Source organism: Cheilinus undulatus, linkage group 2 (assembly GCF_018320785.1).
Source record: "Cheilinus undulatus linkage group 2, ASM1832078v1, whole genome shotgun sequence".
NCBI lineage: Eukaryota > Metazoa > Chordata > Actinopteri > Labriformes > Labridae > Cheilinus > Cheilinus undulatus.
In genome coordinates this window covers 52,474,617-52,595,748 of record NC_054866.1, presented here as the reverse complement: position 1 = coordinate 52,595,748, position 121,132 = coordinate 52,474,617, and the positions used below count along the sequence as shown (strand labels likewise).

Below are 121,132 nucleotides of genomic sequence, written 5' to 3'. Positions count from 1 at the left end.
AGATGTTGTGGTCTTAAGATTATCCTTAGGCTTTAAATGTCTGCAGCTGTTAAATCTATCCCACAGACAATTAAAATTAAAATAGTTTTGGAATGATTCAACATTTGATCTGTTTTTACAGAATTTTACTGTCATAATTAGTAGATATTTTAAAAAGGGTTAAGGTTGGCTGAAGTGCTGCAAAAATGACCAGATAAAGTGGTGAAAAGGGGTTAGAGAGTAGCACAATGGGTAATAAGTGGCAAAATGGGTTGTGAAGTGGTACAAAGGAGCAAAATTTGGCAGAAAAGGTGGTAAAAAAGAGGTCAAAATGTGGCAAAAATTGTTAAAAGAGGAAAAGAAGGGGCAAAAAGTATCAGAAATTGGTTACACATGATAGAAAATAGTGCAAAATTTAGAGGAAAAGGGGTTAAAAGTGACAAAAATAGAAGAAAAGTGGCACAAATTAGTTATTACATGCAGGAAAAGTGGTTTGAATGGGTTAAAGAATGGCAAAAATTGGGTTAAACAGGCAAAAAGTATCAGAAATGGGTTAAAAGTGGCAAAAATGATTTTAAAGTTGCATAGATTGTTGACAAAGCTTAATGAAAAGTTTAATGAGAATGAGAAGTAAAGTGGCAAAATGGATAAGCGTGGCACAAAGGGGATGAAACATGCAGGAAACATGGTTTCAAAAGGGGTTAAAATCTTGCAAAAATTGTGTTAAAGGAGAAAAAGTATCAAAAATGGGTTAAAAATGTCAAAAATTAGTGAATACTAACATAAGTACTAAATACTGAATACTAAATTACAATTGGCGAGGGCCAATATAGATAATAGGGATAGATCTCACTGGTAATGCTGGAAAATGTCCTGTATTTTGAAAGAAAATACAAATACTACCACAATAATATTTCAATCAGACCAAAATATTTATTTAAGTTTTGTTTATTTGAAAGTCTTGATGATCCCTGATGTAAGCTTGAAAAACATTACATTTCTAAGGCAGCACTTTTCTGTGGTTTAAATCTTTTCCTAGTGTGATGTGTTGTCTCCCTCTAGTGGTGTCAGGCTGTAAGTACAGCAGTGGAACAGTCATTAAGAACTTCTCGCAGTGCTGCACCCTAGTGTTCAGGTTCAAATATGAGCCATCTGTATGTTCCTCCTGCTTTGGTGTTTTTTTTATTTTATTCTCATCTCATGTTTGGACCTTTAATAGCTGTCAAACCTTAAACCCAGGATCTGGATCCAGATCTTTTGTCCTCTCTACAGGGTCCTCTGTACAAGGTGACTTGAGTCATTGTAGAATTGAGCTGGGAGACTTTTAAAATAAAATCATCCTGTACGAACGAGGAGAGTTGGTTTCTACACAGAAATGCCACACTGAGCTTTTACTTTGAAAAGAAGAAAACAGAACTTAAACCATGTTGGATTTATCTCGTCTATGATATATTCTACTGATGTGAACATGAACTGTTCATCAGCTAAAACAAGGTAAATATGGCTCTCTATTCATGTCTATTTTATTGTAGATGATGACTCATCTTTACAAACTGCTGGCCCATGTATATTAGTGTGTTTTGTGTCTAATTGTTGTAAATATGTTCACACATGTCTGACTGGATTAAAGGGCTAGATGTGAATACTGTCACAGTGTTGGTTCGCTGTGTGCTGACTGCCCTCTCTAAGCAGCCAGGTAGTGTGTTTGCATGTTCCTGTACATTGTTATTTTCTTTAAAGTAGAAAAACATCTTAATTAAGTCTGACAAAAAATAAAAATAAATAAATAATAAAAAAAATAGACCAGCATTCTATTTTCAAGATTCTTGTCACGTGCCAGAACGGAACTGTTGAGTTTGAAAAAAAAATGTCATTTCCCATTTTAGCTCTTTTTAAATTCATGAACAATTCTGGCAGTTACATTTATGAAATAAAAACACTGTAAACAATGCAGACTAAGACATTTCATAAATAAAACAGAGACATCAGAGGTCTAATTATTATTTATAGACCACCTACGTAGCTTACATAGCTGCATTTTGAGCTATGCCAGTGTAGCAAAGTTAGCTCTGTGTTTAGCAAATGTAGCTAAAGCTAACCTAGCTATGTGGATAATGTCTTACTTATGTATGTTTTCTATGTAGCTGAAGGTAATATAGCTACATAGATAATGCACCTACATAGCTAATATAGCTGCATTTTGAGTGACGCCAGTGTAACAATGTTAGCTCTGCATTTAGCAAATGTAGCTAAAGCTTACCTAGCTACGTGGATAACATAGCTTGCTCATGTATGTTATCTACATAGCTGAAGCCAACATAGCTACATAGATAATGCACCTACATAGCTCACATAGCTACATTTTGAGCGACACCAGTGTAACAATGTTAGCTCTATGTTTAGCAAATGTAGCTAAAGCTTACCTAGCTGCGTGGATAACATATCTTGCTTATGTATGTTATCTACATAACTGAAGCCAATATAGCTACATAGATAGTGGACCTGCATAGCTAATATAGCCACATTTTGAGTGACGCCAGTGTAGCAATGTTCGCTCTGTGTTTAGCAAATGTAGCTAAAGCTTACCTAGCTGCGTGGATAACAGCTTACTTATGTATGTTATCTAAGTAGCTGAAGCTAATATGATACATAGATAATGCACCTACATAGCTTACATAGCCGCTTTGTGAGCTACGCTTTAGCCATGTTAGCTACATAGCTAATGTAGCTAACATGGCTAATGCTAAGCTCACAAAGCGGCTATGTAAGCTATGTGGGTACATTATCTACTTAGAGGAATTCACACCAGAGCTGTTCGGCTCTTCGGTTTGTTTTGAGTGGTGTGAAAGCTCACACGAACTCTCGGGTAGACCAAACAAGCGGACTCTGGTCTGCTTAGAAAAGCGGGTCTTGGTTGGCCTCCAGATGTGCCCTGGTATAGTTTGTCTGAGGTGTGAAAGCAAAGCAGGCCAACTTTTGAACCAAAGGCCTTGGGTGGCATTGAGCAAAGTTGTGTATGGATTTATATGTGAATTAACACAATCACATACATGCCAGTACCTCGCTCTGTGTCTGTGTAGCCATAGCAGGGGTCGTAGTCTCTCGCTCACATGTTGGCTCGCCTTTTTCTTCTGTACCAATTCCTTCATCTCATGTAAAAAATGACATGTTGAACAGCTGGCTCCCTCGCTGGCTGCTCATAACACCACAATGCAAAGACAGCATAAATTCTGTCCTTTAGGATTTCCAGTTTCATCTTCTACAATGTCTCCTTATCTTCTTCACCGTAGCACCACAAATGTAAAGGACTATCAGGTGTGAAAACGGTCTTAGCTATGTTAGGTTTAGCTACGTAGCTCCATTAGCTAAGTAGATAAAGCAGCTAACAGAGCTACGTAAGCTTCATTAGTGTGTTTTAATGGGGGACGCAGAAAGTTTATCAAACATTTTGTAATCAGGTTTTGAGGGGCAGGTTTTTAATGTTTGGTATCTTAACGCTTACCTTAAATGGAAGTTTAGTCCGATTTTATTTTGAAAGTTTGAGCATTTATTTCCATTCTGAAAGAGAGCAATGTGATAGATTCATTTCCAGTGACTTCTTTATCTATGTATGTTTCCCTTAATAAATGAAATGGTTTAAAAACTGCATTTTGTATTTACTGAGGTTATCTTTGTCTAATATTGAAACATGTTTGATGGTCTAAAAAATTAAAATGTGATAAATACGTCAGAAAGGGAAAGAAATCATGACGGGGCAGATACTTTTTCACAGCACCATTAAGTATATTAGAGAATCCTTTATTTACTACTAGATTGCTGTTAAAAATGAGCCCGAGATCATTAACAGGAGTTCTGTTTGCACTTTTATATTATCTTTAAACACAGGCAGTGGTGCTGGAAGCAGACACAGTCTTAAGGCATTTTATAATGAACATGAGCTCATTGCACAGCAGATGTTTTCATGATGGTGCATAAAGCTAAACTAGCTATTCTTAAATATCCTGGGATATTCTGTCATAAAATTACCACCCAAGGCTACAGTGCCTGTTTAGAGCTTCACAGTTCCTTCAAAATAAAAGCCCCCCTGCCAATTCATAGTATAGTTAAAGGCCAAAGTGAGTTGTGAGATACTAACTGGTGGATAAATTTGGTCTAAGTGTACTGGTTAAAATCCTCCTGATGTCCTAATGTGGTCTGATGACGCTGGTGTTGGTCAGCCCTTCAGGTCAGACTGGCATGAAAAGGACGACGATAGAGATCCTCCTCTCTCTTCTCCTGTAGCTCTTCTTCTGGCCCTGATGTGAGTCAAGGGTCTGAGCGTCACTTGGCTGCAGCAGAGTCGTGTTTTTGTGTCTCCTCGTTAAAGCTGCATGAGGTGGAGCAGCTCTTAAGACATCAGAGTATCAGACGGGCTCGTCTGTGAAGTGGAAACCAGCCGCTGAGTGTTTTCCAGCTGCAGCAAAGTGGACAGATGCTCCGTGAGCTTTTAACCCGTCTGAACCACTCTGTGTGTGTTTTCACTTCATGAGGAACAGAAAGCTTTTAATAAAACACAGAAAGTAAGGAGTGACCCCAACTTCTCATCTGCTCTGTAGTGACGGATGCTTCTTTGCTCATGCAGCAAATATCTGCACATACATGCCTTATTTCTAGTCAAAATTATCTCTAAACACTTAACATTAACTCTATTTATCTGGCAGATCCAGGTGAAAATCTTAAACCAAAAACCATCAGAATCAGAATGAAAAGACAGACGCTGACAGATTTATTTCATCCTTTTTTATTTTCAATTATCTTTTTCATCCTGCTGCGTATTTGCGATGATTCTCTAATATATGATGCGTTTATATGACAGTGTTTCAGAAAAGGTGCAAACATCAGCAAACACAAAAAAACATCAAACGTTCCAGGCTCGTAAAGACATTTCAACATGGCGGCGGCTCAGCACGGCTCAGCCCCTCTCCGTCCACCTCTGAGGGGCCTCTGTCGCTTGGTTATGACATCATCAGTTTTCGCCGGTGGACGTCGGCAGTGCTGCGAACTTCTCCGTGTAACAGCGACAGCGCTCCCTGCAGGCTGAGCCTCGTATTGTTTTTGGATAAAGTTTGAGTGAGCTCAGCAGGACGACGACGGGGTTTTAAATCTGGAGGTTAATATTGATCAGGTTTTATTTACATTAATGACGTTCAGTCAGATTTAAAACCTCAGAATCAACCTGCTGATCTCCCTTTAAACAGACTTTTACTGCAGCGGGTCCTTCCTGTTTCTTCTGCCTCTGAGAACGCAGAGTCTCTGTAATTATGAGACACGCATTATTGGATTATTTCATACACTTCTATGTTGTGTATGATAAGAAGAAACTTTAGCAACTGTTCCTTTCTTAGAATTTCAAAAAACAGCAAATCTATGAATTATATACTGTCCCACTGGATTTTGATGTTTCATTCTAATGTTCCCGTGGTCTAAATCAGAGTTTGTGCTTGTGTCATAACTCTCATGTTCCTGCAGAAAACACTGAAGAACATCTGAGTGAAACTTGTGCTCAAACCTTCACAAAAGTGAAACAACTCATCAGAGTCTAAAAACAAGAGCACGATCATGTTTAATGTACAAGAACAAACATTCCAGATGTTCTCAAGATCTTTTTCTCATACATTTTAAGCGTTTAGGCTAAAAGGGGACGGTACGCGCTGGTCGTACATGCAGGAAGGTGAGGCTACTCAGCGCTACAGGTGGGTACAGTTTCTCCAGTAATTTAATGAGTTTTAGATTAAAGTAAGCTAAAAACAATGCTGGCTCAACAGTACGCTATAACGAAAATTTAAGTTTGTTAAAGTTGTCTCTGTCAAAAGCCACAGACCCAAAGAGCTGATCAGATACACTTAGGCAGAAGAACACGTAGCTGCAAAATGGTGCCAAACACAGACACTTTTGGGGTGAAAAAAAAAACACCTCAACATTTTTTGCTATAGCATAGAATTTACACTGTACGGTACAACATTGTTTTTTTGGCCCATTTTTACCTTAAATCTGTTAAATTACATGGCACAACTGTACCCATCTGTGGTTCTGTATAGCCTCGCTTCTCCAGGCACTGAATATTCTGACTTGGCTGAATCAAAGGAAACAAAGACAGTCTGGCTGCAGACTGTTCATCTGAGGCGCCAAATATCTCAGAAGGAAATACGTGCTTAAACTATCAAAATAAAATGGGATAGAGCTTCCATTTAGGGTTACGGTGAGGGTTAAGATTGTGCAAAAGAGCTCGTTCCACATTCCAGTGCAGTTTGGGTAGTTCCATAAGCTATGTAAATAACAGAGCTATGTAGCTAGCTTTGGGGGCGGCAGTGGCTCAGTCTGGAAGGACTGGGAAGCATAGGGTAACCAGTTCAAGTCCCGGTCAGACCATATCTGGACTTTGGCCTGGTAGCTGGAGAGGTGCCAGGACACTTCCTGAGCACTGCAAGCAAGACACTGAACCCCCAAGAGCTCACTGCAGCGTTCCAATGAGGGCAGCAAGGCCATCACTCTAACATCTCTCCATTAGTGCATGTCCATGGGGGTCCTGTATTTGCATGTAATTTAACCTATGTTTGTGTAGCATGTATAACAATAGAGTGTAAACTGTGAATTTCCCTTCAGAGATTAATAAAGTATGACTTAACTTAATGTAGCAAATTCAAGCTCACAAAGCAGCTACGTATCTACTTCATCTCGCAACTTAGTTTGCTTTAGCTATGTTTGCTAATGCTCAAGTTGCAAAAGATAAGCTATAAAAAATACAGCTACATAGCTAAGGTAGCCAACATAGCTAAGGCTAAGCTCACAAAGCAGCTATGTAACGTACGTATCTACATAGCTACATTAGCTATAGCAATGTTTGCAAAAGCTAACAATGCAAAAGCTTACTTAGCTATAAAAAGTAGCTACTTTGCCAAATCTTAGCTAACAAACCAGGTATTTTTGCTAAATCCAACTTAGCTATAGATAATAGAACTATGTAGCTAACTTAGCTACAGCTTAGCTCATAAAGCAGCTCCATAAGCTGTGTAGATACAATTTGTGCATAGCTAAATTAGCTTTAGATATGTTTGCTGAAGCTCATGTTGCTAAAGCTAACTTAGCCATAGATAATGGAGCTATGTAGCTATCTTTGCTAAAGCTTAGCTCATAAAGCAGATATATAAAATATAATATCTCTATAACTACATTAGCTTCAGATATGCTTGTTAAAGCCCATGCTGCTAAGGGTTACTTAGCTATAGATAAATTAGCTACTTTGCTAAATCTTAGCTCACAAAGCAGGTATGTTTGCTAAAGTTAGTGTTGCTAAATCCAACTTAGCTATAGATAATGGAGCTATGTAGCAAATTTAGCCAAATCTTGGCTCATAAAGTGGCTTTAGTTAGTTACGTTTGCTAAAGCTCATGTTGCTAAAGCTAACCTAGCTACACTGGCTTATTTTATAATGTTAATTACACAGCAAGCCTATTTTTAAGAGCTTTAGCTGAAACAAACAATGCTTAAGCGAGCCACCTTTCATGCAACTACTGCTAAAACAGGTCTACATATAATCCAATCCCAGATTAGACCTCTGACCTTTCCTCTACTTTATTTATGAGTTGTTTCTTAGTCTGTAATGTTCGCGGTCAGGTTATTTCATGGATGTAACTGCCAGACTTTTTATATGATTAAAGTGAATGAGGAATATCTTAAACTGGAATTACTGGCAAATTATGGCACTTCCTTTCTGAGACAGATGAACGGTCCACAGCCAGACATGTCTCAGGGGAACAGCTTGTTAGCACATGATCTGACTGCCTCATTGGAAATCCGCTGCAAAAGTTATGCTTCTAACATACTAAGACAACTACAGACACATAAAAGCAAGCGGAATAAGGCAAAAATGTAAAAAATAAAGCAGTCAAATGAGAGAAATACATTTTAGCTCATGAAATGATTTGGATTCTGAAGAAAATGTTCATGTTTGGGGCTAAAAAGAATACTGTACGATACTAACCTATATGACCTAACTGACTGACTGACGTACGAAACTTTCCAGTCAACTTCTTCGAAAGGTTTCACTCTGATAAATTCCCCTGACCACCTCGAACTGTGACTGTTTACCCTCAACCAACGTTTGCTGTTTAAATTTAAATAATCAGTTTCTAAATTTGGATTCAAAGTTAGGAATCACCAGCGTCTATCGCGATTAAGAGAACGTGGCCATGATCGAGTCAGCTGACAGGTTACTAACTTGCTGTATTAACAGATTGTCTCGTGTCGAGGCGGTGCGGCCCTCAGAGGCAGACGTGACAGAAAGGACACTTGTGTTACAACATTCCTGTCGAGTGGTTTGGTGCGTTTACAGACACGTGAACAGCAGAGCATTCACTCGTCACAAACATCCACGTGGATCAGAAGAGGAAACAGCGAATTAATGTTTCTGTTCGTTTCTACGATCCTCGAGGTCCAACCCCCAAAATCTGGAAGACTTTCTCAGAGGCAGTGCGGTGGATTGTGATTGGTTCGTTCCTTTCTCTCCCTCTAGCAGTCCTTCAGTCCATTTGTTTGTCCATCCGTCTGTCCATTTCCACCAACGACATACATAAACAACAAAAATAAGAATAACCTTTGCCGTGGCAACCAATGAGAGGCAGTGTTGATGACCCCGCCTTCTCCTTAGACTTTATGATACCACTTTGAACAGAAAGAAAAATGGCAGCAGAAGCAGCAGCGTGTTTCATATTGGAGCATGCACCACAGTTCAGCTGTTGGCTGAAATAACCTCTGATGTTTTAAATTCTTCATGCTTTTTTAAGTTTTCAGGTTTTGTATTTCCTGTGCCGGCAGACGTCGGCTGATGGGAGGCAACCGAGTTTTCCCAAAATCATCAGAGCATGGATTTAATCTCTACTGCATTTAACACCAAACTAATAATCTGCTCATGTATGTTCATTTTCTATTTTTCTTTCCTATTAGCCGCTAAACTTTCACTGAATTTTAACATTAGCTGTGTCCCAATTCAGGTGTAGCATCCTGCAGAGGGCCTAGTCTTCATTTTCTTAGCCCACATCATTCTCTTACAGTTATCATTTGGGTCATGATCATTTAGAATTTACAGATCTACTTTTATAAAAGAAGCATATCTAAAATGTGCTCTACAAAGGATGCAGCCTTTGAAATGGGACATGAATATCACTTCCCTTAAATAACACCCAACTTTAAAGATATGTTCTGTAATAACAGGCAGGCATTTTAAATTTGGTGCAAAGTAAAATTAAGGCGCAAAGAATTCTTCTCACCACGTGAGCTTTATAAAATGTTTAAACAGATTATTTCTGTTTTTAGGGAAGGAAAGGCAGTGATAGAACTCTGAGAGAAAGGATAGATGTCTCTTATTTTGAAGGAAGTGGAGGTTTACTTGTTGGTTCTGTAAACAGGAAGCGATTTTTTGGGAAAGTCGGTCAGTAACATCTGAGGCGAGTAACGGGTCTGAGTGAGAGGAGAAGAAAAGAAGACAGGGTCGGAGAGGGCAGTGAAGCAATGCCGTCTGAACGCCTTAACCTATCACTCAGGAAAATAAGCCTAGTGTTAGAATATATGAGTTATAGAGGATTACGCTGCTGTTAGGAGGTCGGTTTTTTGAATCAAACTAGTCGGAGGAAGGATGGACATTTAACTGATGTAAGCTTGAACGTATTTGGTGTCATGAATAAGTTCTGTTGGATGAAAACAGTTCACTATTTCCCAGATTGAGACGTTCAGACGTGGTCAGAGTCAAACAGCTTTAAGGGCAGTGCTTTTCGTCTAAACGAAGCAGGGCAGTGTTAGAAGTGTTACACAATCCTCCCATCAGCCGACACGTGAACACGACGCGGCGAGAGCAGGAGGGACAACCAGGAGAGGGCGGTGATGAGTGGCCTAAGGTTTCTAGAACATTTCTAATCAGTCTTTCATCATCGACCTGTTTTAAGCACTAAGATACCGAATGACTGACTTTAGCACATGCTCTCATACTCTGCATTCACTCCAGTGTCTCCAGTGACGGCCTGATATCTCTGTCCCTCCTCGTATCCAGCAGCCTGTACATCATTTCTGTGGCCTGGTATCCCTACATACTGTGTGAAGTGAATCTGCTGTTGATAAGAATAAATGCTCTTTAACAGCTTTTCTCCCTCATGTTGTCATAAACACACTCATAAAGCAGTCATCCCCAACCTTTTATCTTTAGGGGCCCCCTTTTCTCCTATGTTAGGAAAGCCAAACCCCCCTGGGACCCACTTGGAAAAAAATAAAATAATTTTAATTATTTTCATCGACAAAATCCCAACGTGACAGGCCTATGTACACCTGTTCTTGACAAAAGATCTGTTTATGAACTATTCAATATTACAACAGTCTACTAGGGCCACTTGAGAAAAAAAGGAAATTTATGACTTTCAAATTCGTAAATGTGCTTGAACTTAAACTTAGAATTTTTAAGATTATAAAGTTGAAAAGCCAAATATCCAATCACTGATTTCAGTTTGGTTTCTTGTGCATTTTTGACATTGAACTATTCTAAATTTCTGATTTTAAAACCAAGAAACATTTGAGTTTCTAATGTCAAAATTTCAGACTATTTAAACTCTGAAAATCTGAGTTTGATTTCCTGTAAATATACAACTTCATATCCTCAGAATTATCAAATTTTCCAAAAATGTTGATTTTATTGCTCATAAATTAACAGATTTGGTTTGTAAGATCTTTGTGCCCCCCGGAGGTCGCTTGGACCCCAGGTTGGGAACCACTGTCTTAAAAGACACACTGATATAATATTAAGCTTTTACATTTTGAGGGGCACTTGTTAGACTGAAGTTACAGCTGGAGGCCTAGACTGCCCTGAATGCTAAAAGCAAGGAAGGAATGTCTAACAAACTTTAAAGGATGACATCATCAAAGACAGAGGACAAAATGTTGGTGAAGCTCGGGATGTTGGGAGGATGATCTTGGTGGGACAAAAGCTTTTCCACCAAACACTCCACCCATCGAATGGAAGCTGCCACCCCAAATAAATTTTTTTGTAACTTCTTGGCCACAAGGCTAAGAGGCTAGCAGTGCCCTTTTAACAGCTTTTCTCCCTCATGCTGTCATAAACATATTTTTAGCTGGTAAAACATGTGTGGTACTGGTCAGGTTGAAATTACTGCTCAAATGTGGAAAAGTCTATTTTGCCTACTTTTAATGTGGTTTTAAAGATCTAAAATAGACAAACTTGTACCAAATGAGGAGCTTTTTTGGGAGCTGAAAGATCGGCTCTTATTACTGAGCTGAGACAAATAATCCACATCTCTAAAAAGACAGATTTTTAATTCCCATCACTCTAATCAAGGCTGGAGGAACATAAAAGCCACGTTTTTGTTTACTACAGCAGATCACATCAGCTGACAAAGCTACCTTTAATGCGTGTCAGTACTTGGTATCTGAATGGCCATATCGATTCTAAACTCCTGATCATGCATTGTGTAAACGAGGTGTAAGGCACACTAGATGATTTTAGGGCTAGTCCCTCCCAAAAATGACCAGGGGGGCTTGACCTTGTTTGAAAGTACTTGTCCATAACCCCCAAATTCAACATACTCCTCATGCACTACAACAGAGCAGCTGGAGACTCGAGATCACAAGATCACAGGAGAACTACACCAGGAAGAGTCTGTAAACAACGGATTATTTTGCCTTTCTGGGGTTGAATTGCTGTTCACTCCTGATTGTGTTAGTTTCTACTATGGGTGAGTATGTTTGGAGGCTAAAAGGTTGTTTATTTTAAAGGATGTGTGGTTTGTTTGTTCACCTAAAAGGTAAACTTCTCCTTGTAGTATCTCTGTGACCCCCTGGATGACCAGTGACCCTTTGCTTGTGCCACAGGCTGAGATGTAATGATGTACTACCAGGAGTCTGTGCATTGTGTTGTATTCTGAAGTTGATTGGATACTTTGCATGCTTTTCTGCTGTTTGGATAGACCTGCTTTATGTGGATTGACATGGTTTGGCAGCAGCCAGCACTGAAAACAGGCCTGGCACCTATCTCGAGCCAAGCAGACTGGAGTGGTGCCTCTGGGACGAACCAGGGGCAGGCCAGAGCACATGCAGAGGAGTGGAATTACAGATTCACTCAAAAGGGAGTGATTTGATCTGAGTGGACTGTAGAGTATGTGGAATTTGGGGGTTGTTTGTATTCCTGATCTTGAATCATAACAATCCAACATTAAATATTTACAAAATCCAAATCAGGCTGCCCTTGCACTGGAAAATGAGCAATAAGACCTGCACTCTGAAGTGCAAAAGCTGCGCCTACATCATCTTCACAGTCAGGATTTTCACTGCCAGAACATCCTGCCGACAACGCCAGTTTCTGAAAATTTTCTGAGGTCATGTTTGATCACATGACTTTCTGAGTCATCTAGTGTGTGTGTAAAGAGAATTGATTTTAAAACTGATATCGTTTTATTGTCTGCATTCCCCCAAATTTTTAAAACAGTTTCGATTTGAAATTGTCTAGTGATTTGCCATTTGAAACTAGAGTCTCAGAATTGATTAAAAAAAATCAATTTTGAATTTTTGAATTCCTTACTGTTTTACTGAGATAAGAGAGGCATTTAGGAACTATAAACATCTATATATGGGGGCTTTTTTTTCTCTTATGGCATCACCGTCCTCACTGGCTGCAGCTAAAATGTGTTCAGACTGTCTTTTCCTGCTTTTTTAGATATGTCGTTAGACTTGGACACAAGTATCAGCATCACTGCAGGAACAGGAAATACAAAACTCTATTTATGATGATTGGAACTGTGATAATAGGATGTAATTTTGTGTAAAGATGTTTTTAGCATGAAGGCCAGAAATCAACTAACAAAAATGCAGATTGAAAGTAAACCTGAGTTTTAAAAGATGTAAAATTTCAATTTTGTAAAAATTGAATGTGGGTTTTATTTCAATAATCAGCCTGTATGCTGATGACACACCGCCGTTACAATCATCTGCCTGTTCGTTGGTCAGCTCTTCTCTAAAGAACCAATCACAAAGCTGGAGACACTGATGTAACACTGACTGAAGGATTAAGGTTTAAAATCAGCCCGCCCTTTTTTAAATAAGTGCACCAATCAGAGCTCAGCGTGGCCGACTGCATCACAAGAGGAGGACGAGTCTGCTGAGGTGAAAAGAAAAACATACAATCGTGTTTAAGTGAGAGAGAGTGAGGCTCTAATACATGCTGAGTCATTTAGCAACACGTTAGCGTCGGCAGCAGACCGTCATATCAGATCAGATCACACACGGGATCATGGCGAGCTGTGAACGTGCGCCGACAGAGCGGTAACAGAGTCGGTTCAGACCTGTTCAGACCGGATCAGAGTTACACAACACAGCTGTTAGTGTCTCCATGAATCATTTAAAGCCCCAAACGGCGGCACGCGGGGGCGTCTTTAGGAACATACATCATGCAATATTTCTGCCTGCAACTTCTCCACTCTGTGAAACATAAAACTTTTTCCTCTGTCGGACCCTGAAGGCAGCGCTTCAGGTATCCTGCTCATCATCACGTTTGGACAGAGACGCTTCCTGACAAACAGATTCTGCCTCTCTAAGCTCACCCTGCAGAGAAATCAAAGATATTTCTGATAAAGTCTAACCCCATTCCCTTTATTCTTTTTATCCTCCTCATTTCTCTGTAAATTCTGCTTTTTTGTTGCCCTGAGTTTTGTCTCACAGGCTGCTTAAACATCCAAGGTATGAATAAGTGTTTGCTGCGGTTTCTCACAGATTAAATCTGTTTTCAGAAAACAAAAAATTTAATGTTTGAACAGTTTAATGCTCATATATTTGGGATCCTTAGGTTTTAGTGTTTGTGACATGATTATACAAATGTATAACAGTGGAATAGGGCCATTCTAATTTACTGAAGCAAAACTTTTTTTTAGTTTTTTAGATCATAAAGTCTTAGATTCAGCAGAAAAAAATTCAGATCATGAAGTAATAATTTACAATAGACAACATACAAAATTTTAAATCTGTGAATAAAAGACATTTTTGAGATTATAAAGCTGCTATTTTTTGTGAACACAAGAATTTTTACATTAGAAAATTGTGAATCTATGGGAATCAAAAATCTGAGATATTAGGTAAAACATTTTCAGGAATAGTTTTTCATTAAATCAGTCTATTCCCAGCAAACACACTGAATTTTATTTATTTATTATTACTTTTTTAAATCTATTTTTTAGATTTTTTTAGTCTAGTTTAGTTTGATCTAATTAATCAGATTTATTTCTTTATACGTTGATTATTTGTGAAATTATTTAATATGCAAATTTGTATTATGTGTAAATATTTAATGCATTTTTATTTTTTACACTGCTTTGGCGTTAACTGATCTGTTCATACCAATAAAGCAAACTGAAATTGAAAATTATTATTACTTGACAACAGAAACCTTTCAGATTTTTTGAGATTTGAAAATTTAGATTTCAAAGTTGAGAATAACATGGAAACTTCATATTTCTGAGATCATGAAGCCACACTTATATGAGAAAACATAAGATTTAAAGTATCATCAAATTGTAAAATATAATGTCAAACATTTATGAGAAATAAAATAAGAACTTTTGAGATCAAATTGTAAATAATAAGGAAAAACTCTGATTATGTAACAAGGTTGTAAATTTACCAGAAACTAAACTCAAAATTGTGTGAGATTACTGTCGTGAATCATTAAGTGGAAAAGCAATTCAGTTGTTAATTCACAAGTGCACAAAAGGGGTTAATTTTTTATTTTAAAAATAAATATATGTATAATTTTTGTGGTTGTTGATATTAGTATTATAAGTGTTTTAGTTTATTTATTTTTCCTTTATTTAATTATTATTATTATTATTATTATTATTATTTAACTGCTGTTATTTGTTTATTATTTTCGGTTATGATATAACTATTGTTATTGCCCTGGTTACTTTCATTCTTGTCACTGACGCTGTAGATGCAGTTACGATCTTTTATAATCTTTATTTGTGTTCATGTACAGGGTGATGGGTTTGGATGCCTTCGTTTGACAGAGAAGATGCTTACATTCCTGCATGCTTGTATTTCCTTCTCTCATTTTACTTGGAGCAGCAACTTTTGTAAAAGTGTTAATACTGTTGTTCTTGATATTGATGGAAACAACAAAAATCTAAATTGAAAAAAAAAAAAAAGAAGTAGTTTAAAATGAGAAATAAAAGTAATTTACAAGATTCTAAAATCTCATGCACAGCAGATGTCACTCCTGCAGCTGATGACCAAATTCAAATAAAGCTTTCACTAGAACTGTAATATGGGAATGTACAGGGTTGGAGCCAAGAAGCTTGATTTTAAATTTTCACCCCCCTGTGCAAGTGAAAGCAAGAAACTGGAAGTGCTATGTTTTCGAATATTTTGAACATGTACAGATGGTACAGATGTCTGTCCAGGGCTTTTTAGTCTCAAAAATACTTTTAGGGATTTTCTAAAAAGTTTGACAACTCTCCACTCTGACTCAGGGATGGACTGATTCAAAGTCAGATGTTCAAGTCACTGGGGCTCAGGTTCATGCCTTGCTTGTCAACAAAATACCTCCAATATAATTTGACATTCTTTCTTCAAATTTTGCACAAATGTTCTGAGACTTACGAATAAACTGAGGCAGAAATTCCCAGTCAAACCCCCACCCAGCTTCTCTTCCTGACTTTCACTGTCTGGTAGTTTTATATTATATAAATTATATTTAAGATATTGGAAAAATGAACTTCTGCATTCTTTTAGTTGCTGTAAAAGAATTTCACATGTATTTGCATCTTTGCATTGACTTTGAATTTACCTGTGGCATGCAAACCACAACTTTGATTTTACACAACTTTACAGTCTTTAGGCCTCATGTTCAACGCTTTCTTTGAAACCAAATAGCTCGTATGTCATTTGAAGGATTTTCTTCAATTTTGCACAAACGTTCAGGGACATCAGGATGAACTGTTACATTCTAAAGGTACACTGGTTGCAGTGTTAATTTTGCAGTTATTTTTAATTTTAGTTTTTAAATGAAATGCATTTTAGTTTTAGTCCCATTTTAGTCTTTCTACCCTTTTTAGTTTTAGTCTAGTTTTAGTCGACGAAAACTCAAAACATTTTAGTCTAGTTCTAGTCCACAAAATGTGCTCACATTTTAGTCTTTACTTTTAGTCCAAGCATTTATTTTCTTGCCTAAATCTGGTACAAAATCATGGTAGTGTGTTCTCTACAGTCTGCCAAACCTGGGGTCCCTGCTTTCTACAGCTGAGAGGAAGAATAGCTACAGATACACTGTTTTTTGAAGGATTAACCCACAGTGGAGAAATATCACAGATTTTTGAATGTCCGACAAAAACTCCTTACACTTTAGTCTAGTTTTAGTCATCTTGATGAAAACTAAACTTAGTTTTGTCAGTTTCATCATAGATCTATTTTTGTTAGTGTAGCTTTTGACATGGAAAAAAGGCTGTCGACGAATAGTTTTAGTCATAGTTTTAGTGGACGGAATTAACACTGACATGTTGCTCACTGTGCAGCAATTTTATGTCATTCATGTAAAGGCAGATAACTGCCAGGCAGTAGTTCTAGTTTACTTTCGTTTTGTAGAATGGCCCTAACACCGTTAAACAAATATTCAACCTTGTTTCAGATCATAACACCGTCTGCATGAGCTCACAACTCGGATACTTTTACGTCAGATTTGCTGCAGGCGAGCAAAAAGGCTTTAAAAGGTTGTTTTCTGGATAGAGATAGGAGCTCTTTTTGAACATATCAGGATGTCAACAGTATAAGTATACATCAATTTAAATTTTGTAAATAAAAAATAAAATTCTGTGTTATTCCTGTAGATGGTAAGTGGAGATTCTGACCAGAAGGGGAAATAGTTAGGCATTTATATATATATATATATATATATTTGCATTGTCTGTAAATTTAACAGCAGAATGCAAAATAATTTGCTGCAACTTTAATCTTTTCACTCTTCTACAGCCTGAAGACAAAACTCAGACAGATGTTCAGTGTAAATCAGAGAACGTTCTTGTATTTTGGGCTCTTTTGGAAACCAAATCTTTGTGTTTGGTTTGATCCTCTCTCCTTAAAATAATCTTTTCTCTGTCTGTAAGGAAGGACGTCAGCACAAAGGTGATGGATGACTGGAACGATGCATGACATTCTAGTAACACCAGCATGCTTGAAAGCTTCTCGAACCAAAAGGATTGCTAAAATCCCAAATGTGAACCAGTCCGGTCCAAACAGAGCACACCATCCTTCAGAGTCCATCCCTTTCTGAAGCGTTTCATCGGCAGTGTCTGCAACAAAACCCGACGTCTCTCCGAGCAGAACAAAAGGTGAGGAACAAAGAGGTGAGGCAGCCGAAGAAGACAGAACGCGAGATCTCTCCTCTCTGATTGGACGGAACAACACGGAGAGGAAGAAGAAGAAGAGGAAGAAGCGCGGCGTGAAGAAAGTGCGAGAGTTTTTGCATTCATCAGGAAATGAAAGAAGTGAAATTTCTACATGGCTTAAAGCTTCAGAGTTCTCAGCGCTCGCTCGACTCAGGAAAACACTTAAGTCATCATCGTGACGGCGATGATGATGATGATGAAGAAGCGATGAAGAGTAGGTGTGCTAGCCTCCGGGCGCCGTACCAGCAGGGCTTTTTGCATAAAATGTAAATCATCATCATCAACGTCCTGATCATTTTCAAACAAGCCCCTCCCCCTCGCCCTCCCCCGTTAGATTTAAAATATATCAACATGAGCAAGAAGAAGATTTTTTTTAGCTTCTTTTTTTCTTTGTTTTGTTGTCGCCGTTGTTGTTGTTGTCGTCGTGGCGGTTGTTGTCATCGTCGGTGTGGTTGGAGTTGAACAGAGGGAGTGTTAAAATGGGAGTTCTCCTCCTCCTCCTGGCCTGTGGGGGGCGCTGCAGGCTATGATCCGTCCTGCTCTGTGCAGTCCTCCTGCTGCTCCTGCAGGTTCTCCTGGCTCCTCGCCGGCTCCCCCCTGCTGTTCAGCGTCGGGCTCCGTGAGGATTTCTGCAGCTTCTCCTCGAGCTCGTGCAGCGACGGCTCCTTATACATGCAGACTGTGGGGGGGGAGAAAAATAGTACTTATCAACTCAGTGGAACATCAGAGGAAGAGGAAAAGAAGAAAAAACACAAAAACAGATCAAGGACTTTGATATAGAGAGGAATTGATGGTCAAATATATATATACCTAAAACCTGGATCAATTCTCTGGTTAAACGATGGCTCACTCAAATAAGTGCAAAGTCAAAGCATCTTTTAAGATGCGCTTTTATTTTGAAATTCTAACCACGTACTTGTTTCACAGTCTGCCCAGTGGTGCTTCATCTAAACTCTTAATAACAGCAGCAGCGCTAATAATTCACACTTATTTACTACTTTTTGTGATGCAGGATGAGTATTTAATATTTCTTCTCCTGATGGCCTATAATTTTTTAAAGTTGTTTATTTTAAATATAAGTTAATTTTATTTATGCAGATCAGGAGGTTTATATGCCCTCAGAACAGTAATGTATAACCAGTTCCAATTAGGGCTGAATGACTTTGAAAAAAATTAATCTTTAATTATTTTGACTTGAATTTGGCTGATAGCTCAGTGGTTTGTGTCGCTGACTTTGGGACGGGAGATTAGAGTAAAGCTCTAAACATCCTTTTTATCAGGACAACCTGGGCTTTAATAATATGTGGGCCGCAGCAGTGTCACTGGAGTTTTAAAAAGGTTATGGGATCATAAAGACACAAGCAAAAACTAAATAGAAATTAAAACTCAAAGATTTGTATGTGTGACACACAGTAACCATGATGAAGGAGTTTTTATATCAGACTTGTTTTCCCGTCTCTTAGGCACCAAAAGGTGAAAAAAACCCTTCTTTGACAAAAGTCTTCAGAATATTCACGTTTACCAAAAAAGACCTTCTTAAAGTGCTTCCTAGTACTAGCTCTATTTGTGCCATTATTTAAAGCAGTTGCTTTCTGCAGAGACACAGAGGGACACGTCACAGCCTCTCTGTGTTGCTTTCTCTCATTATAATTTATTCAGGCTGTCTCCTGCATCTAAATGGTGGAACACGGGCAGTTTAATGCAGCATGGCACATCAACGGCACAGCCTCTCTATGTCGCTTTCTCTCCATTATAAACCCTTCATTCTGGGAAACAATATGGCGGTTAGCAAACAAAGCTAGCAGCATTTGTCAAAAATGACAAAAAGACGTTTAATATTGTATTTAATCTTTAAAAATACTGGAAAAGTCCCCAAGTTCCAGGCTCACTAGAAATGCTTCCAGAAGGGATTAAAAGGTATAGAGAGCGCCATTAGAATGGCACAACTGCAAGCTTCACAGGGAAAAAAGTGGCTATGATTTATGCTTCAACAGTTATTAAACTTTTTTGTTACCCATGTCACTATGCGAGGGTTGATGTCAGAATTCTGAGAAAAAAGCCAGATCTTTTTTTCATCTTATGGTTTTTGTGCCAAAAAAAGATGATCACAGAAAAGAACTCTAGTGATGTAACATCCTTTATTTTCACACCTGCAGTGGGTCACACATAAAGGAAAAAAGAATGTTACATCATCATTGTTCTGTTGTTTATTTTTTCTTCTATTGATCCTGAAAACAAAAAAAAAAAGAAAAAAAAAAGAAAAAAGTTTTGGAAAACAAAAGAAAGAAAGGCAGAAAATTAAAGAAAGAGAAATAGAAAATAATAAATGTTTACTTCTCCTTTTCCATTAACTATATATATATATATATTTTTTTTTTTTTTCTCCTTTTTTCTTTTTTTCAGAAAAGAAATGTAAAAATGAAATATGGTTCATCCAAGAATATGACAATAAAAATGTATCAGCCTTTAAGATTAAAGTCCAAGTTTGACTTTGAATACAGAATTTGACTTTTTCCAAGAATTTGAAAGAAAGTCAGAAATCTGACATCTGGGGTGCAGAGGCCGCTGGGTCAGGCTGGCCCTGTGTCTGCGGATGGTTCAAATGAAGTCTAGCCTGCAGTCTCCTTCTCACATGTCTGTCTCCCACTCTCTCATCTCTATCTCAGACTCTATCTACTGTCCTTCTCTCTAAAATAAAGGCATGAAGAGCCCAAAAATATATCTTAAGAAAAAACATATTCTGAATTTAATGTAATCACATCAGACATGAGTGATCGCCTTCTCTCCTGCTGATCTGCCTTTAAATTAGCAACATCGCTCTGTGACCAAGCACACTTCTGTGTGTACTCAGTCTGATACAGTAGGTGGCAGTATGCATGCAGATTGACAGACAAGTCTAGGTACTGATCCTAAGTCCACATGAATCATTTCTGGGACGGACTCTTCAAGTGTACTTGCAAACAGTGCTGCAGTTCAGTACACCTGTTTTCACTTTGGGGTCAAGGTTCTTGGACCTGGACCAGGTCCTTAATGTGAAACCTCCCTGATTTACATTCCACATCATGTCCCAGCTTCTTTGGAAATGGGATCGTATGGTATAGTTTGTTATCGTATATCTGTATTTGTGAAGAGCTCAGGAAATAAAAACATGAAAAAGTGTCTTTTAACTAAAGATGATCATAATTTTAAGATAAAAACATGAATGAAGGACTTTAAGAGGGATGCAGAAGTTTACTAAAGAGCGAGCTAAAGTAAGAGTGGAGGTGAAGAAAGGGAAGTAAAGGAGGATGTAGAAGGACAGAGGTTAGATAGAAGGTGATCGTCGTCAGGTATTTTTAAATAAAGGTGTGGGGCTGAAAGCAGAGAGGCAGCTTCATGTTTCCTGTTAAACCTCTCTCTGTGATATTAGAGCTTGACGGTGTCCTGCAGGATGACCTGCTTCACCTCCCATCATCTCTTCTTCTTCTTCACCCCGCAGAGTCACAGCGATGAACGGAAAACATGTTTCATTTATTTATAACCGTATTTTACATTTTTTTTTAAATCGATAACCGTATGGCTGTGTGCTGGAGACGCAACAGCAGGCACAATTACAACCATATAAAAATTTTTAAACTTACGTCAACCCCTTATTATATGGTATGTAGGTGACTTTAATAGGTTGTTGTTGTTTATTTTGGGTGCTAAATAGTTTGTAATTTTATAAGCTTCATGCAGAGTAACATCATTGCCATGGAGCTCGCCACTGTTGGGCAAAACAAAAAAATATTTTTGATTAACCTTTATCTGCTGAAAGCATTAGAAACAGATTCCAAGATTTGGTCTGATAATAGTGGTGGATTTTGATTTCTCATTTCACCTCACTACACCACATATCACCTTTAGACTCAAAGAATTAGTAAAAGGATTGAATGAAACACCTGTTGGTTGTCTTAAAACTGAAGATTTAACCGTACACCTCTGACGACCACTCTCACAGACTGTTCATCTGAGATGGCATCTCTGTCAGAAAGGAAATTTATGCTAAACCTTTTAAAATAAACTTCCCTGGTGTGAGGGTTTGGACACCTAAAGTAAATGTTAAAACCTGACCTGCAAAACCTGATTACGCAATGAAGCGGAGTAAACAGTCTGCCTACAGGAAAAAGGTCGTCATCCACCACAACATTCTAACAGAGCAGACATAGCTCACTTAGCAGCTAATATAGCGACGTAGATAAAGCTAAGCTCACAAAGCAGATACATTCTCTACATAAATTCTCCAGCTTTAGCTACGTTTACTTAAGCTACATAGCTATATAGAGAAAGTAGTTGCTTTAGCTACATAAGCCATCTTAGCTTAAGCTACATAAGCTACCTAGCTGCTTTAACTATGTGGCTTCATTCTCTACAAAGCTATGTTAGCGATGTAGCTTCATTAGTTACAGCTAGCTAAAGATAAGCTCACAAAGCAGCTATGTTCTCTACATAGCTTCTCCAGCTTTAGTCATATTTACTTAAGCTAATGTAGCTATATAGGGCATTAGCTGGTTAAGCTACATACGCTATCTTAGATTTAGCTACATAAGCTACCTAACTACTTAATTTATGTGGCTACATTCTCTACATAGCTATGTTAGCTATTTGGCTTTGTTAGTTACACAGCTAAAGATAAGCTCACGAAGCAGCTATGTTCTCTACATAGCTACTCCAGCTTAAGCTACGTTTACTTAAGCTATCATAGCTATATAGAGAACACAGAAGCTGGTTTAGCTACATACGCTATCTTAGATTTAGCTACATAAGCTACCTAACTACTGTAACTATGTGGCTACATTCTCTACATAGCTATGTAGCTTCATTAGTTACACAGCTAAAGATAAGTTCACAAAGCAGCTGTGTTCTCTACATAGCTTCTCCAGCTTTAGTCATAATTACTTAAGCTAACATAGCTATATAGGGAATGTAGCTGGTTAAGCTACATACGCTATCTTAGATTTAGCTACATAAGCTACCTTACTACTTAAACTATGTGGCTACATTCTCTACATAGCTATGTTAGCTATTTAGCTTGGTTAGTTACACAGCTAAAGATAAGCTCACAAAGCAGCTACGTTCTCTACATAGCTTCTCCAGCTTTAGCTACGTTTACATAAGCTTACATAGCTATAAAGAGAATGTAGCTGGTTTAGCTACATAAGCTATCTTAGTTCTAGCTTAATAAGCTACCTAACCACTGTAACTATGTGGTTACATTCCCTTCATTGCTATTTAGCTTTGTTAGTTACACAGCTAAAGCTAAGCTCACAAAACAGATACATTCTCTACATAGCTACTACAGCTTTAGCTATATTTACTTAAGCTAACATAGCTTTATAGAGAACATAGTAGCTTTAACTACATACGCTATCTTAGCTTTAGCTACATAAGCTACCTAACTACTTTAACTATGTGGCTACATTCTCTACATAGCTTTGTAAGCTTTATTAAATATAGCTATGCAGAGCAGTAGTTCTCTACTTGTATAGTGTGAGGACCCACCACAACCCTCCCAATGACCCAAATGTTTTAGATTTTAAAATCTGAACCCCTTATTTAAATGAAAAATTGGGCCATTTGAAAATTAAATGGAACAAAAAATGAAAAAACTTATGAAGATTTTCCTAAAAGAAGACATTTTGTCACATATTTCCTCCCAAGCACACATCTGTGACCCAGTGAAAATGGCTTCCTGACCTACTTCTGGGTTCTGACCCACTAGTTGAGAGCTGAGAACGTAGCTGCTTTGTGAGCTTAACCTTAGCTGCATTACCCATGCAGCTACTTTAGCTATGTAGCTACACTCTCTACATAGCACTGTTAGCTATGTAGCTACATAACTTTTAGCTATGTTCACAAAATCTCACATTGCTTAAGCTAACATAGCTACATTGGCTTATGTAGTAACAATTATTACATAGCTAGCTTAGCTTTGTTAGCTTTAGCTGAATCTAACAAAGCTAAAGCAAGCCACTGTTCATGTGACAACTTCTTCAACCGGCCCATACATTATTAAATCTCAGATTAGATCCCTGATTTTCTCTGTTTGATTTGTTAAATGTTACTTAGTCTGTGATGTTTGCAGCACGGTTATTTCATAAATTTAGCTGCCAGACTTTATTTATGAGTAAAGTTGAATTAAAAAATAAACCAGAAATGTGAAACAGGCAAATGACATGAATTCTGACATATACGGCGTCTCAGACGACGGTCTGTGAGAGCAGCCATCGGAGATGAACAGTCTAAAGCCAGACTGTCCTGAACTCTTTTGGCTGGTTTAATGGTTTAAAAATGGGAAATGTGTGTCACCTTCGATGGGTCTGGGGACAAAGTGCGAGCAGGGTTTGGTCTTCTTCACGCGGTTCCCCTTCATGATGACGCCATCCTTGTTGAGGCCAAGGAACCAGGCCCGGCCGGACTCGTGCTGCCGGTACAGCGTGGACGAGTAGATGACGTAGTAGTTCTCGAACACCGACTCCTTGAACTTACACTCTGCTGTGAACACATCCTGTACAAACACACAGACAGAGATAGTACCTTTGAGAGTGGACCAGAGGGTAAAGACAAACATCAACAGAAGCTTCGTCCTTGCACTAACAGGCTGGAAAAAAAACCCCTCCAGTGTGGCTCATTAAAACAATTCTGCAAAGAAGAGTGGGCCAAAATTCCTCCACAGTGATGTGAAAGACTCATTGCCAGTCATCACAAACGCTTGACTGCAGTTGTTGCTGCCAAGGATGGAACAACCAGTTATTAAATTTAGGGGGTGATGAGTTTTCCACACAGGGCCAGGTAGGTTTGGGTGACTTTATCCAATCGATCATATAACAAACAGAAATACTGAAACTATAAAAGACAAAAGTTAGACTTCATGACTGAAATGAGGTGGAAGTTTCCTTTTAGATGTTTTTAAAACTTGTGATATTTCTACTTAATGACATTTTTCAGATAAAGCTTTGGTTGATCCTAAGAGACATGACTTTTCATCTACTGAGGAACTTTCCAGGCTGTTTAAAGTTTCACCGATGAAAAATCACATCACACCGTGAGCCTATACATGTGGGTTTGTGGTCAAACTAAAGAGTCTGTATTCAGAGAGCTGAAAATAATGTGACTGTAGACAAGGAACCACAGAACAGTTTGTCATCCTGTAAATAATTTCTGAAGCACTCTGCCTGGCCTCTCTGCCCTGCCTCTATACCAGAACATCTATCAGCAGAGTTAATGGATGTAAAAGCACAGAGCTTCACTGTAGATGTCTGGAGCTACGACGGTACAGAACTGTGCTACAGGCTAAAAACTCCACAGATGACTCGATTCTAACTGCCTACAAGGAAAAACCTTACCAGTTTACTAAAGTGTGGGACATTTGGAGAGACAATGACAGCAGCATGAAAAAGACATGGACAAAAGATCAAGCACCTAGCCATGCAGTCTCCATTCACAAACATCTGTGATCCTACATGTGTCATTCTGAAGAGCTCAGTGACTTCAAGTGTGGTACTGTGATGGAAGCCACCACTGCAATAAGATGGTTCGTAAAACTTCATCCCTGCTGGATAGCGGCAACTCCACTGATGGACAACATGACATTTCAGCTAAAATATCTCCATCACCCCTTCAGGCTGGCTGCAGTATAGGGGCTGATCTCACTGTTAGAGGCCAAACATGACGTACATTTAAAAGACAATAAAAATATTTAAACAAAATATGCTAATTAGACCAAAATGCTTTTTTAGACCTTAGTTTAGTTGAATGTTTGGCCCCCAGAGTGCCCATTAAGGAAAAAGCTGGCCCTTATTCAGTTGTAGTTGTTGACCCCTGATCTAAATGCTGTTGCTTCAGCAACCATCATAATTTACACTGTTAAACCTTAGTTTTGTAATAAACAACCTTTGTTAAACTTTGATCGGTTTGCTTTACTCCTTTTTGTTGCTTCCCCTGAGCCAGGGTTGTAACATATTGGGGGCTCATCTGGGATTTGAACCAGGGACCTCTCACATGGGTAATTTGCTTGTTTGAGGTCCATGATGAAGCGGCTTTAGACCCTATAGTAGCGTAAACTCACTGCTACCCCTGCTAAGCAAAGCTAAATCAATGCTAAACATGGTATGACTGACAAATCCTTCAAATGAAAGTCTGTAGTTGCTGTTTATTTCTTGAGTACTTTTATTGTGAAGGCCCACATCAGGAAATGTGATGTTTTCAGCAGCAGGTTGACACACCACAGCAAAAGAAGAGTGAAACCTAAAACTGCAGGTTCAGTTCTAATGAAGTCTGAAAACAATTTTCTGTGATCCTTCGTTCAGACATGACGTCAGTGTGCTATCACAGGCTTGTTTTAGGGAGAGAAGGGGGTTGTGACCCCTGAATATGCCTTTAAGCACATGATCTCTTGTAATTTTGTAATACTGTGATATGATACTGTTGTCATGAAGGGCAAAAATATACTGGAATACGATATTTAGACCATAACGCCCAGGCCTTACACAGGCAGGATCTGGCAGGATCATCCAGTGAGCTTACAGACAGCCACCAACATGAATGCCTGCCGCTGTGTAGATCATAAGTTGCTGCCTGCTCCCCCACCCCCAAGCTTTCGTGTTGGGGCCCAGTGAGGGTGGGGTTTCATCTGTAAGGACCAGTTTGAAAAACATCTAACGGCATTCATCTGCAGCCTCTTTCTTTCCACTGATGGTTGCATGGAAATATTGCGCCTACCCCTCTGTTCCTAACCCCATTCTTTTTTCCAGAGCAACTCTCATTTTTCTTTATGAATGCTTTAGCATTCATCCTTCCCCAAAGACTCGAATCAGCCTGTCTTAAGAGGGACTCCTTTGCTAGTTTGTCAGCAGTTTCATTTCCTTTAACTCCTGAATGGCCCGGTACCCATACAGTTTCTACAGGGCACCCCAGAGTCACAAGCTCGAACTAACCTCATAGTATCTTTCAAATGGCTGAAAGTCTGCTGGTAACTAGTGGTCAGAGGTTGAAATTACATCACAAAACTACCACACTAAAAACAGGATGACTACATGGCTCTACTGTAAAGAGAGTTGCCATCCTAGAATAATATCAGAGAGGATTCCCAGTCCTTCCTGCTGAGACGCTTCCTGTCTAAAGACATCTCTCATGCTCATGCATGTTCATGCTTGTCCCCTCTACCATCCTCTTCATCATCTCTCCTCTTCTAAACCTCCATCTCAACTCTTATGCTGTGCACACAGTGACTGAAGAATTGCATTTTAAAGTTTTATGGAAGGAGCTGATGTGAATTATAGATGTTGGATGGACTCAGTGAGGCGGAGCAGCAATGCAACGACTGCAGCTGCACTGCAGACTCATCAGGCTGTCCTGTCACCTACTATCAGTGCTAGATAGCATCGTTATCTTCTCAGCTACCTCTGCTGTTTTCTGTAAGCATGCGCCAAGGGTAAGATGTTAGCTAATACTCCCTGGTTGAGGTGGAGAGTTAATAAAATAAATATCAAAGTGAATGGTTTGGATTCTGGCTTCTCTGTAGCAGCAGACTGATGTCAGCGGGGCTGATGATCTCCCACACAGGAAACAAGGGTGCTAGGAGTCCAGTGTCCATGTGCATGTGTACTTTTGTAAAGAAAATACAGCACCAAGTTTATTTAGGCTTTTACTCATCACTCTGATCTGAATCATGTAACCCTATTTTCAAAAAAGTTGGGACACTGTGTAAAACGTAATGACAGTCAAATCTCATAAACCCAGATTTTATTCACAATAAAACACAAACAACATATCAGAGGTTGAAACTGAGACATTTTACCATTTCATGAAAAAATATGTGCTCATCTTGAATTTGATGACAGCAACAAAAAAACTCAAAAAAGTAGGGACGAGGCAACAAAAGGCTAGAAAAGTGGTAAGGATAAAAAATAGCTGGAGGGCCATTTTGCACATAATGAGGTTAACTGGCAAAAGGTCAGCAACATGACTGGGTATAAAAAGAACATTTTAGAGAGGCAGAGTGTCAGATGTAAAGATGGGCAGAGCTTCACCAATCTTGTCAAAAAATGGTGGTTACAGAAAATGTACAGTGTACCATCTACAGTCCAAAACATCATCAGAAGATACAGAGAATCTGGATAAATCTCTGTGAGCAAGGGACAAGGCTGAAGGGGCCCTCAGGGGCCACTGCATTAAAAACAGGCATAATTCTGTACTGAAATCACTGCATGGGCTCAGGAACATTCTAGAAATCATTGTCGACACAGTTGGCCGTGCCATCCACTAATGACAGTTAAAGCTGGATCATGGAGAGAAGAAGCCATATGTGAACAGGACCCAGAAACACAAACATCTTCTCTGAGCCAAAGCTCATTTAACATGGACTGAGGAACAATGGAAAACTGTTCTGTGGTCAGATGAATCCAAATGTGTCCTGTGGACTAAAGAGGAGAGGGAGCATCCAGCTTGTTCTCCTGGCTCAGTTCTAAAGCCTGCATCTCTGATGGTATGGGGTTGCATTAGTGCCTATGGCGTGGGCAGCTCTAACATCATCAGAAAAGCATCAGAAAAAAGCAATAAATGAGACCCGGGACTGTTGAGCAGCTAAATTTTACATCAGACAAGAATGGGAAAACATTCCTCTCCCAAAACTGTTAAAAGAAGAGGTGATGCTACACAATCATGGCCCAGTCCCTAATTTTTTGAGATGTGTTGATGCCATCAAATTCAAATTGAGCAAATATCTTTCATGAAATGGTAAATTGTCTCAGTTTAGCATCTGATGTGTTCTATTGTCAATAAAATATGGGTTTGAGATTTAACAATCATTGACTTCTGTTTATATTACATTTTACACAATGTCCCAACTTTTTTGGAATTGGGGTTGTAAATTAAAACCTTGCCACCCCAATTTAGCTCTGACTTGACTCCCTGACTCACTCATAAGCTCTAATAGCTTTTTTCCTCCTCCTGATCTGAGACCCTGTTCCTAAAAAATAAATAAACCAGGAAGGCGCCAATCAGGCGACTTTATCTGTGTGTGAAGTCTGACATCATCCGGTCAGAAATAAAAATATGTTCTGTTTTATTTTTATGGTGTGATGGAGTTTAAAGAAGGTTAAAAATAAGCCAAATATTATTTTGAGTTTATTACATAAGAAACAGTCCATTTATTGTCGGTCTATTTAAACGCTCAGAGTCAGAGATGGGGTCAAATATTTTTAACTTCAGTGTTCCAAGATCACTATCACAGATTGTTTTATTCCTGCAGACTGAAGCTCTGCAGCAGTCACAGGTCTTTAGATGATGTTTGATGAGAGGAAGCATTCTGAAGATGAAGAAAGGCTGCAGACAGACAGAGAGGTGTTCTTACTGATGTGTAGAGGAATCCCTCAGCGTTCATGGCCACGTACAGTCCAGCCTTCACTCCCTGCATGGCCACGACCCTCAAACCTACTGGGATCAGGTTAAACAGAGCTGGAGGGCGAGAGACAAAGACAGAGACAGAGAGAGAGAGACAGAGAGAGACAGAGAGAGAGAAAGAGAGAGAGAGAGAGTTGGTTACTGCTGAGGGAAAAAGCACTCAAACATACCTTTGTACAAAAAAGTAGAAATAGAAATAATAATAAAACAAACCAACCAAAAATATTCTGTCTAGACTGAGAAGATGAACAGTTTCAATGTGACAATAATAAAGATTAAATCTTTATTATATTATCTGTACAACTGGTCTAAAAGTGTCAGATAAAAATATCTAAAAGCGAACAAAAGGTAAAGGTCAGTCAGATCAGATTGGGACTGCTGGTGGACAGACATTTTCAGGTCTCTCCAGAGATGTTCGATAGGGTTCAAGTCAGGGCTCTGGCTGGACCACTCTAGTCCTGGGGTCTTAGGGTCATTGTCATGTCGGAAGGTGAACCTTCGGCCCAGTCTGAAGTCCTGGATGCTGGGGAACAGGCTTTCATTGCCCCATTCAACTTTCTCTCAAACCTGACCATTCTCCCAGTCCCTGCGGTTGAAAAACACCCCGACAGCATGATGCTGCCACCACCATGCTTCACTGTGGTGAGTGGTGCCTGGTTTCCTCCAGATTTAACACTTAGAACTGAGGCCAAACAGTTCAGTCATGGTTTGATCAGACCAGAGAATCTTGTCTCACAGTCTCAGAGTCCTTCAGGTGCGTTTTTGGAAACTCCAAGTGGTCTTTAAAGGGATATTTCAGGACTTTGGAAGTTGGATGGTATGAGGCTCTTGGCTACAGTAGTGGCTTAGCCTCCAGTGATTTCTGTGAAAGTTGATCCTGTGGTTATTAAGAGCTCAGAGAGATCTGCAGCATGGTGGCTGGGGAGGGGATCGTTTCATGCATGTAGTTTAATGAGTTTTACGCAAAAAGAGGCCAAGAAAATATGTTGCCTGTACGCTGTGTTGAAAACATACAAAGCGATTCATTTCTCCCCCTAAAAACCCTCAGTGTCAGGCACTAATTTACGATGCAGCTTTCACCATTTTGTCTCCTTTTGCCACGCACTTTTATCCTCTGATCAGCTGTGTGGGTCTGCGAACTTCTACAGGGATAATAACACCACACCAAGCTCAAACAAAGATAGTATGAGTTATTTTGACTGGGGTGGTGGTGATGTGCTGTTTACTGTGGATATAAGAGGATATTTGTATGATCCAGAGTACTCTGAAGAGGAACTTATACAGATGGAGAGTCAGCGGGCTGAAAGAGAGAGCAGAGAAACTTCAATTGAAAGTCTTAAGCCGGAGGGATCCTGAGTTACCTGTCGGTGTGGGTGTGGATAATGTGGACACGCTCAGGATTGATGTGATGGATGTGGTATGTGGTTTAGTATCGTCTTCCTAAAATAGTCAAGGCTTTCCCTGAAAGAGACGTTGTCTGGATGGGAGCATATGTTGCTCTAAATCAGTGTTTCTCAACCCCGCTTAACCAAAGAGCTAAATGGTTGAAAAATACCTTTGAGAGAGCCACGATCTAAGTGGTGAAAAGTGGCAAAAATGGCTTGAAGTAGCAATAAAGATAAATTAATGGTAGCAAAACCAAACCCAGCAATGACTGTCAAATTTTATAAATCCATATTATATTCACAATAGAACATAAACAGCATGTCACATGTTGAAAGTGAGACATTTCGTGAAAAGTCTTAGCTCATTTTAAATTTGATGGCAGCAACACTTCTCAAAAAAGTAGGGACAGGGCAACAAAAGGTTAGAAAAGTAAATGGTACTAATTGAAAAACAGCTGGAGGAGCATTTTGCAACTAACTAGGTTTATCATCGACAGGTCAGTAACATGACTGGGTATAAAAGGAAAAATTATATTGGCAGAGTCTCTCAGAAGTAAATATAGGCACATCTCAGAAAATTAGAATATCATGAAAAAGTTCAATATTTTTTGTCACTCTTTTCTGAAAGTAAAACCCATATATTATATAGACTCATTAAACAGAGTGAAATATTTCAAGCCTTTATTTCTTGAAATGTTGATGATTATGGCTTACAGATAAGAAAACCCAAAAATTCAGTGTCTCAAAAAATTAGAATATCTCATAAGATCAATAAAAAAGGATATTTTAAACAGAAATGTCAGGCTTCTGAAAAGTATGTTCATTTCTATGCCTTCAATACTTGGTTGGGCCTCCTTTTGCATGAATTACTGCATCAGTGCGGCGTGTAACAACTCTATATATGGGTTTCACTATCAGAAAAGAGTGACAAAAAATATTGACTTTTTTCATGATATTCTAATTTTCTGAGATGTAGCTGTATAGGCAGATTTTTGTTTTAATGTGAGTAAAATATAGGTTTTTGAGATTTATCAATCATTGCGCTCTGTTTACACAGTGCCCCAGCTTTTTGGAATTGGAGTTGGATTTGGCTTAAGGGTTATGATCAAAATTGTTCAGTGCACTGGATCCTGGTTGTATAAGTTTTGTTAAAATTAAGAATAAACTGTAGGGACTTTCATCATCAAAAGAAACCCTGTTATGGAGCTGTGCCTGGGAAAAAAATTTTATAGTATGATAAATAGTTTCAGTCCTTTATAAAGCCTAATTGTGGATTCTTAACTGCTTTTATTTTTCCATTAATGAGAATTTTTAAAAATTTCAGACAAAAAAAGGAACTGTTACTTTTGCTCTGAAAGCTAGCATGAGTTTATTTTAATTTTTAAAAAAACAGACAAAAAAAAGGTTTGCTGCAGCCGTTCTGCACTCTCCTCCTGTATCAGTGTTAAAATCCAGTTTGGATGTGACGCTGTGCTGCCCGCTGATAAACAGAGAAAACGAGGGAATAAAAGACTGATATAAAAGCGGGGGGGTAGAAGGATGGAGTGATGGGAGGCGATTTAATCCTCAGGGACACAGAGCTGCAGTGTGGGTGAGGATGAGGAGGAGGTGGAGGAGGAAGAGGCCTGTGGCGATGGCTGCTGTTAATCCTCCTTTATTTAACTTAGAGACACCGATGATCAACGGAGAGAGAGGGGGAATCCAAAACATCTCCTCCTCCTCCTCCTCCTCTCGTCCTCTTTTTTCTTCGTCTTTAGAAGCAGCAGCAGGATCTGTAATCCTAAGCTCATCCTGTCCACACAGAGACGTACATCTCTGCTTATTAGAGGTGTTTGAGATCTGTCAGGAAATGTCAATTAATAAATCTATCGATCCCCAACAGAGGGGGAAAAACTCAGATCACACCGATGTCTTATTGAGACGGTACTGACGTCTGCCTGTGATCTCCAGGTAAATCTGATTTAATTTACAGATTTATTTAGAGTCAAGACATTATGGTCCAGTTTTAGTCAGTAAAAAGTCCGAACATTTTTGTCTTACTCACTTAAGATTTTGGAGTGTTTCTCTGGGAATTTGTGCCCATTCATTCTGTAGAGCAGTGTTACTCAACCAAAGAGCCAAATGGTTGAAAAATACCTTTGAGAGGTATCTAAGTGGGGAAAAGTGGCAAAAACAGTGTGAAGAGGCAATAAAATTAAGTTAAAGGTGGCAAAAATTGTAAAAAGGCAGCAAAAATGTGTGAAAAGGGGCAAAAATGGGAGAAAAAATGAATAAAGGGTCAGAAAGAAGCAAAATGGGTGAGAAGTGACAAAAAAAAGTTACAGGTGGCAAAAAAAATGGTCCAAAAGGGGAAAAACAAGGCAAAAAAAATTGCGAAACGTTACTAAAATGGTCAAGAAGCAGTCAGAAGTGACAGAAAAATCATGAAAAAGGGCAAAGTTCAGATCATAGTGTCAAAAATGGGAAACAAGTGGTATTTAATGGCAAAAGGTAGCTTAAACTGGCAAAAATTGGCAAAAATGCTGAAAAAGGGCAAAAATGGGACAAAAGTGGCAAAAAATTGGATAAAAGTGGAAGAAAGAAGTGCCAAAAATGGGTAAAAGGTAGCTTGAATTGGCAAAAAGGGAAAAAAAGTGATGATAAAGGGCACAAATGAGATAAAAGTGGCAAAAAGAAGTAGCAGAAATGGGAAAAAAGCATGAAAAAATGTGGTATTTAATGACAAAGGTAGCTTAAATGGGCGAAAAGTGGCAAAAAATTGTGAAAAAGGGCAAAAAGTTTATCTTTTTAAGGTTTTCTAGGTTAATAATATTTAAAATGAAGACATAAAAGAGCCACATGCATCTCCAGAGCCACACACTGTAGTATCACTGCTGTAGAGCATTTATGAGGTCAGACACTGATGTCGGACCAGAAGGACTGACTCACAGGTCATCCCAAAGGTGCTGGATGGGGTCGAGGTCAGGGCTCTGTGTGGGCCAGTCAGGATCTTCAACACCAAACTCATCAAACCATGTCTTTACAGTTCTTCTTTGTGCTCTGGGCCACAGTCATGCTGAAATAGAAAAGGGCCTTCCTCAAACTGTCGCCACACAGTTGGAAGCATATCATTGTCTAGAATGTCTTGGTCTGCTGAAGCATTAGGATTGGCCTTCACTGGAGATAAGGGGTCTAGACCAGACCCTGAAAAACAGCCCCATGCCATTATCCCTCCTCCACCAAACTTTACAGTCAGGTAACGCTCTCCTGGCATCAACCAAACCCAGACTCAGCCATCTGACAGCCAAACAGAGAAGCGTGATTGTCCACTCCACAGAACACGTTTCCACTGCTGCACAGTCCAGCGTCAGCCTGTTTTATACCACACCATCCGACGCTTGGCATTGGACTTGGTGATGTGAGGCTTGCATGCAGCTGCTCGGCCATGAAAATCACTCTTGAAGCTCAGTTTTACTGTTTACATTAATGCCAGTGGAAGTTCAGAACTCTGTAGCGATGGAATCAGCAGAGACTTGGAGACTTTTACACACCATGTGCCTTAGCAGTCGTTGATTTGACATGGTCTGCTGAGTTGCTGATGTCCCTAAACACTTCTAATTTCTCATAATATCACTTAGAGTTGACTGTGTTAAGTGTGGAGATATGCGTTTGCCCAGTAGGGTTAAGCCAGGGAACAGGTTTTCTACCACATGTTTTACAGTTGATGTGTAACCTGAACTGTAGGCATGCAAAAGAGTGTTGTAAACTGGAATATAAAAGAGCACCGGACGAAAGATTTTGGGCACATTCAACCATGGCAGAATCCCATCACACCCCCCGCCCCTTTCTCCATCATTCAGAAAAAGTGTGCTGAGACAAGCCGCTTTCCCCTTATGATGTCATTTGGAGAGGTAGCCCCGCCCCCAGGTCTGGATGGCCCTACCTGCTTTAAAGAAAGTCCCGCCCTCCTCTCCTGATCCTCCTCTCAGCTGGAGGATCAGGAGAGCCACAGCCATTAAGACGCATCCATTTCCTGAGAGGGGTGGAGTCAGGGGCGGAGTCAAATAACTCAGTAAGATTTTAAGCCACAGAAACAGAAACAGCTGGTTCTGAGCAGGGCTGAAACAGAGGGGTTTTTAGACATGCAAAAATCCAATACTAGAGTGTTTTTTTCAGCAACAAAATTCACAGGCATGTTTTGGGGACCTCTGAGACCACTATATACTTGTCTTGAAAGGGTAAATGTCCCCTTCAACTCAAAAGTGTTTACGTTTAGGTCTGTTTTTTGCTAGCAACTTTGCTAATATTTAGCTCTGCCATCTCAGCAGGGGAGACTGACCATTGTTCCGAATCGCTCCAAGGTGCACAGACGGGCAGACATTTAGAAAGTTATCCTTCCTCATATTAAGTCCCCGTGACTTGGTTTCTGAGGAGAACTGTAACTGTAACACATCCAGCTATGTCGTGAGCACCGACGGCTCACATGTAAGGGGTAAAAGGTCACCGCAGGTCGTGCAGGATTAGAGACGCTGAGCCAGAGCATGACAGAATGAGGAAGAAGAACAAGCAGCAGGACCTCAGTGAACTGATCTCTGACATTAAGGCCAGTCCAAAGACTGATTAATGCTACATTTTTAACGATCCAGGGTTTTACGGACCAATGCACACGGACCTTTTACGTTAAGATCTGTTAACCGATCCAGATTAGGTTTCTACACAACTAGAATGAATGGACTTCTGGTTGACTCGCCACTCGCCCAGTTTCCCGGTCACTGCAGAGTTGCTTCAGTTTTACTCCGCTCCCCTGCTGATCATAGCTTTTGTTTAACTCTCTGTAAACAACTGAAAAACATCTCATTATGATCACATGTGCTCTCCATCTGCCTCTCTGCTTTTTCTTTTCATGCAATGAAGGTTTTACTTGAGTATTAATCATCAATGTTTATACAGAGGTGAAAGAAAGCTCCTACCAGCAGTGCACATGTTTGAATGAGCAGCTGAGAAAGATTTCAGGGGCAGGCCATCCTGGACTTCCCTCTGAATTTTGTCATTTTAATCGACTATAAAAGAAATCAGTGAGTGAATTCAGCCCGGGTTGTGATGAGTGTGTTGTCGAGTGTGCGGAGGTGTCAGTCCTCCGTGTGCAGACTCACTGTTGTCGCTGTTCTCGTCTTTGTTCCCACTGATGGTTCCATCGGGCTGCATCTGCAGGTAGAAACCCTGCTCACTGAAGAGACGCGTCACGATGCCCTTCAGCTGCGGCTCTGCAACACACAAACATGCAGAGGCATAAGATTAACAGCAAACACAGTCAGGCTGTTCAGGAGCATTAACAGAGTCTGTGTCGTCATCTGCAGCACTTTGACTTAATGTACAGCTCATCATCCACTCTGCTCTTCTTCACCTTCATCACACCTCATGCTGTCGTGCACACTCTCGCACACAGTCCTGTTTGTGTAGTTTGGACAAATAGGAACCTCCAGTGTTTAAAAATGAAGCCAATGCCAAAAACACTGCAGTTCCTGGAGTGACCACTAGAGGCTGTCTGCACAAGCAGCAGACGTCCCATACACACCTGTGTTAAAATGTCCATGTTAACAGCAGAAACAAACATGTTTACACATCCCATCCCTTCAGGTATCTTCCCAGCTGACCCCTAAAGGATGCATGAGACCACCCCCGGGGTCTAGTCCAACCAGCTGGGTCCCAGGCACCCAGTATGTGGTGAGCTGGATCAGGTTTTTTGTGCCAGGTGCCCGTAGAAGAGCAGCTGCCCCTGTCCACCCCAGCTCTCCTGAACACATCTGCATTAGACATACGATGTTGAGGACCAAGGATCGAAGACTCTGACTTTTGTCTGCATGCTCAGACACTGGGAATGCCACCCTGTCTTTCCCAGAAAACCCATCGTCCTGTGCATGCAGCTGATCTCAGTCCAGCAGTCAGCCAATCAATGGATTACACTGCCAAGATAAGTGAACTGCTGCAACTGTTCCAGGTTTTCCCCATTTGTGGGTAATGGCTCTCAATGTGGTTCTATGGAGTCCCAAAGCAGTAGAAATGTTTGTAACCCTTTCCAGACTGATAAATGTCGATGACTTTGTTCGCATCTGTTCTTGAATTTCTCCAGATGTCACCATGATGTGTTGGAGATCTTTTGGTCTACTTCACTCTGTCAGATAGGTTCTATCTAAGGGATGTCTGAATTCAACAGGTCAGGCAGTAATCAGGCCTGAGTATCATGGGCGTAGCACAAGGGGGAAAGGGGTACTGATTACCCAGGCCCATGGTAGGGAGGAGTCCTTGAGATTTCTGCAATGAAAAGTGTGTTTTTATTTATTTTTTCTTAGTAATTAGTGTCATCATTGAATCAAAAGTGACTAAATGAATCTGTCAGCAGACTGAAATTTGCATCAAATGCCCCTGCTCTTTTCTTAAAAATGTCCAAATGTTGTAGTCCAGATTTACAAAATAATACAAGTAAATTGAATTTAACCATAGTAAAAAATGTATCTCAAAAATGGTGAAATTATTGATCAAAAATACATTCAACTGCTTAGATATTTGTAAGAACAGTGCAACATTTGTTGCTTGGCTAGCCGGTTAACGGAGGCCCTGTGTAATATTCTTTGCAGGGGCCCAAAATCCCTAGCTATGCCCCTGCTGGGTGTGAACAGTGAAACTGAACTCCAGAAAAATGTGTTTCATTACAGTTAATCTATGATTTAAGAAGGGGCAATGACTTGAAACCAGATAGGTTTTGATGGCTTTATTCCCATAATAAATGGAATCATCATTTAAAACATACTTTTATATTTCCTCTGGTTGTCCAATATTAAAATTAGTTTGATGATCTGAAACATTTCAGTGTGATAAATATGAAAAAATAAGGCAGAAATCTGGTACTTTTTTACAGCCCTGTAAATTTTCAAGGATAGAGTCCGTGTCAATCCATCATTCCAGTTTTCGTAAGAGTGAGATCTCTCTCTCTTCATCACTGATAACATTCACACAATCTCACACATGAAGTTCTGACCCCCCAGCCTCACATCCATCATCAGACACTTGTCACTGCCCTCCATTGAACAGCCCGAGACCACGGTGCCGCTGATGGCTGAACTGTCCGCGTTGAAAAAACTGGAGGTGTGAACGGGACGAGGCTGAAGACATGAAGTGATGACAATGTGGGCCGGGAGGACTCATCTCAGGCAGAAATAGACCGAATACAGAGAGGCTAATGTGGAGCAGGCTGCTGTGCCACTTTACATCCATGCAGACAGAAAGAGTCTGAACTGCAAACTTTAAGGTTTAGTCTCCAACCTGCTGAGTCACTGTCAGAAATCTTTTGGTGTAGCTGGGCTAAGACTTCTCTTCTGTTTCCACTTGTTGTGCAAAGCTTGGCGAAACACCTTCAGACTCTCTTAGGAGAAGATAAACAGGAAGTGTATTTTTTTTTTTCTAAAACTTCAAGTACCTGTTGGTTCTGTTCAAGTTGCTAATAACCAGAGCGGAAAAAAGTATTATTGTACTATTGTACTCAAAAAAGTACAGTCACTGTGGTTGAAATTAACTTAAGTAAAAGTAAAAGCACTGGTGTATTAATATACTCCAGGGAAAGTAAAAGTGTTAAATAACCAGGTTGTTCAGGTAGAGTCACACCGCTATAATAAAGTCAAATACACAGCAAAATTGGCAGTGTGAATTATTTGGGGTGTGAATCTCTCCTTCTCAAGATGATTCGATTTGAATCTCAATTCACTGACTACGATTCAATTCACTGACGATTCATTAAAATACAGAACGATTTGAACATCTGATTATGGAATCATGATAACTTTTTGCTTTAACAAAATTAGCAAAAAAAAGGGGGAAACCAGATAATTTCATAACAATCTAAGTTTATTTAATCTTATTTATAAAACAGACTAAATGCCAGGCCTCCTGTGCTAACATTCTGAAATTATGTTTCAGAAAGTTTTCATCACACGCAGGTGTCTTACTTCGACGTTAAAGTAGGAGGTAAATATTCAAATGAGTGTTTACTGGTACATGTTTGTCCTTCTGTACTTGTAACTTCCTTAGCATTATTAATCCCAATAACAGTACAAACTAAATATCAAATTTTCCCAAGAAGCACAAATTAAAACAAATTTAAAGTCACAAGTAGATTTGGATAGACAGAGCTCTGTGTCTGCTAGTAAAGGAGAACAAGGGGTTAAAATCATATTGAAAACAGTCAAACTAAAACAGCTTTCTATACATTTTTTCCTTTCATAATTCCTCTTAATGTGAGTATTCAGTCTAAAACATGGTTATTTCTTCTCTCTCTGTTCTTGATTATTTCTATTCTTGAATAAATTCACAGGAGAACAGCTGATGTCCAGCTCGGTGAAGTCCTCTGTTTAATTTCATATCGGTGAGCTCTGGTGTATTGATTATGTCATCAAACCAATCACTCCCAACAACACATTAGGGTTGTAAACCCAGTGAATAAAGCGGCTGTTGTTACGGTGATAACTGAAGAGTTTTAAACTCAGAAAAGTGTTTATGTTCAGGTCTGGGTCTGTTTGTGCTGCATTTAGCGTTAGCATCTTAGCTAAACTTTAGCTCCCCACCTCAACAGGTGAGATTATGAGCTGCCGTAGTTCTTAATCGCATTAGCGTACGGATGGGCAGACATTTCGAGAGTCATCCTTACTTCATATTAAGTCCACATGACTTTTTTCCTGAGGTGCAGAACTGAAAGACGTTAAGGCGACGACCGGTGAAACACATCCAGCTACCTAGTGAGCACCTACAGCGAACGGAACTCTCGTTTAAACTTAAAAGGTCACCGCAGGTCACACGAGATTACAGACACTGAGCCAGAACATGGCAGAACAGGATATGAAAACAAGCATATAACATTAAGACCGGTCCATAGACTGGTTCATGACGCAGTTTTTCCGATTCAGGGCTCCGTGGACCGATGCACTCAGACCACTGACGTCAAGATCGGTTAACCGATCCATATCGGATTATTCTTAAACCCCTATTAATTCTACTTAAACAGAGTTAAAACAAAACTTACTTACACCACATATAGTTAAGCTACACTTTTGAAAGTTTTAGAGATTTTACAGCCTGACAGAGCTGCAGGAACTCGAGAAAATCTGTGTGGAGTTGGGTCATTTCTGGAAGAACTGAGCAGAGAATCAACCTCATCACAAGGCAGCACCTAAAGTCATAAGCAGGGAGTTAACTCAGTGGATAACCTCACTCATGGCATAAGTTTAAGTTTATAAGATTAATCACATATTAGAATAAATCACAATTTACAAATTGCAGAAGTTGCAAAATGTATTTAACTTAAAATGTGTCAAAATACCACTTTAATAAATTCTTCTGTTGCAGCAGCAGAGATTTTCTGCACATTATGCAAACATTAAAGTGTTAATTATTTTTAGAATGGTTTACAAAAATCCTCCTTTGTTTGTTTTAAATCAAGATTGACATGAAAATGATAAGAATAAGCATAAGCAGAATACGCATTCATTTAATTTCAAGAATTTGGGGCCACATTTGGCCCTGGGCCACAGTTTGGACACCCCTGAGCTAAAGAATTGTTTTATTTGATATCAGAATGGTTAAATCATTCTTCTTGTTGACAGGCTGAAACTCAAGGCTCAGATTTAAAGGATGAGCCGTGTTGTCATCAACTCATGTGACGAGGTGTTTTCAGACTCACAGCTCCTCCTAACACTGTGTCACACTCTGGTGAATATAACCCCAGAAAAAAACTTCCTGTTAGTGCAGAAACATCACACATCATCAAAATATGTACGTCAGCAGAGAACAGTGGCTCTTACATGTAAGTCCTCTGCACACAGTCCCCCTCCATGCAGGGGAGCCCAGTGTATTATGTCCTCTATAGCTCTGAAACCAAAATAACAGAGCTACAGAGCCAGAACTCATTCACCAGCACAGTCTTAGCAATGAAAGGAAGAAAAAACAGCATGAAGAGAGTAATGAGAGGAGAAACAGCTTCCTTTCACACTGATGGCTTTTGCACGTCATCAGAAGAAACTGACAACAGTTTGGGTGTAAACAAATAACAGCTTCCCCTCCTCTTCACCAAACAAGACCAACAACCTCTCATGTCAGACCCCTCCTGGCATCCCACACAAAATGGAGGGCGAGACTTCAGGACCATGAGCAGAGTCCATGACTTTTAAAACTCACCAACACAAATCAGCAGAACTTTCAGACACAGCTGAAAATGATCAGACTGGGACGGCGGTCATCGACAGTGCTCTGAATAGTATTTCCCCTTCCTGATTTCTTATTTTTACCTTCACCAAGGAGGTTAGGTGATCAGGTGGGTTTGTTCGTTTGTTAGTTTTTTTAGCAACATAACTCAAAAAGTTGTGGACGGATTCTGATGAAATTTTCAGAAAAATGTCAGAAATGGCATAAGGAAGAACTCATTAGATTTTAGGAGTGATCTGGATCACCGTCTGTATCCAGGAAGTTTTTTAAAGAATTCTGTAGTATTAGGAGACACGGCTAATGGCGCAGGTCTGCGCTGTTACCACATTACACCAGGAGGTGGCGGACATGAGTATCTTCAATCCCAGCAGCATTTTGGGTGTGTTTCTATTCAAAGTTTTGGAGTTTATCGAGTTTGAAAGACGCACGCCCGGTCAAGGAGACGAGTCGGAGCGTAACAGAGAGAAAGACAGCGAATTGTAGCGAGAATACTCACAGTGCTGGGAGGAATAGAGGAATATTCACCTCTGCCATGAATTTCAGTTGTCCGGTAAGACCATGGGTGAGACTGTCACTACATCTATTGGCACCAGCAGGCAATGCTTCCACCATGACAGTGCACCTGTAGCGAAGCCAACGCTTTGCCTCACCGTGTTTCCACCCCACCGGGGAGGGAGTAATTGGCCAATGTCGTGGTGGGGGGCACATGGGGACAGATCCAGGAAGTTTTTAAAGGATTCTTCACTATTGGGAGATAGGGCTAATGGCGGAGGTCTGCGCTCTCTGAGAGCTTTTCTAGTTTCTACTAAATTTGTCACACGGGAATGTTTCGGATCGCCAAACAAATTTTCATATCAGACAAAGATAACCTGGGTAAATACAAAAGTCACTTACATCTATCAGTCTGAAAGGGTTACAAATACATTTCTAAAGCTTTGGGACTCCAGCAAACCGCAGTGAGAGCCATTACCCACAAATGGAGAAAACTGTGAACAGTGGTGAACCTTCTCAGGGGTGGCCGGTCTACCAAGATGACTCCAAGAGCACATGAACTCATCCAGGAGGTCCTAGAAGACCCCCTAACTTCTAAAGACCTGCAGGCCTCACTGACTCAGTTAAGGTCAGAGTTCATGATTCAACAATCAGAAAGAGGCTGGGAAACAACGGCATCATGGGAGAGAGGACTAAACTCATTTCACAAGACTTCTGGGAAAATAATCTGTGATCTGACCAGTCAAAAGTTTTGGAGGGTGTACGTCAGCTAAACGAAGACATCATTCGATCAAGAAGAACAGCAGACCAACAGTCAAACATGGTGGTGGTAGTGTGATGGTCTGGGGCTGCTTTGCTGCTTCAGGACCTGGACCACTTAACCATAAATTCTGCTCCCAGAATATCCTAAAGGAGAATGTCCGGTCATCAGTTCATGAGCTCAAGATCAAGCACTCTTGGGTTATGGAGCAGGACAATGATCCCAAACAAACCAGCAAGTCCACCTCTGAATGGACTAAAGACTAAATGCAGGTTCTGGAGTGGTCTAGGCAAAGTCTGGACTTAAATCTGATTCAGATGCTGTGACCTTAAACAGGCTGTTCATGCTGGAAAACCCTCCAATGTGGCTGAATTAAAACTATTCTGTAAAGAAGAGTGGGACAACATTCCTCCACAGGAATGAATGATAAATGCCGAGGATGGAATGACCCACTGTTAGGTTTAGGGGTCAGAGGCTTTTTCAGGGCCAGGTGGGTTTGGATGGCTGTATTTAAAACGTAAGTATTGCCCACTACTACTTCCTGCAGCATTTGTGTTGGAGACGACACATGGAGGAAATTTCTTGCAGTGAGTCTGTTTTGTAAATACACTCAGGATGTAATAGTGCGGTTAAAATATCTATTCTTGGAAATTCTGAATTGATCCAGAACCATATGGATTAATATATGCAATTCTGACCTGAACTTATTTTTTCTCTTCTTATTAGTAAATTATGAGCTTTTCAACAGGCTATTTTTTTTAATTTGGTGGCCATTCTGATTGGCCAAAACAGCCCACAGATGGGTGGGCCTCCTGGCATGTCTTACATCCCCCATGGCCAGTCTGTTAGTTAAAGTTAACACTAGTGGATGCTTACTGTTGCTGACAAAAGGCCCCAGATTTGAAGCATTGAGGTCTTTTTGTGGATCTGAGTTTTCTTTGGTTTTATCGTCATCACCATTCCTAAATGATTCAAGTCAGTGGAAGATTTCTGTTTCCAGATAACTCTTTTTCCTGCACTCAGAGAGCTCCAAACAGCATCACTGATGTAAACATCAAAGCAGACAAAGTGCTGAGGATGAGGTGACTCAGCAGCTGCAGAGATTTCTCCAAAAACTCAGAAACTCCTCTCTGAGAAGGTACAGAAGTCAGTGGATGTAAACGGTGGTGAGCTGATCAGGCAGAAGTGCTGCGTAACACTTCCTTTAACAAGCTGTTTGTGGTGTTGCCAAGAAAACATGAAGTGCTTTACAGTAGCGGGGAGGCGGCTAACGAGAGACGCAGCTCATAAATGTGTAAATGGAGGAACTCGTCCAGCAACTCCCCTCCTGAGGAGTCCAACATCTCCTCATGATGAAGGAGGAGTCGGACATCGGAGCTGAAGCCACACCCACCCAAAAGAAATACAATCCTTGGAAAGTGAAAAGAAATTCTGGTCAGAGCTTAGCTGCCTGGCTTTGTGACTGAGCAGAGACAGAAATTAGGATAAAATGTACTGTTTTCTGGTACAAATCTCTCTGTTAAGATCCTTCTGATTACCCATAGGCCACTGTGGCTGATAGATTTGGTAAATTTACCACACAATGAACTAGACCACAGCATGTAGCTGAATGTTAACTTTCAATGAAGGGAGATGAACTCTTCTGTGATTTTATATCATTGCAGAGGTAGGGGAACGGGGTGATTTCCCAAAGGCACCGGTGATCATGGGCTCCTATTCGCCCTGCACAAATTAAACCAAACCAGGAAAGATGTGAACAACTTTCTGACAGTCTAAATAAACTCAGTCACACATAGATCTCAGTGTTTTCACATGTTCACAGCAACCTTAGTCCAACATTTCTGGTGTGTTAAGACACCAAAGTTTGGACAGGGACAGGAGCTAGCTTCAATTTGAAACCCAGTTTTCTTTCTTTAATTTTTCGTTATTCATTCACAATTACAAAACCAACTGGTACCAAATAAAGAGCCATTTGGGCTGGGTCAGACAGTCAAGATCTTTAAAGTAGACAGATTTCCTGTCACAGTTAGTAAACGAGAATCTGCTGTGCAGAGCCAAACTGAACTGTTTCATGGAAACAGACCATACATGAGCGGAGTTGTCCAGGCTTTAGACGATGGATTTTAATTCCCACCTGCTGCGGCTCTTCTGAAAGCTTTTAAAGCTTCTTGTTTCCTGAATGTGCCACTACTTCTGACCAACTTTAGCTGGTTTTAGATATATTGGGGCTTTTTACGCCTTTGTTCATTGAGGAGGACAGCGAGACAGAAAACCGGCATGAGAGAGTCGAGGAGAGACATGCTGGAAAGGAGCCACAAGCCGGACTTGAACCAGGGCCACACAGGTACAGTGCTTAACAAATTTATTAGACCACCACCCAAAGTAAGGTTTATGCCACAGCTGCCCTAAGTGAATAGCATTGGTAATTACCAAAATCATTTTTTTATGTTTCTGCAATGGTTAATACACCAATATGTAGAAGCTCTTTAACCCAAATTATATTTTTAATGCTAAAACATTATTATTATTGTTATCCATGAATTTTCATAGTTACTGATTTACAAAAAAACCTGAAAAAATAGTAAAGCACATTAATATTTCTTGATCAATAGTCAAATTATACTTATTTACTTGCATTCCTGAACAGAAAAATAACTTTTAGTGGTTGAATGTTATGCTTGATTAATTTCTGACTTCTCAGAGAAGCCCAGTGAGCTGGCTCAAATTTGGGTATAAAAAGGTGAATTCAGTTTAAAATCCCTCATTCCTGTTCAAAATGGTAAAACGTGGAGAGCTCACTGAAAATGAAAGAGTCTGTATTAAAGCACTTCATGATGCTGGATGGTCTCTTAGACAAATATGATAGGTGGTCTAATAAATTTGTTAAGCACTGTACATGGGGCGTGGGTTAACCACTAGGCCATCTGTTTCCCCAAATGTCGGAATTTTGATAGCGTTTCTTCATGCAGAAATCACTTCCTGCTCCCTATCTGAGTTCTCCGCTGTGACATGACCAAGCAGCAACCTCTGGTCCTGACGCCAATGCAGAAGTGCCAAAAACTCCAATAATGCTGGCTGCAGGAACACCAGAGGTCATGTACACAACGCGTTAAAAAGCCACTTTTTACACTAGAAATAAACTGGTTTCCAGCCTGCTTGTCTTCATTTGCTCTCACTTTGTGGGGTGGGGTGGGGGATGTTTTTTTAACCACAATTGTTTCGATTATATTTAGGAAAAACCTCACCATGCACTGATTGGTGCGTCTCATTTGATTGACAGATAGCTTGACAGGCAGATGCTTCCACCAGAGGACTAGCTTTAGTGCTAGCTTAGCTGACAGGAAGTCGAGCTCAGTGGGCGGGCTCTTGTCTGCCGTTAGGTTGATCCAAAGTTGGGTTGAGACTGGCTTTTTAAATACAGATTAAACAACTTCAAAAAAGGAGGAAAGAAAACTGGCACTCAAATGGAAGCTAGCTCCTTTGGTTCACATTTAAGAGCTGTTTCACAGGATAGTTTTTTCCTGAAAGACATATCATGACCTGGTCTCCCTGGTTTATTTTCTTAATAGTATATCAGTGTTAAAAGCATGAGGGAGAAAAGCTGTTAAAGCGGCTCAGCTAGCCTCAGTATGAGACAATTCTCGTCTGTTGTCTCCCTTCATCTGGACAGATAATGCCAAAGAGGTCTGCAGGACAAATCCGTGATATCAATCACCTCCACGCCAGATAATACAAATAAACTGTGGGGAAGAAAATCACTTTTTTCCATCCTGACAGCTGTTCTTCACTTCCTGACCCCCATCTGGAACCAGCTGGCTGTGACTTGGCAGACTGAATCACAGGCAACATCATCAGACGGCGAGATTCGAGCTGCAACATACAGCTGGGCTTTAGAAGCCAAGAGTTACCTCCTGATCTTTAGGGAGTCAAACATCTCTGAAGAGTCAAGCTGATCTTGATCTCTGAGGAGACAAATATCTCATCACCTCAGAGAGTCAAACTCCTCATGAGCTTTCAGGAGTCCAGAGCCTTTTCCTAAACTCTACACGAAGTCAAATGCTCGTCCTGATCTCTGAGGAGTCAAACGTCTCATCAGGAGGCACGCAGATCCACTCCTATTCTGCAGGACGGTCCAGGCGCATTTCTCTTATTTTATCAGCGCGGTCTCTGGAGGGGAAAACCGCTCTGAGTTTACCACAGGAGAAGCCTGAAACACTCTGCCTGTTTCTTTTTTACCTGCATTAAAAATGTAAGAGCTCTGATGAAAATTATGTAATGTTTTAGACAACTGCTGGCTGCATTTCAGCAGCTGATACTGAAGAAGCTGCACTTACTGCTCCAAGTGAACTACATACAGTGAATATTAATCACCCAATAACAGCAGCGAATGTGTTTAGTTCTGCAGGATTCTGAAATAAATGAAGCTTTGGACACGTAAAAATGCTGACCTCAGTCAGAGAGGATCAGAAATGTCTGAACCTCGATTCAGCCCAATTACTGAAGGAGTTGATGGCACACGGGCAGCGTGTACACGCTGAAATGTGTTCAATTTTTAATACGTTACACAACCAAAGAAACAAAACCATGCATCCCTTTCTGCTGCTCTTTTCAATCAGCGAACAAGGGCTGACTCTACTATAAAAGACCGAACTGGATCCAAGTTTTTATTTACAGATGAACCTTTTAGACTGGCAGAGTCACAGGATTTTATTTTCTTACGATCACGAAAACAAGACAGCAGAGATCACATGACTTCTGAGCTGCATGCTTTTCTTTACATTCCAGTGTGTGCTTTGTCCTTCCATCAAAACAGCTCTTGCTTTAATTTAAGTGAGGAGCAGAAGGAGCTACAGCATGTACGTTTAAACAGAAAGAGGTAAGAAGAGACGGAAAGGCAGCCTTTGGTTGAAATGATTTAAACGACCTCAGGAATCACGTTGGTTTTGAGATGCTGGACCTCCACCATTCAAAAGGTTTAATTTCTCACACAGTTACGACTGCTTCTCTTAGGGAATCATGACAATTTAATTAAATAATCTAAGTTTACACACAGATGCAGTGTGAAACTGTGTCTGAGTTATTTTTAACTGTTTTGTCTCTCCTGGACTTTCTGTTTCAAAAAGCTTGTAAAACATCAACCCTGTGGTGGACTGCCAAGCTCCAAACACCCTTTTTTCAAGATAACCTGGGCTTTAATAATATGTGTGCTCCAGTAATGTCACCAGACTTTTTCAAAAGTTATGGGACTATAAAGACAAAAGAAAAAAAATAGAACAGAAATCAAAACTCTTGTGCAAACGGTTTTGCACTAACTTGTTCTCCTATCTCTGTCAGACCAAAAAGGTGAAAAAAAAAAATTCTTTGACAAAAGTCTTCTGAATATTCACATTTTTAGGAAAAAAAAAAGTTCTTGCACTTCTTTGTCTTGGCTTCTATTTGTGCCATTATGTGAGGGACACGTCACAGCCTCTCTGTGTCTCTTTCTCTCTACTATGAGCCATTTAGGCCTCCAGGATTTACATGCAAAGTTTGACAAAGTGTGACGTGACGATGGAACAGCCTAAATCACAGCCCAGTCACAATGCATTGTGGGATACAAAAACCAATATGGCAAATAGTATTAGCTGCTAAGCAGCAGAAACAATATAAATATTAATCAAAAATGGAAAAAAAGACATTTTATATCAGCGTTATTGGCGTGGGTTTCATCTTTAAGTGTCCCTGAAAGTCACACAAGTTCCAGACCTGGTAGAAAAGCCTCTGTATGAACAGTGGGCTTTCAGAAGAAAAACAAGTGGCTACAATCTAAGGTGCAAAAGTTTTCCAACTTTTTGTAACCTGTCTCTCAAGATTCTGTAGTTAATCTTGATTAATCTCAGCCTTTGTTGCATTTTAGAATTCCACTAACCTGACACGCCAGATGGATTTGTTACACACATCTATCTGGTAAACCTCTTGTAGACGATGTTTGGGAAAGGGCAGAGCCTTTGAAAAAAACCTTGGAGGGTGATTGGATGGACATTCTGTCTGTTACATCTTTACATCTCAGAGCAACAAGACACGTGACGTAGCCCCTACCGAGGAGTAAACTCCATCGAGAACTGCATAACAAGAACCATGGCAACTGTAGATATGTCAGTACGCGACTTTTGTCAGTTTTGAAAAGAAAATAACTCACTGCTGTTCTTTGTTCTTCTTTTAATGAAGAAATGTCATCAAGTTCTGATAAAACTGGCCCTTTAGCAGCATCCACGCTAATGCCTTCCGCCATAATCGCACCGGCCTCTTGTTGCTGCTTGCTTACGCCACGACTCCGAAATGCACAAAAGTACTGCCCCTCGTCACTGACTGGTCTTGTCACTTTCTAACCGGGCCCAAACGGTTCAGATGGGAGCTTTGTAAGATGAATTCACCAGTGAGAAACAAGGAAACGGGCATATCCATCTGCTTTGCAAGGTTAGAATTCCACTATTTTGAATTTAGAACTGTCCCTGTGTCCATCAGATTTTCCTACTGTCTTGAGCCGAGAGTATTTGGCTTCTTGTTTGGACACAGACCTGCTTTCATAGGCAGAGTGAGGATTTTAACTTGAAATACACAGAAAAAGGAGCTTGTAATGGATATGAAAGGAAATATGGGACTGTAAAAAGGTAAATGTTTGATAACAGAAGGTTCAGATGACTCTGACTGCTGTAGTGGACTTATTCTACATCACTGTGACTGCAGGGAGACGCTGACATGGCTTCATCAAAGTGTGATGAAAGATACAATAAAGCATGAGATTATTCCTAAAAAAAAAAAGTGCACTAATTGTGGATCTTGATTAATCGCGATTAACTCGATTTATCCTGACAGCCCTTGTTTAAATGCATAGAGCTCCCCTTGCTCCATCCCCATGCTGTACAGTTATCTTAAAAGCTAGGCAGACCGGAGGAGTTGAGTTCTTCCGTGAACCCACCTGGTTTCCGTCGTACAGGTTTTTTCTTCCCGCTGCAGAAGCGGACTTTGCTGAAGACGCTGAATATGTGTCTCTCACACAAAGACCGCGGGTCTTTACTCGGACTGGAGCGTCTCTTGTTGGTAGCGACCTTGTCGCTGTTGGACTCCCGGGCCTGACGCTTCTGTCGGATCAGGGAGCTGGCGATGGCCGCCGCCATCTCCCTGTGAGGTGGGCGGAGCCACCAGGATGAAAATATCTGTGTCTCAGAATAAAGATGCTAACTTATTTAGTCCAAACAGTGGGCATGTCTGTTCTAGTCTAACAAGTGTCTAGAAGGTTCCTTGCTTCTGTTCGCTCCATGACTCACAAACTCTCAAGATCCGCTTCGATACCATGCAATGCCATGACCTCAAACTTACACATCCACCTGAAGAATCCTGAAATGCCCCAAAATGTGAGAAACTGATCCAGGACTCTCTGTAGAACACATTTTCTCTAAAGGTTTTCAGACTCAGACTAGAGGAAAATCAGATAAAAACAAAATTCAGCTTCTATAAAAGTTTCCATCCTGCAGTTTTCATTCGTCCGTAAAAAATCAAACTTTTTATGTCATAGACTGAAAACTTTTGAGTCTCTTCCAGGCATTTCCTCCAGCTCATCCAGTCAGTGAAAATGAGGGGGATTCATCCAGAATTGTCTGTCTTGAGTAGGTTGTCATGATGATCAAATGGTCGTGACTGGGTCCGAAGTTTGAGCTGACACAGCTGTGGATAAAAACAGAAATGATCACTGTAGAAATCCTTTTTCTTCTGAGCAACGACCACACATCAGACGCTGTTTCCAGATGTTGCAGCTCAAGTTCAAAATCTTCATCTTGTTTTAAAGATGACAAAGAGCAAGCAATGCATGCTGGGTAAGGATCAGTTCCCCTTTCCGATGCTCCACATGTCTGCGGGAGCTGCAGGGTTTTCTCGATAAATGCACAAACATGAACTGTAGCGTCAGAATCAAAGAGCGAGCGCCGCTGCAGCTTCTTCTCCTCTCTCAGGATGTTTGCTCTGCGTCGACCATCTTCAGCATCAGCACGTCGACAACTTTTAGAGAAATGCAAGGAACGGAAACCCAGAAAGAGTGGGAGAGAGCGAACAGTGAAGACGGACAGAAGAAGTTGAAAATAATCCCAGAGAGAGAGAATCCCGTGGAGGAGAGAGAGAGAGACGAGATTACACGGCGACTCTGTTCTGCTCTGTTTTACTCTACTGCTCCCTCCTCCTCCTCCTCCTCGCAGCAAAGAGAGCGAGAGAGAGAGAGAGAAAAGAGAGCAGCCGTCAGCGAGAGAGCGAGCAGCAGTCAGACAGAGGAGAGAGAGTGATGGAGAGACAGCGATGGAGGTGTAGAAGAAGCTCCTAAAAATATTCTGCCTGATGTTTCATGTAGCTCCCACATCAGACCACTCTACCTCCACTTCATCACACTGGTACACACAACGACACACACACTGTACAACAGCGCTACACACTGACACACACCGCCTCAAATGCTGCACAACACGGACACACATGTACATCACTGCAGAAGGATTGTTTGTTTGTTTATCACAGTTGGTTCTATCCTGGACCAGGTCCATGCCAATCTGGGTCTGGAGGGGATAATTCTATAACCTTAGTGCCTTAGTGAGACTAAAGGCCTAAGCACGACTATAGCCCAATCTGAGGTAGGACAACAGATTAAGAAAGCAATTATAGCCCAATCTGAGGTAGGACAACAGATTAAGAAAGCAATTATAGCCCAATCTGCTGCAGGACTGCCCTTATAAGCATGATTATTGCCCAATCAGAAATAGGACTTCATATTCTAAGCAGGATAATAGTCCGGTCAAAGGTAGGACCACATGTTATGGCCCTGTCCAGATTAGGATTACTGAATCTAAGCACAATTACAGTCCAATCTGATGTCATACTACATGCTCTAGGCTAGAGTACAGCCTTATAAGCATGACTTTTTCACAATCAAAGGTAGGACTTAATGTTATACACTGGAATATAGCCCAGTCTGACATCAGTCTATATGTTGCATGCGTATTTAAAGCCTCAGCAGTCGTTGGTTTTCAGGACATTCATCTCAGAAATCTGCCCCACGAACTCTCATTGAGTCTATCAAGTCTGATTTTTGCTCTACCTTTTATGAACTGGTCCCAAACATAAGTGCTAATGAAAAAGGCCAAACTAACACTAGAGCTGGGTATATTTGGGTTTTTTCTGATAGCAGTACTAAATTGGTACTTTCAATAAAGGTGCCATGCTTCACAGCACCTGAATCAACACTTTTATGAGAAAAAGGAGTTTTATTGGTCAGCAGCTGAATAAAAGCTGCCTTGGTTTCTTTGGGACAACTTAACAAGGCATTCATGGACTCTGTATAGACAGGTAAACTTGCAAGTCATCTGCAAAGGAAAGAATTCCTGTAGTAATCAGAAAAGGACCCCAAGGGAAGCATGGAGAGAAAACAGAATGGGGCCTAGAACGGAGCCTTGGGGGACCACATGGCCTAGTGAGGCTGCTGCAGAGGAGTTAGGGTCCAGATGGTTGGAAAGGGTCCTCCTAGACAGATACAAAAGGAACCATTTACAAACCAGAACCCCTACTTCCACCACAGTTCAAGGCAGCATGATTTCAGAGGTCCATGTAGAGACAATGTTGAAATATACATTTGAACTTTCATCTCTCAGATAGGAGACTCTGCTGCTGTTACATAAATGCATTTTGAAGCTGGCTGTGTGTTTCCAGCATCAGAGAACCCTCCTGAACATGAGCTCAGAGCTGAAAAATCATCAGATCAGCTCTGAGCCTGCAGGTATTACCACTCTCCGACACTCTGCAGCGTGTTCACATGAAGCTGCTGATGTTTCTGAGCAGACATGATTCACTCATCACCTCACATTTCATCCCAGAGCAGAGAGGAGGAGCTGCAAACAAAACTCATGCAGAGAAGCATTAATCTGACTTATACTCGCCATGTTACTCAACTTCAGGTATCAGCAGTTTTCCACAAATTTACACCTGCTTCTATTGTTCTTTAATCCACTGATATCTACAGGTGAAGACGGTTTTTGGTCTAAAACTGTCTGGTTTCTTGCAGTACAAAGTAAAGTTGTCGAAAAGTAGATTTCTGATGCAAACTTTGTTATTTTAATGATTTAAAGTATCAGAAAGTACCAAAACTTTAAAAGACTACATCTTTTTCATAAAACAGGGGTGCTGGAAATAAATGCATGAATCGAAGTTGCAGTCACATGATTGCTGCGTGGTCCTTCTTCCACAGTGTAAAGCTATACAAACTGCTGTCTGCTCTATAGAGCAGTGGTTCTCAAGTGGTGGGGTGGGACCCTAAAGTGGGTCATGGAGCTCCTTTCAGTGGGTTGCAAACAAGTGCCCAGAAAAAATGGTGGCCAGAAAATTCTATAAAGTATGGAAGGCCTAAGTGGAGACAATTTTATACTTTTTATTTGACTTTTCCATGTCAGTCTCCAATCTCATTCTCTCAAGATTCCCACTTATTTATCTAAATTTCTCAGGATACAAAGCTGGTTTTCTTAAGATAACAAGGTAACTCCTCACAAATTTGCTAAAATGACATGCTAGGGAAAAGGGAGTAAAATAAAATGTAATGCATGCATGCTTTTTGTATTTATGCATGTTTTAACGTGTTTGAGTTGTCCTGTGTCTTTGTTCAGTCGTGTTTTATTCCGTTTCAGGTCCAGACTGCACAGTTTTTTAAAAATACATTGAAGTAATAGAAAATTTTAAAATATCTGGGTCCTGATTTCTGATAAGTGGGGAGGGGTGCAGTGTGAATTTTTGCAGCTATTTTTAATGTCAGTCTTAGTTTTAGTCTGCAAATAAAATGTCTTTTAGTTTTAGTTACATTTTAGTTATTTCTATCCTTTTTAGTTTTAGTTGATGAAAACTCAAAAACATTTTAGTCTAGTTTTAGTCCATAAAAAGTCCTCACAGTTTAGTCTTTACTTTTAGCCCAAGCATTTATTCTCTTGCCTAAATCTGGCACCAAATCATGGTCTTGTGTTCTCTGCACTCTGCTAAACCTGGGATCCCTGCTTTTTACAGCTGAGAGGCAGAATAAATACAGATGCATTGCATTTAGACAGATTTACTCACAGTGGAGAAATATCCCGGATTTTGAATGTCCAATGAAAACTACATTACATTTTAGTCTAGTTTTAGTCATCTTGATGAAAACTAAACTTAGTTTTGTTCGTTTTAATCATCACAGATCTATTTTTGTTAGTCTTAGTCTAGTTTTTGTCATGGAGAAAGAGGCTGTTTAGTCATCATTTTAGTCAACGAAATTAACACTGGAGTGGTGGGTCCTGATGCCCAACCAGTAGAGAACCACTAGAGAATCACTAGAACCTTATATCAGATGAAGAATTTCAGAATGAAATCCTGTTTTTCATTGACTCAGGTATCCTGGATCATGGATGCATGTCTGATGTCTGAAACAAAACAAACAGCTGGAAAATGGTTTCATTTATCAGTGAGTCGGGAGCATTCTGATGGTAGACAGACCTCCCTCCGTCATGGATTTATGTACATCATCAGCTGCGACTCGCCCTTTTGCATTTGGCGCCCGCGAAGGCAACTGAGAAGTGTGAACACAGCATCTAGGTATCAATATCTATGGGCTAAAGCATGGGTGTCAAACTCAAGGCCCGGGGGCCAAATGCGGCCTATTGTGGAGTTTTACCCGGCCCACAAGATCATTTCAAATATTCATTTGAAGTGGCTCACCCAGATGAGGTCTGCAGATTTCCTCCAGTATAAAAATGTAAATTTAACTCTAATTTAAAAAAAAAAAAAAAACTTAAGTCATAAAAATCTGAAAAGGTAGACAGTAGAAATAGTCAGGAATGAGAGACAGAAATTCATTTGTGTTTTCATTTCACATTTTCATTTTGCATCCCAAAATTATGACCTAAACTTAATTTTGACTTTTTATTTCATATTTTGACCTTTAAAATTCATAATTTTGGCCGTTTCTCTCATATTGTGACCTTTTAGGTTCACAGTTTTTCATTTTAAATCATATTGTGACCTTTTAAATTCCCAACTTTAACTTTTGATGCCATATTTTCACTTTTTAAACTCCTGATCTAGAATTTTATCTCATATTTTGACCTTTTAGAGTCAGAATTTTGAATTTTATCTTCTATTTTGACTTTTTAAACTCTTTTTAACTTCGTGACTTATAAAGTTGACATTTTATCTCAGATTTTGAGCCTTTAACTCGTTTATTTAGCATTTATTTGTCAAACAGTAACATTGATGCTGTGATGTTTAATCTTTTTTTTTTTTTTCTTTTTTTTCGAAATCTTAAAATCCTTTATCATCACTGTTCATAAATCGGGTTCATAAACCCAGTGCTGCAGAGCCTTTAAGTTGATAAAAAGTGGCATTTTAAGCCATGGTTAATCATCTTTGTAAAATCACCTCATCCCTCTATCAAACCAGGCTGATAGAAAAAGGCAGATTTAAAGTTTTACCAGTAATTACATATTTACTGTCTTTGGATTTTTGCATCCTTTGCACATTTTTAAGTACAATTCTGCAGGATTGATGAAGTCTGCACCAAAGGATGAGTTTATGGGAAAACGTACTTGTTTACAGCAAATTTGATCTTTTTCCTCCCATCAAATCCACACAGCAGGTGAAGATGGTGATGAAGACGAAGACTCCATGTTTGTTGCCAGTGACTCATCCTCTCTTCAGCTGTTGATTGGATTATATAACGAGCTCTTTTCTGCTAATTAGACGCGTGTACACTTGACTCCATCACGCTGTCGTTCCACTGGCGGTCAATCACCGCCGAGTTCTGACAGTTAGGAAGCTTTACAGCCGAGTTTAGCTCTCAGTCCCCTCAGTTAAACCGGAAGATTCCACGTAGATTCCCTTTACCACTGTAAGAAATACCAAAGACATTTATCAAACATTAAACTGAGGTTTTTCCATGTCAAGCTACACTGTAAGAGCCAGTCTTCATGATATGGCGAACCCATGCTCTATGGTAGGGAGAGGAAAGGGGTTAAAGGATTTACATGAGCGCTGTGAATGTCATGTTGAACTTTGAGCTCATCAACGTCTACGTTTTGATCCAAGCCGGCATAAAAGTGTCTGAGAAGTATGAAAAATTGGAATTAGAGTGAAAATCTGAGTGGAACGTTGGAACACTTTGATGCTCTTAAAAAAAAATAATCCCCCACATCCAATCGGTTGGTTTCTGAGCCTGAGGCGGATCCGATGAGTCCGGCAGCTTTCATTGGTTCTTCAGGATTACCACGGAAACATCCCTACTCAGAGAGCATGTGTCAGTGAATGTAGGCCTACTCTCCCTACAGACAAACCAGGTCAGCGTCTTTAATTACTGTCGAGTATTCGCGTCCTCGTACCTGCTCAGAGGGACTGAAAACAGAGACGGAGAGGAGAACAAAGACGAGCACCTTCATCATCAAGAATATGCTGTCTGTCCGACAGGTCTGCTGGGAAAGAAAATGGCCAAATCCATCTGGAGGGTTGATCAATGAGTGTCAGTTTGAACACATTAATGTGTTGACCAATGAGGCATAAGGAGATGAACATAGAGGATGCTTTTTACTCTTAGAGTAGAAACAGATTCACCAAGGAAATACACCCCCATAAACGACACATACCAAGAATATTCAGATTTATTCATACGCAGATGATACTGGCATTTATGTTAGAGTAAACTAATTAAGAATAAAACTCTTACTATTTGATATGTTCTTTGTAAATGTTTTGTTGGGTTTTGACTTTGAAGAGACAGAGTTAAGTCAAACCTCCTCTGGGTTTGTTGTTCTTAGCTCTGTGTTCACACAGATAGGACGGTGCTTATTCACATTGTTTTTTTTTAACTCAGCGGCTTAAACCTGTTCTTTTTTTCATGTGAGCCTGTCCCTCACTGACCATTGGTCCCATCACTGCATGTGGGAAGAGAGACATGCCCCACCCGAACCTGAAAGGTGCCAAAAAAGTAGGGCTGTATGCATCTGTCGTTTTGGTGCTTTTCCAACATTTAAGAACAGAAATGTAAATCATTTCATCCTGGACTGAACCCAAAAGAACGAAACCACCTGGTGGAAACAGAAAATCTAAGCCCCAGGAGCTAAGTAGGAATAAAACGGTCCTCTTTCTTTCAAACTGCTGAGGTAGTCATCTTTCAGACTGTTAAATGTTCACTGCAGACTGATCCCTGATAACCACTGAGTTTAACATGCACTTTTACTCACAGCTACATGACTGATAAAGCTTCTGCCTCTCAGACTGTCAGTGAAGTTTGACATTCATGTAAAAACAGAGGCGGTCAGACGGGTTCTGGTTCAGTTCAGGAGAAGAAGACAGTTCTGTTAAAATAAATATGACCGCTTTGTTCACTTACATAAGGCCTGTGACGTAACTGCAGAACGTTAGGAACCCAAACTCCAAATGAGTCAATGTTTTTGTCCTGACTTCATTTAGGACCCAGACACTGGTCTCTGGTGAGACAGAAGAAATTTGTTTGACTCATACATCCACTCTGACCTCACCTCTTTTCTGCATGTTAACACAGTGGTTCTCAGCCTTGGGGTCAGGACCCCCTGGGGGTCGCGAAACACTGAGAGGGGGTCCTCAGATGCCCTAAAAAAAAAACTAAGAATATTTTTAAATTACACTGTTGCGACTTAACACCAGTTTTGTCACATTTTTACCCCTTTTCATAATTTTTCCCCACCAACTTTAACACATTTCTGCCATTTAACACCTATTTCTGTCAGGTTTCAACTCTTTCCACCACTTTTTTCTGCCTGTTGTTGCCACTTCTAAACCAAATCTTGCCACTTAAGCTAAATGTTGCCTCTGTTGACCCATTATTGCCACTCTCAACCCCTTTTTTACACCCAGGCTTTCCCATTTTAACCACATTACACCATTTGATATGCCCAATTTTGGTAGTTTAACCAATGTCTGCCAATATCTGCCTATTTTTCCTTTCTCAGTTAACCCTTTATTGGCAGTTTATATAAATTCTTCATCTCATTTCACCAAATTTCCACCCATTTTTGCTAATTTAAAGCAATTTCAGCCACATTTTAACTTTCTTTTATTTTATTACAAAGGTATTTACATTAAGAAGGCTACACACATTAATAAATAAAGATATTTGTTTCTTTGATAAGTGTGGTTATTATTCAGGTTAGATATAAAATATGGATACCACAGCTTAACTTCACAATGGACTATGGTTTTGTTGACCCCCATGGGCCCCAGTTTGGCTGGGTGCCAGAAAGCTCTCCCCTTTTCCCCTTTTTATCGGTAGGATTGTCTCCACATGACTATTCTTAATTGTGCATGGCTGTTTAGCCACCTTCAGGTACAGTGGGGGTCCCCAGGCTTTGGCGCCTTTATTTTGGGGGTCGTGGGCTGAAAAGGTTGAGAACCACTGTGTTAATAGTCCTAACACATTTAAAACAAGGGCTGGAAAAGTCTGTAGAAGATCTCGATGTAGAGGAGACCTTCACCAGTACGTCTGAAAATCTGTGATTCTGGCCATAAAATGGATGGATGGAGACATTTATGACTACGCATACTGAATAAATAAAAGTAGTTCAAAAGCATTCAGTCCATAGTAGCATGAATCTGAACATGAGGGTGCAACAAGCTTTATGCTATAAAAGAGGAGGCTGGGGTGGAGGAGGTGAAGCTTTGCCATCAACAGCAGCAGAGTGGTGCATCAGCATTCTTGACAGCTCAGTTTAGACAGCTGACTGTCACCAATGACGTTCTAAACCACGGGTGTCAAACTCAAGGACAGGGGGCCAAATCTGGCCAATGAGACAGTTAAATCCGGCCCGCAAGATGATATGATATTTGTAATAACTGGCCCATCAGTATGCAGACTTCCTCAAGAATAAAAATGTCAGCTTATCTTTGATGATTTCCTGGTTAAGTTATAAAATCTGAAAAATTAAGGAGTAAAAATAAATAAATGAGAACTCAGGAATGTTAATTTCATATTTTCAATTTTGCATCTCACAATAGGGACTCAAACTTAGGATTTTGACTTTTCATTTCATACTTTGAGCATTTCAACTCATAATTTTGACTTCTCATATAATACTTTGAGCTTTTAGATTCATAATTTGAAATTTTAAGTCATGTTTTGACCTTTTTAAGTAATTATTTTGTATTTTATCTCATTTTTTCAACTCCTTACTTTGACTTCATAATCCCACAGTTTGACCTTTTAAGACTCACAATTTAAAATTTACAATCATATTTTGACTTTTAATTTCATGATCATAATTTTTATCTTAAATTTTGATCTTTTAAGATCATAATTTTGACTTTCTTTCTAATACATTTGCTTTTAAAAAACATAACTTTTCCTTTTCAATTCATGTTTTGACCTTTTTGAACTAATAAATTTATTTTTCTCTGAATATGAGCCTTTAAACCGATCTTTTTAACTTTTTTAACCTTAAAATCTTTTATCTCTTTTTTTCATATTTTATATTTTCATACTTTATTACTAGTGAAATGAGGTTGACTGTTTATGGTTAAAAAGGTGACCCTGTTAGGCCCTCAGGTTAGACCTGAATCCAGAATCCAGCCCCTGCTGTGATTGAGTTTGACACCCCTGTCCTAAACGGTCTAGTCATGTTGGGAGTCTCTGTTCTGAAGTGGACTTTAGACAGTAAGCATGTGATGCTGTGTAGTATCTGATACTAACTTTCATGCTGTTATGACATGATACAAAGCAGAGGGATGCCTTTCTTGCCCACCAGGAGGTTTTGAATATGGTAACCCGCATCGCTGGGCTTCATGACGTCTCTCCAGAAACCAACCCTGATGCTACTGCGGCTACGTCCATGTTTTATACAGTCCATGAAGGCAATCGCTCTGCTCCTTTAGATTCTGTAGAATAAGTGCTGAATAACGGCAGGCTGAAAATCCTCATTCCATATCCACACACAAACTCCTCACACTCCAGCTGGGTGTTAATGAGCCGTGTGATCGATTGTGACGCTGCCGCTGTGGATTTCCTGTCCTTCAGTCCTTCAGGTATGTTTCCTGATCAATAGACAAACTGCCTCATCAGAGGGCAGCAGAAAGTCAGCAGGACACCTCCACGACCATCACACCGCCACACCACGCAGCGCTCCCTATCTACTGTAAGAGACGTTCATTAACTCTGAGTCTGAAGAGGCTGATGCTCTGAAAGACGTCCAGCAGGTAGATCCTTATTTACTCTCAAAATAACTTCAAGCAGATTCTCTGAATCTTTCGATGGTAGTATGGATTGTAGACGGTGGGATATTTGAAGTCTTCACAATTTTACACTGAGGAACATTTTTCTGAAATTGTTCCACAATTGTTAGACGGAGTTTCACAGATCAGTAAACCTCTGCCCAGGGGCGTAGCTAGGGATTTTGGGCCCCCAGAAAGAATATTACACAGGGCTCCCATTAACAGGCTAGCCAAGCAACAAATGCATTTAAATGTATTTCTGAAGCATAATTTCCCAATATAAGAGCATTTTTTTACTATGGTTAAATTAAATTTACTTGCATCATTTAAAGTTGCTGGACTATACAATTTGGACATTTTTAAAAAGATTGAATTTTATTTCAGTCTATTTGATATAAATTTCAGTCTACTGACCGATTCATTTAGATCAGCATTACTCAACCCTGCTCAACCAAAGAGCCAAATTGTTACAAAAATGCCTTTGCAAGATCCACAATATAATTGGTGGAAAGTGGCAAAAACTGATTAGAGTCACAATAAATATAAGATAACCCTTTAAGCACCAAAGTTGCAAAATTGCAACAAGCAATATTGCAGAATAAAACGGGCTGTAGCAGCAACTATGGTGCCTAATGTTGTTACTACTTTACACCAGGAGATGGCAGACATGAGTAACTTCAATCCCAGCAGCATATGTGGGCGTCTTTCCATTCAAAGTTTTGGAGAGAGAGTTTGAAGATGCATCCCCTGGTCGAGGAGGCGAGGAAGTGGGAGAAGTGGTTGTAGTCGGTGCATAAAAGAGAAAAAGAGAGCGAATTTTAGCAAGAATACTCACAATTTCAGGAGGAATAGTGGAACATTCACCCCTGTGACGATGACGATCAGTCGTCCGGTGAGACCAAGAAGTCGGAGCCACACAAACTCCGTGCATCATGAGAGTCCACAAGCAGCACATACCAAAGCCGATGCTTTTCCTCACCAGGGCCGGGGTGGGAGTAATCGGTGAATGCTGATGAGGGGACGCGGTGGGGGTTTCAGGGGTGGTCAATACACGACGTTCAGTTGTCCGGTGACACTGAAATTGGCGCGCATCTGTGAGCACTCTGTATGCCATGAGAGTCCACAAGCAGCACATACCGAAGCCGTTGCTTTTCCTCACAGTAGCCGGGCTGGGGACGTGGTGGGGGTTGCAGGGGTGGTCAAAACAAGAATATTGACGGAGGTAGCAGGAATAAAAAAACACCGCGGAGGTAGGGGCAGACGTGGTAGAAGCAGTGGCGATGGAGGCCACTTAGTGACGTCAGAATATGCAAATTAGATGAGTGAATTTACTCCCACCACAAACTTTGGGTCATACTGAAGATTTTTCTCATTCACAGTATGCCTTTATCTCTAACCACTTTCAAGCAACAGCCTTTTGAAATCTTGATATCAAAATGATATATTTTCTTGAAAAAAACTCTGGAACCTAAAGGGTTAAAGGTGGCAAATAATGGTCAAACGGCAAAAAAGTGGCAAAAAGGGGCAAAGTAGGCATAAAATGGCAAAAAGTTGGTGAAAAGTGGAAAAAACAGGGAGAAAAAGTGGCAAAATAGGGAAGAAAGTGGCAAAAATTGGTGAGAAGTTACCCAAAAATTAGTTACAAGTGGCAAAAACATGCCTAAAAACAGCGAAAAAATGAGTGTAAAAGTGACTTAAATGGGCAAAAATGCTGAAAACACTGGCATTTAATGGCAAAATGTGGATTAAGTGGGCAAATTGTGGCAAAAAAGGACAAAATTGCAAATGGCAAATGGCAAAAAGCAGGATAAAAGAGGCAAAAAACTGTAGGCAAAAATGGGAAAGACGCAGTAAAAATGGGCAAAATGGCAGAAATCAATGGCAAAAATTGGCTTCAAGCAGTAAAAATTTATTTAAAGTGGCAAATAATACAAAAAAAAGGTTAAAAAAAATGGGAAATATGGATTCAAACTGATGAATGTGACTTGCAATGGATGATTTTTGAGGTCATAGATTCCCTTTATAAATGTTTCCTGGGGAATAATATTTCAAATGAAGACATAAAAGAGCTACACATTGAGTTTCACTGATTTAGATGCTTTTGATTCAATAATGCACTAATTACAAAGAACAATATTTAAAAACACACTTTAGGGCCCCTCCCTACTGTGGGTAATCAGTACCCCCCCATGCTACGCCCCTGTGTCTGCCTCTCTAAAATACTCCCCTTGTCATGTCATTGAACTGTTGCCAGTTAATTAGCTGTAAAATGCTCCTCCAGCAGTTTTTCATCAATACCACTTCTTCAGTCTGTTGTTGCCCCATCCCAACTTTTTTGAGATGTGTAGCCGCCATCAATGAGCTAATATTTCATGAAATGGTAAAATGCCTTAGTTTAAATATCTGATGTGTTCTATTGTGAATTAAATGTGGGTTCAAGATATGTTTTATTTACATTTTAGACAGCGCCCCAACTTTTTTGGAATCCGGGTTGCACATCAGATCCCTTGAGTACTAACCAGAGTGAAAACATTGAAACCAGATTCAAAATAAGCCTTCCAATAATTGTTAAATCACATCTTTTTCTGGTGTGGATCTTGCTGGTGAAAAACACACAAACCAAACCACAGAAATCATCAAACGTGGATTAATCCACTGCTGAAAATAGTCCCCATTGAAGGCTCTAAATCCCTTTTTTTTCTACTCTTTGGCTAATTTAATTATAAATCTACACTCAGTGAAATTAAAAACACTGAGGGTTTTTCTTCTGTTACATTTATGAGACTGAGAGGAGAGAAAAATAAAAACATCTGACTTCTAGCTCATTAAATTATCTCTCTGACCTCACCACAGCGAGCCTCTACACTCAAACGCTCTGTCTGCAGCTGAAACAGTTAAAGTGTTAAACATCAGCGTGGGCGTTAGCCTGATGTTCAAACAGAAACGCTCGCTGTGTTTTCACTAAATCTGGATTATTTCAGCCTCTTTTGTTACCGTCAAACATACATCCACAGTATGGTTTCTTTCTTTCAGGTCTGATGACTCATAACACACGGAGATAAAAAATAATCCCTACAGCCTCGTCTTTAAAGGAATAACCCAACATTTTTCAGCAGTGATTCAGAGGAGTCTGTGGTTTGTATGTGAGGGTTTGAAACAAAGAGGTTTATCCTGAGCTGCAGAGACGGAATAAAAAAAAGTGCTAACAGTCACAGAAGGTAAATGTATTATGATCTGCAAATATGTATTGTTTAGTTCAAACTTTTCCCTTCTACTGTGGATTTATTCAGTGTTGTCAATGACTAGCCATACTTTAAACATTCCTAAGTCATGTGATCAGCTGATCAGCTGACTGATGATCATAAACTGATGTTGCTTCACGTGACACTGCAGACGGAAGGACGTCTCATGAGCCGTTAAACATCGGTCTTTGGTCTCCAGTCCTCCGCGTCGATTCCTCCAGTCTCTCCAAGAGTCTCTGGTGGGGCGGACTAAGACTCAAGGAAAAGACCCAAGCCACGTAACAGCCGAAGTGAGACGCAGCCCAGGTCTGGTCTCTGCTCGACCTGGAAATGCCTGGTCAGGGGTCTCAGGGGCCTGGTGGAGAGGTGTGGCGCTATGGGGGTGAGCTCAGGGGGTTGAACTCGCAACTGATGGCAGCCATCATAAAAAGACATGTCCTGTTATAAGTATAAAAATGAAGACTTTGGTGAAGACTAGTTTTGCAAACTGTTGGAAATTTAGTGCATTTAAGTGAAAAAAAATCTTCATTTTTTTTAAATAATAAAAAACTTCAGAATAATGAAATCTGTGATATTCCTACAAACATGACCACTGGTGCAGCCTTGGTTTCAGCTCTGCCTCTCTTACTGTGATCAATAAAGTTTGCATCAGTGATGGACCGATCAGCTGCAGCCTCTCGTGATGACAGAAGGCTGGAGACACAGCGCCATCTGCTGGAAGACTGCAGCTCTGAGTCTGCTGATCTGCTGAGTTTTATCCCAGTTAAACAGAGATGAATGTTTGATGCTCTGCTGAAACATTCATGAACATGAAAACGAGCAGCAGCTTTGAACACGCTCACTATCATCTGAAGCTGCAGCCACAGCAGGAGGAAGAGGTGCATTATGGGTAATGTAGGCACAGAGTAAAACCGTGACATCTTTGTCGTACTGCTTTGGTTTTAACTCTACTTTCCACATGGATAAAGATATTTTTTTCTGAGCATAAATATGCTGTGATGACCTGAAAAGACAGAAGAGTTCTACAGAGAACCATCAGGGGAGAACATAACCAGAAAAATCAGGGTATTTCATGAAGAGGAGGATGATGAAGTCCATGACAGAGACATGATAATGACTCTGCAGAAAGAAAAAGGAGACCGAATACTGAAAGAAGAAGTGGAGAGAGACACAAGATGATCACCATGACTACAATGTGATGAAAAGACAAAATCTAAGCATCAAAAAGACATTTTCTGAGAAATAAAATAGGTATAAATGGATCAGAGATGTAGTTAGTCTGTAAATATGTGCAGATAAAAATGGGGCTATTCAGTGAACAGAAAGAATCATCCTTTGTACTGACTGTAAAGCTTTAAGTGGTAAAAAGTGGTACTCAAATCAGAAAAGCTGAGAGTGTCCACCAGAGGGAGACAAAGACGCTCCTACTGTCAGCGCTGACAGTAACTGCAGAATAATGGAGGACGAATTATTCAGATGTTTCTGACACTTTTAAAAATACCACATTAAATAAGTATCAGTATATCACATTATATTTTTTCTTTATCTTCAAAAATCATGACCTCTGAGGATAAGATGTCACCATGTCTCCTCTCATATGGTTTTATTGCTCAACTCCTTACCCCCTCTCTCCTTGTGTGTAGGATTCATTTTAATATCCACAGCCTGTATACGCCTGGTATTATTTAATTTCTTTAAAGTCTTCTAAAAACTCAACATGATGCAAAATTTGTTATCAAGAAAACCCTGAGTGAAAATAAACATTCATAACTGAGAAAATCTCCCTAAAAACTGCTGGTTTTGGTAGTTGAGACCATCTCTGAGGACTGTATAGGCGTATCAGTTTACATTTTGATTAACAGATGGCTAAGTAGGATTGTTAGCAAAATAACCCAAATAGACAGCCAATATCTAAGTATTACTGTACCGTAATGACCCAAATATACAGCCAATATATATATATATATATATATATATATATATATATATAGCATCATTGCCATAATTACCCAAATATACAGCTAATATGTAAGTAGCACTGTTACCATAATGACCCATATATACAGCCAATATCTAATCTGCATAGTTACCATAATGACCCAAATATACAGCCTATATCCAAGTAACATTGTTACCGTAATGACCCAAATATACAGCCTTTATCTAAGTAACATTTTTACTGTAATGACCCAAATATACAGCCAGTATCTAAGTATTACTGTTACCATAATGACCCAAATATACAGCCATTATTTAAGTACCATTGTTACCATAATGACCCAAATATACAGCCATTATTTAAGTACCATTGTTACCATAATGACCCAAATATACAGCCTATATCCAAGTAACATTGTTACCGTAATGACCCAAATATACAGCCAGTATCTAAGTATTACTGTTACCATAATGACCCAAATATACAGCAATTATCTAAGTAACATTTTTACTGTAATGACCCAAATATACAGCCACTATCTTTTAGGTTCACTTAAATAAATTTCCCCATTGGCTTCTCATAACCAGGCACGGCACCAGTCCCATTCTCATAAACAACGTAGGAGATGTTTGTATCCTTTACTCCAGAATAGACACAGCCATCCCTGATGTGCAGAAAACTAATAAATTATCTACTAAATGTTGCTGCCATCGAATTCAAACTGAGTTGTTTTGCATGAAATGGTAAAATGTCTCAGTTTCAACATCTTATTTGTTGTTTATATTCGATTGTGAATAAAATATGGATTTATGAGATCTGACAACCTTGCATTCTATTTTGATTCACATTTTACACAGCGTCCCAACTTTTTTAGAACTGGGGTCATTGTGTTTGCAATTTATTATCAGTAAAGTTCTACATTCAATCCAAACAAATGTTTGTGAGTCCAGGTGTGAACAGATATTTAACTGCTGGTGTTTTTAAGCGCTGGATTTAGGGGTGCAGATATACGAGCCGCTGACAGAGCAGAGAAACAAACAGCTGCTGCTGGGACAGAAATACTCCATCCTGTAAATATCACTGAGAAACCTCCACCAAGGTCACACTCGCAGAGTCTACTGGAGCTAATTTCGGTCTGTTTCTGTTTCTATCTCTGCTCGAGAAGCTAAAAATGTTTTCCTCTCCCTCCGTTTCTTTTTTCTGTCGACACCAACAGCTCTATGGAAAAATCCTAAAGTGGAACACAGCAGTGTCTGCTCCAGGAAAACTTCTGATCCAGCAGAGAGAGGAGAGGCCGATGTCTGCAGATACTTCTCTGCTGGTATCTCCAGGATTCAAAGTCAGTGTTAGAAGATGGAGAGTTAGGAAAAATGCTCCTTAGAAGTGAGGGTTTGAATGAATGATTGCTGAAGTTCATCCTGCAGTGGTCCAACAGGCAGGCATGTCTGGTGCATTCAGGATCTGACTCTCATTTAAAAGCTAATCTACACCATCATGGCCTCTACATGCATGGTCATTAGTGTGTTTGTCTCACTCTGCAACACTCTGCCCAAACACCATTCAGCAGGGATTTTTTCATGCCAGCTCCTGTCCACTGGAAGGATTTACATGCAAGCACATGGTTAACCTGCTAGCATGGATCCTTGAGGATGCATTGACAGTTCAGCAGGCCAGGACATTAACAAGCGTGCGAGTTTTATCATAACCTCATTCGTGATTAAATTAAATAGAAAAAAGGTACAAAAACAAGCCTGCAACCTCTTTTACCAAGCATAAAAAATGAAAACAAAATCTAAGACCTTAAGGTCATGCATCCAAGTCTTATTTTTGCAACCTTCATCTATCAACTTTTAATACTTCTTCAGACCCTGCAGACGCCCTGACTCATTTTACACAACTGTGGCTGCAGGGAGACACTGATGTGGATTAACAGGACAGTAAAGGATGGGATTATTAGCAATTTAAAAAATGAATGCACTAATTGTGGACCTTAGTTAATGCAGAATAATGTGATTAATCTTGGCAGCCCTGATTAAAACTAAAGCTAGCTTTAAATCAGGCTCAGGCCGGGCTTGGTGGGAGGATGCATAGGCTCCGGTAGGGTCCGGATGGAATTTCTGGTCCTGATCTAAGGTCCAGTGTAGGGTTCAGGGCTATGCAGACCTACGGTGTATGCATCAATCAGGCTTACAGAGGGGATCCCTGCAGAGAAAGAGCTGATTTCTTAGAGAAAGCTTATTTTTAAATCATAAACAGCTGATGGTACAATCACTTAATAACAACACATAAACTGTTGATCTACAGCGCCATACATTATGTTGTTGATGTTGTTTTGTATCATTAGGTTAGAGTAGGGTTCGTCCTGCTGCCCCCTAGTGGACAGAGATCCCAGCATATAACAACACCAACAGCTGCAGATGTTCCTCGTTTCGTAAAGTTTAACATGTCGTCAGGCAGAATATGAAAGCTCTGACTGCAGTAATAAATGTTGATGATGTTCTCTGAGAGAGTCGATGGTTGAAGGCCAGCAGTGTCGTGTTTTATGGAGGGTGTGAGCACGTGTGTAAAGAGATATTAGTGAGCTGATGAAGGTGTGAGACACTGAGAGCTGATCACAGACGTTAACACGGATATTTATACTCGATCATAACAGCGGACACAACCGGAAGACGGGGAGGAGAGGCTGATGTTTCAGAATTACTACTAAAATGTCAACGTGTCTTCTTTATTTCTGCTTTGTTAACTCTAATCTTCTATCAAACATTAAAAACATCTAAACAATAAACACAATCATATGTATGATTGAATGTAATCTCAGAGTTAGTGAAATGATGATCACCTGAGTGCAGTGATTGTAGTATAAAGACACCTGTGTCTGGAAGGTTCAGTCACTGGTTACTCAGTATTCCTGGCTACCATTACACCATGATGACAAAAGAACACTCAAAGCAACTCAGAGAAAAGGTTATTGAAAAGTCTAAGTCAGGGGATGGGAACAAAAAAATTTCCTGAACAAGTCTCTGAACATCCCCCAGAGTTCAGTTAAATCCATCATGAAGAAATATGTCACGTGTAAATCTGACTAGATCAGGCCGTCCTCACAAACTGAGTGAGCGTGCAAGAAGGAGACTAGTGAGAGAGGACACCAAGACATCTATGACTACTCTGAAGGAGTTCCAAGCTTCAGCAGCTGAGATGGGAGAGACTCTGCAGACAACAACTGTTGGCCGGGTTCTTCACCAGTCAGAGCGTTATGGGAGAGTGGCAAAGAGAAAGACACTGTTGAAGAAAACTCAGATTCAATCTGGACTAGAGTTTAACAGAAGGCATGTGGGAGACTCCATGGTCAAGAGAAGGAAAGTTCTTTGTTCTGGAGCTTTTTGACCATCAGACAAGACGCCAAACGCTGACCACCAACACACCATCCCCATTGTGGAGCATAGTGGTGGCAGTATCATGCTGTGGGGATGCTTCTCAGCAGTCAGCTCTGGAAGGCTTGTAAAGGTAGAGGGTAAAATGAATGCAGCAAAATATAGGAAAATCCTGGAGAACAATTTTCTTCAGTCTGCAAAAGAAATACAGCTTGAGAGAAGATGTATTTTCCAGTCAGACAATGAGCCGAAGCATTTAGAGAAAGCTGCACAGAAATGGTTTAAAGACAACAAGGGGAATGTTCTGGAGTGGCCGAGTCAAAGCCCAGACCTCAATCCAATAAAGATTTTGTGGCTGGACTTAAGAAGAGCTATTCATGCCCGATCCCTGTACAACCTGACAGAGCTTGAGCAGTTTAGTAAAGAAGAATGGAGTAAAATTCCAGAGTCCAGATGTTTGATCCTGACTGAGACCTATCCACACAGACTCAGAGCTGTGACTGCAGCCAAAGGTGACTCTACTAAACACTGACTTAAAGGAGGTGAATATTTATGCACTTATTTGACATTATGGATTTTTTACTTATTTGGCATTACTTTATAAAAATCTGTTTTCAATTTGACATCAGAGGGTTTTTTTTGTTTTTCAAAAAGCCAAATTATATCCACCATAGTTCATTTATACAATCAATAAAAGGGAAAAACATCTAAGAGGGTGAATATTACTATAGCCGCTGCATGTAGAGTGTAAGCTCTTATTCTTGAAAATGTTTTTGTAAACAATCCTGAGATTGATGACTGTTTGTTTCTCTACATTGTCATTTTAATGATCAGTAATCTCAAAGATCTCCTGATTGATTTGGAATCAGTCATTTCTGGTCAGTTTTTATCATTCCAGTGTTAAACAGAGCAGCATCCTCCACTGACAATGAAGTCAAAGGCAAATCAGAGAATGCTTCAGTTCCTCTCCTGTCCACTGGAGGCTGTCTGCAGTGGTCACCACCACACCTTAGGTTTTGTTTGTTACCTCCACCGAGGAGAATATGTGATCTGCAGGGTTTGTTAGTTATTAGTTTGTTAGTTTGTTTGTTAGCAACATAACTCAAAAGGTGGACAGATTTTGATGAAATTTTCAGAAAATGTAAAAAATGGCATACGGAAGAACTGATTAAATTTTGGGAGTGATCCGGATCACCGTCTGGATCCAGGAATTTTTTTAAAGGATTCTTCACTATTGGAAGATAGGGCTGATGGCGGAGGTCTGTGCTCTCCAAGTGCTTTTCTAGTTTGTTTTTTTGTTTGTTTTGTTTGTTTTTTTGAAAAAGGATAAGAGCCACTGAAAAAAAGGTATTTGAGATCAAACTTCTTTTTCCCTTTACTCTCGGATATCTGACTCTAATCACAGAGTTCTAACTTTAATCTCAAAATTTAGACTTTAATCTCATATTCTTACTTTAATCTCAGGATTTCTACTTTAACCTCAGAACTGAGACGTTAATCTAATCTCTTCTGATGTTAAATCTCAAAATAAAATTCTGACTAAAAGTCAGACTTCAATCTAAGAATTAAAATTTTGATCCCAGATTTCTGACTTTATCTTTCTTGCTCAAGCTAAGAATTCCAGTCTGACTTTAATCTCAAATTCCTGACTGTAGTTTAATATTTCTAACAATAATCACATAATTGTCTTTTGTTTTTAATCTCAGAATTAGATCCCTACTTTAATCTCAGAATTTTGACTTTGATCTCAGTATTCTTACCTTATTCTCAAATTTTGACTTTTATCCCAGTATGTTGACTTTAATCTTAAAATTCAGACTTTAGTCTCACATTCTTACTTAAATCACAGGATTTTTACTTTAACCTCAGAACTAAGACTTTAATCTCAAAATTCTGATTTCAAATCTCAAAATAAAATTCAGATTTCAATCTCAAAATTCAGACTTCAATGTAAGAATTCAGATTTAGAGCTCAAATTTCTGACTTTAGTCTCAGAAATCTGACAAAATCTCAGAATTCAAGTCTGACTTTAATCTCCAATTTTGACTGACATTTTATATTTCTGACATTAATCTCAAAACAGATTTTTTTTATCTCAGTATTCTGACTTTAATCTCAGAATTGGGACTGAAATCTCAGAAGTCAGATTTTAATCTCAGAATCTTGACTTTAATCTCATATTTCTGACAATGTCAAAAATCCAATTTTGATCTCATACTTCTGACTTGATTATAAAATTCCAACTTGAAGCTCAGGAATCTGAATTTAATCTCATAATTCTTACTTTCATTTTAGGATCTGGCAAAAACTGTGATCAGTATTTTTCTCATAGGCCCTGATCCTGTTCCATATCTCTTGATTTGGTTGATTATTAAAAAAACAGAAATTGGATCATTTAAATGATGCTGTGATGAAAAAGTTTCTACCATTGTGAAAACTTTAATTCCAAAAGAGTAGAAAGTGTGATTTCTCCCTGCAGCTCTTCATTTGTAATAACTCTAGTTTAACTCTGGGATTATTTACAGCTGCTGTTTTTTTAATATGAGTTTTATTTTTGTTTTTATTTAAATATGCACTCTTGTTCTGTCGCTTTGGACAGATCTGTTTCAGGCTTTTGTTGTGCCGAAGGTTGAAGCATTCTAACATGCAAATTCCCTCCCAACAGCATGCAAACTCACTCAGACCTCAGAGCTGGAGCAGGGAGGTCTGTGAGTGTCAGAATCTCTGTGTGCAGCTGAGGCAGTTTGATGGACGCACCTTTTAGTGAAATATCCTGTATTAGTGCTGATTTCCTCTGACTGCACTGTTGTAATAATTGTGTTTTAGAAAAGGAACCTTCTTTTAGAGATTTTATCAGTGAAGAGTGGGGAAAAAAGGCAGATCACTGTTAACTTTAACAGAAAATCACCAGAGCAGCAGCTCCTGTAGGTTTCCCTCCTGGGAATAAAGCTGAAGGGGGAGGAGGACTCACCCAGCTGGCTGGTCTCCCCGTGAACGCTGCCCTCCTCCTCGTCTGCCCTCTTGCCTTTACTCTCCCCGGACAGCAGGCGTCGGAGCAGGCTGCAGTATCGGGTCATGGCGCGCTAAAAAAGCTCAGAGTGAGCTCAGACAGAGTCCTGAGGCACTCAGTTAATCAGTCAGAGATCAAATCAACGAGTGAGTCTGCAGTCGGACGTCAGAGAGAGTTAAAGAGTGAGAGAGACAAGCTGAGTCTTTATTAACTCTGTCTGCACCTCTGCTAGATCACGCCTCTGAGTGACCACAACGCTCACAGAGAGGCTCATCTCACTACAGACTGACAGAGAGCAGCAGGAGCACTCTTCTCTTTACTCTAGAAAGGTCCAAACACTTTTCACTGAGGCCACATTCAGGTCAATCTCAGGAGGATGGGGCCGCTTTGGCACCCTTTCACCTTTAGTGTGTTAAAGTTAGTGAGGACTATTCAATCCAGGTTAAAGCTACAACCTGGACAATGCAAGTGAAAGCCTTGACTTGAGCCCTGTCCAACATGTCTGTCCACCGACAGTCCACATCCAACCTGACTGAGCTTGAGATTTGCAAAGAGGAATGGCAGAAAATCCCCCAGTCCAGGTTTACAAAGCTTGTTGCAATTGCTGCCAAAGGTTCCACAGATGCAGGTGTTCCAGGCAGGGGCGGCTGGTGCATTTTTCTTCAGGGGAGGGGACAAAAAAATCCCAATTTGATATGTTATGTATGTTAAGTATATCAAAAGATGTTACTACACCGGGAGTTAAGTTATATTAATATGCCGTTTTTACATCTGCTGGTTGGTGAACAAATATTAAAATAAGATGGCTATAATAAGGGCCATCAGCAGCCACAAGTAGCTAACTCTTATCACAGTCAACTTAAAACTTTAACTTATCACACATTATCAACTCAATATGTGACAAAATTATGTTAAAGAGCTGACTGAATAATCATTTTACATATTTGTTTTTTTTAAAGGCATAAGGTGCAAGTAGTCACCGCTTCAATAGTCACTGGTTGAGTAAAAAATATGTATACAGTACCAGACCAGCAAAAATGCTTAAACACACACAAAACTATCATTTATCGATTGGTTTACTGACTTCCTAATATTAGTCACAGCTTTGTTGCTTCATCCTGATTAGGGGTGGGTAAAAATATCGATAAATCGATGCATCACAATACTTCCCCCCTCAATTCAATATCAATTCAGCAAATCCTCTGAATTGATTCACCTCCTGGCCAGTGGGGGTCACTGTGCGTGTGATTTGCATTGTATGGACGGAGGCCACACTCGACCAAACAACAACCATAACCATGTTATGTGAGGTTTATCACAATTTCCAAGAGGAAAGAAACATTATTAAAGTTTACATGCACTTTACTTTTTCATTGTTTATACAGAACTTTCATGTTTTTTACTTTTGTACTCCTTATGCACAAATAAGTTATTTTTGCGCAGATTTTTATTTTCAGATGTTTTATTGCTAAAAAATGTGAGGTGACCTACCACATATGTTCACATAGGCATGAAAATAACTATTAAAAATTGTCAACAGGTCATTTTTGTATCTCTACTTCTTACTGAATCAACATCAAAGCATTTAAATCAATATTGAATCGATATTGAATTAAATAGCAACCTAAAGAAGTGAAATCGAATTGAATCATGAGGTTCTTAGCAATACCCAGCCCTAATCCTGATATCTGGCTGGTCAGTTCCATGCTCTTCTTTGTCCTCCTCTCTAAACGCCTTATTCTTAAACACTCCACTGAGTTTTCTTATTGCATTTCACTGTCTTCCTAGCATCTCTTGATGAGCTAAACAACGATCGCAGGTGCAATACCTGGCAGAAAGCCAGTATTTACCCCGACGGTGCATGACTTCCTCTGTGTGTCTCAAATCATGAAGCGTATCTCTCTGCTGCCACCTGTTGGTGTCTGGCGAGTGGTTAGTGATAATCCCTTCGGGGCGCAGTCATGTTGCGCCCACAGAGCTCCTATCTCTTGTATTGAGGAGGATCAAATGGCGCAGCCTTAAAACTGCAGTGAATGGAAGGCTCTGGGTGCAGGAGGCCTGCGTCCCAGGGAGGAAATGAGTGAACAGGAAGTAAAGGCAAATGCTTAGAATGTTCATGATCCACTGATTTGTTGCACATTATACATTTAAATCTCTTAATAAATCATCTTTATGCCGTACATGATCGGGTTTAGATATTCATATAAATTTATTGATATTTAAAGCAAATTTTCAAAAAAGTTATTTAATGAAGTTAAGATCCATCCTCTCTTTGTGGAGAGTCATGGGAGGGCGACGCCCTAGCGCCCCCTATTGACCAGCTGCCACTGGTTCCAGGTTTATTAAGTAATCAATTTCAAAAATGTGATGTCAAGTAATGGTGATTCTGATTTTTACAGAATGGAGCAGCTCTGAGACAAACGAGTCATGACCAGGCTGACAGATGCCCCCAAAGTGAGTCGTATGAATCAAAATTCAGGACTGAAAATCACATAGTGTAACCCTGTAATTATCATTTCTTTGTTTTTGTTTACAGAGTAATAAAACCATAAGATTGTCAACATCCTGTTGGTGTATTCTACTCTGGAAATAAAGTTCAGGATGTCTGACAGATTCTGCAGCGTCACATCAGCGAGCTTTCAAAGCTTTTGTTAATGGAGGCTGAGAGCGGCGATACAGTAATGGATCTAATGGACATGGTGTGATGATGAATATTCAGAGCTGTAATGTTAAAATCAATGCATGAGCAGCAGCTGGTGCACTAATCATTTTAGCTGCTCCATCACAGTCCATCCTCTCGCCTGCATGCCTGTTCCTCTGGAATCTTCAGAACTTTATACACCGCTTTTCTAAGATCTACTTAAACCCAGAGATTCTCAACTGCCTCAGCCTCAAGACCCAAAACTGGCTCTTTCAGGAAAAATAGAGAAATTTTGGTCAACCAATCACATGGATTTAAAAAAAAAGCAATTTGGGTGCTGCCTCACAGGAAGAAGGTTCCTGGTTCAGTTGGACCGGGCCTTTCTGTGTAATTTGCATGTTATCCCCGTATATGCATGGATTTTCTCTGGGTACTCCAGCTTGCTCCAACAGACCAACGACATGCTGGTTTGGTGAATTGGTGACTCTAAATTGCCCGTAGGTGTGAGTGTGCCTGGTTGTTTGTCTCTCTCACCCAGAGACAGCTGGGATAGGTGTGCCCCATAACCCTGAACAGAGTGAGTGCTTGGATGGACCGTGCAGTTTGGACCTCAGGAGGTTGAACCCATGCAGAGAAAATAATAAACGGAAAAAACAACCATGCTATAAAACCATTGCTAGACTTTTTTGGCACAATCCTTTACCACCTTTGCAACCCACCACTTGAAAACCACTGCTGTAATCTGTTTTTAATTATAATTCTATTAAAATGAACAAAAGTGGAGAATATCTCTAAACCAGAACCAGAACTAGAGAGATTTACAGTTATGAAACAGATGAACCTTTCACCTCTAAAATCTTTACCCTTGAATCAGAGAGGACATCTGAGCAAAGTTTGAAGAAAAATCCTCAAAGTGCTCTTTAGATAAAAACAAATCAACAACTTTGAAACAGAAAGATGTTTTTTAACCAAAAAGGAAGGAATCATCCCTACAAAGTAAAAAAAGACTCACCATGTTAAATGTTTGTCTGGACCCCACGTCTGAAGCAGCCACACCATACCGACTGATGAGTGAGTAACGACTCTCACCTTCTCTTTTTGAGGTCATGTGACTGCCTCTCATTGGCTGTAGTTTATATAGAGGCGTGGCCACACTACAAATGTTTGTCTGTCAGCCCTGATGAAAACCTACGTGGTGCAAAGATGTTAATAAAGTTTTTTTTTTTTTTTTTTTTCATGTTTGGACTTCCTTGTTTCCTCCTTGTACATCAGACATTACTGTCCTCAAAGATAACCTAACTTTGTTTCACTTTTCTTCAGCCACACTGAGCAGCCAGTCACCCCCCCTCTGTCTACAACACGCCTGATGTGGAGCCAGAAATGCAGAAACAGAAAAGTTCATATGACTCCCTATCCAGTAGACCAGGGGTTCTCAACCTTTTCAGCCCACGACCCCCAAAACAAAGGTGCCAGAGACCGGGGACCCCCACTTTACCTGAAGGTGGTTGAACACAGCTGTGAACAATCAAGAGTGCAGACGAGGCTGATCAGGAGGGGGGGATAAAGATGGAGGTTTTCTGAGACCCAGCCAAACTGGGGGCCCATGGAGGTCAGCAAAACCATGGTTCATTGTAAAGTCAAGCTGTGATATCCATATTTTATATTTGACCTGAAAAATAACTTACCAAAGGAACAAATATCTTTATTTATTCATTTGTGTAGTAAATGGCCTTCTTAAAAATTAAAACTTTAGTTTAAAAACCTAATTAAACTGGGTTAAAAATTGCAAAAAATGGTAAAGAATGGTGGAAAGGGTGGTAATATTGGATATGTAAAGAAAATTAATGGGTTAAAAGTTGGTGAAAAATGAAAAATTTGGTGAAACTGTCAAAAGATAACCAAAAATGGGTTAAAGTGGCAAAAACGGGCACAAACAGTGGTAAAGGGGGATAAAGAAGTAGCTGAAATGGCTTTTAAGTAAAAACTGGTGGAAATTAGGTGGAATGGGATGAAAATTATATATATAATGGCAAAAATGGGTTAACTGTGATTAAATCGGGCAAAAAGGGGGCGTAAAAGCTGGTTAATAGTGGCAATAATGGGTCAACAGAGGCAACAATAGGCAGCAAGTGGCAAGAATTGGTTTAGAAGAGGCAAACAGAGGCAGAAAAAGTGGCAAAAGGGTTTAAAATGGACAAAAATGGGTTTTAAGTGGCAGAAATGATTAAAAATTGGCAAAATTGGTGATGAAAAGTGATGAGAAAGGATTAACATTTGGTAAAATTGGTGTAAAGTGGCAACAGTGTAATTTAAAAAATATTCTCAGTTTTTCAGTGTCTCGCAACCCCCAAGAGGGCCCCGACCCCAAGGTTGAGAACCACAGCTATAGACCAGTGTTACTCAACCCTTCTCAACCAAAGAGCTAAACTGTAAAAAAAATACCTTTGCAAGAGCCACAATCTAAGCGGTGAAAAGTGGCAAAAACGGTCAAAAGGCGGCGAAAATGGGTGAAAAAGGGGGGAAAATGGGTGGGAGAGACAAAAAAATGACTTACGGATGGCAAAAATGGTCAAAAAGCAGCAAAAACGTGGCAAGAAAGTGACTAATATAGGCAACAATCAGCAAAAAGTGGTAAAAAATGAGCAAAGAGTGGCAAGATGGGAAAAAGTGGCAGCTTAAATGTGCGAAAAGTGGCAAAAAAAAAGCAAAAAAGGGCTAAAAAGGATAAAAGTGATAAAATGGATGAAAAAGTCACAAAAAGAAGTGGCAAAAATGGACTAAAAGCAGCATAAATTCATTTAATTTGGCAAAAAAATTGAAAAAAATGGCAAATAAGGGCAATGGAAACACACAGGAAAAAATCTAGGTTAACAATCAAGTTTGACAATTACAGCCTACTGTATAAGTGTGGGAAACAAACTGATTATCGTGACTTGATCATTTCTGAAGTCAAAGTTTAAGGTTTTCTGGGGGAATAATATTTTGAATTAAAACATAAAAGAACCATAAATCATCTCAAAAGAGCCATGCACTGAGTATCACTGCTATAGATGCTGCTAATTACAGAGGCTTTAAAACCGGATTCATTCCCAGTGACGTCTGAGCTCTTTATGCTGCTTTCTCTGCTTTTGTTTGTCTTAATTTAAATCCTCTCATGTCAGAGAGAGACATTTCGGGAAACTTATACAAGACAGAAGACTGAGCAGAGGAACTAGAGCAGCGTTATTCATCCCTGCTCAACTAAAGAACCAGATTGTTGAAAAATACGTTTGCAAGAGTCACAATCTAAGTGGTGAAAAGTGGCAAAAATGGGTTAAAGTGGCAATAAAAATATGTTAAAGGGGGCAAAATGCCCAAAAACTAGCAAAAGCGGGTAAAAAGGGGTGAAGTAGGCATAACATGTCAAAAACTGAGCGAAAAGTGACAAAAATGGGAAGAAAAAGTACCAAAAAAGGGAAAAAAGTTTTAACATTTGGGTGAGAAGTGACAAAAAATGAGTTATGGTCAAAAAGTGGCAAACACATGGCAAAAAGTGAGTGAAAAGTGACCAAAAGGATGCAAATGGTGGAAAAATGGGCTAAAAGCTGCAAAGAGTGGCAAAAATGAGGGAAAAGTAAAATTTAATGGCAAAAAGCAGCTTAAATGGGTGAAAATGGCAAAAAGGAGAAAAAATTTGCAAATAGCAAAAAGAACGATAAAAGAGGCAAAACCTTGAAAAAAGAGGTAAAAACAAGACCCCTGGCAAAAGTTGGCAAGAAGCAGTAAAATGGATTAAAAGTGGCAAAAATATTTTTAAAAAAGGGGCAAAAAGTGCAAACAAGGGAAATGGAAATATACAGACAATAAAAATAAAGTTTGACAAAGCCAGCTGTACCAGTGTGGAAACAAACGGATTAATGGATTATTTTTTAGATCAATTTTTACCTTTTTAATGTTTTCTGGGGGAATAATATTTTAAATGAAGACATTAAAGAGCATACATATAAGGCTCCAGAGCCAAACAATAAGTGTCACTGAACTAGAGGGTTAAGAAAAACCAGCCGGTGTTACGGTCCAACCAGTGACCATGGTAATTGGTGACTTGCAGTATAGTTAAGAGCCGGTCAAGCTGAATTGATCAGAGCAACCTCGCCCAAAGATGTCAGAGCCTCCCTTTCTGGGTGAAAATGTTCCACTAAAATCAACAGAGGTGAAAAGGAAAGGCAGAGTCTTCAGTGATTTGTCTCCCACATCCATCTAGAAAACCACTGATAGACAGTGTTTGGGAAAGGGCAGAGCTTTTGAAAAAAAAAAAAAAAAAAAAAAAATGGAGTGTGATTGGATGAACGTTCTGTTTGTCAGATCTTTACGGGCCAATCAGAGCAACAAAAATGTGACGTAGCCACTACTGAGAAGTAAACTCCACAGAGAACTGCATAACGCGAAACATGGCGACTGCAGACATGTCAGTACACAACTTTTGTAGTTTTTGAAAAGAAAACAACTCACTGCTGTTCTTTGTTCTTTTTATAATGAAGAAATGTTGTCAAGTTCTGATAAAACAGACACTTTAGCAGCATCCACGCTAATGTCTCCCACCATAATTGCACCGGCCTCTTGCTGCTGCCTGCTTATGTCACGACTCCACCACGCCCAAAAGTACTGCCGCTTGTCCTGTCACTTTCTAACCGGGCCCAAACAGTTAAGACGGGAGCTTTGTAAGATGGATTCACCAGTGGGAAACACGGAAACGGGCGTGTCCATCTGCTTTGCAAGGTTAAACTGAACCTGCACCGCCTGGACGTGCAAGTGAGCAAGGGGAGGATGTTGAAAATGTCCCGTTATTTTCCGTGCTGTAAACTGACCTGGACAGTCAGCTGGCGTGTGCACGCTATGCAGCTCAAACTTGTCAGACCTCAGACTGTCACTGCTGTTGTCGTATTTTAGCTTTGACTCTCACAGCAGCATGCACCTCAAATTTGTCTCTCATCACCTTTGACAAACATCAGCTGTTATCGGCACGTGCTGATGCTGATGAGGCCACCAACGGTCGATGCCGTTGTTCCATCGATGCATTAAAAAAAAGCATGATTCTGTACTGAAATCACTGCATGGGCTCAGGAACACTTCCAGAAATCATTGTCTGTCTACACAGTTGGCCGTGCCATCCACAAATGAATAAAAAGGGGATGCTAACAGTGGTAAACATGGCCCTGTCCCTACTTTTTAAAATGCTATCAAATTCAAAATGACCTAATATTTTTCAGTTTCCTCATCTGATTGTGGTTTACGTTGTAATTTACATTCTACACAGCACCCCAATTTTTTTGGAACTAGGGTTGTATTTAGAGAAGCAGGACTCTTGAGTGTATAATCAGTAAAATATTCTGAGGTTCATCTCTAAGATCCCAGGCTGTTTCTTCTAAAAGTCTCAAACTAAACTCCCTCTTCTTTATTTCCTGTGTTTCGCTGATGTAGGACGCGTTTCATCAGCTCTCTTCTTTCTGATTTAATCTAAAAATATCTCAGCCAACATTATTTGTGTTGTTTTTGTTCTGCCGGGTTGAAAAATCTCTGCACTGCCTCCTGATCGGGAGTCTGTTCATGCACTCCTATCGCCTGAGCTCATCGAAATGCGTGGCTTGTCTTCCTTGCTGTCTTCCTCTTTGAACCCGACCTTCACGTGATGTCAGCGTGGGAGAGATTCACCTGCAAACACTCGACAGGTGACACGTGTCGCTCTGCTTTGTGTCAGACCGAGGCGGAGGCAGACGGCGTGCTGCTGTGTTTGTGTCTGAGCTGCACTGCAGAGTCAGCTCTCAGAGCCACCAGCAGGGGGCGGACGGACGCCGGAGGAGGAGGAGGTGCAGGGTGTGACAGCAGGAGGAGGAGGAGGAGGAGGAGGGGGAGCTGCAGCAGACGGAGAGCAGAGTGAAGGACGAAGGGTTAACTGGTGGCTCTAATGTTTTCTTTTCAAACCTCTCTGTCAGCACTGTTTTTATTTTAATCTCATATTTATCCACAGATCTGTCAGTGAAAAGCAGAAGAACGGGTCTTCATCATGAAGAATCATGTGATTATGGTGTTTAATATTGCAAAAACAAAATGGGATGCAATGAATAAAACAAATATTAAAGAGAGCACATCAACCATCAAGGTTGAATGTTTCAGTAGCGTTATGTTTCTCACAGTCACATCTTTGAAATCAGTCATTTTCTGATGTTCAGTCTCATTTTAACCAAAGTCAGAGAGCTCCATCATCACTGAGCAAAGACATCTTAATACCTGCCAACATGTTTGTGCAATTTAGACAGAGATCTGGAAATTCCCTGCATATTTTGGTCCCTAAAAACAATAAATCATTTAATTTTGGGTGCCTGGAGCTGATATATTAGCTTTGTTTAAAGCTCAGATATGTCAGACATCGGCTACATGTGCCTACTGCAAGACTCTTCATGCTTTTACCTTTATCTTTATCCTTCAACTTCCTCATCGTTTGTATTTTCAGGTATTTCTCACACCTGTTAACTGTTGAATTTAGTGGTTCCAATAAGACCTGTTCCCACAGATGTATTAAATCACCACCTAGCCATGCAGACTCAAACATTTAGGATCCTAAATGTCTCGTTCTGAAGAGCTCAGTGACTTCAAGCGTGCTACTGTGATGCAATAAGACGGTTTGAGAATTTTCATCCCTGCTGGATATTCCGAACCTTCCAAAGTAGATGGATATGCCTGTTTCCGTGTTTCCCACTGGTGAATCTATGTTGCAAAGCTCCCGTCTGAACCGTTTGGGCCCGGTTAGAAAGTGACAGGACCAATCAGCGATGAGGGGCAGTACTTTCGGGCTCGGTGGAGTCGTGACATAAACAAGCAGCAACAAAGGGCCGGAGCAATTATGGCCAAAGAGATTAGCGAGGATGCCGCTAAAGCACCAGTTTTATCAGAACTTGACGGCATTTCTTCGTTAAAAGAAGAACAAAGAACAGCAGTGAGTTGTTTTCTTTTCAAAAACTACAAAAGTCGTGTACTGACATGTAGTTGCCATGGTTCACGTATGCAGTTCTCTGTGGAGTTTACTCCTCAGTAGCGGCTATGACATAACTTGTTTGTTGCTCTGATTGGCCTGTAAAGATGTGACAGACAGAACCATCCAATCACCCTCCGAGTTTTTTTTCAAAGGCTCTGCCCTTTCCCAAACACCGTCTATGGAAGGTTTTAAAGGTGGATGTCTGAAACAAATCCACCTGGCGTGTCAGGTTCGGAAATTCCTCAGTCAGCTGTAAGTGATATTACTAGAAAGTGGAAGAGTTTAGGAACAACAGCCATGAAATGGAAGACTATATCTAATCACAGAGCGGGATCAACAGCTGCTGATACTTAAAACCATGATAAAGCAGTTAGTAAGTAATTTATACAAAGGTATTTTAGGCCTATTTGCTTAATGCTTTTTTTTTTTTAAATAAAGAAAAAAAGTTTGCCACAGAAAGTAAAGTGACTGTGCAGATCTCTGAGTTTCTGGAAGCCTGCAGGACTCACTCATATGAGACAACAGTCTGGTTGTGTCTGCAGAGGATTTCATAAACGTCACAGACTGACCCCACACAGAGCCCTGACAGGCTCCAGGCTCAAAGTGACACAGTTCAACAAAAGTTAAATCACTTTTGAACCATAAATCGTTGCCTCTTGCTTGTTTTTCCTCTTGAAGTTAGCCATTTCCATTAGGGCTGAGCAATTAATCAAAAATTAGGTGAAATCACAATTTTCAAACCGCAGAAGGTGCAGTATTTCTTTTACCTGAAATTTGTGCCAAAATACCATTTTAAATGTTTTTTGCAGCAGAGATGTTATGCATTACATACCATGCTTCATTTTTGTGTTTTCCTTAATGACACAGAAGATCATTCCCTTTAACAACACAATTCATATCCAATTTGCAATACCAGTCAAAATCATCACAATTACAATTTTTTTCATCATTGTTCAGCCCTAGTTTAGTCTAATATTTTTCTGTTATTGTACATAATGATTCAGCGCTTGCATTTCTTAGAAAATACATGAGGAACTCAAATTGCAAAAACATCAAATAATTCAGCCCTACTTCCCGTTGATGTCTTTGAATTCCTTGCAGCAGCATTTTCAGCGAGCCTGGAACTCGTGACTTTTGGGGACTTCAATGATTAAATCTTCACCAGCAAACCTGATACTGAATGTCTTTTTATCCATTTTAATAAAATTACGATCATTTATTACCGCTAGCTTGAATGCAAACCATCATATTGTTTATCCTTTGTGAGGGTCTGTCAGCCAATGGCAAGCTGTTCTGTAATCATGCTGTCATGCTTCCTGAATAGAGCATAAAGGAGAGAGATAAAGAGGGCCTGTGATGCAGTCCCCTGTTTTACTGTTATTTTAATATTTAGCAATATTTATTTTAACATTATGATTCTGTTTGTTGAGCCATGTTCTGAGTCAAATATAGGTCTAAAATAATTTGCTAATCTGCACAATCTGTCCAGAAAGTTCACACTAGTATCGGCCAATATCCAACACCTTGGTATCGGAATCGGGAAGTAAAAAATGGTATTGGAATATTTCTCTTGAAAAGTATAACTCAGTGACTTTTGATAGTAGTTTTCTGTTCTGCCGATGTGTGTCTGATGTATAAAATATTTATGATCAGGCACCACCAACACCGCAGGGGCAACCTCAGGGAGACCAGGACATCAGCAAGAGGTGACTGATCAGCTAAAAACATCCGCTGGATGCTCCACTTTCAGTCAGAGCAGCAGGGAAGTGGAACTGAAGTGGAACAGAAGCCCTGAACAACCAGGGGCCATGATCACCGAACAAACTTAGGGTTAAGCCTCCATCATCATCATCATCATCACTATCATCATCATCATCATCTTTATTATCATCATGATCATCATCATCATCATCATCTTTATCATCATCATCATCATGCCTGTAACTTACAAATATTTGGTGTCTCAGCATCTATAAATACCCAGTACATGTAAACCAGTGTTACTCACACTGCTCAATCAAAGAGCCAAATTGTCCAAAAATACATTCGCAAGAGCCACAATCTAAGTGGCAATTAAAATAAATTAAAGCTGGCAAAACGGGTCAAAAAGTGGCAAACACTGGGAGAAATGTGGCGAAAATGTGCAGAATATGGCAAAAATGGGTGGGAAGTGACCAAAAAATATGTTAAAGCTGGCAAAACATGTGAAAAGTGGCAAAAGTCTGAAAAAAAGGTGGGAAAAATGGGAAAAAGTGGCAAAAGTCTAAAAAGTTGTATAAAGCAACTTAAGTGGGTGAAAAGTGGCAAACACTGAGGGAAAAGTGGCAAGAATAGGGAGATAAAGTGGCAAAAAAATGAGTTACAGGTGGCAAAAATGGTCTAAAAGTGGCAAAAAATGAGTGAAAAGTGACTAAAATGGGCAAAAATCAGCAAAAAGGTGGAAAATTGGAAATTAAGTGGCATTTAACTGCTCATCACTGCGCTGAGTGGCCCTCCTTGAGCTCCCGGAGGTATACCCACTGGATGCTATTGATTTATAAGTCTCTTCTGGGATTAGTACCGCCCTATCTATGTTCACTACTGCAGAAATCGAGGAGTACCTATGCCTTACGCTCTTGTGCAGTCTATCACTTAAATGTGCCCAGAGTCAGAACTGATTTTGGAAAAGAGCTTTTTGTTATTCTGGCCCCACCGCCTGGAACACGATACAGACTGAACTGAAAATGGCTGAACTGGTTTCATTCACAGCTTTTCATTCCATTTTGTTCACCAGGCAGCGAGAATCCTATGAACAATGCCTGTGTTTTTAATTGTAACTGTCCTCAAAAATTATTGCTCTTCCATTGTCAAGTTGTTGTTTTTTGATATTTTTATTGGTTGTAATTTTATGGCCTAAACCTTTTTAATTTTGTATTGATATTTGACGTGTGCTGCTGACCTCTTGGCCAGGTCGCCTTGTAAATGAGATCCTGATCTCAGTGGGATTTATCTGGTTAAATAAAGGTTAAAAAAAAAAAAGGCAGCTTAATTGGAGAGAAGTGGCAAAAATAGCCAAAAACTTGTAAAAAGCAGGATAAAGTGTCAAAAATGGGTGAAAAGTGACAATATTGTGGCAAAGAAAGAGTGGCAAAAAGGGTGAGAGATTAAAAAAAAAGTTACAGGTGGCAAAAATTGTCGAAAAGTGGCAAAGCCATGGCAAAACATGAGTGAAAAGTGACCAAAATGGGCAAAAATCAGCTCAAAGGTGGGAAAATGGGCAAAACCCATCAGAGAGTGGCAAAATGGGAAATAGGTGGCATTTAATTGCAAAAGGCAGCTTAAATGGTTCAAACGCTACAAGCTATTTTAACAGTCATTTTACAACTAAAGACCGTATAAAAATAGGATAGAGATACATAGATGTGTAGAGGAGACAAGCAAGTGCATCATCCACCCTGTTTGAAAAGAAAACATGGTATTTATCAGTTATCCAAGAGTGTCACAGCAACGTCTGTGATTGGTAAGGATGTGAATTTCAGCTGTTTGCTGCTACTAGTGAAGTCAACAGTCAAAGAAACCGCCTTCTACATCTTAGGTTACTCTGTTTTTCCAAGAGAGAATGGAATTTTGGAAATTCCTCAAGGAATTTCCTTGTTATATTTGGAAAACCAGCCAAAAAAAAAGGAGACAAATACGGAGGAATCTCCAGACAAATACTGGAATGGACTTGTCGTGATATGAATTTACTTTATGTCCACTCAGGGCTTCAGTACAATGACTTTTTGCTATTTTATTCTCCTGGCACACGTTCATGGCCCACTAGAAAGGGCTTCACGACCCAGTTTTAGGTCCTGACCCACCAGTAGAGAACCCCTTTCTTTAGCCCACAGGGAGCTGTGATGAGAAGGTGAAAAGGGGAATGATGTGCTACCTTACAGATGACGATGTAGATCAACAATCTGCCTTCTCATTGATTTGATTGGATCAATGTTCAACCAGTGGATGTATTGATCCAGACTGATGGATCACCTCTACTAACAGGCAGGAGTCCTTTCTGTCTGTGCCGAGCAGTAGGGCTTGTATTTAATGCAGCAGGTCCGGGTAGACTGAAGACTGGCCTCTCTGCTGCAGTCTGGATCTTCTGCAGAGGTTTTAGTCTGCATTCAGGGAGAGCTGCCAGTACGGAGCTGCAGAAGTTCGTGTTTGATATCATAAAAGCCTGTCCCAGGAGCGGAACAGCACGCTCCAGTGGGTAAGGTCTGATCTTCATGTGCTGTACATCAACAAAAGAGCGATTAAGGCTGCGTGATTAGTGAGGGTCATCAGTCATTACAGCCAAGGTCCTGCAGACTCTGCTGGTCTAAACGCCTGCACAGCATGAGGAAATGTGGCACTGTTGAATTTTCTGCTTACATTATAAAGTAGCGGTGCAGAACACGGGTCAACATCAGGAAGGCAAATATCTCCCCTGCTGCTCTGTCTTTATATAAAGTTAACTTACTTCCTTTTTTGGTACTGACCTGCATTTTTTAAAGGTCACTTATAACGCAAAATAAACTTTTTCAGGCATTTCTTATAAAGATATGTGCCCCTGGCCTGTCCCAATCCCCCCAAGAATCAGAAAAATCAATTCCCTCCCCCCTCTCCTTCTCCACCTTTCAGAAAATGTGTGCTAAAACAAGCCGTTTTCAGATTTTCCCCTCATGGTGTCATATAGAGAGTCAGCCCCGCCCCCAGGATCGGTTGGCCCTCCCTGCTTGGAAGAAGGCCCTCCTCTCCTGATCCTCCTCTCAGCTGACAGAAGAGCCACATCCATGAAGACACATCCATTTCCTAAAGGGGCGGAGTCAGGGGTAGAGTCAGACAGCTCAGTAACATTTAAAGCCACAGACACAGAAACAGCTGAAACAGAAGGGTTTTTAGACATGCAAAAATCCAATACTGGAGTGTTTTTTCAGCAACAAACTTCACAGGCATGTTTTGGGGACCTCTGAGACCGACATAAACTTCTCTAAAAGGGGTACAATATGTAAGCTTTAAAAGAATATAAGGAACTTTGAGTAGATCAAGAATTATAACATGAACATAACTATGGGAAAAGGGACTAAGCATGGATTTTAAAGGAAATAAGAGAAGGGAAGTCACATGATTTTTCACAACTAAAATCTGGACTGAAATCTTGACAGTAGATCCACAAAAAACCGAGGCAAGACTTCCTCTCCATGCCATCCACTCCAGAAATCTTGGCGTCATCATAGATTCTAGTCTGAACTTCCAAAACCAGATAACAGGTATTACAAAAACCACGTTCTACCACCTGAAAAACATTTCTAAACCGAGGTACTTCATGTCACAAACTGACTCTGAAATGCTGGTTCATGCATTTATATCCACCAGACCAGATTAGCATAATGCCCTCTTAGCTGGACTTCCTAAAAAGTCCAAACGAAAGCTGCAGCTGATCCAAAACGCCGTGGCCAGAGTGAACGTAACTGCAGGGCCCTACAGTGACTTTATGCCATGATATCTAAATCAGGACAGTTCAGGATAGACCATAACATCCCAGAGAGGTAAAATAAGAGCTGAAGACGGCCCGTGGACTCATTTATAATGATACGTAATAATCAAACAGCTCGTTGCCCCCTGCTGGACGTTACTGCATGTTTCAGACACTTCATCATCAGGTCATTATGGGCTGATGACACGACAAAAAAACAGCAGCAGTAAGGACTCTTATTTTGACGAGGTGAGTAATGCTTCCTGGTTCCGGAGCTTCATACAGTCTATGTGGTGGTAGGAGAAGCTGATGGGAGTGTTAATGCAGCGCTGCAGCACTCAGACATCCATCCTGTTCATCTGCTGCAGCCACACAGCCGCATTACAGCCGGAGAGAGAGAAGCAGAGAGCGTTTGAAAAGAGCCTCATAAATTATTGAAAGGTCTGCTGACTCTCTCTCTCTCTCTCTCTCTCTCTCTACATGACCATACACTTTAAGGTTAAGCTTGCTCGCCCGCTTCCTATCCCCTCTTTTCTCTCTCTCTTATTGCTTTCTCTCGCCCCTTCACTCTGTCTCCATGGCGATACTCTTAAAGAAACACACCAGCTCTGGTAAAGTGTCCCGTGTGCCGACACGGAGGTTACATTATGAGGATGAAGACGACAGCGCCGTCCATCACTGCATCCATTAGCTCCATGCTAACACTTTAGCATCGATTATAATGAGTGATATCAGGCTCCATGCTAACACTTTAGCAGCCATTATGCTAAGTGATATTAAGATCCTCAGAGGGGTGACTGATGATCACTTTCCTGCTCTCAGTAAAATCACCTTTAAATGCAGCGTATGGATGTATGGAGGGTTTACAGGAAGAGGACGTCACTGCTTTAGGCAGAACTTTAACTCTGGATGCACAATATTGCATTTCTGTAGATATCAGATCTGCGGATGCAACAGTTATGGATTTGATGGCATGATTTTAGTTTAAGGAATAACCTTAGTTTTGCAATCATTACATTTTTTAATTCAAATCGGGGCTGGCAAGATTAATCACACTAATCCAAATTAACCTAGATCTACAATTAATGCAACCATCTTTAAAATCATGATTAATCTCATGCTTTATTGTCCCTGTCAGCACACTTTGGTTAAACCACGCCAGCATCTCCCTGCAGCCACAGCAATACAAAATACAAGACACTCAGACCCCCTTCATTCTGTCAGTTTTGTTATGTTGCAGCCTGATGCTACAGTCAAAAAAATCATTTTTATTCTCATAAATCTACAGCCAGCCCCCCATTATGGCAAAGTGAAAACAGAATTTTAGAAATTTTTGTACATTAATTAAAAATAAAAACAGAAATATAACATCGACATAAGGAGTCAGTTCCTTTACAACACTTGAAACTTAGCCTGGGTTCCTCCCATTTCCCTAATCATTGCTGAGATGTTGCTACACCTTCACTGGAGTCCACCTGTAGTAAACTAAACTGATTAGACATGATTTGGAAAGGCACACACCTCTCTATAGAAGGCCTCACTGCTGACAATGTAACAGAGCAAAAACCAAGCCATGAGGTCAAAGGAGCTGCAGAGACAGGATTGTTGACAGGCACAGATCTGGGGAAGGCTACAAAAACAGTGGCCTCCAGAATTATTAAATGGGAGAAGTCTGGCACAACCAGGACTCTTCCAAGAGCTGGTCGCCCAGTCAAACTGGGCAATCAGAGGAGAAGGGCCCTAGTAAGAGAGGAGACCAACAACCTGGTGGTGACTCTGACTGAGCTCCAGAGATCCTACATCACTACAGCCCTCCACTGATCCAAGATTTATGGCAGAGTGGCTAGGAGTTTATTTGCATATTACAAGTTGGCTTGCATGTGTTTTGCACAACCTCCGGTCCTGAAAAATGAAGCCAATGCGGAAGTGCAAAAAATTGCTATACCCCGAGTGTCCACTTGAGGCTGGCTGCAGGAACACCGGAAGTTCCATCTGGACACATGTTAAACAGCTGACACTAGAAATAACCAGTTTACAGCCTGGTTCAAAACATGAAAGCTGATTGGCGCGTCTCATTTGATTGACAGATAGCTCAGGAGGGAGAGGCTCCGTTTTTGTCAACCAGAATGCTAGCTAGCAGGCTGACAGGAAGTCGCGCTTAGTGGGTGGGCCGTTAGGTTGATCCAGAGTTCGGTTATGACTGCGATTTCAATATGGAAGCCTCCACGGATTGGCTTCAAGAGCCGTTTGAGTTTGCCTATTGTAAGCAGGCGACTGAAGTCACACGGGGTTTGTCCAATTCTTTCTACAGTCTATGGTTTTGCACTTAGGAGAGGTTTCTTACAGTTGGCCGTGACATCCACAAATGACAGTTAAAGCTGGATCATGCAAAGAAGAAGCCATATGTGAACGGGATCCAGAAACACCGCTGTCTTCTCTGGACTGAAGTTGTTTTGAAATGGACTGAGGCAACATGGAAAACTGTTCTGTGGTCACATGGATCAAAATTTGAAATTCTTTTTGAAAACCACGGCCGCTGTGTCCTGTGGACTAAAGATAGAGGGAGCATCCAGCTTGTTCTCCTGGCTCAGTTCTAAAGCCTGCATCTCTGATGGTATGGGGTTGCATTAGTGCCTATGGCATGGGCAGCTTACACATCTGGAAAGGAACTATCAATGCTGAAAAGTAGAGAGACGTTTCAGAGCAACATATGCTCCCATCCAGACGACGTCTCTTTCTATTAAACCACATACCACATCCATCACAACAGCATGGCTTCACAGGAGAAGAGTCCAAGTCCTGAACTGGCCTGCCTGCAGTCCAAACCCAGGACTGTTGAGCAGCTAGAATCCTGCATCAGACAAGAATGGGACAACATTCCTCTCCCAAAACTCCAGCCATTAGTCTCCTCACTTCCCAGGCGTTAACAGACTGTTGTTAAAAGAAGGGGAGACGCTACACAATCATGGATCTGTCCCTATTTTTTTGAGTTTCTCATGAAATGGTGAAATGTCTCAGTTTCAACATTTGATATGTTGTTTATGTTCTATTGGGAATAAAACATGGGTTTATGAGATGTGACAATCACTGACTTCTGTTTATATTTACATATTACACTGTGTCCCAACTTTTTTGGAACAGGGGTTGTAGTCAATAATTAAAAGGTCATGTCTCATTATCACAGAAAAAAAGATCATATTAATGAAAGTCTAGCGTGAAATCCAGCTGAACCCCCCTGAGGTTACAGCTCCTAATGACCTTCCTCTCTTATTTATCTCATTAGTGTTTATCTCAGGAGCCCAGTGCAGCCCTCAGGTCCTCTGAAAGCGCTCTTTATTAGTAAGAAGTGTCCAAACCCCAACATGCATAGGCATTTTTTACATGATGACTGCCCAGCTTTGTGGACCAGCTCACCCTGAAGACCTGAGAGCGGCTCGTGATGTTGATGTTTTTATAGGAAGCTCAAACTGACCCTTTTATTCTGGCTATTAACAAACTGCTGATGCCATGCAGAATCAGCAGTTTAATGATGTCTTCTTAAAGCAGGGTGATCAGATTCTAAAGCAGATTCCTCAGCTGCTATCATCATTCATATCAAATTAAATACTCTTTCTCTTACAGACAGGGCGATGGAGACCAGAGGATCCAGTACTGAGAACAAAAGGCCATAAAGCAGGGAGGGGCTCACGTCCTCCCCTCCTCCACTGGGCTGGAGACGAACATAAAAACAGCAGGAGATGCTGAGATCAGCAGGAACCGGCAGATGACTCTGTGTGTTTAATAGGTCAGGATGTTTTATCAGCTGTTTCAGGATAAGAAAGCGAGTAAAGCTCTAAGAAAGCTCTGCCTTTACAGTTCATTCTAAACTACATTTCCCATGATTCTGTGCTGCATTTCTAACACAAACCTGTCCCTCCAGCTCACAGTGTTGATGCTGTTTTTAAGCATGAAAACTTTCTCTAAGCTGATCTGGGTTTAAAGGTGATTTACCAGAGGAAGTCACTCTGTCTCTGTTAGAGCTGGGTTTGAGGAGATAATACACTGAAATGCATATTCAGGTGTTACAGCCCTTCTACCTGTTAGATAAACCTGTGATGGCAGACTGAAGTCACATGAGGTCAAAGCGCTTCACTGCTGCAAACAGCATGTTGTGCACAATGTTGTGTCTCATATCGATTTGTCTGTCATGATGAAATCCATGGGAGTTATGTAGAACATGTTTGTATTTCTGTATTTTATGATACGTATGGATTGTGTGAACTTGTGTTACAAACTCAGTAGCCCCACAGGGACAATTAAGACTCATCTGATCTTAAAAAGTTAGTTTGAGGCAGGGCTGGGAAATGCAGTGTTTTTTATTTTAATATATTTTAAAATGAAATACAGATATTAGATAATTTATATACAGTAATAGTTATCAGGTAATATTAGGGGTGTAAAGGCACATGTATTTGTACCGTACCCATTCGGTACGGTACAGACGTGTACCGAACATATACATGTTGAACGAAGCTCATACACAGACGGAAAACCAGAGAACAACTCACTGTCACACTGTCCTGGCAACCACACAACCACAGCAAACCACAGCAACAGCCTGAATATTCCCAGATAAAAGTGTCCTGTTTAGAAACACTTTGTTTCCCAGTAAAATACAACATTGCAAAAAGACAACAGTAGTGCTGACATTACTCAGCAGCTGTGTCGCTGACAGGACGTCGTCCAGCGGACCAATCAAAGTATTTGAAAGTGTACCTCAAACAGGAACGTCACTGTAACAAGGAGGAACAACAAAAGTCTCACCAGCCAGGTATGAATTTCCCATAATTTAAGACCTTTTGATTCTAACACTGGCGCTCTGGCTCTGTGAATCAAATTAATTCTACCTTCAACTGTCAGCCTCAGAGGAGGGGGAGAGGCGACTCCATCATGTCTGCAGCTGCGTCATAGGTCCTCACCAGTTCTGCCCACTTTCATAAATATTACCCACTCATGCCCCCTCTCTCCTTTGGTTAAAAATAAAATTGAAGATCAATGAGTTTCTGTGCTTTTTTTAAATGACTGATCATTCAATTAATCCTGATTTTATCCTTTTGAAACACTTGTAGTTGTTATTTCTCTGCAGGGAAAATACAGAGACATAAATATTACGTATCAGGTGGAAAACATGGAGATAGAAAATCCGGTCCATATCATCCAGCCTTGATCCACAGTAGCTGGTTTCAACACTTAGAGCAGTGGTTCTCAACCTTTTCAGCCCACAACCCCCAAAATAAAGGTGCCAGAGACCAGGGACCCCCACTGTACCTGAAGGTTGTTGAACACAGACATGAACAATCAAGAATAGTCGTGTGCAGACAAGGCTGCCCATATGGAGATTAAAGGAGGGATAAAGGGGGAGATTTCTGGGACACAGCCACACTGGGGGCTCATGGAGGTCAGCAAAACCATGGTCTATTGTGACGTTTAGCTGTGAAAACCTCATTTTATATTTGCCATGAATAATAACCACTCTTATCAAAGAAACAAATATCTTCATTTAATAGGTTGTGTAGAAAATAGCCCTTATAAAATGAAAATAAATTTTGTTATAAACATATTTAAAATGGGTTAAAATGGTTAAAATTGGTTAATAATGGTTGAAAAGAATGTGAATTGGATTTTTAAGAACATAAATGGGTTGAAAGTGGCAAAAAATAACCAAAGATAAAGTGGCATAAAAGGGCACATAAGGTGGTAAAAGACGATTAAAAAGTGGCTGAATTGGCTTTAAAGTCAAAAAAATTGGTGTAAGTTAGGTGGAATGAGATGAAAAATTGATATAAATTGGCAAAAATGGGTTAACCGTGGTTAAAATTGGCAAAAAGGTGTGTAAAAAGTGGTTAATAGTAGCAATAATGGGTCATCAGAGGCAACAATAGGCAGCAAGTGGCAAGAATTGGTTTAGAAGTGGCAAAAACAGGCAGAAAAAAGGGTTGGAAAGGGTTTAAAATGGACAAAAATGGGTTTCAAGTGTCAAAAATGTGCTAAAATTGGCAAAATTGGTGTTAGAAGTGATGAAGAAGGGTTAACAGTTGGTAAATTTGGTGTAAAATGGCGACAGTGTAATTTGAAAAATATTTTAGTTAGTTTTTGTTACTAACTAATACTAGCTCAGTTACACACGGACTGTCATTCATGTGGACTGTGCGTTCATGGTCTACCGCAAACTGTAGGATGGATTTAGATCGTCACCTGGATCTGCGCCGTCAGTCAGATATCAGATCTATTAATTACGTCCATATCGGACCTGATACCGATATTGGATCAGATCGGTTCCATCCCTAATTAGACTTATTTTATACAATGTTATTGAGCTATTTTAGTGTCTTTATTCTTATTTTAGTATCTTTTTGTTCTGTTTTTCATTTCATTTTACTTATTTCTTACATTTAATTTTATGCTACTATGTTTTTACATTTTAACCTAACCACCAGTGTTTCCTTATATTGAATTTTAAGATGGCGTTTCCTCAGTACGCACGTTCCTGCTCTTACTGAATCCATTGTTCATGATATAAAATGGACTTGGTGAATGGATTTGAGCTGGTATGCCCCTCTTCTGGTGGTCTGACTACTCAGTGCCCTTTACGATATACTTGCCAATGTTGAGTTTGGATTATGGGGTGGGGATGAGGGGTAGGGTGGAGGGATGTATTTTTATTTTTTCATTTTGTTTGTGTGTAAAGCCCTTTGTGCTAAATTGATTTGTATGAAAAGTGCTGTACAAATAAAGACTGATTGATTGATTTATTGATTGATTGATTGATAATGTTGAGACCTCATCCCTCACTGATCAACATGACGACTAAACGGACATATAAATAAGTTTACGGCTGGAAAAGGCGGTCTAGGGTTGAGTTTCTCTTTCATAGGTTGGACATGGATCCATGTTTGTACCTGATCTTCACAAGGACCGCAGACAGTGATACTGACAGTGTTTGAGTGATTCTCAGCAGAAAAACAAACAGAAATCGACTAGAAACGTACACCTCCTGAGGGACTGAGAGTGTGAGAGTCTCTCAGGTTTCAGCGGGTCGCTACAGTCCTGAATCGTGTGGATCTGATCCCAGAATCAATAAAACAAGCCGCTCATCTGTCTGCTGTAAACAAACACACTGAGGCTGACCTCACTTCACCTACAGACACAGAAAGTCCCTCAGGTGACTCTAAGCCACGCCTCTTTAAGCCCCGCCTCCTGTCAATCACACACAGGTCATGTGATTCAGCAGCTGTTCTCATGTTGTAAATATTTGATGAAACTTTATTCTGCTGGCTGTTTTCAGTCCGTGTTAAATACTTTATGAAGCATTAATCAGTTATGATTGACCAGAAGCACCGGGACATGAAGATAACAGTCGAGTTTATTAACAGGGATGGTTAAATTATTATTCTTTGATGATACAGACTTAAAGGTACAATCAAATATATGAATTTATGTTCCTAAATGTCCATTTGTATTATCAAAGTATCATTATCCTCATGTGATAAATATTAGTGATTTTAAACATCTAAAATGTTATCTAATTAACTACAGGCTTTGTAATTAATCACAGTGAACTGCATATATAATAACATGAATTAAATGTAGTTTTTAAAAGCCTCAGAAAATGTCAGATTCAGATTAAACAGAAAGAATGCACGTATGTGCATCTTAGTAGACCAGTGTTATTCATCCCTGCTCAACCAAAGAGCCAAATTGTTGAAAACTATGTTTGCAAGAGCCACAATCTAAGTGGTGAAAAGTGTCAAAAATGGGTTAAAGTGGCAACAAAATTAAGTTAAAGAGGGCAAACCGCTCAAAAAGCAGCAAAAAAAAAGGGGGCAAAGTTTGCATAGCATGCCAAAAACTGAGTGAAAATCAACAATCATGGGGAGAGAAAGTGGCAAAAAAGGGCGATTAGTCACAAAAACATGAGTTACGGGTGGCATAAATGGTCAAAAAGTGGCAAACATGGCAAAAATTGAGTGAAAAGTGACTGTAAGGATGCAAATGGTGGACAAATGGGCAAAAAGCAGAAAAGAGTGGCAAAAATGGGGAGAAACATGGCATTTAATGGCAAAAAGCAGCTTTAATGGGAAAAAAGTGGCAAAAAAATGCAAAAGGGGAAAAATTGCAAAAATAGCAAAAAGCAGGATAAAAAAGGCAAAAACTGGAGAAAAGTGGGCAAAAAGTAGTAAAATGGATTAAAAGTGGGGAAAAAGGGGGCAAAAAATTGCAAATAAGGGCGATGGAAATCCATCCATCCATTTTCTATACTGCTTACCCCGTTTCTTGGGGTGAGAATCACTAGTGGCCCCATGATACGATATTATCGATACTTGGTGGGCGAGACGATACGATATATCACCAGACAAAATATCACGATACTATGCTGTATTGATTTTTTTCGCCCACCTCTACCCGTTTCGGGGCGCATGGGGGCTGGAGCCTATCCCAGCTGTCATTGGGTGAGAGGAGGGGTACATCCTGGACTGGTCGCCAGTCAATCGCAGGGCTGACATATAGAGACAGACAAACAGGCACGCTCACACTCGCACCTACGAGCAATTTAGAGATTTTTAGTAGTGGGAGGAAAGAGAGAGAGCCCAGAGAGAACCCACGCATGCACGAGGAGAACATGCAAACTCCACACAGAAAGGCCCTGACCAGGAAGCCAACCAGAGACCTTCTTGATATGAGGCAACAGCGCTAACCCCTGCGCCACCATGCAGCCCATGGTGACAGAAATATACAGAGAAAAAAGAAAAAAAAAAAGGTTGACACAATTAAATCCAGCTGTGTCAGTGTGGAAACAAATGGATTAATGGATAATTTCTGAGGACAGTTTTCCTTTTTAAGGTTTTCTGGGGGGATAATATTTCAAATTAAGACATAAAAGAGACAAAAATCCTCACAAAAGAGCCACATGTTGAGTATCACTGTAGTTGACAAAGGAAGAGGAGAGATTGAGGGCAGATTATTAATCTCAGTTTATGTAGATCATTGGGATGAATAAAATAAGAAAATATAATAAGAAAAGTGAATTTTCATCATGTTTTCTTTCACATTTTCAAGCTATGGCATCCCCATAAGATTGGGTTTATTCCTCAGTTTTGGGGTCACAGTTTGGTACAGGTTCAGTCCATCGATAAAAAAGTTCCGGATTTATAAATATAGGTTTACACGGTCAGCTCAACAGCATCTCTCTATTTAGTCCAGGCCATCTCACCCCTGCTAACACCCAGAGACTGGCAGGAGTTTGCAGGCCCTTTGGAACACCCACATCACGGCCAGGGGCTCGTGGAAACCTTGCTACCCGCTCAGATGCTAACGTAGGCTGTATTTCCTCATCACATCCACCTCTAACTCCGCCAAAGAGGTGTGGACTTTATTTTTCGACAGATTATTTCCCCATGCAAGGACATCCAGAGCACGGCATGGGTTGTGTCAATCCTCCGTCCCACCAGAGGCTGCCCTCAGGCCTTGCTCATTGTGACAGGAAATCTTTTTCTTTTAAGAGATTCAGATCAATTAGCTCAGCTCAGTAATAAGAGCTGGCTGGTGACTCCCAAGTTTGACTTTTTAAAGGTGTTTAAACAACAAAAATGGCATTTTGGTTTTCAAACAGGCACCAGCTACACAGAACAGGCCCATTCATGATTGGCACATCATTAATTCACTTACTCCACAGGGTTTTTTTCTTAGTTTTGTCAGTGTTCTTCTATTTAAAGCATGTTTATTAGTAATGAGGGAGAAAAGCTGTTACAGAGGCTTGGCTAGACTCCTCTAGGCTCTAGTCTCCCTTCATCTGACTAAACATGTAGGAGGTCTGCAAGAAGATCTCCTGCATCTGAGGTAAATCAGTTCACCTTCAGCTACAAGAATTAGTCTGATACATACATGAAAGAATACCTACAGCTCTGACAACAAACACATAACATTTCATAAAGAATAATGGGAGCGTAGCAGAGAGAAACAAGAAGTATATCCCTAAATATCAAAAAGATCCCGTCCTTTCACTGTGAAACAGCAAACCCCGAGGATTCAAAGACACCGCTAAAGAAGCTAAGCTAACTGCTTGCAGCTGTGTAAGAATAGTACAAAGACTCTCCTGCAGATCCGCGGGATAGTCTCAGGGAGAGAATCCGACAGAATGCTGAACTGGTCCTTTAATTATATCACAGTTCAGGTGGGCAGAACAGCGAGTCGATGAGATTACACAGCGTTTATCTGCTGAGCAGGAGGCTGACTCACTCCAGCTTTTAACTCTGCTCAGTTTAAACATCACAGACGCTGAGAGACGCTGCAGACGGGACGCTGTGAGAGGACGCTGCGGTCCAAAAATACTCCCCATCCAATCTGCTGCTTCTCTTCACTGGCAGCCACAGTCACGTCAGGAGCTCTGGGAGCATTGCAGAGATTCATACACCGAGGTTTGGTTCTTTATAAAAGCAGAGCCGGCACACAGATGGCCTTCTTAAGAGAAGTATGAAGAAGGCTTCAAACTCATCTGCACTGTTTCCTCTTAGAGATTGACAGAGGAAGCATCAGCTCACTGTCTGATTCTCCCAACACATCCACATTTGTCTCTCTGCAGCTGAAGAACCACTGAAACATTATTATCGACACAACCAGGAAAAACAGCCCCAAAGCTGCAAAAATTTCCATAAAATCTGATCCTGATCCGACTGAAAAATCTGTGGGAGACCAGAGATTTACTCACAACTAGAGATGGGGCATTCACGCAGCTTTAATCACATCTTATACCTTTATTTATCCACAACCTTCAACAGTCTCTGGCTGCAGGCATTTTACCATCAGGTAGGCGTCGGCGTCGTCCTCCAAGTAAAGGTGCGTCAGCTGAAATGTATACATCAAAATTTACTTCAACCATGAACATAAATATTTACATATGTTGCCCAGTGTGCATTAAATACAAGATGATTTTTTTTTAAAGTTGGGACGCTGTGTAAAACGTAGATAAAAACAGAATACAATGATACTCAAATCTCATGAACCAATATTTCATCTGCATTAGAACATATCAGATGTTGAAACTGGGGCATTTTACAATTTCATGAAAATATTAGCTCATGTTAAATTTAATGGCGCCAACACATCTAAAAAGAGTAGGGACAGAGCAAAAAAAGGCTGGAAAAGTAAGTGGAACTAATGAAAAACAGCCAGGGGAGGATGTTGCAACTAATTGGTTTAATTGACAACAGGTGAGTGACGTGACTGAGTATAAAAGGAACATTTTAGAGAAGCAGAGTCTCTCAGAAGTAAAGGTGGGCAGAGGTAAAATTGCAAAGACCTTAAATATCGCACCGTCTACAGTCCATAATATCATCAAAAGATTCAGAGAATCTGGAGAAGTCCCTATGAGCAAGGGACGAGCCCTCAGGGGCCCTCAGGGGCTCAGGAACTCTTCCTGAAACCACTGTCTGAAGAAGCCATAAGGGAACAGGATCCAGAAACACTGCTGACTTTTCTGTACCAAAGCCCATTTAGAAAGGACTGAGGCAACATGGAAAACTGTTCTGTGGTTGAATCATTCAAAATATTAGATTAGATTAGATTTGATTTGATTTTATTGTCCCCAGGGGGAAATTCATTTTCACAGTACTGTACATATCCAGACAACAACACAGACGGCAACAAATCACACCACAAATCACAGGTAAGCAAACGTATATACTCAGCGCGGCCTGTTATTTAAAGCAGCAATGGCTGCGGGAATCAGGCTTTTCCCAAGGCGAGCCCTTTTACACTTTAGTGTCCTGTACCTATGAGTGGGTGTATAATGTCCTGTTCTATTGTGGTTGCGATGCGTGAGATGGCCCTGTTGTTTGGTGCAGACAGGTTGGGTGTGGGGAGACCGATTATTCTGGCAGCGGTGTTGGTGATACGAGTGAGTTTTGCCCGGTTGATGACAGTTAGCAGGTTGAAAAAGCAGGAGGAGCAGTACATGAGGATGGGCTGGATGATGCTTTGGTAGAGTAGTAAGAGTAGTTGGGGTGAAACATAAAGTCCTTTAAGTTTACAGATGACAGATAGTCTTTGTTGGCTCCTTTTGAAGATATCGGTGGTGTGTTGGTTAAAACTGAGTTTATTGTCCAGCATTACACCAAGGCATTTAAAACTGTCAACTATTTCAACCGTTTGGTTATTGATGGTGATGGGGTGCTGGGGTGTGGGGGGGCTGATGATGAGTTCTTTTGTTTTATTGACATTGAGGTGGAGATGGTTGTCTCTGCCCCACTTGGTGAAGTGTGTGATGGTGCTGTGGTAGTCCAGGATGGAGTGGTTGTCTGTGAGCAGGGCAAGAATGGCTGTGTCATCTGAGTACTTGAGGTAGGTGGTGAAGGGTGAAGGACTGGTGCAGTCTTTGTATACAGTGTGAATAGAAATGGACTCAGCACACAGCCCTGCGGTGCTCCGGTGTTGATGGTGAGTGTCGGTGATGTGGTGTTGCCCACCCGCACAGCTTGCAGTCTGTCGCTGAGGAAGCTGTGCAGGAGATGGATCAGACGTGCGGGGATGTTGAGGTGGTGTAGTTTTTGGATCATCAGGTGCCTCTGGATGGTATTAAAAGCACTGCTGAAGTCCGAAGAGGATCCTGGCAAAGGTGCCTGTGGAGTCCAGGTGCTAGAGGAGGAGGTGCAGCAGCCAGGCCACAGCGTCCTCTGTGCCCCTCCTAGCCTTGTAGGCAAATTGAAGGGGGTCCAGTTGTGGGGTGACAACTGGGAGAATGATGGTGAGTAAGAGTTTATCCAGGCACTTTACTATTATGGAAGTGAGGGCAACAGGACGATTATGGTTGGGTTCTTTGGGCCGGGGTTTCTTGGGTACTGGGATGATTGCGGCAGTTTTCCAGAGGGTGGGTACTGTGGCTGTGTGATAGGATTCACAGAAGAGTGAGTGGAGAATGGGGACAAGTTCCATGGTGCTGTACCTCCTCCACTGAAAAGTGGTCTGGGTCCGGGTCTGCAGGATCTAGAGGAGGGAGATTTCCCAGCCATTCCTCACTCACTGCAGAGAAATCCTGTTTGTCAAACCGGGAGTAGAAGGCGTTCATTTCTGCTGCAAAGGGTTCTGGGTTATTTGTGTCCCTGAGTTTGGATTTGGGTTCACATCCTGTTTTGCTTTCTGGAATGCCTACCTAGTGTTCATGCTGCCGAATTCCTGTTCCATTTTATTTTTGAATTACAATTTTGCTTTGAACACCTCATTTTTTATTTTTCAATTAGCCATTTTGAGGCCAGTCCAGTCTTTGAGGCTGAAGGCTGCATGTTTTCCCCTCAGGCACTGTTTAATTTGGGGTGTGATCCAGGGTTTAGAGTTAGGATATTTTTTTATTACTTTAACTGCAATGACAGTGTGAATACAGAATTTAATGTAGTCTGTGATGACATTAACCTTGTCATTCAGCTGACCATCAAAGATACTCCAGGTGGTGCATGCCAAGGAGCCTTGGAGTTGTGTAATGGCATCCTGCGACCACTGTGGGGTGCTGTAGCATTGTGGCTTGTGACTTTTCAGTACTTGTTTGTACAGGGGAAGTAAGCAGATGATGTTGTGGTCTGCATCTCCTAGCGGTGGATATGAATGGGCACGGAATGCGTCTGTGATATTGCCGTAGCACAAGTCCAGAATGTTTCCTCTCCTGGTGGGAATATCCACATACTGCTGGAATGATGGTAGAACGCTGTCAAGTTTACAGGTGTTGAAGTCCCCCAGGAAGAACAACGGAGCTCCCGGGTATTTGGCTAGCATCCTGTTAGCCTCCTCGACTGCTAGCTCCGCTGCCACCTTGTCGTTTGCGCTGGGGGGATGTAAACACAGCTGACCACAACAGTTGGGAATTCCCAGTTGGGAGGTAGTATGGACGCAGAGACACAGTCAAAATCTCCAGGTTGGGTGTGCACACTTATCGGTGCACTTTGATGTTGTTACACCACCTAATGTTGCTGTAGAGGCAGACCCCACCGCCCCGGGTCTTCCCCGACTGATGTGTCCTGTCAGACCTGATGATGGTGAAGTTATCCAGGCTGACCTCGGCATCAGGTACCGTCCCGCAGATGTCCCTGAATGCCCTTTCCAGTTGGCACCGCGCATGAAGGAGGTCCATTTTATTCCGGAGTGAGCGGACATTGGACAGGATAATGGAGGGAAGAGGTGGTTTAAATGGACACTTCCTTACTCTGCTGCGGATGCCTCCACGTCATATAAAATATGAAAATTCTATTGAAACTAGAGCCCGGCCGATATGGGATTTTTGGGGCCGATGCCGATGCCCATATGGAGGGCTAAAAAAATGCTGATATCATATATATCAGTCGATATATGATATATGATACGATATATTAAAACGCTGTATAATAGTCTTTTCTTAGATAATGGTGGACATGTGAATTAACAGTTGCATTTATCATTGTTTATCTCACAAAGATGCAAGTTAGACAATGTTAAAATGCTGTAATACGCTCTCTAAAACTTGCGTGAAAAAACTAGCATGCTCTCCTTGATGTGCCCTTACAGCATGTTTCTGTGAGGTTGTTATTATCACGGGGCACTAAAGTGTAGTGTTATATTGTTTTATAAAGTCACAGCAAGTAAAAACACAGTGGAGTAAAAAAAATGCAGTTTCCCTCGCTGTTTCTCTAGTCCTCTTCTCTGCTGCAGAAGAGTGACTGAGTGTGTGTGAGGGGGAGGGGCCAGGCACTCGGGCTGAGTTCAGCAGGGACACACAGGAGCAGAGCGACAGAATCCCCGCGCAGCAAAAAAGTTAATATATCAGCTACATATTGCCCAATGTTGATAAATCTGTGATGCGCTATAATCAGCCCGATTAATCGGCCCGCCGATCAATCGGTCAGGCTCTAATTGAAACCATATATGAAAGAGAGGGAGCATCCAGCTTGTTCTCCTGGCTCAGTTCTAAAGCCTGCATCTCTGATGGTATGGGGTTGCATTAGTGCCTATGGCGTGGGCAGCTTACACATCTGGAAAGGAACTATCAATGCTGAAAAGTAGAGAGGTTTCAGAGCAACATATGCTCCCATCCAGACAACCTCACTGTCAGGGAAAGTCATAAACCACCACATCCATCACAACAGCATGGCTTCACAGAAGAACAGTCCAGGTCCTGAACCAGCCTGCACAATCAAGACTGTCCCTACTTTTTTACATATGTTCTATTTTGAATAAAATATGGGTTTAGGAGATTTGAAAATCATTGCATTTACATTTCACACAGTGCCCTAACTTTTTTGGAACTGTAGTTGTAGTGTCAACACAGTTTGATTGCCCAAAAAACGTTCACATGCTCCTGGACCCTTACTGGGGTCCAAGCCCATTTAAAGCCCCATGATGTCTTCATGTTAAGCAAACTACAGCTACAGTCTAAGAATCAAACATGTTAAATATTGCAGTCCCACAAAGGTAAAATGGCATTAAATCAGTTAAGTTAGTCTATTTGTTGTAGAATAAGTGAAATCATTGATGCAATGTGCAAATGCATGAAGGCATGAGAGTAAACTCAGGAGTATTAGGACTTTTATAGAAACAATAACGTTAGTGGTTTAGGTTTCAGAGGTGGCCATATGATGTTTGAGGAGACGTGGCTAAAATCACACACATGCAGATGACAAATCTGCTCGCCAACACCTGAAAATACCAGACGTGCATTTTCTCATCCATGTCTCTGTCAGCGTCTGAGTGAAAGGAAAAACTGCCACCGTCCTCGTCTCAGCTGATTCAGCAGCCACACTATGCATCCCCTCTCATGTCTCCTCTCTTTCCTTCTTTTCAATAACTGCAGAATAATCAAGTGAAGATCAATATTAATCAGCTCCCCTGACTTTTAGTCTCCATGGTTCCCTGTACACAAACAGAAAAAGAGTAGGCACAGACAAACCAATGCATGAGTCTGTCAGGACGATGTAGGCCGCTACGGCTTAGAATCAGCACCAACCTACCACCTAGGTTTATCCAGCTCAGCTGTTTGTCAGACGTCTGTCTCTCCTTTCGTCCATCATCTGTCTCCTTGGATCATCCTGTCTTCCTCTCCAGCGTGCTTTATGCCTCTTCTGTTGAGATGCTGCTGACTCCCAGTACTCCCATCATACCTCTCTGCCCTCAGTCTTAACTGTCTCTTCCAGTCTCACCACCTCTGCAGATCTGCCTCTGAACCTCTCACCCGTGTAGTTCAGACCTTAAATTAGATGTTAAAGTCTAAAGAATGAGGAGGAGCAACGAAAAAGACTTCAGCTGGCACAGGTAGGTCTGTATAAAAGCCAGCTCAGATTTTTTTTTTGGTCATTCACAACCCCGCCATGTCAGACTATGCAACAAAGCTCTTGTCCTGTCTTTGCCAACCGCTCATCGTCAGCTGATGTCACCACTGTCTCTGCGACTGTTTGAGAGTTTACAGGTCATCGGGGGGTCAGAGAGTATCAGTCACTCCACAACAGAGGCGCTTTGTGTAATTGTAGCGGTCTTTTATTTGTTTAAGGAGAAAACAACAAAACAACATGGGTTTGAGTATGGATAACAGTTATGGATGCAGCAGGAGAAGGACCTTATGGACTGGCTCTCCTTCAGACAGAACTTAAGGTGTGCATGTGATAACGTAAAGAAATGTACACATTAGTTCGCTGGAAAGAGTCTGAACTCCACATACATTTAAAAAAAAAAAAAACACTATATGGACAAAAGTATTTGGTCACACCTTCCTGACTGCATTATGCCAACTGTAAAGTCTGGTGGAGGAGGAATGATGGTAATGGGCTGTTTTACAGGGTTTGGGCAAGGTCTCTTATCTCCAGTGAAGACCAATATTAATGCTTCAGCAGACCAAGACATTCTGGACAATGCTATGCTTCCAACTTTGCAGCAACAACTTGAGGAAGGCCCTTTTTTACTATATGAAAGGCAGTCACGTGACACCGCCCCATCCAAAACTACACGGAAGCGCTACAGAGTAAAACTCAACTTTCAGGGCAGCGAGGGGGGGCGCATCAGGCCAGTGTTTGTATGATACATATGATCAAGGTAATACGTATACAGAGTTTACTAAACATCATCTTATCTGGGCGTCACACATCAGTAAATTAACCCCAAATATATCTATTTATAGAGATCAGTGCCATGCGTGATCAATCAATAAGTGTGCAGTGGTCGCTCGCTCTGCATCTCTCTCTGCACAGAGACTCTGTCATCAGGTTTATACTGTGAACGCATCCTCTCCTGTCTTCTGTTGTTTAGTTTGTGACTGTTTGAAGAAACACTGCCAGGTTACCGCGCTGGTTCTGATCGTGAATTAATAAACATCAAACTTCCTCATGCTGATCAGCTGTTTTAAATCAACTCACAGGTGAAAACAAATAATTACGACATAAGTTGAAAGGTGATTAAATGTAAAAAGGCTACTGATGATAACACTAAATTAGAAACACAGGGAGAGAAAGAAAACAGATCAGGTGAGAAACAGGTGAGCTGCTGTGTGTAGCCTATGAAGAAAGGGGGGAGGGGTCTTAGTTTAATTTTGTGGAAAACACCAATAAACAGAAAGCATTAATTAAGCTATTGATTAAAATAATCAACATGGGTGATAAAGGTTTTTTTTACTAATAGACACAAATTAAAACTTAAAATTTTATCTTTATAATTGCAACAAGGAATATGATCATTAAAAGGAATGATCATTTTTGTGACTTTTTCAGATAAAGGTTAGTTTTTATTAAAAAAAACAACAGTCTATGGTAGTTTGTGGTATATCATCCTTGTTGGTGCTTAATTGTAACTTATGTCAGTGTGAGTAACTGATGTCAATGACAGTTTTTTAAGGAAAAAAATCTGTTTCATCTTGAATCTTTATCAGGAGTTCAGCCCAGGAAAATTCATTTGAAAATGGCCAGTCAAACTGGAATCAGAACCAGTCTGGTTTAATTACCAGAAGGGCACAAAACTGTTTAAAGAGAACGGCATTTTAAAGCTTAGGCCACATCATTTTGTTCTGGATGTACACAAGACTGATGCATTAAACTTTAAAACTAGTGCTGTCAATGGATTAAATTTATTTTTTTTAATATTTATTTTTGTGCCTTTATTAGATAGAGGAGGACAGTGGATAGAGTCAGAAACAGGGTCAAGAGTGGGGGAGATACATGCGGTGAAGGGCCCCAGGCCGGATTCGAACCCAGGCTGCCTGCGTACATGGGGAGTGCCTTTAACCACTAGGCCACCTGCTCCCCTGGATTAAAATTTTAATCAGATTAATCACAGGGTTGCTGTGGATTAATTTTGATTAATCATGATTAAATATCATTCATTTTTAATCTATATTAATCGCGTTTCATTTTGCATAAACAAACAGACTCAATCTCCGACAAACGCAAGCTTCGTGTTAGTGTGGTATTTTAAGCTGGAAGTGCTTCGGTGAAAAGAAAACTCCTTCCTGCAGAATGTGTATAATACTTTATGCCAGTAAACTGTTCCGTCATGTTTTTTTTTTTTTTTTGGACTTAGATTTCCCATCGAGAGGGCCAATGTGCTGTTTGGCATCTTCCATATAGAGTTGGTTGGTCACTACCAGATCAACGACCCATTTGTGCACGCGCGGCGGCATGCTCGACGGTAACTCTACTTGGACAAACTGCCCGAAATGTGATGCCAGAGACATTTCAATGATTTTGAGTCATTTTGCGCTGTAGATGAGTTAATTGCGTTAAAATTTTTAATCAGATTAATCATGATGATGGATTAATCCAAATTAATGCATTAATTTTGACAGCCCTATTTAAAATATGCAAAATTCCAGTTGTTTCAAAGTTATACAAATATTTACAGCACAAACCAAGGTAGGGGGTGGAATAACTGTTCATTAATCATAATGGAGGAAAAGAGTTCAATTAATCTGAATTTATGATTTTTGCCATAATTGTCCAGCCCTAGCCCAGAGCACAAAGAAGGTCTTTAAAGACATGGTTTGATGAGTTTGGTGTGGTGAAACAGTTCAACCCTTTGGGATGAACTGGAGCAGAGATTGTGATCCAGGCCATCTGGTCCAACATCAGTGCCTGACCTCATAAATGCTCTACAGAATGAATGGACACACATTCCCACAGTAATACTCTAAAATCTTTTGGAAAGCCTTCCAAGAAGAGTGGAGGCTGTTACAGCTGCAAAAGAGGGCCAACTCCATATCAAAATACATGGATTTTAATACAACGTCATTACAGTCCCTGTTGGTGGAATGGGCAGGCGGCTGAATACTTTTGTCCATATATTGTAGAAATATACATAATCTTTACAATTAAACTCTATAATACACTTTATTAATATGACTACAATACCGTTAGAGATTTAAATGTGTGGTAAGTTACTGAATAAGTGAATCATTTTCAAACTTCTTAGATCAGATCCAGACTGGATTCAGACAGGTTTGAATGATTTAAAGAACTTTTAGGAGAATTCTAAGAATTGTGATTTTATAGACATATAGTTATCAATTCGTTCTCAATCCAAACAAATACAGATGTTACAAGTCTTTGAATTTAATCTAACCCAGAGTGTAGTAACGTCTGTTGATACACATGGAATTAATATAACTGTAATTTTGTTGTAGCCCTCCTGAAATGCACCAGCCGCCACTGCAGATATCATATATAATATGGTGCAGCTCTCCTCGTTGTTTTGCCCTCTGTCTCTCTGCAGCAGGGATGTGCATTTTGCAGAAAATTACACTTCCAAAGTCAGTGGCAAATATTTAGAGTAAATCCAAATAACCCAACAGAAGGACAAGGATTGACATGTAGCATGCTTTCACATGGGATCTGTTTGGTTCAGTTAAAACAAGCTTGAGTTTGTTTACCGAGTGAGTTTGGTTTGTTTGTTGTGGTTTTAAGGCTGCCAATCAAACTCTGGAGTCAAACAACCAAACCAAGACTGCTTGAAAGGTTGGTCTCAGTCCGCTTTTACTCAGACTCTGGTGGTCTGACACGTCTTGAAAGGAACTATCAATGCCGAAAAGTAGAGAGAGGTTTTAGGGCAACACATGCTCCCAACCAGACAACATCTCTGCCAGGGAAGGCATTGACTATTTCAGCAAGATGATGCTAAACCACATACCACATCCATCACAACAGCATGGCTTCACAGGAGAAGACTCCAGGTCCTGAACTGGCCTACCTGCAGTCCAGACCTTTCACCAATAGAAAACATTTGGAGCATCAGAAAAGGAAAAATCCTGCAAAGAAGACCCAGGACTGTTTGGGAGCTAGAATCCTACATCAGACAAGAACGGGACAACATTCCTCTCAGCTGGTCCCCTCACTTCCCAAATGTCAACAGACTGGTGTTAAAAGAAGAGAGGATGCTACACAGTGGTAAACATGGCCCTGTCCCTACTTTTTTGAGATGTGGTGCTGCCATCAAATTCAGAATGAGCTAATGTTTGTCATGAAATGGTGAAACATCTCAGCTTCAACATCTGATACGTTGTTTATGTTCTCTGGGAATAAAATATGGGTTTATGAGATTTGACAAACATTCTGTTTTGTTATTAATTACATTAAACAAAGCACCCCGACTGCTTTGTAATTGGGAGTGTGATTCTTCAGATTTCTATCATTTTGGGCCCATAATCCTGGTCAAATACTAAGTCTTAATTACTACGACAACCTGCAGCAAATGACCACTGTAGCTTTAGGTAATGGCGACTGCCTTAATGCAACTATGCTCTTTAATCCAAAGTAAACAAAGATTAACCGATAGCATCGACGGCATCACATAGGAACAGAAGGGTCAATAAATATTTCCATCAAGAAAATGGGATTAAATTCTGCATGAAATGTGTCAGATAACACTCGCCTATCACCAAAACACTGAGTGACAAAATTCAGGGGAGGGATATGGCCTTCCTGTCTGTCTCTCTCGACAGTAACAGCTATCCTCTCTCTCTTAATGACTTCCTGATTGTCTCTCTTTAACTGTGAATGCTCCCCTGTCTTATCTTTGGACCTCCTGTCTGTCTCTCTCTACTGTAACTGCCCTCCTGTCTCTCTTTTCATGACTGCCTGTCTGTCTCCACAGTAACTGCTCTCCTGTCTATTCTTTCGACCTCCTGTCTGTCTTGACTGTCACTGCTCTCTTGTCTCTCTCCATGACTTCCTGTCTGTCTCTCTCAACTGTAAATGCACTCCTGTCTTACCGTTGGACTTCCTGTCTGTCTCTCTCCACTGTAATTGCTCTCCTGTTTTATCTTTGGACTTCCTGTCTGTCTCTACTGTACTGTAACTGTTCTCCTGTCTCCCTTTTGGACTTCCTGTCTGTCGCTTTGGACTGTCACTGCTCTCCTGTCTCTTTCCATGACTTCCTGTCTGTCTCTCTCTAATGTAACTGCTCTCCATCTCTCTTTTGGACTTCCTGTCTGTCTCTCTCTACTGTAACTGCTTTCCTGTCTGTCTTTCTCTCTGCTGTAAATGCTCTTCTGCATCTCCCTTTGACTTCATTTTTGTCTCTTTTAACAGCAACTGCTGTCTCTCTTTAGACCTCCTGTCTGTCTCTCTCTACGGTCACTGCTCTCCTGTCTCTCTTTTGGACTTCCTGTCTGTGTCTCTCTTCTGTAACTGCTCTCCTGTCTCTGTTTGGACTTCCTGTCTGTCTCTCTCTACTGTAACTGCTCTCCTGTCTCTCTTTTGGACTTCCTGTCTGTGTCTCTCTTCTGTAACTGCTCTCCTGTCTCTCTTTTAGACTTCCTGTCTGTCTCTCTCTACTGTAACTGCTCTCCTGTCTCTCTTTTGGACCTCCTGTCTGTCTCTCTCTACGGTCACTGCTCTCCTGTCTCTCTTTTGGACTTCCTGTCTGTGTCTCTCTACTGTAACTGCTCTCCTGTCTCTCTTTTGGACTTCCTGTCTGTCTCTCTCTTCTGTAACTGCTCTCCTGTCTCTCTTTTGGACTTCCTGTCTGTGTCTCTCTTCTGTAACTGCTCTCCTGTCTCTCTTTTGGACTTCCTGTCTGTGTCTCTCTTCTGTAACTGCTCTCCTGTCTCTCTTTTGGACTTCCTGTCTGTCTCTCTCTACTGTAACTGCTCTCCTGTCTCTCTTGTGGACTTCCTGTTTGTGTTTCTCTTCTGTAACTGCTCTCCTGTCTCTCCTTTGGACCTCCTGTCTGTCTCTCTCTACTGTAACTGCTCTCCTGTCTCTCTTTTGGACCTCCTGTCTGTCTCTACTGTAACTGCTCTCCTGTCTCTCTTCAGACCTCTTGTCTGCGTCTCTCTTCTGTAACTGCTCTCCTATCTCTCTTTTGGACTTCCTGTCTCTCTCTACTGTAACTGCTTTCCTGTCTCTCTTATGGACTTCCTGTCTGTCTCTCTCTACTGTAACTGCTCTCCTGTCTCTCCTTTGGACCTCCTGTCTGTCTCTCTCTACTGTAACTGCTCTCCTATCTCTCTTTTGGACTTCCTGTCTCTCTCTACTGTAACTGCTTTCCTGTCTCTCTTATGGACTTCCTGTCTGTCTCTCTCTACTGTAACTGCTCTCCTGTCTCTCTTTTGGACTTCCTGTCTGCGTCTCTCTACTGTAACTGCTCCCCTGTCTCTCTTTTGGACTTCCTGTCTGTCTCTCTCTACTGTAACTGCTCTCCTGTCTCTCTTTTGGACTTCCTGTCTGTCTCTCTCTACTGTAACTGCTCTCCTGTCTCTCTTTTGGACTTCCTGTCTGTCTCTCTCTACTGTAACTGCTCTCCTGTCTCTCTTTTGGACTTCCTGTTTGTGTCTCTCTACTGTAACTGCTCTCCTGTCTCTCCTTTGGACTTCCTGTCTGTCTCTCTCTTCTGTAACTGCTCTCCTGTCTGTCTCTCCTTCCTTGTTGTGTCTATTTACTCTCCAACCTGTCTGCATACCTCATCCTGTCCCTCTCTGTCTTGCTTTTTGTCTCTCTACCCACCTGTCTGTCCTTTTTTCTACATCCTGCTGTCTCTCCCTGAGCCCACCTGTCTCCCTCTGTCTGTCTTTCTCTGCTGGTGTTTTGCTGCATCAGGCTTCTCTCAGCCATTTGGATGAAAACACCCCATCCCATAATAACCACACCTAGAAGCTCCAGTGCAGCTGCATTCAGGATGTGAGCAGCAGGCAGGGCAGAGGCTGCCACTGCAGTACACTTCTACCCAACATGCATCACTCCCTCCATCCCTCCATCCATCCATCCATCATCATCTCCACCCTCCTCCCATCATCCGCCCTCACACTGGCACCAAACTTCCCTCCATCCATCCTACCTGCCGGTGCCTTCTCTTTGCCCTCCATCTCCCGTCACGGCTCAGCTCAGCTCGGCTAGGCTCGGTTCAGCTTGGTTCGGCTCTCCTCGGTTCAGCTCGGCTCGGCCACGGCAGAAATCCACTCCTTTCCTTTCCTTACTGGATCAGCTGTAGCGTCGATCCAGAGCGAATGTGAGGAGAAACGGCTGCTGATGATCGATGCCGGCGGAGAGAGAGGAGGAAGGAGGGAGACACCGGGAGGAAAGGGACGAAAGACACAAACCCCACGATCCTGCTCACGGCGGGGATTCCTCCTCCTGCTTCTTCCTCTTCTTCTTCGCTGATTTTTTCCTCTGCGGACGTTGAGGCTCGCGCTATCACCTGTGCTCAGCTCTCTCTCTCTCTCTCTCTCTCTCTGCTCGCGCCGTGTTGCTGCAGCTCGTGTGACGTCACCACCGGAGGAGTTTTTAAGGTGACATGATGAAGATGATGATAAACTTTCTGAAAAACTCTCCAATTTTCTAAAGCAGCTTCTTTCATTTGAGATAAAAAAACATACCAACCCCCCCCCTACACACACACACACACACACACACTAAGACTTCATATGAACAGCAGAGATATGGTGCATATAAAAAGTATTCACCTTCTTAATTTGTCTTTTACACACACACAAAAAAGTGAAATGAAAACAGATTTCTACAAAGTAATGCTAGTTATATCCACCTTCTTCTAGTCAGTATATAGTAGAGTCACCTTTGTCTGCAGTCACAGCTCTGAGTCTGTGTGGATAGGTCTCAGTCAGGCTCAAACACCTGGACTCTTATGCCATTCTTCTTTGCTAAACTGCTCAAGCTCTGCCAGGTTGCACAGGAACCAGACGCTGACAGCCCTCTTCAAGTCTGGCCACAAATTCTCTGTTGGATTGAGGTCCAGATTTCATCTCGGCCACTCCAGAACATTCCCCTTGTTGTCTTTAAAACACTTCTGTGTAGCTTTCTCTGAATGCTTCAGGTAAATAAATCTTCTTGCAAGCCGTAGTTCCCTGTCAGACTGAATAAGATTGTCCTCCAGGATTTTCCAGTATTTTGTCGCGTTCATTTTACCCTCTACCTTTACGAGTCTTTTAGGGGCGGCTGCTGAGAAACATCCCTACAGCATGATGCTGCCACCACCGTGCTCCACAGTGGGGAGGGTGTGTTTTTGGTGATGCATCAAAAAACTTTCTTCCACTTGACCATGGAGTCTCCCACATGCCTTTTGGTGAACTCTAGTCCAGACTGAATCTGAGTTTTCTTTAACAGTGTCTTTCTCTTTGCCACTCTCCCATAAAGCTCTGACTGGTGAAGAACCTGGCCAACAGTTGTTGTCTGCAGAGTCTCTCCCATCTCAGCTGCTGAATCTTGGAACTCCTTCAGAGTATTCATAGGTGTCTTGGTGGCCTCTCTCACTAGTCTCCTTGCACGCTCACTCAGTTTGAGGATGGCCTGATCTAGACAGATTTATACATGTCACAAAAGTGAACTGTGGAGGATGTTCAGAGCCTTTGAAATGGTTTTTTTTCCATCCCCTGACTTCTACTTTTCAGTAACCTTTTCTCTGAGTTGTTGAAGTGTTCTTTTGTCTTCATGGTGTAATGGTAGCCAGGAATACTGATGAACCAGTGACTGAGACCTATCAGACAAAGGCGTCTTTACACTGCATTTACTGCACTCAGGTGATCCCCATTTCACTAAATGTGAGACTACTAGCACCAACTGTGTGGACCTCTGTTGAATTAGGTCAGGCAGAAGATTTATGCAGTCACTTATTTTACATTACATATTTTTATTTGGTTGACATTACTTTGAAGAAATCTGTTTTCACTTTGACATTGAAGAGGGTTTTTAAAATATTTTTTTCTGTCAAAAAGGCAAAGGTGCATTAAATACATCACAGTCCATGTGAGATGGACTGACCTTAAGTGGAATTGTGTGTTTCAGTTTTTGGAAATAATGGCCGTTGTGACCACAGGGGTAAAAAGGAAAAAGACCATCCAGATTGTTATCAGCACAAGGTTCAAAACAGAGCCTCTGTGACAGTTTTGTGTGTGTGTGTGTGTATGTTGGGAGGGGTTCAGTACCAATGCTATGGGTCACCTGCACATCTTTGTTGGGAATATCAATACTGAGAGGTACTGTACATACAGGCTTTGGAGCAACATCTGCTTCCATGCAGATGACTTCTCAGCTAATGACGTCCCTGGTATTTCAGAGAGATAATGCCAAGACACATTCTGCAGGGGTTACAACAGCATGGCTTCACAGTAAAAGAGGGTGGAGCCTAGTTGGGATTTTAAAAAGTCCAGAACTGTATCCCATTGAGAGTTTATGGAGCATTATGTAGCACAGAGTATGACAACAGAAATCACTGAGCAACTTAAGATGAACATTGAGCAATAATGTGAAAGAATTCCACTTTCAGTATCTCAGACATTACTGCCTTCAGGCCCAGGCACTTGCAGAGCGTGTTGGAAGAAAAGGTGATGAACACAGTGGTAAATATGCTCCTGTCCCAACTTTCTGCAGCACATTGAAAGCTGGAAATCAAATCGAATTTGTCTTTGTGCTGTACAAACAGATTTGCTGATGATCTGCTCCATCCAGGGCCGGGTCAGCTGACTCATTTCAGCCCAGATGTCGCTCTCCTCAGTGACATTTCCAGCTTCTGGAGGATTCTGAGGCGTTCTCAGGCCAGCAGGGATAAATGATCACTGGTGAGTTCTAGCTCTGCCATGATGTCTCAGTTGCTTCCTGTTTCATGTACTTTTAATATCATGAGCGGATAATCAGTGTTAATTTTGTTGACTAAAACGACTAAGAATGTTCATTGGATATCTTTTCTTTTCATGAGAAAAATGAGACTAAGACCAACTAAAAATTAAAGGCTGTGCTAAATGAATATATTTTGTTGTCAAGGAGACTACAATGCTGAGATAAAAGTATTTGCCCCCTTCTGACTTCTTTTCTTTTTCAAAATTTGTCACACTTAAAATTTTCGGATATTAGACAAAAAAATCATTTAATTTATTAAGGAAAAAAAACATCCAAACCTGCTGGACCTGTGTGAAACAGCCATCGCCCATGTTAAATCATGAATTAACTGTGATTAACCACAGTTTTCGGAAAGCTGAGTTCAGGCCTGATTTCTGCCAGTCCTGCTGAATCCAGAAATCCCTTAAATAGAACCGATCTGACAAAGTACTATCTAAAGAAATTCAAGAACAGATGAGACACAAAGTCATTGACATCTATCCATGGGAGTGGCACAGGGGGGGAAAAAGGGTACTGATTACCTGGTCCCTGTAGGGAGGGACCCCTGAGAAACCTGTAATGAAAAATGTGTTTATTTTTTCTTAGTGTTAAGTTTCATTATTGAATCAAAAGTGACTAAATTATTCAGTCAAAAGACTGAAACTTGAACAAAATAGAATAAAATAAATACTGGGGGAGCCTCCTCCTTCCTTAAAAAATGTTCAAATGGTAGAGTCCAGCAGTGCAAAATAATGCAAGTAAATGTAATTTAACCATAGTAAAATATTGCTCATAAATGGAGACGTTATGGCTCAAAAAAACATTAAAATGCATAGATATCTGTAAAAATGACGTAACATTTGTTGCTTGGCTAGCTGGTTTAGGGGGCCCTTGTGTTATATATATGCTTTCTGGGGGTCCTAAATCCCTAGCTACGCCCCTACATCTATCAGTCTGAAAGCCTTGTGACTCCAGCCAACCATGGTGAGAGCCATTACCCACAAATGGAGAAAACTGTGAACAGTGGTGAACCTTCCCAGGAGTGACTCAAAGAGCGCATGGCTGACTCATGCAGGAGGTCCCAAAAGAACCCAGAACCATATCTTAAGACCGCAGTGACTCAGTCAAGGTCAGAGTTCATGATTCAACAGTCAGAAAGAGACTGGGCAACAACGGCATCATGAGAGAGTTCCAAGGCCAAAACCACTGCTGACCAATAAGAACATAAAGGCTTGTCTCACAATGGAATAAAAACATCCTGATGATCCCTAAGACTTCTGGGAAAATATTTTGTGGACTGACCAGACAAAAGTGGAACTTTCTGGAAGGTGAGCATCCCGTTCCACATGGAGTAAAACACAGCATTCCACCAAAAGAACATCAGACCAATAGTCAGACATGGTGGAGGTGGTAGTGTGATGGTCTGGACCATGACCTGGACCACTTGCCAGAAAATCCTGAAGGAGAATGTCCGGCCATCAGTTCATGACCTCAAACTCAAGCACACTTGGCTTATGGGGCAGAACAATGATCCCATCATTTCAGCAAGTCCACCTCTGAATGGGCTTAAACCTAAATGAAGGTTCTGGAGTGGTCTAGTCAGAATGTGGACTTAAATCTGATTGAGATGCTGTGGCATGACCTTAAACAGGAAGTTCTTACTGGAAAACCTTCCAAAACAATTCTGCAGAGAAGAGTGGGACAACATTCCTCCACAGTGATGTGAAAGACTCACTGACAGATATCTCAGATGCTTGCTTCAGTTGTTGCTGCCAAGGATGGAACAACCAGTCGTTAGGTTTAGGGGGAATGACTTTTTCACACAGGGCAAGGTGGGTTTGGATGAATTTTTGCTTAATAAATGAAATCCTCTTTTAAAAACTGACTTTAGTGTTTACTCTGGGGTTTAAAAATTTTATTTAGCTACCCTAAACCACCAAAGTGGCGCTGTGACGAACATGTTCAGCCTATTTTTAGTCTAGTTTATATAATTTATTCGACTCTGTTCTGCTGTTAGGCTATTATAAAACAAACAGGACGTTACCTGATGTTTTCTGTATTTCTGCTTGTTCATCCGTTCTAGTTCATTAAAATCAGTGGTCGTTTGGATCCCAGCGGGAGCTCTAGCTCCACGTGAGTCTGTGTGGTTGTTTGCAGCATATGTCTGTGTTTATATTTGGAGCATGATGGATGGACTCTGGTCAGCTTGGCGACTGTTCTGATAATGCTGAGGAACCATGCACCAAAAAAAAAAAAAAAAAAAAGGTCCCAGCAGGAAAGAGAGAGAAGAGAGGAGAGCAGGTGGAGGACAGGTGCTGAGACGACGGGAAGCAGATAAATACCAACGAGGAAGAGAGGAGAGAAAAGAGAGGGAGGGAGGAAATGAAAGGCAAAGACAGGGAAAGAGAAGAAGAGTAGAGAGAGGGAACATTAGGAAAGAGAAAAAGGAACAAGGAGAAGAGGAAAAGAGGGATCCAAAAACAGACAGGAAAAGCTCAAGAGGAGAAAAGGAGGAAGCAAAGACAGGAGAGGGAACGAGGAGTGAATGAAAGCGAGAGGAAATCAAAGAGTTTTGTTTCTTGTTCTTGCACAACTCTATAAACTTGAAACTGTGGAGTTAAGGTTACCGTACATTTAGAGAAAAGGAAACAAAGAGAGGAGGAAAGGAAAGAGAGAAAAGGGTGAGAGGAGAGGAGTTGGACTAAGGATAGAATGAGAGAAAAGAAGGCAAAAAAAGAGAGACGAGGGGAAAAACTGTTTTTCATTCATTTTTATTAAAGTTAGTTTTTATAATACACTATATTGCAAAAAGTATTCACTCATCTGCCTTGACTCTCATATGAACTAAAGTGACATCCCATTTTTAATCCATAGGGTTTAATATGACGTCGGTCCACCCTTTGCAGCTATAACAGCTTCAACTCCTCTGGGAAGGCTTTCCACAAGTTTTAGGAGTGTTTCTATGGGAATTTTTGACCATTCTTCCAGAAGCACATTTGTGAGGTCACACACTGATTTTGGACGAGAAGGCCTGGCTCTCAGTCTCCGCTCTAATTCATCCCAAAGGTGTTCTATCAGGTTGAGGTCAGGACTCTGTGCAGGCCAGTCAATTTCATCCACACCAAACTCTCTCATCCATGTCTTTATGGGCCTTGCTTTGTGCACTGGTGCACAGTCATGTTGGAACAGGAAGGGGCCATCCCCAAACTGTTCCCACAAAGTTGGGAGCATGGAATTGTCCAAAATCTCTTGGTATGCTGAAGCATTCAGAGTTCCTTTGACTGGAACTAAGAGGCCAAGCCCAGCTCCTGAAAAACAACCCCACACCATAATCCCCCCTCCACCAAACTTTACACTTGGCACAATGCAGTCAGACAAGTACCATTCTCCTGGCAACCACCAAACCCAGACTTGTCCACCAGATTGCCAGATGGAGAAGTGCAATTCGTCACTCCAGAGAACGCGTCTCCACTGCTCTAGGGCAGTGGCTCTCAACATTGGGGTCGGCACCCCATTTGGGGTCACAAGACACTGAGAGGGGGTCTCCAGATGCATTAAAAACTAAGAACATTTTTTAATTACACTGTTGCCACTTACACAAATTTTGTCAAATTTTATCCCATTTTCATCACTTTTTCCCACCAGTTTTAGATATTTTAACACATTTTTGCAATAAAATTTTTTTTTTGTCAATTTCTACCAATTTTTTCTGCCTGTTTTTGTCACTTCTAAACCAAATCTTGCCACTCTCTGCCTATTGTTGGCTCTGTTGACACATTATTGCCACTATTAGCCCCTTTTTACCATTTTTTAAGCCACATTTCACTATTTGATATGCCCATTTTTGCCAGTTTCTGCTTCAGCTAACCATTTATTGCAAGTTTATATTAATTGTCATCCCATTTCACCAAATTTCCACCTATTTTTGCCACTTAAACATCATTTCAGCCACTTTTGAATCCCCTTTTACCACCTAATATGTCCATATTTGCCCATTTAACCGATTTTTGCCGAATTTTTTTGGTTATTTTTTGCCACTTTTATCTATTTTTTTTGCCATTTCTAACCCATTTCTGCTACTTTTAAAATCGAATTTCACCACCTTTCCCACCATGTTTTTTTTTGCCATTATTAACCTATTTCAGTTATTTTAAATGTATTATAATTCTGTTTTCAACAAAATAATTTACATTTTTAAAAGAGGGATACTAACTACACAAGTAAATTTAAATGTGTTTCTTTGATAACAGTGGTTATTATTCAGGTTAAATATGAAATATCACAGATTAACTTTACAATGGACCATGATTTTGCTGGCCCCCAGTTTGGCTGGGCCCCGGAAGCTCTCCCATTTCCCCCCTAATGGACGCCGTTGTCTCCACGTGACTATTCTAGAATGTGCATGGCTGTTTTCATCCACCTTCAGGTACAGTGTGCTTTTCACATTTAATAATGAAGAGGAGAGCAGCTTAATTCTTCAGGAAGGCATAAACACGGCTCTAAATGAGCTGAGGCCTCTGATTGGCTGAAGCTGGTTTCTGATTTGAAAGATTCAGGGTTATATGATGAAGGCCTTCTACATCATCATCATTATAGATCCACACCACAAGAGGAAAAGTCAGTGTTTCTTCAGACAACAGCCAATCAGAGGGTTGCTCCCTCCCTGTCAATGATGTCATCTGACAGCGCTGCTTCTCCTCCTGCTGGACAGCTTTTACTCTGCTGCCCCCTGGTGGCTGTGACAGCTTAGATGTGAGAGTATCCTTCTTTTTGAAATGATACATTTTATCTGCTTTGACTTAAATTATTATCTTATAAGATCTCTACCATGGGATTTAACTTTTTCTCAGTGAAGCAGACAAATATTTTTCTACAAGGGTCCATGTCTTACTCTCCAGAGTTCAAGCCTTAATAAAACAAACAGTGGAATAAACAGGATCTACTACAATCCCAAGGTGGGGATTTTATCTAATTTGACATCTATAATTGATAAAAACAACTCATCAGCCTTGCCGTATTCTTAAGATCTGGGAAAATTATTAAATTCTGACTCCGTTTTTTCTCCCTTAGCATAATTTCTTGTTGTTGTGCAGACCTCTGTGTGTTTGTGCATCAGTTAAAAGATTTAGTTCATATTTTTATCTCTGTTGTATTAACAAATAGCATTATAAATAAGAGAACAAGTCAATGAAGCCAAGATTATAACAGTAATGATTTTTTTCCCAATTCTTGCCACTTAAATTAATGTTGCCTCTGTTGACCCATTACTGCCACTTTTTTTATGCCAGTTTGACCAGTTTCTGCCATTATCTGCCCATTTTTACTTGCTGTTAGCACTGATTTGAGAGTTTATACTGATTTTTCAGTTCATTTCACCACATTTCCACCCATTTTTGCCAATTTAAAGCCTTCTCAGCCACTTTTTAATTCCCTTTTACCACTATTTATGCCCATTTTTTGCCATTCTTATATTATTTTCGTCACTTCTAACCCATTTCTGCTACTTTTAGGATCCAGTTTCACCACCATTTTCTGCCATTATTAACCCATTTTTTTCAATTTTAAACCCATCTTGTTTTTGTTTTTTTTTTTTAAACAAAATAGATTTACATTTTTAAAAAGTCTATATTCCACACAAATGATTTAAAAAAAAGAATTTGTTTCTTTGATAGGAGTGTTTTTTTTTTCATGTTAAATTTAAAATACGGATATCACAGCTTAACATTACAATAGCCCAGGATTTTCCCTGCCCCCAGTTTGGCTGGGTCCCAGAAGGCTCTCCCCTCTATCCCCCTTAAGGGCGGCGTTGTCTCCACATGACCATTCTTGATAGTTCATGTCTGTGTTCAACCTCCTTCAGTTACAGTGGGGGTCCCTGGTCTCTGGCACCTTTATTTTGGGGGCCGCTGGCTAAAAAGGTTGAGAAGCACTGATCTAGACGTCTGAGGCCACATCAGGCCCCCAGAGGATTATTAGATAAAGAAATTTTGGCCTGCCTGCATGGTCATGTCCCTACTTTTATGAGATTTGTTGCTGCCATCAAATTCAAAATGAGCTAATATTTTCTTTAAATGGTAAAATGTCTCAGTTTCAACATCTGATATGTTCTATTGTGAATACAATATGGGTTTATGAGATTTGAAAATCATTACATTGTACTTTAATCTATATTTTACTGAGAGTCCTAACTTTTTTGGAATTGTGGATGTATTATTAAAGTAATCAAGATTTCCTTTTTAACCATGTATTATTGAAAAGTTTGCTCTGCAGAGGACACCCAGATTTAACCTGATCATCAGATGTGTTAAGTGCACGTTTCCTGGTTTGACTGAAGCTCCGGGATTATTTCAGACAAAAATCTAAAAGTAACATAAAGATAAGCTGTGCAGTAAATGACTTGTCAGACAGTGAGATCTTCTGGTTAAAAGACTTTATGATGACTCTAACTGTACAGTGAATTTCAGTGAACCTTCTTAGACGGGGAGGAGCTGCCATCCGAAGGGTTAACCCATCCCAGTGAGCGTTGCATATAAAGAAATCCATCATCAGCATAAAGCAGAGCAGCAAAGTACAGAAAAATAAAAAGTCACAGTCCAAAGGTTCAAACGGAGAGAGAAATAAGATCAGAACAACACACCGATTACATTTCCACCGAGCAGGAGTGTTAGTGTGGCACTTTGATGGCGTGAAAACCTGGGAGTGTGTGTGTGTGTGTTAGTGGAGGGTTTAGTGTTTTTAGGGCTGGATTAGACAGTGCATTATTACAGGATCCAGGCACTCGGATACCAAGTACGCATGTCCACAATCTGCATTAACAACAAGTCTGCAGAGACGGCCCGATATCAGAACAACCATGGCTAAGTATCCTTACATGCTGTTGTGGAGCTGCTGCTGTTTAAAATAAATGGGGGCAACTTGGCCATGAGCTGATATGGAAGTGGTGCCTTTTTAACCGCTTTTCTCCCTCATGGTGTCATACTTTTAAATAACTAGCTGATATATTATTAATCTAGTAAATCTTGTGGAGTAGTGGGTGGTCTGAAATGACAGCTGGGGGCTGAGACTGACCTGCAGGAAAAAGGCAAGGATGGAATGTTCAATAGGCGTTAAAAGATGCCATCATCTCTCTAAAGCCTATTAAAGGCTGTAAGGGATGACAGCATCAAAGGTATAAAAAGGAATGTTTGTGAAGCTGGGGATGTTTGGGGATTTCCTTCTCCATTTTTGTCAAATAGTAGGGCATAGCTAGAATTTGTTGGACATGTGGAGGGTTTCCTTCGCTCCTCGCCAGTTCCACCTGCTTTCTAAGGCCTTAGAACACAGAGACGAAAACAATATATTTCCGTTACGTTTTGAAAAAGTTTTCTGTAAATATGGGACCGTTTCAGGAAATATCCGCGTAACCACAGAACCACTGAAAACGCTGTAGTATGTATGCCAAGCCTGTACGTGGCGCTGTATTGCTTCCACTGAAATGCACCAAAGAGAGAAGATGAACACAGAAAACTGCCCCCAGTTTTCTTCTAGTTTTCCTCCTGGTTGTTCTACGCGGTGGATTTAAGAACATCTGGTGTCTGCTGTTCTCAGTGGTGGTAAAGGAGCATCAGATTTTGCTGTAAAAGCCATAATAAGCTCAGTAGCTTCTGCAGCATAAACCAGATCTCTAAAAAGAGTTAGAATCGCCATCACGCCAAGCAAGGCTGGAGACATAAATAAAGTCCTGATTTTTTTGCTAGCAGATCACACGAGTTAACAGTGCGCTCCTTCGTCCCAGTGCATGCTGCATCTACACAACTAATCCAGTCTTAATGAAGACATCCAAGACCAGACCAGTTCTGTGTGTAGTCTGAGCTATCTGATATCAAACAGGTTCCAGGGCACATTAAGGTGCATCCAGACGAAGCATTACTTGGTACCCGGCCTTCATCAGGTATAAATCCCTGATAATGCGCTGTCTAAACGGAGTGTTTGATTCCAGTTTTAACATAGCCGTAGTGAAGTTTAGCTTAATGCTACATGATGTATGTGTGTGTGTGTGTGTGTGTGTGTATTTTCACTAATTGCACTTGAGGATGAAGACATGGAGATCACATTGCCAGTCAGATGTTTGCTTTTTCCTTTTTTGGCATGTTTCTGGAAATGTTTGGGAATTCTGAAAACACAAATAACAGGAAACACCTCTCCTTCAGCAGAACCAGCCCAGGATAAACTCCAGCTCCCATGATGCTTAGCCACAGGTACAATCTGAGCCTAGTCATGTCAGGGCTTCAACAATGATGCGCTTTCTTTGATCAGTCCAATGTTTTGTTTTATTGAGGGTTCAAAACTGCAACATATTTCATTTTAGTAATTATTGCAAATTTGGGTCCTCATTCTCAGAATAAAGGTGGTGGGCCCTGATGTGAGACCAGATTAGAACCACGGACTAAAGTGCTGGCAGGAAACCCTCTGGGTACAGTTGGTTGACAACCGGCCTTGTAAATACGTCTCATGAGGTGCTGTTTCTGTGAACAGAGACCTCAATTCAAAAATAAACAGCAGAGATGGACCAAGCTGGTCTGCACTTGTCTAAATGTGTTATTGATTTGAGAGCCCCCTGGTGGTGGAATTTGGTAAACTGCTTTTAAACATTCTGTATTACACAGTATTGTCAAATCAGGATTGTTTCATTATAAATAGTACTTTGACTGAAATGCTAACCATCAGCCTTTAATGGGAACTTCCATTATGTGTTAGTATAAAGCCAAGACATACATCTTGGCACATTTCTCTGAATCTTCTAATCATCGAATGCTCTACATTTTCTTGAAACAATACCAATACAATCATTTATTTGAGGGGTGGCCAGCAGAAGAATAATAGAAGAATAGTTTTAAATATTAACAGAGCCTGGAGAAGTTTTAAAGTCTGTCAAACAGATAAAATACAGAACTAAACATTCTTCTTTTCATTTTAGAAAGCCAAATAAGATCTAAATGACACAATCCTGAGTCGACTGAGTGTTAGTAAAGCAGATATTAACTTGTTGCAGATAAAGGTTATCATGCTGAGTGATGTCGGAGCTGATATCATTTAGAAACAATATCTCTGTGATAGTTTGGGGTGAAATTGTCTACTTATCTCAGATAAATTTCACATCTTGAGCTGGTAAAACTGAAGGAGAGATTTTTATCCCAGACACCTGAAAACACAAAAAAGCATTAGACAGGGAAATATCAAACACATGAGGTCGTACTAAACACTGAAGCAAACATAAAAATGCGGTAAACGCTGATCAAAACTATAAATTAAAGTGACAGGAGTGATCTGAAAGAGATGCCAGTGATATCATGTCTAAAAGAATATCCTGTGACAGCATCGTGGTCATAATGCAGCAGATTAACCTGA

General features: G+C 40.6%; 1 protein-coding gene and 1 long non-coding RNA gene across 2 annotated transcripts; both read right to left on the bottom strand.

The window, feature by feature from the left end:
- Window positions 1-17,965: 17,965 nt before the first annotated feature.
- On the bottom strand, window positions 17,966-48,883 carry LOC121523520 (fibroblast growth factor 12-like). The gene is made up of 5 exons (XM_041808442.1): window positions 48,685-48,883; window positions 35,380-35,490; window positions 28,813-28,916; window positions 23,769-23,967; window positions 17,966-18,120 (listed from the first exon to the last, which is right to left on the bottom strand). The coding sequence occupies exons 1-5, from the start codon at window positions 48,881-48,883 to the stop codon at window positions 17,966-17,968; spliced, it is 768 nt and encodes a 255-aa protein (XP_041664376.1).
- A 2,134-nt stretch (window positions 48,884-51,017) lies between these two features.
- LOC121523530 lies at window positions 51,018-74,271 on the bottom strand. Its single transcript, XR_005993053.1, has 3 exons — window positions 74,201-74,271; window positions 54,341-54,640; window positions 51,018-51,266 (listed from the first exon to the last, which is right to left on the bottom strand). It is a non-coding gene; the product is annotated as an uncharacterized LOC121523530 (long non-coding RNA).
- Between the last annotated feature and the right edge of the window lie 46,861 nt (window positions 74,272-121,132).

What these genes read in the sequence shown, in the direction of transcription:
- LOC121523520 (XM_041808442.1), bottom strand. Translation starts at nt 48,883, where the DNA reads ATGGCGGCGGCCATCGCCAGCTCCCTGATCCGACAGAAGCGTCAGGCC. An exon ending in ACCTGTACGACGGAAACCAG is followed by an intron (nt 35,491 to 48,684) that starts GTGGGTTCACGG and finishes TGTGTGTTGCAG; the next exon opens with AGCCGCAGCTGAAGGGCATC. An exon ending in TGTCCCCAGACCCATCGAAG is followed by an intron (nt 18,121 to 23,768) that starts GTGACACACATT and finishes CCCCCCCCACAG; the next exon opens with TCTGCATGTATAAGGAGCCG.